Source organism: Lutra lutra, chromosome 9 (genome assembly GCF_902655055.1).
Source record: "Lutra lutra chromosome 9, mLutLut1.2, whole genome shotgun sequence".
Lineage (NCBI taxonomy): Eukaryota > Metazoa > Chordata > Mammalia > Carnivora > Mustelidae > Lutra > Lutra lutra.
In genome coordinates this window covers 120,142,610-120,261,016 of record NC_062286.1, presented here as the reverse complement: position 1 = coordinate 120,261,016, position 118,407 = coordinate 120,142,610, and the positions used below count along the sequence as shown (strand labels likewise).

Below are 118,407 nucleotides of genomic sequence, written 5' to 3'. Positions count from 1 at the left end.
ATCCCAACTAATAACTTCTGATCTCTCCTGAATGTGGGGCTCTATGATGCTAAGTTACTTGGGCCAGTGTAGGGGGGATGGTTGGATTTGGTTCATCCTAGCCTCCCTTAAGGAGCTCACAGTCTAAGACAGGAACATGAGGAGTAGAGGCTTAGCGAAGGGAAAGTTCATCCACTAAGGGCTATGGGCTGGGTCTTAAAGTATGATTAGTTATTTGGCATGTCCAGAACCCAGAACATTCTGGACAAATTGTCAAAAGCCAGAAAGAATGGCTCAGAAAGCAGCCAGGAGGCCTGCTGGCTCCTAGAGACAATGTTTCCTAAATTTCAGAATTTATCCAGCACCTTCATGAATTTTGCCACATTTACACACCATCTGAGCCATTATTTACATATGTACCTCTATAAATGGACTTCCTTTTCAGTGTAAGTATATTTTATTTCTTTTTTTTTTTAAAGATTTTATTCATTTATTTGACAAACAGAGATCACAAGCAGGCAGAGGGGCAGGCAGAGGTGGGGGGGGGGGAAGCAGGCTCCCCACTGAGCAGAGAGCCCGATGCAGGGCTCGATCCCAGGACCCTGAAATCATGACCTGAGCCGAGGGCAGAGGCTTTAACCCACTGAGCCGCCCAGGTGCCCCATAAGTGTATTTTAAAGGTAAATCCAATATCATAATCACACATGGAAAAATAGCATCATTTGCCACAAGTAAAAGATAAATAGCTACTACAAGGCAACTGTTTGTAGATCTTCCGTGAATATGGTGCGCACAGAAGGCTCTGAGCCCTGCTCTCTCTATTGACGAAGGAGGTTAGAAATGTTAGGGTCCAGACTAAAACTTAGTCCTTGCCATCATCTAAAGGATTGAAAATGAACTGTAAAGGAAAAACATATTTGACTTGGTGATTCACTGCTATTCAGTGTTATATCTTTACCTCAAGAACTACCCTAAATTACCCCATCTGCAGAAGTAAGAAGGCCAGATCTTCATTGAGGAGCAGTAAGAGGTAAGGTTACAGGGCTTATCCTGGAGGTTCTTGGTTAAGAAGCATGTGCTTATCCACTTGACTGGAGATGGGATAGACCTGAAATGTTTTATTTAGGGGAAATGGATTGAAGGGGGGAGAATTTAATTTGGGGAAACAGAGGCAACTAGGATAAAGGACCAAGCAAGAAATGGCGAGGGCCTGAACTTACATAAAGAGGGTGGGGATTTCTTCATTTATCCATGTAAAGGCAATGAGGATCAGTGCCAACAAGACAACATCCTTGCCTTCAAAACGCTTATAATCTAATGGAGAGGGACATAGTAAATAAATGAATAAGTAAACAAGTAGTGATAAGTAGTGTACTTGGAAAGAAAACAAAGCAAGGTGAGGATGACAGGGCCGCCATTTTAGATAGCGGTCAGGGAAGTCCTCCTCGAAGATTGGAATGAAGTAAGGAAGCCGGTTTTGTGACTTTCTAGGAGGAGAGCATTCCAAATAGAATTTGTGCAAAGCCCTGAGGCAGGAGCATATTTGGCCTACCTGAGGGTCAGCAAGGAGGGTAAAGTAGAGTTAAGGGAGAGAATGGAAGGAAGTGAGGAGAGGAGTTTAGGGAGGTAGTGAGGTCCCAGATGATGTTGTGCCTTAGACGCCTTGGTGAGGACTTTGGATTTTCTTCTAAGAGTCATCAAAGATGTCGGAAGTTTTTGAGAAGGGGAAGTGAGTGGTCTGACTAATGGCTTAAGAGGATCCCTTTGTCTCTGTGTGACTAGGCTGCAAGGAAGCAGGACTGGAACCAGAAAGACCAGTCAGTGGGCTATGCAGTAATGGCTGCATTTTGGCTATCCTGGCAAGTAATGATGGCAGCTTGGCCTAGGCATGTGGTGATGAAGAGCCCATAGCCCTTTCTTTCAATATTAAGAATGAAAATATGTTATTGATCACATACTATATGCAGCATTCTGATCTCTGTGCTTTCTGTATTTTATCTCTTTAAATCCCTACAACAACTTCATGTGGTAGGTTCTCATATAATCCACATTTTATGCATGAGGAGGCTGAGGCTCAGAGAGGCAGAGCAGTTTGCCCAAGGTCATACAGTGGGCATCCAGGACCAAGACTCAGGTCTGACTATGGGACTCCTGAGCCAGTGCTCCGAACACTCTGAATGTGTATATGTTGGGGGGATGGTTTTCAGGTGAGTTCACAGAGGAAGAGATTGAGTTCCTGGAAGCCAGGGGTCACCATGTGGAGAAAGTAGATGTCTTATCCTGGGTCCACGGCAGCCGGAGAACCAACAACTTCATCATTGGTGTGAAGGACCCTCGGAGCCCAGACGCAGCTGGAGCCACCATCCTGTAGAGCAGCGGGGTGGGGCGGGGGTCTCTGTTCCCCCGCTTTGCATGTTCCTAGAGTCCCTCCTTCTCCCAGGTTTGGTCTCAGGGGGACCCCAGGGATGCCCTAGATCATGGGCCAGAGGGGATACTTAACAAACCCTATCCCAGAGTAACTGGAAAATTCTCTAACCAGAAGCCTGTGGTGGTGGTGGTGGTGATGGTGGTGGTGGCGGTGGTGGTGGTGGTGAGTGTCAGTGTCTACAACCGGGCAGACAGTTCCTTGAGGAGTCAGGCTGTCTGTCTGTCTCCTTTCCCTCAGCCATGCTGGCCCTGAGCTTAGGGATGTGCTTGCAAACCCTTCTCAAGGGTCCTCACAACCCCAACATCTCCAGTCTGGCCTGACCTGGACCTTGTCTTCCAGCTCCCTTCTCCTGTCCCCAGCCTCATTTCTTAAATGACTAGGATTTTTTTTAATGGACCATCCTGGGGAGGGGGTGCTCCTCTCTTCCTCCCACCAAGTTGAAGTGGGGCCTTGCATCTGGGGGGGGCAGGTTGTGGATATGGGTGGGGGTGGGGACCAGCTCAGGGGCTTCCATTTGCAAAGGGGAATTAAAGAAAGACTATTGCTTAACCACGGCTCTGGATTGATTTGTTTGGCTATGTTGGGAGTGGGAGCAAGTGAGGTGCTGCAAAAGCAGCCAAAGCCATTTGTTTATTGTTTCTTAAACTGGATATTTTGGGTATTTCCTTCATGTTTTGATTAAGATATGAAGCTTTCTGATTTGAAAACTTACTACGGGGGTGCTGGCTGTCTCAGTCAGTACAGCCTGCAACTCTTGACCTTGGGGTCATGAGTTCAAGCCCCACATTGGGCATGAAGCCTATTAAAAACAAGTAAATAAAAACATAAATTTTTTTTAAAGTGAAAAAAAATAAACACTTAAATCAAAGTTACAGTATTTAGAAACAGTCTGGTACTGGCATGAAGCTGAACATACCATTGGAATAGAATTGAGAGTCCAGAAATAAACCTAGATATCTATGATCAATTGAATTTTGACAATGGTGCCAAGATCATTCAATGAAGAAAGAATAGTCTTTTCAACAGATAATGCTGGTACAATTGAATATCCACATAAAAAAAGAACAAAGTTTGACTTTTACCCCATATCACGTACAAATAGTAGTAACACACAATGGATCAAAGACCTAAATATAAGACCTAAACATAAGAACTAAAACTATACAAGTCTTAGAAAGAAACATAGGAGGAAATCCTCATGACTTGGATTTAGCATTGGTTCTAGATATGACACCAAAAACATAAGCAACAGAAGAAAAAATAGATAAATTGAAATGCGTCAAAACTAAACACTTTTGAGCATTAAAGGGCCCTATCAAGAGGGTGAAAAGACAACCCCCCCAAATGAAAGAAATATTTGCAACCATGTATCTGATAAGGGTCTAGTACCCAGACCCTTATCAGGGGTGTGCTTATAAAGCACACTTCAGTTCAACAACCCAGTTAAAAGTTGGGCAAAGAATTTGACTACACATTTCTCTAAAGATATTCAAATGACCAATAAGTCCATGATAAGATGCTCAATATCATAAGTCAAGAGGGAAATTCAGGTCAAAACTACAATGAAATAAATACCACCTCACACTCACTAGGTTGGCTATAATAATACTATTTTAAAAATCTTTTTTTTTTTTAATTTATTTGGGAGAGAGAAGGAGAGAGAGAGTGGGGAGAAGGTCAGAGGGAGAAGCGTCACTCCTCGCTGAGTGGGGAGCACAATGCAGGACTCGATCCCGAGACTCCAGGATCATGACCTGAGCTGAAAGTCAGTTGCTTAACCAACTCAGCCACCCAGGTGCCCCTAAAAATCATTTTTAAAGGAAATAAGTGTTGGTGAGGATTTGGAGAAATTGGAACCCTCATAAATTGCTAGTGGGAATGTAAGGGTGCAGCTGCTGTGGAAAACAGTTTGGCATTTAATGATTAGAATTATCATATGACCCAGCAATGCCACTTCAAGTTATATACCCCCAAAGAATTGAAAACAGGTGTTCAAAACAAAACTTGTACATGAGTGTTCCTAGCAGCACTATGCACGAAAGGCAAAAGGTGAAAACAACCCAAATGTCCACCAGTGGATGAATAAGCAAAACGTGATATATTCATACAATGGAATATTATTTAGACATAAAAAAGTAATGAAGTACCGATACATGGTACAACAGGAGTGAACCTTGAAAACATTATGCTAAGTGAGAGAAGCCAGACACAAAATGTCACATACTGTATGATTCCATTTATATATGAAATATCCAGAACATGCGAATTGGTAGATACAGAAGGCAAATTAGTGGTTTTTAGGGATTGGGGAATGGGGGATTGGGAGGAAGGCGATCTCTAAAAGGTACAGGTTTTCTTCTTGAAGTGATAAAAATTGGCTGTGGTGATGGTTGCACCTGTGATTGTACTAAAAAGCAGAATTATATGCTTTAAATAAGTGAGTTGTATGGTCTGTGAATTTTATCTCAGTAAAGCAATTTTTAAAAGACAGGATTTGGGACGCCTGGGTGGCTCAGTTGGTTAAGCCACTGCCTTCGGCTCAGGTCATAATCCCAGGGTCCTGGGATCGAGTCCCATATCGGCCTCCTTGCTCAGTGGGGAAACTGCTTCTCTCTCTGCCTCTGCCTGCCACTTTGCCTGCTTGTGCTCTCTCTCTCTCTCTCTGACAAATAAATAAGTAAAATCTTTAAAAAAAAATAAAAGACAGGATTTGGCAATATCCACTAGGGCTGAACACATGCAAATTCTATGACCCAGCAATCCTGGTCCGAAGTTTGTGTGTATATATATATATATATATATATATCCAGCAATATCTCTAGCAGAAAAGTCTACAGATGTTCATCCAAAAACATACAAGAATATTCATTGTAGCACTTTAAGAAATTGACCTAAAGTGGAAATTCACCATCAGTAGAATAGATAAATTGCAATATATTCAATTAATAAAATGTTAGGCAGCAATGAAAAGAACAAACTACAACTATATGTTAACAATGTAGATGAATCTCAAAAACATAAAACTAAGCAAAAGAAGCCAGACTCAAAAGAGTACACTCTCTGTGGTTCCATTTGTATAAAGTTCAACGTCTGGCATGCCTAATCTATGGAGTTAGAAGTCAGGATACTGTTTACCCTCAGGGGTGTGAGTAATGACTGTTAAGGGAGCACTAAGGGGCATTTGTGAAGCTGGCAATGTTCTATTTCTCAATTTATTCTTTTTTATTTTTTTTTAAGATTTTATTCATTTATCAGATAGAGATCACAAGTAGGCAGAGAGGCAGGCAGAGACAGGTGGGGGTAAGCAGGCTCCCTGCTGAGCAGAGAGCCGGATGCGGGGCTTGATCCCAGGACGCTGGAATCATGACTTGAGCTGAAGGCAGAGGCTTTAACCCACTGAGCCACCCAGGCGCCCCTCTATTTCTCAATTTAGGCATAGATAAGCATTGTACGTTTTCTGAAAATTCATCAGGAATTACACTTAGGACTTGTGTATCTTTATGTCTTTATGTTATACTCTAATAAAAAAGTTTTAAAATTTCAGAATATTTTTTAAAACAGGTTTTTTAAAAAAAGATTTTATTTATTTATTTGAGAGAGAGAGAGAGAGCATGAGCAGGGAGGAGGGATAGAGGAAGAGGGAGAAGCAGGCTCCCCGCTGAGCAAGGAGCCAGATAGATGTAGGACTCGATTCCAGGACCTGGGATCATGACCTGAGCCCAAGGCAGCCACTTAGCCACCTGAGCTACCCAGGTGCCTGAAAACAGGTTTTTAAGTACTAAAAATATTTCTCCTTTTTTTTTTTTTTGCCACTTCCTTTAAATTCTGTAGTTATCACTCTTTTCTATTTTTCAGTATTTTTTTTCCTAACAGTGAGCCATTACTTGCCCATATCAAGCCCATATGCAAAGTAGAAGTGACTCCTCTTCAAGGCACCTTTATTTCTTGCTGTCTGAAATTGTTGAGCTGATTTTGTAATAACAACGTACTTTACTGCCATCTACTGGTAAATTATCACAATAAAGTTATAAATTACAGTGTTTACCAGTAAATAGTTCCCACTTAGATGTGCTGTCCTCTTGCAAGACACAATTCGTCCAACTAAATGTGGTATACTTGTTGTTTGGCACGTTTGTGATGGACCCTGTAGACAGTAGAACGTTCTTTCTTTTTATTCCTGTTTGATATTGTTCTTTTTGTTTCAGTATTTATAATTAATGTATTGCTCAAAGTGGAGGTAATACGTGTCAGGACTGAAAAATTAACAACACATACGGGGGGGCAATATTTTAAGAACTTTAAAATGAACTGTAGCCGTTTCCTAAGCAACTCCTGGTTTATCATCTCTAGCAAAGGTGCTTTCATTCATTCCTAAATTTAGAAGTTGGTTATAGGGGCACCTGGATGGCTCAGTCAGTTAAGCGTCTGACTTATGATCTCAGCTCTGGTCTTGATCTCTGTGAGTTCAAACCTTGCACTGGGCTCCACGCTGGGCATGGAGACTTTATTGAGAAGGATTCTGAGGTAGGTTCTGTCTTGGCACCAAGGAGAAAAGTGCTCTGGTCCACTGGTGATGTCCCTAAATATGGGGGAAGGAGACTGATGAGGAAGAACCAATCCACATCAGGATACAGGTGCAGAAAGGCATTCGGGTTTTGCAAGCAGGTCTTCTGTTCCTATATACCCATGTTTCAGTGGACATTTGTGATTTTTGCTCTTCCCAATTTACAAAGCCCGAGTCCCAAATAGATTATTTATATTGGTGTTTCAATTCGGTGTAGTACAAATGATCAATGTGCTCTAATTGTCATCAGTATACATTGTCTGCAATACCAGTACATCTCACACTTTGCAAGAAGACTCAACACAGATTACACCTTCAACAGCTTTACAATCCTGAGGAAATAGATTCCTTTGTTCGATGGTTTATAACTTCTAGTCTGACAAATACCACTAAATCAAGTCCCTCTAAGTTTGAAAGAGGTTGACTATTCTTCCTCAGGCTAGTGCTATGCAGTCCTTTGAAAGAAAGCAATCCATTTGGAGCTTTGCTGGTCTTTTGAGACTTTTCTCCCCCACTTCCTTTTGTAGATCACCAGTTATCACAAAAGAATATAACTCAGATGTCAGATGTAAGCATAGGGTCTGGAGAAGGAAAAGCAGATTCCACCCTTCCCCCAGCGCATCCTGCTTAGCACATCTCCACAGGTTCACCAACCTGGAAGCTCTCTGAACTTGTCCTTTGTTCGCTTTTATGGAGGCTTCATTACAGAGGCGTGATTGATGAAATCCGTTTGATATTGTTCTTAAAGACATAGTTGAGGTATTCACTGCCAAAGTTTAAGCTCATTTGAACTAACATGTGAAAACAAAAGTTCAATAAATGCTAACCAATTTGTTTATGCCAAAGAACATTTGATTTGCTTTTTCTTTACCCAAGTCTGAATCCAGAACAATCCTGGATGTCTTAGGACCTCTTCTTTTGCTCTAAACATTCTGTGAAATAGCCTTATACCCTCTTAGGACGCCTCTGTGAATCTGGCATTGCTGAAGCCATCATAAGTGGTAGGTATTCTTCTAAAGGTCTTATATCTACTAATTCACTTAATCCTCTACTCCTTATCTGTAAGGTGCCCTTATTATCTGCATCTTACAGATGAGGCAACTGAAGCACAAAAAAGTTCATTTATGTTACAAGTGATGATATTACAAAAATACCTTCTTTGGGGAGCTTACAGTCCATTACAGACACAAAACAAAATAAAAACCATGTAAGGTTTAAGGAACGAACAAAGGGGGACGCCTGTGTGGCTCAGTTGGTTAAGTGTCTGCCTTTGGCTCAGGTCATGATCCCAGAGTCCTGGGATGGAGTCCCACATCAGGCTCCTTTCTTGGCAGGGAACCTGGTTCTCCCTCGGCCTCTGCCTGCTGCTCCCCCTTCCCCCCTCCCCCTCCTCTCTCTCTCTCACTCTCACAAATGAAATCTTTAAAAAAAAAGAAAAAGAAAAAGAAACAAAAGGGGAAATACTTTGGACCCTATTGGACAAGTCATTTTTCTCCTTTTGGTCCCAGTTTCCTCATATGCATAGCAAGAGGGTTGAATTTTCCCAAGGTCACATAGCTAATAAGTGGCAGGGCTAGAATCTGAATTTGGATATTTTGGTTTCAGAGCCTAAACTTGTGATTACTATGCTATATTTAGTGCCAGTTCATGCTCTGTTTCTGTCCCTTTGCTGACTTCCTATAGACAACAAATATTTATGTTGCCTATGCTTCTGCTGTTTGCATTTACAGAATGTGTGGGTGCCCAAGTAGGCTCCTGGATCCTACCTCCCTCCATCCTTTCTAATCCCAGGAAAACTTATGGCCCTCCGTTCAAGGACCTGGATAACAAAGTAAAAATGAGCATAGTGGCTCAAGTTCTGGCATTTTTAAAAATTGTGGTAAAAAATATAATTAATTTCACCATTTTAACTATTTTTTAAAGATTTTATCTATTTATTTCACAGAAAGAGTGAGAGAGAAAGAGAGAGCACGATAGGGCGGAGGGTCAGAGGGAGAAACAGACTCCCTGCTGAGCGGAGTGCTGGACTCAGAGCTCAATCCCAGGACCCTGGGATCATGACCTGAGCTGAAGGCAGCAAAGGCAGCAGCTTAACCCTCTGAGCCACCCAGGTGCCCTGCATTTTGTTTATCATTCATCTGATAGACGTTTGGGTTGCTTCTACCTTTTGGCTCCGGTGAATAATGCTGCTATGAACATGAGTTTAGAAATCTGCTCAGGTCCCTGCTTCTCCTTTTTGGGGGGGGTAAACATCCAGAAGTTGAATTGTTTAATCAATGGTAATTCTATGTTTAACTTTTGAGGAACCTCCAAATTGTTTTCCACAGCTGCTGCACTGTTTACATTCACACCAGCAATGCATAACTGTTCCAATTTCTCCATATCTTTACCAACACTTGACAGTTTCTGGTGTGTATGTGTGTGTGTTTCCTTTTATAATGGCCATCCTAATGGCTGTAAAATGGTCTCATTGTGGTTTTGATTTGCCTTGCCCTCATGACATATGGAACATCTTTTCACATGCTTATAGGCCATTTGTATGTCTTCTTTGGAGAAATGTCTATTCAAGCCCTTGGCCCATTTTTTAATTGGACTTTTATTGATGCTGTTGTTGAGTTTCTAGAATCTTTCAGAGCTTTCTTCCCCTAGAAATTGTGAGACTTGGCGGTTTGTGGATGATGTCATCTCAGCCTCTGGGCTGGCTTCTGGCAGGAACTTTGTCTAACTAGTTTCTCATTCAGTCTTTCAGATTAATTCACTAATCAAGTAACTAATTTTATCATTATCTGAAGAGTCACTCTTTGGCTATGTCAGAGTTCTAGGCTAACATAAAAGAATATACGTGTATATGTCTATATGAAGTTCAAGAATTGTCAAACTTTACCTAAGGTGCTAGAGGTCAAAATAGTGGTGCCTCTGGGAGAGCAAGTATCGACTGGGAGGGGACATATAGGAGGATATAAAAGGGAACTTTCTGGGTTAATAGTTCTATAAATTGATCAGGGTGGTGGCAACACAAGAACACAGATAAAAATTTATCATGCGTATACTTAGGATGTTTGCATTTTGCTGTATGTAAATTATACCTCACTTTAAAAAAAAAGATTTATTTATTTGACAGAGAGACAGTGAGAAAGGGAACACAAGCAGAGAGCCAGAGAGAGGGAGAAGCAGGCTCCCCGTGGAGCAGGGAGCCTGATGCTGGACTTGATCCCAAGACTCTGGGATCATGACCTGAGCAGAAGGCAGACACTTAACGACTGAGCCACCCAGGTGCCCTATACCTCACTTTTTAAAAGTTAAAAGAAAAAGCTTAAAAGTCCCCCCCCCCCACAAGGATCTTGTAAGATCTTTTGTTGTTAATTTCATAGGCTCAAGGACCTGAGATGCCTCCTTGTGGCCCTCTTTATTTTTCTTTGCCCTCTTGGGTCCCTCACCTAACACAGTGTCCAAGATTCACAAACACAACAATTTTTTTTTTTAAAGATTTCATTTATTTATTTGACAGAGAGAGACACAGCAAGAGAGGGAACACAAGCAGGAGGAGTGGAAGAGGGAGAAGCAGGACTCCCATCGAGCAGAGAACCCGATGTGGGGCTAGATCCCAGGACCCTGGGATCATCATGACCCAAGCCGAAGGCAGACCCTTAACGACTGAGCCACCCAGGTGCCCCCGAACACAACAATTTATTGAGCACCTCCCCCGTGTCAGGCACTGTGATATATGCTGAGAAAACGGTGGTAAATAAGATGGATAATGTCTCCCTCCTTTTGGAGTCCACAGTATAGTGGAGAAGACAAGGAATAAACAACATAGTATGTCCTATTGAGGACAAGTAAGAGAACCTGTCTTGGGAATGGTCAGGGAGGGAGTCCTTGAGGTAGTGATTTTGAGCTGGGATCTGAAGGCTGATGAGTTACCTAAGCAGGGAGAGCATATCAGGCAGCAGGATCCACATATTCAAGGGTCCTGAGAAGGGAGGAAGTACAATGTGTGAAGATCACTGTAATTACAGCCCAGAAAGAGAAGAAGAGGGCCCTAAGGTAAGTCTAGAGTTTTGGCAAGGGCAAGAGTAAGACATCTATTTGACCTTTATCTTAAGAGCAATATGAACCATCAAACACTTTTACATTGGGGAGAGAAGTGGTAAACTTTCTGACTTAGAAACATTACTCTGACAGCAGGGAGAAAAAATTGAAGGGGAGCCAGGGAGGATGTGAAAAGGCCTTGGATCACTACTGCAGCAGTCCAAGCACACCATGTAAGCTCAATGGAATGAAAGGACTACAGACTTCTTTCCTTAGATGACACTAGTACGCCTGACCAGTATGCAATCCGTTTACAGTACACTGGCTCATCTTCCATCTTCTGTGATGCTCTTGACAGACTCTATAACTCCCATTTTACAGATGAAAAAGCTGAGGTTCACAGGCAGAAATAGTCACATAGAAATCAGGAGTGAAAACCAGTTCTGAACCCAGGCCTACATGAGAAATATCAATTCCAGTGCTGGGGAGGTGTCCCTACATTTGGGGAAGGAGAAGAGCCACATTCCCTTAAGCTCGCTAGGATGATGGTGATGGGAAAAAGTAGAGAGACTTAAAGGCAAATAATAAAAAAGGCTACAGGTTATCTTTATCACCATTAATGTTATTAGACACTATGTGTCAGGCACTGTGCCAAGTGCTTTCCACGTCTTCCCTCATTTCGTCTCTGCAAACACTACTATTATCCCCATATTTCAGATACGTACACTGAGGCTTCAGAGGGCTCCTATAGGGCCGTGCACTGACTCCGAAGAGGAGCCAAGAGCTACTAATGATATTATAGCTCCAGAGGCGGAGACTCTCCCAAAACCGACACTAAGCTCTGCACCCAAATGAGCGGGCGCGCGCTCCGCCTCGCGCTCTCGGAGACGTTTGGCCACGTGATCAGGGCCCGCCCCCGCCCGCCCCGCCCCCTCCCGCGCTCCCACCCTCTCTCCCTCCCTCCCCCTCCCTCCCCGGCCCGGTCCGGCCCATCCCCCTCCCCACCGGCTCCCTGAGGCCCTGCCGGGTCGGGCTGCGGGCGGCCGGGCGACGGCCGGACTGACGGACGCACGCGAGGACTGACTGACGGACACACGGAGGGCGGCGGGCACGCACGGCCCGGGCCGCTGTTCCAAGGCCCGCCCGGGAGGGCTGGGGCCGCGCTCAGGTGAGGTGACGGCGACGCGGGCCCGTAAGGGGTGGGCCCGCCGGGCGTCTGGGGTCCCGGCCCCGCTGGCTCCGCGGGAAGGAGGCGCCGCCCGGGTCCGGCGCGGGAAAATGGCGCCGGCCGGCAGTGGAACACGGCTCCTGTGCGGGCCCGGCCCGGAGCCGCCCCGCCCGCCGCGCTCGTGTCCCCGTCGCCATGTTGGGGAGCGGGCCCCGGGCCTGCGGGCGGGGGTGCTGGAGGGAGCGGGGGCCGGCCGGGGTTAGGGAGGGTGCGAGACGCGGGGTCTGGGGCGCTGAGGGAGTGCAGGGCTGGCCGGGGTCTGCACAGGGTGGCGCTCCAGGCCCGAGGAACCGGCGGGAGACGACCGTAGGGTCGTGGCCGGGGGTCGAGAAGGGACACTGAGTCCAAACGGAACTGGGGTCAGGGTCCGTGAGACTGGAGGCCAGGACTGGAGTTTGGTTAGGCTATTCGTGTTCAGGACCCCAGGGCAGTCAGGACCCAGAGGGCGTGGGGTCTAAGCTCAGGCTGTCAGAGCCGAGACAGTTCTTTGTGGAGGGTGGGGGGTGGGGGGAGGCTATTGATTAGAAATATTAGAAATGGGGGCCCTTTGGATGCAGGCGCGAGTATCAGATTGGGCAGTTCTCAGAGTCGCCGGCGCCGAATTGCAAAGCCTTATAATTCCACAGAGACTGAGGGCATATGTTCCCCTAGCATATTCTACTCCCTATTGGGAAGAGCAACAGAAAATAGGAAGACTTTGATGAGAAAGTGGGAAAAGGGGGACCGAGGTTTGGGTGTTGGAGCTGGCCAGCAAATGGGGTGTATGGACTGGAACTGGTTGGCAAGAAGAAAGAGCCTCCATCAACTTAGGGAGTTTGTGTGTATCTTTAAAAGGAGGGACCGGGCTGTTTGTGGGCGGTGACCCAAGGTGTCTTCCCAGGAAGGGGACAGCCCACTGTTTTAAGAGCGGGGTCACCTGGGGAGGTCATCAGAAAGGTGGTTTCGAAGCCAGTAAGAATGGTGAAGAGAGATGAATGTGTAAAAACTACAAGAGTCTTAGAGATCATGTAACAATTTCAGATCATGTAGTGATTTTAGCTGAGACATAGAAAGATAAAGATGACTCCTCAAGATCTCCCAAGTTCCTGGCCAGGGAGGTCCTCTGCCTCCTCATTCAACACACTGCCTTAGAGGAATTTGTTAGGTGTGAGAAAAGTGTTAAGGTGAGCTCTGCAACATATATCAATGAACTGTTAATCTCTTCTGTTTTGGTAATTGGTTTGTCAGTAGAAAAACTGAAGGGGGATACCAAAAAAGTGCAGGTAACCAGCTATTTGATCATTTCCAGCCTACCTCCATTTGTGCAAAGAAGTTATCTTCAGGACCCTCTTGACTTCTAACTTTCTAGAGTTGTAAGAGATGCTCCTTCTGTTTTAGGTGTTTACTGTACAGCAAGGGGACACAGAAAGCCAAAAAAGATAACTGTGAACAATGGATGGTTCACACCCAGGATTTCTATCATGATCAAATTTCAGTTAAAAGTTTGATCAAGAGGGGCGCCTGGGTGGCTCAGTGGGTTAAGCCGCTGCCTTAGGCTCGGGTCATGATCTCAGGGTCCTGGGATCGAGTCCCGCATCGGGCTCTCTGCTCAGCAGGAGGCCTGCTTCCCTCTCTCTCTCTCTCTCTGCCTGCCTCTCCGTCTACTTGTGATCTCTCTCTCTGTCAAATAAATAAATAAAAAATCTTTAAAAAAAAAAAAAAAGTTTGATCAAGATAGGGAAGAGTTCGGGGCATCTGGGTGGCTCAGTGGGTTAAAGCCTCTGCCTTCAGCTGGTCACCATCTCAGGGTCCTGGGAGGCTCTTTGCTCAGCCGGGAAACTGCTTCTCCCTTCCCCTCTGCCTGCCTCTCTGCCTACTTGTGATCTCTCTCACTCTCTGTCAAATAAATAAATAAAATCTTAAAAAAAAAATAGGGAAGAGTGCAAAGTTCATATGGGTTATGGAAGAATTCTGAGGGAAACTATGCAAATCAATCATGAAATGGTAGTTCAGGGCTCCCATAAAAGCAACAAGGACTTTCAACAAAAGCTTATGAAGATGCCCATAGCAAGTAAGATTTTCTGTATATGTTCGATGCATATATACCATACATACGTATATAAGGTATCAAGATTCATTTGTCCTGGGATAATGCAGGAAGGCCTTTGTGCAGTGGGCCCCCCTGGCATCTGGTGAAGCTGTTCAGAAAAATAGTAACCCCTCTCAGAATAACATTTTTAATTGAGTAAAACAAAATGCCATGTTATAGAGAAAACCATTATATTGAAATACCGAAATACACAAATTATAAAATAACAATATAGATACTTTATCAATACATTAAGAAATCAGATCTAGGGGCGCCTGGGTGGCTCAGTGGGTTAGGCCGCTGCCTTCGGCTCAGGTCATGATCCCAGGTCCTGGGTTCGAGCCCCACATCGGGCTTTCTGCTCAGCGGGGAGCCTGCTTCCTCCTCTCTCTCTGCCTGCCTCTCTGCCTACTTGTGATTTCTCTCTGTCAAATAAATAAATAAAATCTTTAAAAAAAAAAAAGAAATCAGATCTAGTGATGGGTCTGACAATTACAGTTTTAAACACATGAACATAATACTTTTAGATATCAGTAACAACTGTAATATGATGCAAAGATATCTGTGATAACTGTGACAGTCACAGATAACCACTGATACTAGAGTGGTTTGTTGCCTATAACTCATATTTGAAGAAAATGGTAACTTTCAGTTAGAAGTTAGTGAATAGGGGCGCCTGGGTGGCTCAGTGGGTTAAAGCCTCTGCTTTTGGCTCAGGTCATGATCCCGGCTCTGCTCAGCAGGGAGCCTGCTTCCCCCTCTCTCTCTGCCTGCCTTTCTGCCTACTTGTGATCTCTCTCTGTCAAATAAATAAATAAAATCTTAAAAAAAAAAAAAGTTAGTGAATATAAAAAGTTTTGTTCTGGTTTTTTCCTATCCAAGTTCATAGACCCCTCTGAATTCTATCTGTGGATTTCCATCTGTGAACCTCAAGTTAAGAAACCCTACTTTTACCACCAAGCATATCTTCCATTCAGCGGATATTTACTGTGCGCTAAGATATGTCACACATTACGCCGGGCTGTGAGGATTCAAAGTTCTTTAAGACGGGGTCTTTTCACGTTAGATATTCAGTCTCATGAGAGAAATGAGCATATTAACAATGATAGTTCAGGATGAATACCAAAGCAGTATCAAAGGTTGAAAAAACACAGAAGTGGGCACAACTCAGGTTTAGGAGTCAGGGAAGGTTTTGTGAAAGGGTGATACTTGAGAAATGTCCTGAAAGGTGGAGGAGTTTGCCAGTTGGAGAGTTGGAGAAAAGAGCTTTACAGGTAAAGTTATGCACTTCAGGTGATACAGTTGAATGTGGCGGGAGCATAATATGTGTGCGGAAAAAGTGGTCAGGGATGAGATGGAACTGTTGTTCAGAACCTGGCTGCGAAGGACTTTGCTAAGGAGTTTGGACTGAATCTTTAGCTGATAGGGAGGCATTCATGCTGTCCAAGGAAGAAGAGTGTATGATTTGGTTTAATTTTTAGGAAATAAATGGATGTTCTTTGAATGGAGGGTGGACTGGAGAGCAGGGAAGGAGTAATGAAGGCCTAGTCAAGACAGAGGCTGTGAGCTTTGAACAAAGTTAGAATTTTCAGGTGTTGATAATTGACATTGCACATGGCAAGAGAAAAAGAATATTTTGGATTATTGATTTGGGATGGTGGCTGTCAAAGAGGTTGTAAAAAGGGTGAAAGGAAAATGAAGCGATAATTGTCACAAATCAGGGAGAAGTTTTTTGGGTTAGAGTAGTAGACTTGGAAACCATTGCACAGCTGTCAAGCATGGTGTAGTTTTCACTTAAGGAAATCAGAGGTAAGTGTCAGCAGATATATAAAGCAGGGAAAGGGGTGCCTGGTTGGCTCAGTAGATTAAGAGATTAAACGTCTGCCTTTGGCTCAGGTCATGATCTCAGGGTCCTGGGATCGTGCCCCACGTCAGCTCCCTGCTCAGTGGGAGTCTGCTTCTCCCTCTCCCCCTGCTTGTGCTCACTCTCACTTACTCTCTCTCTCTCAAATAAATAAAATCTTTAAAAAAAGAAAATTTCCAATTAAAAAAATAAAAAGCAGGGGAAGTAGGGAATGTAGAAAAATTACAGCTATCTGTGTCAGAGATCAGCAAACTCCGGGGCATGTCAAATTTGGCCCACCACCTCTTCAGGTAAAAAAAGTTTTATTGCAGCATAGGCACAGTTACTCATTTACGTATTGTCTTTAGCTGCTTTCACACCACCAATGGCAGAGTTGAGTAGTTTTAGAGAGAAGATATACAATTCACAAAGCTGAAAATATTTACTCTCTGGCCCTTTACTAAAGATGCTTGCCAATCTGATCAGTGTCTGAGGATTAGATGTTCAGCTTCTGGTTTGCCATCTAGTTCCTATAAAATGGAGAATAAGCATCTTGGCTTTGTCCTTCTGGCTGGGTCCTCCATGCTCTGTGTATCTGCAGTATGACATAGAGCCCTGAATATTTTATATTGGTCAGCGATGCCAGGGTCTGTTCTGGGGTCTGCTGTGTGGCAGCTGTGGTAGTGACAGGTTTTCGCAGCTTAGACCATGCTGGGGCTTTTTTTTTTTTTTTTTTTTTTGCCATTTTTCTGTTGAGTTGTCTTTTTCAAAAGATGTCTTTATGTTTTCTCACTTGTAATCCTTTGTTGGTTATGTGTGTTATAGATATAATTTCCCAGGTTGTTAATCTTTTAAATATCTTTTTCTCTTACTAAAAGAAGTTGTGAATTTTAACAAAGTCAAATCTATCAATCTTTTCCTCCCCCAAGATTTTGCAGTTATTCTTTATCTTCTTGAATCTCTACTGTTCTGCCTTCGATGTTTAGATCTCTTATTACTATGTCATGTGAGGTATGGTCCAGTTTCATTTTTTTTGTGTGTATAACCAATTATCCCAGCACTGTTTGTTGAATGGCACTTTGTTTTCAAATTATGTGCACTTTTTGGAGTCTGACTAGGGTCCTAATTCTAGCTCTGCTGCTTGCTAATTATGTGACCTTGGACAATTGTGGAAACTCTTTGTGGCTCAGGTTCCTTGGCTTTTATTTTATGTATGTATGTATGAATATATGTATTACGTACCTGTGTATGTATGTATGTAGTTAGCTCTCCAGCCAGCCCAACATGGGACTTGAACTCACCACTGCAAGATCAAGAGTCGTATGCTCTACCTACTGAGACAGCCAGATGTCCCAGGTTTCCTCAGCTTTTAAAATGGATAATAGTATTTATCTCATAGGGTTGTGAGGAGTAAGTGAGTTAATTCATGTAACGTGTCGAACAGTGTGGCACCTAGGAGATGCTGAATGCTGTTAGCTTATATTTAGCATATTGTTCATTTCCGACATCCAGCACCTGACACAGTGTAGGGGCTCAACATATTCAACACAGTTGTCTGTTTAGTTTGGTTTTCAGATCAAAACAGAATGGTTGCAAGAGGTAAACTGTGTGTTACAGGAGGTGCTTCCAGTTGCTGCAGTTTTAGCTGCTGCTTCAGACTTTCTGCTGGGATGGAACTCCTCCTACCCCATCACTTCTTTTGCAGAGAACTTCTGTAACAGAGGCTGCAAACCAGCAGTCTGTGGTTGGATTTGACCTGCAGACATGTTTTGTTTGGCTCAAATGTCCACAGATTTCTGACTTACCTTGAAAATTTGGAAGCTCTATCGACACCAAACTCATATTCTCTCATAGCTAAAGCTAAAGCTAAAGCTTTTAGGTATGATGGGTGTTTGTTTCCTAATGCTCTGCAGTCCTCATTATTTTCTTGTTTTGCTTATTTACTTTTATTACTCTGTAGGCATTTGATTTTCTGGTTCTTACTTCACTGAGGTTTTAAATATTATCTCTTCTAACCCAATAAATGATATGTTGGGATAAGGGTCAGATTGGCAGAAATTGGCAGATGAGTTTGTGGGCAAGTAAAAACCAAAGGCTATTTCTAAGGATGAGTCATTCTTGATCATAATGAATAAAATGATAATTGAAATTAAAAGATGAGATGAAATTCATTTCAAATCACTGAATATTTAGGCATCTACTATGTGCTGGGTACATTAGAAATTACCACATTGGTCGTAGAAAAGAAAACTAGCTGGCCAGCTTTATGAAACATTTCAGAAGAGATCTTTTAATTGTGATGTGGAGCTGTTTTCTAAGAGAATGGTTGGATGAGAGGAGGGAAAAACAGGAATTCATTCATTTGCGAAACATTTATCGAGCCCTACCCTGTGTATTAGGCCAGAACTCCCCAGGATACAAAGATGATTCTAGTTAAAGTGTCATGTGGGTTAGAGGTAATATGTTATGGAGCTGGAATATCAGAGAATGGTACCTGAAAGAGGTGGCCTTTAGTGGAGCTGCCAAGAATGGTGTAGAGAGGGGAGCCTGGGTGGCTCAGTGGGTTAAAGCCTCTGCCTTCAGCTCAGGTCATGATCCCAGCCAGGGTCCTGGGATCGAGCCCCATATCGGGTCTCTGCCCGGCAGGGAGCCTGCTTCCTCCTCTCTCTCTCTCTCTCTCTCTCTCTGCCTGTCTCTCTGCCTACTTGTGATCTCTGTCTGTCAAATAAATAAATAAAATCTTTAAAAAAAAAAAAAAGAATGGTGTAGAGATGTGCATTTAGGAAATAGTAAATAGTCCAGTTTGGCTGCAGAACAGGATTTTTACAGGGCTGTGGTTGGAGGTCAGGCTGGAAATGGATATTGAACAACAATAGCAATAATGATAGTAGTAGCTCACATTTTTTGCATGTTTACAATTTGCTGGATAACTTCCCAAGCATTTTTTTTTTTTACTTCTTTATTTATTTGACACAGAGACAACTAGTGAGGGAACACAAGCAGGGTGAGTAGTAGAAGGAGAAGCAGGCTTCCTGCTGAGCGGGGAGCCTGATATGGGGCTCAGTCCCGGGACACTGGGATCATGACCTGAGCCGAAGGCAGACACTTAACAACTGAGCCACCCAGGCACCCCTTTCCAAGCATTTAATTAGTATTTCTTTTAATCCTCACAACAACCCTGTGAGATAGGGCACTAATTTTTATACCTTTTTACAGTTAAACTGAGGAAAAGAGCTAACATTTGCTGGGGAAAGAATTTGAGTCCATGCAGTCTAATTCCAAGGCCTGTGTTAGTCTTTGTATGCTATACAAGTGAATCAGGGAAGGCTTTGAATCCTTTTCAGTTCTGGGCTGGGAAGTTTGAACTTGATCGACTAAGTAATGGGAGTCATCAAAAGTTTTTAGCCATACAGTGACATAATGAGATCTGTACCTTAAGAAAGTAAGCCTGCTAGTGAATGTAGGAGCAGCATGAGAAAGAAGAAATGTGGAACTAGTTTACTCTTTTCCTCCTTGCTAGATTTAGTGCTCCTTCAGAACTGACCCTATGTCTCTTTGTCCCTCTCTTCCTTCAGCTCCATTATCTACCTATTGTGTTGTCCGGCACATTTATTTTAAAAAATGTAATCTTTTTCTACATCACTTTATTCTAAAAAGGACTTGAAGTGGCTGCCTAGGAGCTCAGTATTTGCTAATCATTAATAATCATTAATCATTATTAAATAAATCTTTAATAAATGACTAGAGATATAGGTAGATGTGTACATTAAGGGAGTATTGTGGCTTTGTTGGAGGGAGTAACATAGTCCTAGAATTTGGTGAAATGAAGGGGAAATGAAGATATGATGGTCAAAGCATATAAACTTCAGTTGTAAGATGAGTAACTTCTGGGGGTCTAGAGTACAAGATGGTGACTATAGTTAACAATAATGTATTAAAGACTAGAAAGTTGCTGAAAGAGTAGATTAGATCTTAAATGTTCTTGCTACACACCCAAAGAGAAAGAAAAAGTAATTATATGAAGTGATGGATGTGTTAACTAAATTTATTGTGGTGATTTTGCAGTGTATATGTGTATCCGTCTCATTGTACACTTTAAACTAACACAATGCTATATGTTGATTGTATCTCAATAAAGCCAGGGGAAAAAAATCTTTGTCACTAATAATATTAATGATCACCAAATTCAGAGGGCATTCATACTTTAAATAGATATATAAGTTTGTATTTAACATTAACCAGCTACAGCCATCACTCCTGCCCCCTCCCAACCCAACACACACAGAAAGGCAACAAAAGCTTCCATTAGCTGGCACTTTTACCACTATTGAACCTGTTGGATATGAGTTCTATAATACCATTATGTATATTTTCTAAAGACCAGACAGCAGCAGTTTCTCACAGGAAGAAATAGTTGCAAATTTGTGAATCAGATCTTGTTTTGGATTTTACAGAAGGAAATTGTTCATTAAATGAAGTCTCTTGTAATTTTAAATATTATGTGGAAGTAAGACTGTGTCCCTACTATAAAATACAGACTTAAAAAGTTCAAACACGGGGCACGTGGGTGGTTCAGTCGGTTAAGCATCTGCCTTCGGCTCAGGTCATGATCCCGGGATCCTGGGATCAAGTCCCACAAGGGGCTCCCTCTTCAGTGGGGAGCCTGCTTCCCCCTCTCCCTCTGCCTGCCTCTCTGCCTACTTGTGCTCTTTCTCCCTCTGTCAAATAAATAAATAAAATCTTAAAAAAAAAAAAAAAGTTCAAACACTTGGAGAAATCAAAGACATTGTGGTTAACCACCAAATGCTAGTATAGGTGAGAAGATTTTAGGTAAACCAGCATCTGACTAGACTTAGTAAGAGACCAATCAATAGACCCAAATAATGGATTTGTTAAATAAATATTCTTTCCCATTGTGGATATTAAGTATAATATAAGCAGTATGTGCATCTACCTGTATGCACATGTCTGTGTGAAATACATTGGTATACCTGGTATAAGTCTGAATCTAGGAATGCTTCCTAAAAAGAATGAGCCTTCAGCTGAGTTCTTTTATTTTATTTTTTTTTAATTTTTTTTTTTTTAAGATTTTTGTTTATTTATTTGACAGAGAGAAATCACAAGTAGGCAGAGAGGCAGGCAGAGAGGCAGGCAGAGAGGAGGAAGCAGGCTCCCTGCTGAGCAGAAAGCCCGATGCGGGGCTCGAACCCAGGACCTGGGATCATGACCCGAGGCGAAGGCAGCGGCTCAACCCACTGAGCCACCCAGGCGCCCCCAGCTGAGTTCTTTTAGATTGTATTCAGCTCTTTAGTATGTGTGGAGATGACTCATTCAGAAGCATTGCAATCAGAATAATTAAGTGTGGAGGAAAATGTGATTATGATAGTATATATTGACTGCCTATCAGTGTTGAGGGGTATATCCAGTTGGTGAGTAATTAGTTTCTGCCTTCCAGGAAACTAATTCATCTGGGAAAGTGGTAGGAACATAAATGAAAAGGGGGGTGGGGAGCATAAATGTTTTAAATGCGCTGTAAATGCAATGGAAATTAAAGAGAGAGAGTTCTACTACCAGTTGGAGGATCAGGGGAGGCTTCATGGAAATGCTGGTATATTTCCTAGGGCTGCTATAATAAACTACCATAAGCTGGGTGACTTAAAACAACAAAAATTTATTCTCTTACAGTTATTGACACTGGAACCTGAATTCAGGGTGTCAGCAGGGCCATGTTCTCTCTGAGACTTAGGGTAGAATCCTTCCTTGCCTCTTCCTAGCTTCCATCAGTTCTTGACATTTATTTTCTTCTTCTTCTTCTTCTTTTTTTTTTTTTTTTTAAAGATTTTCATTTATTTATTTGAGAGAGAGAGAGAATGAGCAGGGCAAGGCGCAGAGGGACAAGCAGACTCCCTGCTCTGCGGGGGCATTGAGGGGAGATGAAGCCAGAGTAGTTTGTTGGGGCCCTAGATGCCAGATCTAGGACATTCAAATGTTGCTGAGTGGGTAGTATGTGGGAACAGGATGGTACTGCAGAATTTTGAAATAAGGTGGGTAACTGATTCAAGCTTTGGATAGCTAATTCAAGCTTTAAGGAGATTCTCTAACCTAGTGATCATGGATAAGTAGACACCCCAAAGAAAAACAGATGGTTGTTGATTTCACACACTGAGCCTCTCTCATTTGCCAATTCCCGTAACTTTTCACCAGGACAGTCAGGGAATCCCTCTTATGTAAAAAGCAGCGCTTGAAAAACACCACAACAAACAACTTTGAGGGTTCTTTAGCCTCTTGGTCTGTCATCCATGGACATTGAGATACATCAGTTTTTTAGGATCTCTATTCAGAAGCCTCTCCATGGATTTCAGTATTAATAGTCATATTGCTCTTCATTTTTTTTCAAAATTTTCTTCAAAATCACCTCTTTTCCATCCTTTTTTTTAATCTCTTGATTTTTCTCAGAACTCTCTTCAGTCTTTCCGTATCTTTTCTAAACATCTGACTAATCGAAAGGATTGAGAAAGATTGTGTACTGTCCAAGCCAATGCTACACTTTTTTTCTATGTCCTTAAAAAAAAAATTTTTTTTTTTTTTAAAATTTTACGTAGGCTCCATGTCTAGTACGGGGCTTGAGCTCACAGCCCTGAGATCAAAAACTGCATGCTCCACCAACTAAACCAGCCAGGTGCCCCTTTTCTTCGTCCTTTTAGTGATAGTTATGTTGACTTTTGTCCACAATAGGACTTTATTCAAATTTTGAATGCCCACTCAAACTGTGGTCAACAGCAGAGCTCAGGTGCTTTTTCTTATTTGTCTCTAGGCAGTTCTTCCTGATTGTGTATTTGCATTGTTCTATATTCTCTAAGAATATGTGTCCTCATGAAATTTTTAAAATTGTGTTTAAATATTACAAACAAAAAACTTTCTAGTCATTAGCATATGGATACAGTCTTACAAGTTTAATTCATAGTTTTTTTTTTAATAGTTTTTTCCTTTGGCAATATATTGAGGTACTTTTCCACATGTTTATATACTTACTTTTATTGGATACACAATAACCAAAGTTTAAGTACTCTGTTTATTTGGCATTTGGGTGATTTCCATTTTGTTTTTAATTTTGGTTTGCAATTCTCAATTATACTGCTGTAACATGTTATTATAAAGGTTTTTTCCCTCAATTTTTTTTCTTAGAATATAGCCTCTAAAATTATACAGTTTGGTTTGAGGATAATCACTTTTTAGCTATCTTATCAGTTTATTCTTTAGAATAACTACCAGTTTATATTGCCACTAGCTACTAGTTATTATTGGATTTTATATATTTTTTCTTCCGGTATAATATGTGGATTTTAAAAATATTTTAAGTGTTTTATTATGAAAATTTTCAAATATACAAAACAACCCTGAAACTGTAGAATAAACTCCTTTCTACCCACCACCTATTTTTAATGTGTAGTCATATGCATAACAAAATACTTATTATGTTAAACCTTTTAAAAATAAAGACATCATGAAACTATGCCTTTAAACATCTTAGCATGCATCTCTTTCAAATACATTCTTCTGCATAATCACAATACTATTGTCACACCTAGCAAATTATCAGTAATTCCTTGATATTATCTAACATTAAGTCTGTATTTAAGTTTCCCTCACTGTCTCCAAAATGACTTTTGTAGCTGACTTATTCAAGTGGGATCAAATTTAAGGACCGTGCTTGCATTTGCATGTTATTATTTATGTAGTTGTAGTCTTTTTAAAATCTGAAACAGTTTTCAGTCCTTGTCTGCTTTCTTACCTTCTAAAATTCTTTTCATGGGCATTGATTTGTTGGGACTAGAGCAGTTTTAATGTCCTACACTCTGGATTTTTCTGATATTTTCTTAGTGATATTTATTCCTTTATTACTTATATCTGCCTAAACTGGAAGGTTCAAAGACTTGATTAGATACTAGCTGAACATTTTGGCAAAAATACTTAAATACCCCATATCACAGGTACACAGATGTCTAGTTGTCCCACTATTGATGATAACTTTGACCACAGGTTTAAGGTTGTGACTTCCAGATCTATTGTGAAGTTGCATTTTTTTCTTCTCTGACTAGCAAATATATTTTTTACTTTTATTAAGATGAGTATTTTTTAAATCTTCTTTGAGCTAGTTTTTCATATAATTTGACCATTTGTTCAGTGTAGATTTGATATTTTCCTTTCTGCATAGTGTGTTTAAAAATTTTATTTAGTGTAACAGTGAGTTGTTACAATAGATAAATTTCAAGTTTCAAAATATAGCTGAAATCCAATATAATTTAACCAAAAAAGATACAGATTGTAAATATAAAATAGGGGACATTTCTTTGATGAGATTTTGTGATGAGACATGTTTCCTTTTTTAAAAAACATTCTAGGGGGGACGCCTGGGTGGCTCAGTTGGTTAAGCAGCTGCCTTCAGCTCGGGTCATGATCCCAGTATCCTGGGATCGAGTCCCACATCGGGCTCCTTGCTTGGCAGGGAGCCTGCTTCTCCCTCTGCCTCTGCCTGCCACTCTGTCTGCCTGTGCTCACTCTCGCTCCTCTCTCTCTGACAAATAAATAAATAAAATCTTAAAAAAAAAAAAAAAAAACATTCTAGGGGCGTCTGGGTGGCTCAGTGGGTTAAAGCCTCTGCCTTCAGCTCAGGTCATGATCCCGGGGTCCTGGGATCTAGCCCTGCATCAGGTTCTCTGCTTAGCAGGGAGCCTGCTTCCCTTCCTCTCTCTCTGCCTGCCTCTCTGCCTACTTGTGATTTCTGTCAACTAAATAAATAAAACCTTAAAAAATAAAATAAAAAACATTCGAAGCAGAGAAACCTAAAAAACATAAGGCTCTTGTATCAACAATTTCTTTCATGTTTCTTTTTGAAATGGCGGTAGATCTCAAATTCATAAAAGTTGGATTTACATTTGTTTTATATACCCACCCAAAAAGCACCCAGAATGTATTTTATTTCTTCTTCTTTGAGTGTTTCATTTGGTTGCTTTTATATACCCATTTTTTGAAAAAAGATTTTTACTTATTTATTTGACAGACAGAGATCACAAGTAGGCAGAGAGGCAGGCAGAGAGAGATTGATTTGGGGCTTGATCCCAGGACCCTGGGATCATGACCTGAGCTGAAGGCAGAGGCTTTAACCCACTGAGCCACCCAGGTGCCCCTATATACCCATTTTAAAAATCAATTTTAAATAATTCCTTTTTCTGTCATTCCTATTACAGATTTTTTTTCTTATTCCATTTCTTTTCTGTTATCAATTAAGTAGGATTTTCCTTCCGAACCACAAAAGCAAGATAGGCATATTAAAACTATTTGAGCATCATCTGAAGTACATGAAGAAGCCAATCCTCTCCTCTTCTCCTCTTCCTGTCTTCCAACCTACCTAAGTATAATAGCCTAGAGTGGTTCTTTCATATTTTTCTCTATAGTCTTAGAAGCAATACTGATTCATTTTCTCTCTTACAAGATTATCATGATGCCATACACATTATTCTACAAATTCTGAATTTTTTACTTTATAGAATATACATTTCATTCTGTGTCATTAAACAGATATATTATTTTTTTCTAGCTACATAATGTTTCATTTATGTAGGTTTCTTTTTTTTTTTAAGATTTTATTTATTTGAGAGAGAGAGAGAGAGTGAGAGAGAGCATGAGAAGGGAGAAGATCAGAGGGAGAAGCAGGCTCCCCGCGGCGCTGGGAGCTGGTTGCGTGACTCTATCCCAGGACTCTATCCTGAACTCTGGGATCATGACCTGAGCTGAAGGCAGTGTCTTAAGCAACTGAGCCACTCAGGTGCCCCAATTTATGTAGGTTTCTGAAGGAGCATCAAGTTTTTTCTAATTTTATTTTCCCCATCACAAACAGTGGATATCCTTGTGCATATATCTTTAAGAAATGGAGTTTTTACTTCTGTAGGGTAATGGAGTAGTAAGCTTATAATGTAAGTATTATGAATTTCCAGGTTATTTTCCATAAAGGTTGCAGTTCTTATTCCCACTTGCACTGGATAACAGTTACCTTTTTAGTTTTTGCCAATCAGCTGAGAAGAGTTTTCTTATTTTTATTTTCATTTCCCAGACCATTAATAAGTTGTATACATTCACTGGACATTTGTATTCCCTATTCTGCAGATTGCCTTTACCAATTCTTTATTTATTTTTCTCTTGGGGTGTTAATTTTTTACTCTTTAATCAACTTGCAGGTGCTTTTGTGTATTTAGAATATTAATCCCTTTTTTGTCATATGGAACAAATATATTATTCCGAAAGTCTATCATATGGCTTTTGACTTTGCGGTTTCTTTTGACATATATACTATTTTGATTTTTACCTGATGATGTCTGTCAGTCTTTATTACTTTTTTTTTTTTTTAAAGATTTTATTTATTTATTTGACAGAGAGATCACAAGCAGGCAGAGAGGCAGGCAGAGAGAGGAGGAAGCAGGCTCCCTGCTGAGCAGAGAGCCCGATGCGGGGCTCAATCCCAGGACTCTGAGATCATGACCTGAGCCGAAGGCAGCGGCTTAACCCACTGAGCCACCCAGGCGCCCCAGTCTTTATTACTTCTGAGTTCATGTCTTGCTCATCATCACCCCACTAATGAATTTTTATTTTATTTCTATATTTTTGTTTTATTGTTACTAATTTTTTACCTTAATTTTGTTTTTCTCTTTTTTGCAGTTTGGGAAGATTTATTTCTTTGTGCCTTTTTTTTTTTTTTAGCATAAATAAACTGTTTATCTTGCCATTGAATTTCCTCTTCTCATCAAAATATTCTTTTTATTGTTTGGCGATAAGCACAGTATAGATTTTCTAGTTTTTAAGTAATCTCTTTTGAACTTTGAAGAAATACTTTTTAAATTGTTTTGAATCCTGTATCTTTGTTTGAAAGTATTAGCAATAGTGTATTCACCTACTACAGTCTGCCTACAGGTTTCCTAAGTGGACTTATCTAGTTCATCAACAATGATGAAATGGTAGCTATAGGATTTAAAAGCTGATCTTAGGACTTCAGTGTTTGATTTGAAAAGTGACAGTTTTAAGAGCATAAAGCAAAAAAAAAGAAAAGAGAGAAAGAAAAGCCTGATAACGCTGTAATTGTGAATATAAGACAATGGAGAAGAAGAAGCACTGGTAAACTCTCAGAATGGCGGCCTAGGGACTGCTGTAACTTTGAGCCCAGATCTCATGATTTAACTGCGTTGGAAATTTAATGGAGAGAAAAAAAAGCCATTGTGCTTTTTAAAAAGATTTTATTTATTTGACAAAGAGAGAGAGAGCATAAGGAAGGGGAATGGGAGAGGGAGAAGCAGGCTTCCCGCTGACTGGTCTGGATCCCAGAACCCTGGGATCATGACCTGATCTGAGGGCAGTTGCTTAACCAACTGAGCCATTGTTCTTTAAAGTTGTCTTCCATCTTACAGTAAGACAATATTTATTATTATTATTATTATTAATTATACCATATTTTTCTAGTGCTTTTATTTTTTTTAATTATTTTTATTAACATATAATGCATTATTTGCCCCAGTGGTACAGGTCTGTGAATCGTCAGGCTTAACACATTCCACAGCACTCACCATATCACATACCCTCCCCAGTGTCCATAACCCAACCACCCTCTCCCTACCCCCCTTCCCCCAGCAACCGTCAGTTTGTTTTGTGAGATTGAGAGTCTCTTATGGTTTGTCTCTCTCCTGATCCCATCTTGTTTCTAGTGCTTTTAAAATGAATTGTTTTGTAAAGAGGTATCACATATGAAATGAAAGACTTTCCTGCTAATAAGAAGCTTTAAGTTATTCACTCAGGCCTCAATGTTTTCATTAGGATATTAGACCAGATGATTGCCAAGGGCTCTGCTAAGATTCTCAATTTATTTTAGGGAATTTTTAGTAGTTCTATATTGTAGGATTTTATCAACTTTTCAATGTTATATGTATTTCATATATTTCGAGCATGTATTAAAAGACTTTACTCCAAACCTGTATTATTATTATTATTAATATTTTTTACTGTAGCTTTACACTTGATCTTAGCCAAAAGGCCGAGAAGTGATACTGTGGTTTTATTAGGATTAAAAGAACACAGTGGTGTTCATAATTAGAACAGGATGTATAAAGTTTTTAGATATACATATAGTTTTTTCTAAATTTTGCTTTATCCACTTTCATGGCATCTAACAATATGGGGAAAATCTCTTTGAACCCCTGACTTATTTTGTTGGTTTATATTGTGCTTAGTTAAATTAACTGCATTTGTGTTAGGATGAGTAGTTCTAGGAATCTCATAGTTCATGAATTTATCTTTTGTTTCTTATACTAAAATGTCAGAATTGAAATTTAAAAATTAATGTAATTGGGGCTCCTGGGTGGCTCAGTGGGTTAAAGCCTCTGCCTTCGGCTCAGGTCATGGTCTCAGGGTCCTGGGATCGAGCCCCGCATCTGGCTCTCCGCTGAGCAGGGAGCCTGCTTCTCCCTCTGCCTGCCTCTCTGCCTACTTGTGATCTCTGTCTGTCAAATAAATAAATAAAATCTTTTTAAAAAATTAATGTAATTATTCCCTAATCCCTTAAATTGTCTATTATTCCTACCAGGAACAAACCAGTTGTTGCTACAGGATTGAAATGCCGATCTCTGACAGGCATTTTGTGGATCCTTTCAGGGTACTAAGTTTCTATGATTTGATTATAAGTTTGCATAAATTTTCTCTTGGGAGCCCTCAACTTAGGAACAGGAAGCAAGTAATAGTTTTATAAGAGATTGATAAGGTGTAGGGAGGATGGGATTGGATCTTTAGTTGTGCCATGGCAGGTCATTTTGACAGTTCACATTTAACTGTTTATTCACTTTTTAAATGCCTTATAAATTATCCTGAAACTTTTAAGTCTATGTGGTTAACAGGTCAACTTATTTTAAGTACTTTAAGTACTTAAAGTACTTAAGTACTAAGTAATACTTTACTAGTTCTTAGTAAGTACTAAATAATATCCAGATTTAGGCATTCATATAAATGTTATTTAAATTTCTCATTCTACAAAGTTTTTGTTTCTTATATAGTAACTTCAGGAGCAAGAAAGTACCTGTCCTGCTTGGTACATAATAAGCAGTTGGTAAAAGGTAGTTGAACGAATGCATCCATTGGAAGTATTCAAATTCTGGATTAGAAATTATGAGGGACTTCTCTACACATAATTTCTATTTATTTATTTATTTTAAGATTTTATTTATTTATTTGACAGAGATCACAAGTAGGCAGAGAGGCAGGCAGAGAGAGAGAGAGGGGAGCAGGCTCCCTGCTGAGCAGAGAGCCCGATGTGGGACTCGATCCCAGGACCCTGAGATCATGACCTGAGCCGAAGGCAGCGGCTTAACCCACTGAGCCACCCAGGCGCCCCCACATAATTTCTATTTAAACAATAACTCATGGAGGTGCCTGGCTGGCTCAGTCAGTGGAGCATGTGACTCTTGATCTCCGGGTTGTGAGTTCAAGCCCCACACGTTGGTTATAGAGATTACTTAAAAATAAAGTCTTTAAAAAAATAATAACTTACGGTCTGTAGGTTTGAAATGATTTCACTTGATCTTAGCCAAAAGGCTGAGAAGTGATTGAAATGATTTCAAAATATAAAGTTAAAAACTCATGTAGAAGAGTCTCTTGGTAAAGTATTAAGGAAATTATTACTAGCCATCTTTTTTTTAAGATTTTATGTTTAAGTGATCTCTGTACGCAACATAAGGCTTGAACTTAAAACCCCAAGATCAAGAGTCACATGCTCTAGTGACTGAGCCAGCCAGGCACTCCTGTTACTGGCCATCTTTGAGAAGGAAAGGTTTTACACCCAGATAACAAATCTGGAAGACTTATATTTGGCACAAGCTGAAGATATGCTTTTATTTATGAGGGAGAATCCAGAAGAATTCTAGGATTCTTATTTTACAAAGCTGTTTATTTAAAGTATAGTTGTCACACTAATGTGACTTTGGTTTCAGATGTACACCATAGTGATTTGACAAGTCTATTCATTGTGCTGAGTTCACCATAAGTGGCATCTCTCACCCTAAAACTCTTATTAGAATATCATTGACTATATTCCTTAAGCTGTACCTTTCATCCCCATGACTTACTCATTATATAACTGGAAGCCTGGACCTACCTCCCACTCCCCTTCACCCATTTTGCCTATTCCCCACCCCCATTACAAATCTATTTAAAACATTTGAATAGAGATATTCATTGGTTAAAGTGAAAGCAGATAGAATAATAATTAAATTAGGCTTTTTAAACTTCTTTATGTAGATGATATAGCAGCTGCGATAGTGCACAATCGTGAACGTAGGACATCTGTATTTTCTGTTTACTTGTTTGGTTTTTGCATTGTCATTTGTGATGAAAAATTTTCAGAGTATAAGTAGGAGAATAAATGTTAAATTAAAAAGTATATTATTATCAGTACATTTATAGTTTTACAACAGAAAGAGTAGGAAAGTGACAAGAAAGATTTAGTCTGTAGCTGACTACATACATGATCTAGGGCAAATCATGTAATCTCTGTTTCTGCTTCATACTTCTTTGGAATCCTTCAGGATTTCTGCCCAAGACAGATTTATCTGTTTTTTAGTATTTGTTAACTAAAGTATAACACATACAATGCAAAGGACCCGAATGATACGGATAGTAAATTATAAAATGAACACACTTGTATAATGACTATTGTTTTTTAAAAAGCTTTCTTTTTTTTTTTTTTAAAGATTTTATTTATTTATTTGACAGATAGAGATCAAAAGTAGGCAGAAAGGCAGTTAGAGAGAGAGAGAGAGAGAGAGAGAGGAGGAAGCAGGCTCCCTGCTGAGCAGAGAACCTGACACGGGACTCCATCCCAGGACTCTGGGATCACGACCCGAGCCGAAGGCAGAGGCTTTGACCCACTGAGCCACCCAGGCACCCCTTTAAAAAGCTTTCTTGATGATTATGAAAACTTTTCTTTTTAAGAAACACTGGATTTGAGACTATAGGTAATCTCATGTCTTTTAACAAGCCTTTTTAGAGTGAAATTAGCAGAAACAATGGTAGAAAGAAGGAATTTGGCCAGTTACAAAAATTTACTTTGAATAGATTTATTTGGCTTATATATTTAGTCTTTTCTTCTGATGTTTCTCTTCTTCCTCTTTGCCCTTTTCCCTTTCTGTCTAGGTCCTGGATGGAATGGAGAGGGGTCCTACTGAACATCTGTTATCTTTTCTGAGAGTGGTCAGAGGGTTCTTAAACAGGTCTGTTGTTTATATAGAATACAAATGCAATCTTGTTTTATTAAAAAAATTGATTCCAATTGATAAAAGGATTGAATTAGATTGAAATAGAGTTTACTTTTTAATTTTTTTTTTAAAGATTTTTTATTTATTTATTTGACAGAGATCACAAGTAGACAGAGAAGCAGGCAGAGAGAGAGAGGGAAGCAGGCTCCCTGCTGAGCAGAGAGCCCGATGTGGGACTCGATCCCAGGACCCTGAGATCATGACCTGAGCCGAAGGCAGCGGCTTAACCCACTGAGCCACCCAGGCGCCCCTAGAGTTTACTTTTTAAAAATAAGCATTTTGTTCTTAGTGTACGTGGGGCATTTTAGTTTGGTAGGCTGCATTTGACATGTAAATGGGACCCAGAGCAACTGAATTAAATGAGATCTGCCCATTAGAAAAGAAATTTCTTTCTTTCTTTTTTTTTTTTTAAGATTTTATTTATTTATTTGTCAGAGAGAGAGAGGGAGAGAGAGCGAGCACAGGCAGACAGAATGGCAGGCAGAGGCAGAGGGAGAAGCAGGCTCCCTGACGAGCAAGGAGCCCTATGTGGGACTCGATCCCAGGACACTGGGATCATGACCTGAGCCGAAGGCAGCTGCTTAACCAACTGAGCCACCCAGGCATCCCAGAAAAGCAGTTTCTTAACAGAAAAGCAAGTGAGCCTTATCTTTTTCAGTTATGTTGAATATAGGTAACATGGCAGAATTCTTTATTGGTTTCATTGGAAAGTACTAAGAAAAGATTAAAAGGTGAATATCTTATTTGTCTATGACTCTGGAGGGGAATGGAGGCCTGAGTAAATCCAAGAAGGAGAACATATGGCCCTCTTTCTCATGTTTTCAGAATTTATAACATTGGGAAAAAAGGTACCTTGCAGTCTCTGATTCAGAGAAAGACAAGTATATAGAGTTTTGGCATTGTTCCCCGCCCCCCATTCATCTATGTCTTACTCTGTCACCATGAATGAATTTTGTCATTATTCAATCAGATAAAAACCCTAGCATCAATAATTTGCCAAGTTCAAACTTGTCTTCACCTTGGACTCACCTGTTGAACTTGGCAAATTATTGATGCCTTTGCCTCTCTTCCTTCCCTACTCCTCACTCGTTTGTGATTTAATTGGCCTGGGGGTATGACAAGGGTTTCAGAACTTTTAAGAGGTCCCCAGGTGATTCTAAAGTACAGACAATTTTGGGAACCACAACTTTAGCTAAAGCAGATCTGGCCACTATTGCAACTTGTGAGTTTTTTTCCATAAATAAGAGGAAAAATATTTTGATTTAAGAACTCCGTGCTTTAGAAATAAGTCAGTCAGAGAAAGACAATTATCATATGATCTCACTGCTATGCAGAATTTAAGAAACAAGGTAGAGGATCATAGGGGAAGAAAGGAAAAAATTAAACAAGATTGAAACCAGAGAGGGAGGTAAACCATAAGAGACTCAATCTTAGGAAACAAATTGAGGGTTGCTGGAGGAAGCGGGTGGGGAGATGGGGTGGTTGGGTGGTGGACATTGGGGAGGGTATGTGTTGTGGTCCGTGCTGGGTATTATGTAAGACTGACAAATGACAGACCTGTACCCCTGAAACAATACATTATATGTTAATTAAAAAAAAAAAAAAGAATCCGTGCTTTATTTTTTTTTTTATTTTTTATTTTTTATTTTTTTTTTAAAGATTTTATTTATTTATTTGACAGAGAGAAATCACAAGTAAGCAGAGAGGCAGGCAGAGAGAGAGGAGGAAGCAGGCTCCCTGCTGAGCAGAAAGCCCGATGCGGGGCTCGAACCCAGGACCTGGGATCATGACCTGAGCCGAAGGCAGCGGCTTAACCCACTGAGCCACCCAGGCGCCCCAAGAATCCGTGCTTTAAACCTAAATTCTTACTAGAATGTAAGCCCCATTTAAGCAGATACTGTGTCTATATTTTTTTCATCATTGTATCTTTAGCATTTAGAACAATATCTGGCATATACTGCATGCCTAAATATTTGTTGAATGAGTGAATGAACCTGTCAGTCTCCAGTGAGGTGAGAGTATGCTTTTAGTGAATACTCCAGGGGTCTGAGAGAGTGGAGTGGAGAGACCAGCCTCTAGATAGAATCAGACTGCCTGGACTTGAATAATGGCTCTGTCACTTAATAGCAGTATGGTTATAAGCAGGTTACTCCTCTGTGCCTAAGTTCCCTCATTTGAAAAAAAAAAAGGAGGGGGGGCAATAGAATCTGTTTCATGGATTGTTGGGTGTACTAATTGAGTTCATAATGCAAAGTGCTTAGAACAGTGCCTGATATATAATAGTGTTCTGTAAGTTGTAGTTACTGAAAAATTCAGAACACCCTGGATTTTCTGCCTTTTGGATAATTTATCTGTAGAATACTGTTTGAAGGCTAATGCAGAATAATGGAAACAGTTGCATTAGATATAGTTAAGGTTTGATGAAGGTGTTGTTGTTGTTGTTGTTTTTGTCAACTTAATGAGGTGTAATTTACACACAGATTATCCATTTTATTTTTTTTTACTTGCATCCATTTTTTTTTCTTTTGTCTTTTTTTTTTTTTTTTTAAGATTTTACTTATCTATCTGACAGAAAGAGCGCACAAGCAGGGGGAGCAGCAGGCAGAGGAAGAGGGAGAAGCAGGCTCCCCAATGAGCAGGGAACCCGATGGGGGGACTCGATCCCAGGATCCTGGGATCATGACCTGAGCCAAAGGCAGTAACTTAACCAACTGAGCCACCCAGGCACCCCCCTGCATCGATTTTAAAGTGAAACATGTTTCGGTGGGTTTTGACAGATGTATTTATAGTTTATACTGTTTATTATGAAACAGCCACTACAACCAAGATACAGAAAATTTCCATCTCCCTGAAGTTTCCTTATACTCTTTGCAGCGTGTCCATTCCAGCACCCCCACCAATATATTGCTTTGCACTTTCAAGAGTTCTAGAAATTCATACATTATGTTCTCTTTTGTGTCTAGCTTCTTTCCCTCAGCATAGTTTTGATATGTATCCATGTTTTTGCATCAGTAGTTCATTCTTTTTTTTTTAAAGATTTTATTTATTTATTTGACAGACAGAGATCATGAGTAGGCAGAGAGAGAGAGAGGGAGAAGCAGGCTCCCTGCTGAGCAGAGAGCCCGATGCGGGGCTCGATCCCAGGACCCCGGGATCATGACCCGAGCCAAAGGCAGATGCTTTAACCCACTGAGCCACCCAGGCTCCCCAATTCATTCTTTTTTTAATGCCGAGTAGTATCTTGTTGTATGGATATAACATGTTTATCCATTTAACTTTGATGGACATTTGGGTTGGTTCCAGATTGATGATTGTGAATAAAGCTGCTATAAGCATTTTTACACAAGTCTTTGTGTAGACCTATTTTCATTTATTGTTGGGTAAATCCCTAGCAATAGAATTTCTGGGTTGTATGGTATATCTAACTTTTTAAGAAACTGCCAAACAGTTTTATTTATTTTTTATTTTTTAAATTTTTAAAAGAGATTTTATTTATTTATTTGACAGAGAAAGAGAGAGATCACAAGTAGACAGAGAGTCAGGCAGTGGGGTTGGGGGAGCAGGCTCCCTGCCAAGCAGAGAGCCTGATGCGGGGCTTGATCCCAAGACCCTGAGATCATGACCTGAGCTGAAGGCAGAGGCCCAACCCACTGAGCGACCCAGGCACCCCTGCCAAACAGTTTTAAAGGAGTGAATGTTCAGCAGGATATCTGTCCGTTAGTTATCTATTGTTGCATATAACGAATTACCACAAATTTTACAGCTTAGAACAACACATATTTATGGTGGCAGAGTTTCCATGGGTCAGGAATCTGGGTATAGCTTAGGTGGGTCCTCTGTGTTGGAGTCTCTCAGAGGTAGTAGTTAAGCTGTCAGGCAGGGCTAGAGTCTCATTTTAGTGCTTGAATGAGGAAGGAACTGCTTCTGAGATCATTTGGTTATTGGGAGAATTTACTTCCTCAAGGGATGTTGAATTAAGGGCCTTGGTTTCTCACTGGCTATTAGCTGGAGGCTACTTACTGTCAGTTCCTTGCCATGTGGCTTCTCCAGTTTGACATGCTGAGAAGGCAATAATTAAGGTCTTCTAGGGAAATAGAAGTCACCATCTTTTATAATCTAATCATGGAAGTGACATCCCATCATCAACATCTGTTGATGTTGAAGTCACTATCTTGCTTAGCCCACACTCATGGGGAGGAGATTACACAAGGATGTGAATACTGAAATAAATTAGTGGCCATCTTAGAAATACTTCTCCCAAAGAAGGCATGGCTTAATGCCTGGCTAGGTCTAGACAGGACTGGGGGGAAAACTAACTTGTGAAATTTTCTTTACCTTTCCTTTATCAAACTGTATGCCTTTCTTCCTTTTGTTTTTCACATCAGCCTCTCCCCACTTCAAGAACAGAGACATTAAGGTCACACTCACAGTGAGATTTTTATCTTGGGTGTTCTTATTTTTGAGAGATTCAACTAAGACATCTTCCTGAATCGTTTAGTGTTTATATATTAATTAATTATTAACAATTTATTTATTTATTTATTTATTTGATAGAGATCACAAGCAGGCAGAGAGGCAGAAAGAGAGAGAGGAAGGGAAGCAGGCTCCCTGCTGAGCAGAGAGCCCGATTCGGGGCTCCATTCCAGGACCCTGGGATCATGACCTGAGCCAAAGGCAGAGGCTTTAACCCACTGAGCCACCTGGGTGCCCCAGTGTTTATATATTATTTAAAAAATACATTTTATTATGGAAATTGAGACAGATACAAAAGTAGAATACTATTATGAACCTCTATGTACTTTTACCCACCTTCAACCATTTGGTTTTTTTTTAAAACCAATCTTTTATGTATAATTTACATACAATAAAATGTACTCGTTTTATTTTGTATTTACTTTGTATTTTGTCAAATGTATGTATCCTACCAATCAAGCTATAGAACATTTTCACTCCAAGTTATCTTGTGCCCCTGTTTAATTAATTTCCACCCCAGTCCCAGGCCAAGTACCCATCTGGTTTCTATTGCTGTTCATTTTGCCTGTTCTAAAATGTCATAGAAATGTTTGGACTCTTTTGATAATGAGTAAGTTTTGAGATTCACCCATATTGCGCATACCAGTAGTTCAGAGTTTTTCCAACCTTAGCACTATGGACATATTGGGCTGGATAATTTGTTTTTCAGACTGCCATGTGCCTTGTAGGATATTAGCATCCCTGACATCTGTCCACTATATGCCAGTAGCACTCCCCTCCTCTCCTTTGATTGTAGCAATCAAAAATGTCTCCACATTGCCACTTGTTGGGGACAAAAATCCCCTTCTTTTACTGGTAGATAATCCTTATGATACTTGCTCCTTTTTATTGTTGGGCAGTATTCCACTGTATGGGTGTACTACAGTTTATCCATTACTAATTGATAGCTATTTGGGCTGTGTCCAGTTTACTTTAAGTTTCAGGCTCATGGATAAAGTTGCTAGAAACTTTCTTAAGAAGTCTTTGTATAGACATGTTTTTATTTATTTGGGATAAATATCTAGAAGTGAGATTGCTGGGTCCTGTGATAAGTAAGTGCTTAACTTTATAAGAAACTGCCAAATTGTACATTTTTATGTTCCCACCAGTATGAGCGTTCCAGTTGCTCTAGATCCTTGTCAACATTTGATATTATCATTCTTTTAATTTAAGCCGTTATTTTAGGTGTGCTATTTCTATGTAGCTTTAATTTCCATTTTCCTGATAACTGATGATGTTGAGCATCTTTTTATGTGGTTGTTGTAAAGTGTTCAAATCTTTTGCCTGTTTTTCATTGCGTTGTCTTATTATTGAGTTTCCTTTGTCTTTGCCCTCATGTGTGCATAAACATGCACAGTTAGGGAATGCCTGGGTGGCTCAGTCATTAAGCATCTGCCTTCGGCTCAGGTCATGATGCCAGGACCTTGGGATCGAGTCCTGTATCAGGCTCCTTGCTCAGCAGGGAGCCAGCTTCTCCCTCTGCCTGCCACTCCCCCTGCTTGTGCACTGCCCCTGCCAATGAATAAATAAAATCTTTAAGAAATAAACATACACAATTAAGAAAATTGAAATAAGGGCGCCTGGGTGGCTCAGTGGGTTAAGCCGCTGCCTTCGGCTCGGGTCATGATCTCAGGGTCCTGGGATCGAGTCCCGCATCGGGCTCTCTGCTCAGCAGGGAGCCTGCTTCCTCCTCTCTCTCTCTCTGCCTGCCTCTCTGTCTACTTGTGATCTCTGTCTGTCAAATAAATAAATAAAATCTTTAAAAAAAAAAAAGAAAATTGAAATAATATAGTTTTATGTAGTTTCAAATTTAAGACATTTAAAACATTTCTCATGATGTTAAATATTTTTTTTAAGATTTAAGCAGGCTCCCCACTGAGCAAGGAGCCTGATGTGGGACTTGATTCCAGGACCGTGGAATCATGACCTGACCCAAAGGCAGATGCTTAACTGACTGAGCCACCCAGGCATCCCTCATGGTATTAAATATTTCTAAAAAGATGAATCTTAATGGAGAAGCAATACCTGAGAGAGGGTCTTCACGAGAACTCCACTATGTTGGCACAATTTTCTTGAACTTGTCAGCCTCCAGAGAACTGGGAGAAATAAATTTCTGTTGTTTATAAGCCACCCAGTGTGTGGTACTTAGTTATAGCAGCTCAGACAGACTCAGACAATTGTGAAATGAGCATTTAATAAATTTTTTTTCCAAATATTTGACCAGTTTGTCCCAAACTACAAAATTATCCTCCCCCACAAAGAAATGTGACACAAAATTCATCAATGAACAATCACAAGTAAATAAAGAGTCACTAACAGCAACCCACAAAGTGTAAGACAATATTTGCAATTCATATATCTGATAAGGGATTTGTATATAAATTATATCAAGAACTCAGTGTAACCAGAGACAGAGAAGGAAAGAAGGACACTACATAATCATAAAGGGAACAATCCAACAAGATTGCATCAACGGATAGATCATCTAACCAGAAAATCAACAAGGAAACAGTGGCTTTGAATGACACATTGGACCAGATGGATCCAACGGATATATTCAGACTATTTCATCCTTAAACAGCCGAATATATAGTCTTTTCAGTAGCACAAGGAACATTCTCCAAAAGAGATGACATGTCAGGCCACAGAACAAGTCTCAACAAATTAAAAAATGTTGAAGTCATACAGTGCATCTTTTCTGATCACAAGGCTATGCCACTAGAAATCAGCCATAAGAAAAAATTGAAGAAAGAACACAAATAATGGAGGTTAAATAACATAGTACTAAACGATGAATGGGTCCACCAAGATACCAAAGAGGAAATAAAAGAATACATGGAGAGAAATAAAAATGAAAATGCCAGAGTCCAAAGTCTTTGGGATGCAGCAAAAGCTGTTCTAAGAGGGAAGTTTCTAATAATATAGGCCAGCTGCAAGAAGCCAGAAAAATCTAAAATAAGCAACCTAACCTTACCTCTGAAGGAGCTAGCAAAAGAACAAGTAAAACTCAGGACGAGTAGGAGGAAGGAAATAATAAAGAATAAACAAAAATAAATGAAATAGAAACTGAAAAAACAATAAAACCAGTTAACAAAGCAGAGCTGCCTCTTTGAAAAGATCAACAAAATTGATAAACCTTTACCCAGACTCACAAAGAGAGAGAGAGAGAACTCAAACAAAATCAGAGATAAAAGAGGAGAAATAACTGACGCCACAGAAACACAAAGGATTATAAGAGAATATTATGAAAAATTATATGCCAACAGATTGGACATCCTAGAAGAAATGGATAAATTCCTAGAAACATAACCCCCCAAAACTGAATCAGGAAGAAATAGAAAATTTGAACAGAATGATTAACAGCAATGAAGTTGAATCAGTAATCAGATAACTCCCACCATATAAAAGTCTAGGACCCAATGGCTTCACAGGTGAATTTTATTAAACATTTAAAGAAGAGTTAATGCCTATTCTTCTCAAACTATTTGAAAACATATAAGAGGAAGAAAACTTCCAAATTCATTCTATAAAGCCAGCATTACCCTCACCCTAAAACCAGATAGAGACACCATAAAAAAAAAAGAGGCCAACTACGGGCCAGTATCTCTGATGAACATAATGCAAAATCCTCTACAGAATATTAGCAGGGATGCCTGGATGGCTCAGTCAGAAGAGCATGTGACTCTTAATCTCAGTGTTGCAAGTTCAAACACCACTTTGGGTATAGAGATTACTTAAAAATATATTAGCAAAAAAATTAACAAACCAAATCCAACAATATATTTAAAGAATGATTCACCATGATTAAGTAAGATTTATTCCTGGGATGCAAGAGTGACTCAGTATTTGCAAATCAATCAATGTAATACATCACACCAGTAAGAGAAATGATAATGATATATGATCATTTCAGTAGATGCAGGAAAAGCGTTTGACAAAGTACAACATCCATTCTTTTTTTTTTTTTTTAATTTTTTTTAATTTTTTTTTTAAAGATTTTATTTATTTATTTGACAGAGAGAGATCACAAGTAGACAGAGAGGCAGGCAGAGAGAGAGAGAGAGGGAAGCAGGCTTCTTGCTGAGCAGAGAGCCCGATGTGGGACTCGATCCCAGGACCCTGAGATCATGACCTGAGCCGAAGGCAGTGGCTTAACCCACTGAGCCACCCAGGCGCCCTACAACATCCATTCTTGATAAATACCTTCAACAAAGTGGGATTAGAAGGATTATACCTCAACATTATAAAGGCCATATATGCAGCTAATTTCATAATGGTAAAACTAAGAGTTCTTCCCCTAAGATCAGGAATAAGGCAAGGATGTCTACTCTTACCACTTTTATTCAGCATAGTACTGGAAGTCCTAGCCACAGCAGTCAGACAAGAAAAAGAAATAAAGGGCATCCATATTGGTAAGGAAGAAGTAAAACTGTCACTATTTGCAGATGTCATGATACATATATAGAAAACCCTGGGATACCTGGCTGCTTAGTCTGTAGAGCATGGGACTCATGCCCCATATTAGGCATGGAGCCTACTTAAAAAGAAACAAAAACAACCCCAAAGACTCCACCAAAAAATGACTAGAACTGATAAATGAGTTCAGTAAGATTGCAGGATATAAAATTAATATATGGAAATCCATTGCATTTTTATACACAAATAATGAAGTAGCAGAAAGAGAAATTAAGAAGACAATCCCACTTACAGTTGTACCAAAAAGGATAAAATACCTAGGAGTAAACTTAACCAAGAAGGTGAAAGACCTGTATTCTGAAAACTAGAAAACACTGATTAAAGAAATTGAAGATGACACAAACAAATGGAAAGATATTCCGTGCTCATGTATTGGGAGAACTAGTGTTAAAATGTCCATACTAACCAAAGCAATATACAGATTTTGTGCATCCCTAGCAAAACAGCACCATTTTTCACAGAACTAGAACAAATAATCCTAAAATGTGTATAGAACTACAGAAGACTCCGAAAAGCCAAAGCAGTCTTGAAAAAGAAGAATAAAACTTGAGGTATCACAATCCAGATTTCAAGATATACTGTGAAGCTGTAGTAATCAAAATAGGGTGGTACTGGTAGAGAAGTAGACACATAAAACAATAGAACAGAATAGAGAGCCCATAAATAAACCCACACTTACGTGGTCAATTAATCTATGGCATAGGAGGCAAGAATATGCGATGGAAAATAGTCCCTTCAACAAATTGTGGTAGGAAGACTGGATAGCTATATGCAAAAAAATGAAACTGGACCACTTTCTTTCACCATACACAAGAATAAACTCAAAATGGGTTAAAGACCTAGCTGTGAGACCTGAAACCAAAAAAAATGCTAGAAGAGAGTACAGGCAGTAATTTCTCTGACATCAGCTGTGTGGCAATGTTTTCCTAGATAATGTCTCCTGAGGCAAGGGAAACAAAAGAAAAAATAAACTATTAGGATAAACTATTATCAAAATAAAAAGCTTCTGCACAGCAAAGGAAAAAATTAACAAAACAAAAAGACAGCCACTGAATGGGAGAAGATAATACAAACAACATATCTGATAAGAGGTTAGTATCCAAAATGTATAAAGAATTTACACAACTCAACACAAAAAAAACCCCCAAATAATCCAGTTTAAATAAGGGCAGAAGACATGAACAGACATTTCTGCAAAGAAGACATCCCCATGGCCAACAAACACATGAAAAGATGCTCAACATCACTCATTATCAGGCAAACACAAATCAAAACCACAGTGAGATACCACCTCTCACCAATCAGAATGGCTAAAAACAAAACACAAGAAACAACAAGTATTGGCAAGGATGTGGAGAAAAAGGAACCCTTGTGCACTAATGGTGGAAATGCAAACTGGTGCATCCATCTCGGAAAATTAAAAACAGAATCAGTATATGATCTAGTAATTCCACTACCGGGTATTTACCAAAGCATATGAAAACACTAATTCTAAAAGGTATGTGCACCCCTGTGTTTGTTGTAGCATTATTTACAATAGCTAGATTATGGAAGCAGCCCAAGTATCCATCAATAGATGAATGGATAGGGGCACCTAGGTTGCACAGTCAGTTAAAGCCTCTGACTCTTGGTTTCAATTCAGGTCATGATCTCAGGGTCATGAGATCGAGCCCTGTGTTGGGCTCTGCTTGGCGGAGAGTCTGCTTAAGAATCTCTCTCCTTCTCCCTGTTGCCCCTCCCCCTGGCTCTCTCGCTCTCTTTGTTTTTCTCTCTCAAATCTTTTTAAAAAGTAGATGAATGGGTAAAGAAGATGTGATCTATATACACAACAGAAAATTTTCTATAAAAAATGAAATTTTGACATTTGCAACAATATGGATGGATCTAGAGGGTACAGTGCTAAGTGAAATAAATCAGTCAGAGAAAAACAAATACCATATGGTTTCACTCAAATGTGGAATTTAAGAAACAAAACAAATGAAAGGAAAAAGACAAACAGTCTCTTAAATGTAGAGAATATACTGGTAGTCACGGGGATGGGGGGGATGGATAGATGGCTGAAATAAGTGAAGGGGATTAAGAATACACTTATTTTGATGATCACTGAGTAATGTATAGAATTAGTGAATCACTATATTGTACACTTGAAACTAATATAACATTGTATGTTAATTATACTGGGATAAAAATAAAAGAATGATAAAATGTTAAAGATTAGGAAAAATACATATCGAGAACTCATATATGGGATACCTGGGTGGCTCAGTCGGTTGAGCTGCTGCCTTTGGCTCAGGTCATGATCCCAGGATCCTGGGATCGAGTCCCGCATGGGGCTCCTTGCTCAGTGGGGAACCTGCTTCTCTCCCTGCCTGCTTGTGCGCTCTCTCTCTTTCTGACAAATAAATAAAATCTTAAAAATAAAAGAACTCATATGACTCAATAATTGTCAAATATCCCAATTTTTAAAAGTTGGCAAAGAATTTGAATAGATACTTCTCCCAAACAAATCATGCCATTGTCAAATAAACATGAAAATATGCTCAACACTATTTGGCACTAGGGAAATGTAAGTCAAAATCACCATGAGATACTATTTCATACCCACCAGTATGGCTATAATCAGAAAGGTAGTAACAAGTGTTGGTGAGGATGCAGAGAAATTGGAACCCTTGTACATTGCTGGTCAGAACATAAAAATGGTGTAACAGCTTTGTAAAACAGTTTGGCAGTTCCTCAAAAGGTTAAACATAGAACATGTGACCCAGTAGTTTTACTCCTAGGGTGTGTGTGTGTGTTTGTATATATATACATACATACCCAAGAGAAATGAAAACATCCACACAAAAACTTGTATATGGGGGTCCTGGGTGGCTCAGTTGGGTAAGTGGTTGCCTTCGGCTTGGGTCATGATCCTAAGGTCCTGGAATCGAGCCCCATGTCAGGCTCCCGGTGGGGAGTCCGCTTCTACCTCTGCCTCTGCCTGCTGCTCCCCCTGCTTGGGCTCTCTCTGTCAAATAAATAAATAAAATCTTTAAAAAAACCAACTTGTATACAGATACTCATAGCAACATTATTCATAATAGTGAAAAGTGGAGGCAAACCAAATGTCTATCAACTGATAAATGAATGGAAATGGAAATCTGATATTTTTTGGTGAGGAGCATTGTTTGGTAATTTAAGTAACTGTTACTTGCTACAACACTTGAAAATACTATTGCTAAGTGAAAAAAGCTAGTCACAAAATACCAGTTATTATATGGTTTCTATTTTATGAGATATCTAGAACAGACAAATGCACCTCGACCCTAGACTAAAACTCTTTACCCTATTATAGGTGGGTTTATCCCATTAAATTAACAGCAGAATTGTTGAGCATATTAACATAATAGTTGATAGTACTCAGATGAAGATGACGATTAGTAATAGTTCATCTTTATTTCATATTTTATAGATCTTTTCAATAATTACTTTATAAAAAGTAGCATTTATTCAGTACTGTTTATTCAATAAAAAAGCAACGTTGAATAAATTAAAAAGTAATATGGAAAGAAAAAATCAATCACAATACCAAGTAATTGATATAGTTAATTGTCAAGGATAAGGAGCATAATATTCCATTCCTTAATAAGGTGATTAAGATAGTATTAGGGTTATGAGTTAGGGATAGGGTTAGTGTTGACCATCATGCAAAATGGCTGTGAGGGAGTAGACATGGTAAGTGGCCAATCCCTGATGACTATGTCACGAGAGTAGGGATGATCTTGTACCTTTATAGACACTTCCTGGGTGTTGGGTATAAAGGCCCAGAATTCACACTCTTTATTTGTGCTCAGAGCTTATCTTCCTATGGAGGCTATGAAGCGAGTAGGAAAAACACATTTAGCCCTGTGGTTAGAAGGGAATTGAAGGCTGTTAAGTACCTGAACATTTGATAGACTTTTGAAGTAGAATGGAAGGCAGTAAGAGGTAGCAGAACTCTACCTAAACAATTAGAAGTTTACAGTATGATTAAAAAAAATAGCATTGGTGCTAATCATATTTATAACAATTTTTTAGACTTAGCCCTATGTTTAATCCCTTCTCAAGGTCTTTGCTTTTGGTTACGATTCAGATAATATTTTTATGAAAAGTACTAGATGAAAGTATCTTTATATTAATTTCACACTGAATGATGTCTTGGTCAGGGAGAGGGCAGAATTACTATGTCACATTATTTTCCACTTCTTTGTTATTTTGCCATTGTCTTCTGGTCTTACAGAGAAATCTAAGGCCAACCTGATTTCTGGTTCTCTATGACTTCTCTTTTTCTTTGTCAGTTGATTGTGGGGTATTTTCTTTATCCTCGAAATCTAGAAGTTTCACCAGAAAAAATCTAGTTGTCACTATCTTTTCAGTAATTTTTGCCCTTTTTTTTTTTAATTCAATTAGCCAATATATAGTACCTCATTAGTTTTCTGATGTAGTGTTCAGTGATTCATTAGTTGCCTGGTATTTTGTGAGCTCTTTTGAGCTAGAGATGCAGAACATTCTTTGACTTAGGAAAGTATTCATTTTCCTTTCTAAAAACTTTTGATTATTGGGGCTCCTGGCTGGCTCAGTGGGTAGAGCATGCGACTGGATCTCAGGTTGTGAGTTCAGACCCCATGCTGGGCATGGAGCCTACTTAACAAAAACAAAAACAACAACAACAACTTTGATTATGGTTCCTGTTCATTTGTTTCAGAGATAACTATTATTTGAAAGTTATTTTTCTCTTCTTTCCTTATCAGTCTTCTCTTACAGTTTCCACTACTTTGTCCTTTCCATCTCTATTCTGGAAATTTCTCAAATTTGTTATCCCTATACATCTAATTAAGTATTCTACTCTTCACAACTTCTAGGAAAGATTTGAAATCTGATTTGGCATATTTACTTTTTTTTTTTTTTAAAGATTTTATTTATTTATTTGACAGACAGAGATCACAAGTAGGCAGAGAGGCAGACAGATAGAGAGAGAGGGGGAAGCAGGCTCCCTGCAGAGCACAGAGCCCGATGTGGGGCTTGATCCCAGGACACTGGGACCATGACCTGAGCCGAAGGCAGAGGCTTTAACCCACTGAGCCACCGGGTGCCCCGGCATATTTACTTTTTAAATTATTTTTCCTTTGCTTTTCCCCCTCTCTTACTTCCACTTTTGCATTTCAACTACTTCTTTTCATTCCTGTCCATGGACTTTGATTTCTCACTTCAATGTTTTATCAGATTTGTTGAGAATAATGTAGTTGATGTCTAAAATTTAACCTGTTCCTCCTTACATACTCACTTTCTGAATTACAAATGCAGAGTTTCTCTTATGCTGTGGAATGTCACATCCCCTCAGTTATTCTTCCTTGAAAAAGGAGAGGAGGGCATATAGGTCTAGCACCTACCAAATAAACAGGATAGATAGGCACCTCACTGGCTACTTTTTGGTACTGTAAATTGTCCTTTCAGATGTTAAAGTAAAGGACTAATTGGTGCCCATAGTTTTGGAATACTTGTGTTGTATCTAGCAGTCATTAATGTGCCTCCTACTTGATTGAGGGGACAGGGCCAAAGGGGGACGGGGGGATCACAGGCATGGGTAATTTGACTTTGGAAAAGAATTTTTTTCGATAATTTGAAGCCTAAGCTACAAATACCTGTGGTTCCTGAATGTAATGCTCCTAGGGCTTATGCTTGCTCACGTCTTCTGTGTCTGTCTTCAAATTCCAAGATGTGTGTACTACTTTGTGTATTATAGAACCTGAAGTAGAGAGGGAAAGCCATGGGCATGTAATAGTGCTGACTCTTCTAAGTGGGTCTGTCATGGTAGGGTGGTACATAACACCTCTGCCATTGCTGGCTGGGGGGGGGGCTTTTTTTTTAGAGAGAGATTTTTTATTTGAGAGTCAGAGAGAGTGAGCACAGGAGGCGGAGTGGGGCAGTGGGAGAGGGAGGGAGAGAATCCCAAGTGGATTCTGTGCTGAGCAGGGAGCAGATGCAGGGCTCGATCTCACGACCCTGAGATTAGGACCTGAGCTGAAATCAAGAGTCACTCAGCTGACTGAGCCACCTAGGTACCTCTGGAAAAAGCTGTTTTAGAGCACGTAGTTGGAGGAGGTGGTGCCACATGTGGGGGTTAGAAATCTGTTACCTGCCTCCCTAACTCTTTTGTTGTATTTCAAGCCCCATTCCTGCTTTGGGCAGGAAATTAATGTTTGAGTCCAACAGTTCTTTGAGCTGTACAGTCCTAATTTCCAGCATTGTTATTATCTTTGACTCTCTTTGTTTCCTTAAGTACAGCAGTGAAAATACCAATGAAAAATTAGGGTGGAGGCAATGATAGAGATGAACCAGGTGTTGTTAGGTAGCCTCTGTTTTTTTTTTTTTTAAAGATTTTATTTATTTATTTGTTAGAGAGAGAGAGAGAGAGAGAGAGCATGAGCACAGGCAGACAGAGTGGTAGGCAGAGGCAGAGGGAGAAGCAGGCTCCCCGTTGAGCAAGGAGCGGGATGTGGGACTCGATCCCAAGACGCTGGGATCATGACCTGAGCCGAAGGCAGCCGCTTAACCAACTGAACCACCCAGGCGTCCCGGTAGCCTCTGTTTTAATTTACAGCTTGGATTAAATTTTTGAAAGGAGGAAGCTGAGAGAATAGTGCAGAAAACAGCTACTCATGGAAAAATAAAGAGTTAGAGATCTTGACCAAATGATTTCCAGTTCCTCAGGAAAGTATGATTAACGCTGAAGTCAAATAGCCAAGGATTAAAATAATCATAGTGTCCCTAGATCTGGAAAATGTTGGGCCATTGTTTTCTAAATGACAACATGGAAGCTAAGAAGGGTTTAAGGGACTCCGGGGTCATAGAAAGGACATAGAAAAGGGACTCCAAGGACATAGAAAAAAGCCGAGATGGAATACAGGGTGGTATAGTTCACTTTTAGATTCTATTTAGTGTTTTATTTGATTTTCTCACAAATAATTTGGTCTGTATTATATTAAGAAACAAATTTAAAGAAACAATCAAATTTTATAATAAGGAAAAGAAGGAAAAGCTTTCATTTCATCACTTTCTTGGAGCAAATTCTTAAGCTACATTTCCCACCTGACTCAGTTTCTTCATATAAAGTAAATAATGTCTGAAAAGTGTGGTTCTAGACTTAGGCCTCATATTAGAATCACCTGGGTAGTGTTTCAGCGCCCAGAGCTCAGGCCACAGTGCAGACCTAGTATGACTAAGGCATTATTTTTTAAAGTTTCCCAAATAATTACAATGTGTAGCCAAAGTTGAGAACTACTCAAGTTCTCTCAAAGCATATACTCATTTGATCTCAAATATTCTGACTTCAGTCATTTTAGAGTAGTTGAGACACTTCTAATTAGTGAGAATTGGCCTGAAATAAATGAGATAGATCACTTGGTTCTGATATTTCTGCCACTTGTGCACTATGAGTAGGGTAGAGTCGCCCTGGTAAGAAGAGAGTTTGGTATATGGTGGAAGAAACGCTGAACCTGAGGTTAAAAGACAAGACTCATGGGGCTGGATCCCAGGACCTGAGATCATGACTTGAGCTGAAGTCAGATGCTTAACCAACTGAGCCACACAGGCACCACAATTTTGTTTTTTAAGATTTTTTTTTTAGCATTGTTTGCTCCAGCTCTTTGAAAAATGCCAGTGGAATTTTGATCGGAATGGCATTGAAAGAAAGTATAGATTGCTCTAGGCAGTCTATACTTTTATATTTTACTACTTATATATATATAGTATATATTTATATATAATATATACTATATTATACTATTATATAATTTTAACAATGTTTATTTTTCTTTTTTTTAAAGATTTTATTTATTTATTTGACAGACAGAGATCACAAGCAGGCAGAGAGGCAGGCAGAGAGAGAGGAGGAAGCAGGCTCCCTGCTGAGCAGAGAGCCCGATGCGGGGCTCGATCCCAGGACCCTGAGATCATGACCTGAGCCGAAGGCAGCGGCTTAACCCACTGAGCCACCCAGGCGCCCCAACAATGTTTATTTTTCTGATCCATGAGCATGAAATGGTCTTCCCATCTTTTTGTGTCTTCTTCAATTTCTTTCATGAGTGTTCTGTAGTTCCTCGAGTACAGATCCTTTACCTCTTTGGTTAGGTTTATTCCCAGGTGTCTTATGGTTCTTGGTGCTATAGTAAATAGAATCGATTCTCTAATTTCCCTTTCTGTATTTTCACTGTTAGTGTATAAGAAAGCAACTGATTTCTGTACATTGACTATGTATCCTGCCACATTACTGAATTGCTGTATGAGTTCTAGTAGTTTGGGGGTGGAGTCTTTTGGGTTTTCCATATAAAGTATCATGTCTTCTGCGAAGAGAGAGAGTTTGACTTCTTCATTGCCAATTTGAATACCTTTTATTTCTCTTTGTTGACTGATTGCTGTTGCTAGGACTTCTAATGCTATGTTGAACAAGAGTGGTGAGAGTGGGCGTCTTTGTCGTGTTCCTTATCTCAACGGGAAGGCTATGAGCTTTTTCCCATTGAGGATGATATTTGCTGTGGGTTTTTCATAGATAGACTTTATGAAGTTGAGGAATGTTCCCTCTATCCCTATACTTTGAAGTGTTTTAATCAGGAACGGGTGCTGGATTTTGTCAAATGCTTTTTCTGCATTAATTGAGAGGACCATGTGGTTCTTCTCTCTTATTGATTTGTTCTATCACATTGATTGATTTGCGAATGTTGAACCATCCTTGAAACCCAGGGATGAATCCCACCTGGTCATAATAGATAATCTTTTTAATGTGCTGTTGGATCCTATTAGCTAGGATCTTGTTGAGAATCTTAGCATCCATATTCATCAGGGATATTGGTCTGAAGTTCTCCTTTTTGGTGGGGTCTTTGCCTGGTTTGGGGATCAGGGTAATGCTGGCTTCATAGAAAGAGTCTGGAAGTTTTCCTTCTGCTTCAATTTTTTGAAACAGCTTCAGGAGAATAGGTGTTATTTCTTCTTTGAAAGTTTGGTAGAATTCCCCAGGGAATCCGTCAGGTCCTGGGCTCTTGTTTTTTGGGAGGTTTTTGATCACTGCTTCAGTCTCATTACTAGAAATTGGTCTATTCCGGTTGTCAATTTCTTCCTGGTTCAATTTTGGAAGTTTATAGTTTTCCAGGAATGCATCCATTTCATCTAGGTTGCCAACTTATTGGCATATAACTGTGGATAATAATTTCTGATGATTGTTTCTATTTCCTTGGTGTTAGTTGTGATCTCTCCCTTTTCATTCATAATGTTATTAATTTGGGCCTTCTCTCTTTTCTTTTGGATTAGTTTGGCCAATGGTTTATTGATCTTACTGATTCTTTCAAAAAAAAAAAAAAAACCCAGCTTCTAGTTTCATTGATGCGTTCTACTGTATCTCTAGTTTCTATGTCATTGATCTCTGCTCTAATCTTGATTATTTCCCTTCTTGTGTGTAGAGTTGGCTTAATTTGTTGTTGATTCTCCAGTTCTTTAAGGTGTAGAGATAGCTGGTGTATTCTGGATTTTTCAGTTTTGCAGGGGGAGGCTTGAATGGCTATGTATTTCCCCCTTAGGACTGCCTTTGCTATATCCCATAGGTTTTGGACCAAAGTGTCTTCATTCTCATTGGTTTCCATGAATTGTTTAAGTTCTTCTTTGATTTCCTGGTTGATCCAAGCATTCTTTTTTTTTTTTTTTATTTGACAGAGAGAGATCCCAAGCAGGCAGAGAGGCAGGCAGAGAAAGAGGAGGAAGCAGGCTCCCTGCTGAGCAGAGAGCCCGATGCGGGGCTCGATCCCAGGACCCTGAGACCACGACCCGAGCTGAAGGCAGCGGCTTAACCCACTGAGCCACCCAGGCGCCCCCCCCCCTTTTTTTTTTTTTAATTTATTTGACAGAGAGAGACATCCCAAGCAGGCAGAGAGGCAGGCAGAGAGAGAGGAGGAAGCATGATCCAAGCATTCTTTTTTTTTTTTTAAGATTTTATTTATTTATTTGACAGAGAGAGATCACAAGTAGGCAGAAAGGCAGAGAGAGAGGAAGGGAAGCAGGATCCCTGCTGAGCAGAGAGCCCCATGTGGGACTCGATCCCAGGACCCTGAGATCATGATCTGGGCTGAAGGCAGCGGCTTAACCCACTGAGCCACCCAGGCGCCCGATCCAAGCATTCTTAAACAAGGTGGTCTTTAGCTTCCAGCTGTTTGAATTCCTTCCAAACTTTTTCTTGTGGTTGAGCTCCAGTTTCAAAGCATTGTGATCTGAGAACATACAGGGAATAATCTCAATCTTTTGGTATCGGTTGAGCCCTGATTTGTGACCCAGTATGTGGTCTATTCTGGAGAAGTTTCCATGTGCACTCGAGGAGAATGAGTATTCTGTTGTTTTAGGGTAGAATGTTCTGTACATATCTGTGAGATCCATCTGGTCCAGTGTGTCATTCAATGGTCTTGTTTCTTTATTGATTTTCTGCTTGGATGATGATCTGTCTGTTAGTGAGAGCGGCGTGTTAAGATCTCTTACTATTAATGTATTCATATCAGTATGACTCTTTATCTTGATTAACAGTTTTCTTATGTAATTGGCTGCTCCCATATTGGGGGCATAAATATTTACAGTTGTTAGATCTTTTTGGTGTATAGTCCCTTTAAGAATGATGTAGTGTCCTTCTGTATTTCTGACTACAGTCTTTAGTTTAAAATCTAATTTATCTGATATGGGAATCGCTATCCCAACCTTCTTTTGAGGCCCATTGGCATGAAAGATGCTTCTCCATCCCTTCACTTTCAGTCTGGATGTATCCTTAGGTTCAAAATGGGTTTCTTATGGATGGGTCCTGTCATTTTACCCAATCTGCAACCCTGTGTCATTTTATGGGCACATTTAGGCCATTCACATTGAGAGTGATTATTGAGAGATACGTTTTTATTGACATCGTGTTACCTGAGAAGTCTTTTGTTTCTATAGATTGTCTCCATATATTTCTGTTCAATGGTATTCTTGGGTTTTTTCCTCTTTCATAGAACCCCCCCTTAATATTTCTTGCAGTGCCGGTTTGGTGGTCACATACTCTTTTAAACCTTGCCGATCTTGGAAGCTCTTTGTCTCTCCATCCATTTTGAATGTCAGTCTTGCTGAATAAAGTATTCTTGGCTGCATGTTCTTCTCATTTACTGCCCTGAATACATCTTGCCAGCCCTTTCTGGCTTGCCAGGTCTCTGTGGACAGGTCTGACGTTATTCTGATGGGCTTTCCTCTGTAAGTAAGGAATTTCTTCCCCCTAGCTGCTTTCAAGAGCTCCTGTCCAAAATTATGATTCATCATTTTCACAATCAGATGTCTCTAGGTCTTTCTAGATTCTATGATCTTGGTGCGGGGGAGACCTTTCTGCCTCTAGTACATGAACACTGGTTCCATTCGCCAGATTGGGAAAATTTTCATGGAGAATTTGTTCAACTATATCTTCTAGTCCTTTTTCTTTCTCCTCCCTCTCAGGGATTTCATTAATTATTTATTAGCACCCACATGCATGTGCCCATGTGGAGGAAGGGGCAGAAGAAGAGAATCTCAATCAGACTCCTGGCCAAGTGGGGAGCCCAACAAGGGGAGCCTAACAGGGTGAGCCCAACAGGGGGCTCAATCTTATGACCCTGAGATCGTGATCTGAGCCGAAACCAAGAGCTGGAGGCTAAACCCATCTGAGCCACCCAGGCTCCTCACACCCAAGAATGTTTTTAAGCATATTTTAATATCTTCTAGTACTTCACATTCAGTTTTTCCCATATCTAAAAAAAGATGTTACGACTCTTTTCTTCAAAGTGGGTCTAAGTAACATTCATGCATTGCATTTGGTGGTTATATTTCTGAAGTCTTTTAAATGAGAACTGTATCTTCCCCCTCTCTCTTCCCTTAAGATTTTGGGTTTTGAAGAGACCAGATCAGTTTGGTTGTAGCAAGTCCCACATTCTAGATCTGGTTATTTCTTCATGTAATACAATACTTCTTGCAATCGTTCTCGTTGCTCTTTCTCCTGAATTTCCTATAAAGGAGAAATTAGGTTTAAACTAGGTTTAGACCTAGGTTAGGCATTTTGGGTAATGATACATTGTAGATGATGACTGGCACTTCAGTTACATCACATCAGGAGGCATAAATAAAAGGTCTCACTCTAATTGTTCACTGAGTTTGGTCACCAGGTTAAGCTGCTGACTATCATATCTTTTTATTGTAAAGTATTGTTTTCCCTTTGCAATTCGGAATTAATCTGTGGAATAATCCCTTAGCACCATGGGAATCTTCTGTTTCCCAACAATTTTCACAAGATGACTTTTAGCACCCCTTGATCATCCTTGCCTGAATGAATCACTTATTTCATTGTAGGTTGCACAATGATGATTTTAAAAATTCTTTCCTTCTGCATTTATTAACTAGCATTCTAATGTTAAGGAGAGCTTTCCCTTTCTACCAAGGATGAACCTTTCTTAAAAGAAGTAAATTCTTTGCTTCATTCTTTTTCTTTATCAGTCTTCAGAGTAAGGAGTTGATGTCATAGTTACTCCTAAAGGTGACTTCCTAAGAAATTTTTTTTTAATTCTCTGAGCTATCTATTACTATGTATTTGTGGATTCTTGTTTATTCATGATATTATCGTGATTTTTAGTCATTATTCTTTTTAGTTCTTAAATTATCTCAAATTTGCTGGTAGAAACCCCTTAAAACTGGCTTTTTTTTTTCTGGGTCTTTGTGACATGCTCCCCATTGGTCTGAGTGCTTCGTTGCCTTCTGGTACAACATGATTTTTAAAAATTTACCATGAAGATAATAATTTCTATTTTTTAAATATTTAATTTAAATATTTAAATAATTTAATTAATTTAAATATTTCTTTCTAGCTTATTTTTTTTTAAGGATTTGATTCATTTGTGAGAGAGAGAGAGAAAGAGAGAACACAAGCAGAGGGAGGGATAGAGGGAGAAGCAGGCTCACCATCCAGCAAGGAGCCCAATGTGGGACTTGACCCCAGCACCCTGGGATCATGATCTGAGCCAAAGGCAGATGCTTAACCTACTGAACTACCCAGCCACCCCTAGAGTATTTTGTTTTGATACTAACATAAAAAAATATTTTTCTCTTCTTTTCTTGCCAGAAGTAGCATACTATAGTCAATGTTTTACTCCTTGTTTTTTCTTCTCTCAACAATGTATCTTGGAGATTATTCCATATCAGTGCATAGAGAGCATCCTTATTCTTGTTGCATTTCCTTTTTATTAGATGTACTATAATTTAATCAGGTGGACATTTGGGTGATTTCCTATCTTGCTATAGCAAACAATGCTTTAGTGAATAACCTTGTATATATGTTATCTACTGTGGGAACAGGTGTACCTGTTGGATTGGATCACTACCCAAAAGTGAGATTGTTGCGTTATGGTATATATAATTATAATTTTGATAGATAATACCTAATTGCTGATGTTAGACTACCACTAGCAATGAATGAGAGTGTCTGTTTTCCTATAACCTTGTCAGAAGAGTGCATTATTAGGTTTTTGGATTTTTGTAATCTGGTGAGTGAAAAAAAATTTTTCTTACGTGTGAGGTTGAATATTTTTTCATATGTCTAAAGTTCATTTGTAGTTCCTTTTCTGTGAATTTTATGATCATATTCTGTGTCCATTTTTGGACACAATACTTTGTCCAAATTACTGTTCTCTTTATTATATATATATATGTGCATGCATGCACACACATACACACACACACACAAACCTATGTTTTTTTCTACAGTATGTTTATATATGGGAGATTTGCTCTTTCTTCAATGATATGATTGCTAATATATTTTTCTTACTTTGTCATTTTGTTTGTTGGGGTTTTGTTTTGCTTATGATGTTTCTTGCTTTGCAGAATTCTTTGATTTCTATGTATTCAAATTTATCAGTTTTTTTAATGGCTTTGAATTTTGAGTCATGATTAGAAAATCCTTACCAACTCCAAGGTTATAAAGATTTCTTCTGTATTTTCTTCTAATACTTGTAGGGTTTGTTACATTGAAGTTTTGGGTCCATTTGAAGTTCTCATGTTATGAGGTGTAGCTCTAATTTTGTTTTTTCCCTAGGTGGCAACCTGCTCCCATTTAGTGAAAAAATCAAATTTTTCCACCTTTATGAGACATTAAAATTCCATATCCATTTTCATCAGTTTGGGGGATTTTAGTCTTCTATTGGTCTCCCATTAGTTTATGTGCCAATACTACAGATTTTTAATTATTGAGGCATTGTGTTTTGGTATCTGATAGGATTTACCCTTTCACTACTCTTATTTTTAAGAGTTGTTTTTTCTTTTTTACTCTTTTTCTTTCCATATGAATTTTAAAGTCAATTTGTCCATTAAAAAAAAACGTTAGGGGCGCCCGGGTGGCTCAGTGGGTTAAAGGCTCTGCCTTCAGCTCAGGTCATGGTCTCAGGGTCCTGGGATCGAGCCCCGCATTGGTCTCTCTGCTCAGCAGGGAGCCTGCTTCCTCCCTCTCTCTCTGCCTGCCTCTCTGCCTACTTGTGATCTCTGTCTGTCAAATAAATAAATAAAATCTTTAAAAAAAATTAGCATTTTTTATTGGGATTATTAAATTCTAAATTATGGTGAATTGCTGTTTAGAAGTCTTTTTTTCTAGGAATTTGGTATGTCATTCCATTTGTTCAAGTCTTTTTCATATTTGGATCTTTCATTAGCGTGTTAAAAATTTCATCTTGTAGGGGCGCCTGGGTGGCTCAGTGGGTTAAGCCGCTGCCTTCGGCTCAGGTCATGATCTCAGGGTCCTGGGATCGAGCCCCGCGTCGGGCTCTCTGCTCAGCGGGGAGCCTGCTTCCTCCTCTCTCTCTGCCTGCCTCTCTGCCTGCTTGTGATCTCTCTCTGTCAAATAAATAAATAAAATCTTTAAAAAAAAAAAAAATTTCATCTTGTAGTTCTGCATTTTCTTTTTAGTTTATTCCTAAATATTTTATTTTTTGTTGCTGTTATTAATTAGATTTCCCCCCACCTACTGGTGATCAATTGCATATGTAATAAAAACTTGCTTTCTGTATATTTTGTACCATTCTACTTTACTGAATTTTCTTATTTTTCTTGGTTGATTTTCTAAGATGTTCAAGAATACAAATATATATCATCTGCTAATAGTGATAGTTCTATACTCTTCTTCCCATTTTTTTACTATTATTAGTCTTGTTTCATTTCACTGATTTTATACTTTTGGCATAGTGTTTAATAACACATAATGGATATCTATCTTCCCAACTTTTCCCCACTAAGCAAGCTGCTGACTTTAGGGCTAAAAAGATATTTTGTCATGCTAAGGAAGTATTTGTATATTCCTATTTGATTTCTTTAAAAAAAATTTTATTTTAGAGAGAGTGAGCATGTATGTGATCTGGGGGAAGGGGCAGAGGGTTAAGGAAGAAGAATCCTCTAGCTGACTCCCTGCTGAGCGTGGAGCCAGACACAGGGCTCATTCCCAGGACCCTGAGATCATAACCTGAGCCAAAATCAAGAGCTAGCCACCTAACCCCCTGAGCCACCCAGGTGCCCCTATTTGATTTTTTCTTTTTTTAAATCAGGAAGTGTTGAATTTTGTCAGGTGGCTTTTAATATCTGTGGAGATGATCATATGCCTTTTTCCCTTAGTTTCCTCATAATGATCCTTTCTTGCATTCCTAGACCAAACTCCACATAATTTTGATGCATTATTCTTCTAATGTATGGGTGTATTTAAAGTTTGATTTAGAATCTTGCATCAGTATAAGAGAGATTAATCTATAGCTTTCTGCCTGCAGTTGTATCAGCTTTTTATTTTTTGAAGATTTTATTTATCTGAGAGAGAGAGGGTGCTTGAGCAGGGAGCAGAGGGAGAAGCAGGTTCCCTGTGAGCAGGGAACCTGACCTGGGCTCCATCCCAGGACCCTGGGATCACAACCTGAGGAGAAGGCAGACACTTAACTGACTGACCCACTCAGGCACCCCTGTATCAGCTTTTGATACTCATGTTATATTTGCTTCATAAAAAGATTTAGGAAGTTTTCTTTTTTCTTTTTTCTTTTTTTCTTTTTTTGCATGCTCTGGAATAGTTTCAGATCACTAGACTTATCTGCTCTTTAAAGGGTTAATATTTCCATTAAATCTGTATGTGGTGCTTTTGGGGGGCATACCATATTTACATAGATAAATTGAGCAAAAGCTTGAAGAACATAGTCTCTAAGGTCCTTTTAATTTCCTTTGTTTTTGTGGTTACTTATCTCATATTTTATATATTTGGACTTTCTCCCTTTTTACTTACTAGATTAGCTAGTGGTTTAATTATTTTATTGATTTTCCTCCGATGTACCAGTTGTTGGATTGATTTATTCTGCTGTTTTTCTATTTTCTGCTTTTAGCTCTGTTTAATTCCTTCATTTTTTTTAAAGATTTTATTTATTTATTTGACAGACAGAGATCATAAGTAGGCAGAGAGGCAGGCAGAGAGAAAGGAAGGGAAGCAGGCTCCCCGCTGAGCAGCTGAGCAGAGAGCCCAATGTGGGGCTGGATCCCAGGACCCCAGGATCATGACCTGAGCCAAAGGCAGAGGCTTTAACCCACTGAGCCACCTAGGCGCCCTAGTTCCTTCATTTTGATTTCTTTCAGTTCACCTTCCTGGTTTTTTCCCTATTTTTTTTTTCCCTATATTTTTGAGTCAGATATGGAGTCAGATTTCTTTCTTTCTTTCTTTCTTTCTTTCTTTCTTTCTTTCTTTCTTTCTTTTTTTTTTTTTGTCCCTTTTCCCTGATGCATACATATTTATGGCTGTGAATTTTCTTCTTTACTGGTTCAGCTATATTTTTAGGTTCTAATATGTCACATTTTCCTTATTTAGGCATTTTCTAGAAATGTTGCAGTATTGATTTCGTTTTTAACCAAAGCCCAAGGGTTTTGTTGTTGTTTTAAAGGCCTTCATTTCTATATTTTATTTTAAGTTTATAATTTCATTAAGTGCATTGTCATCAGGATATTATCCCACTGTTACTTTTGGATTTATCAAGGGTGTTTTGTTTTGTTTTTTTTTTAATTCTAGTATAGTTAGCATACAGTGTTATATTTGTTTCAGGTATACAATGTAGTGGTTTAGCAATTCCATGTATTACTCAGTGCTCATCAAGATAAGTGTACTTTAATCTGCTACTCTATAGGGATTTTCTTTGGCCTCTTTTAAGGTCAGTTTTTGTTAACGTTCCATGGAGACTTAAAAAGATGGCTTTTTCTTAAAATAAAAAATAAGGCATAGTTTTTTTCTCTAATAATTATTAATATGTAATACATATATCCATCTAACATTTTGAGATTATAAAATCAATATTTGGTGATAATGTAAAACTGTAACAGCCAAGTTGAAGATGTTGTAGACTGATATTATCTTAAGTGAGAATTTTTTCTGAAGCATGACAAAGTTAGGCAGTATCTATGCAAAATTCTTATGTATACCATAAAGAATACTTAGAAAAACAAAATTTAATGAAAAATAAAATGTATAGATATTATGTATAAAATAGGAAAAAACCCTTAAATCTATACTTGATAGAGTTTAAGGTGAATTTTGAAATTATGTTAGAACAAGTGAGTCTTATATTTAGTGTGTCTACAAAATATTTTGGTTTTGGCTCCAAGTCACTGAAAAACAGTGTGACAGATGCTATCAATTCATTTTAATTTGACAGATATAAAAATGGAAGTAAAAGGAGGAGGGCTCTAAGGCTTTGTGTCCCAGTTTCATAATTCTTAAGCTAGTATATGTCCCTGAGTTCTGCTTCCATACTCTTTGAGATGCTTGTTAAATAGTGATTTAATCTCAGAAAAAATATATATTTTGTAGACTTAATGAAAACTGTTTTAATATCCCCTGAAGATGTGTAAGTTGACTTGATGATAACTTGTGATATTTGTATTGACTTCTATTGAAAAGATGTCACTTCTGAAATTTCTAATTTCTATAGAATACTGAAACTTTATTTTCTCTCTCTCACTCTTTTTTAGAATTTTTATTTGGCCGCTGCCTTGAAATACCAACCCTAAAAATGCCAGCTTGTTTGGACTTAGAAGATGACATGGATAAATGATAAAAATTAAAGACCTTTTGGTGAGTGAAATCTTACATAAAAGAGTGGTTAAGGTTCAGCTTATTTCCATACAACAGAATGACTACCAAAGTTACACTGCAAATAAAAAACTGTTTCCTTCATCATCTGGCATTTTGTCAAAGGAGAAAATGGTCCTTCAGCCAGTTAATGGGAGGCATCTTCATGTTTAATGAAGCCCAAAATTCACTAAGTTTGAGGTTTGAGTACCTTCTGTTCCTCTGGGGTTGAGACCTTGATCTCTTTTTCTTTCTCTTAGAGAGCCCACAGACCTCTCAGGAGGCACATCATAATTTTTTTTTTTTAAGATTATTTATTTGTGAGTGAGAGAGCACAAGTGGGTATGGCAGAGAGAGAGAGAGAGAATCTCAAGTAGACCCCACACTGAGTGAGGATTCCCATGCAGGGCTCGATCTCATGACCCTGAGATCGTGACCTGAGGCAAAATCAAGAGTCAGACACTCTACTGATGGAGCCACCCAAGCATCCTGGCACATCACAACATTTAAATGCATTTTAAATATCTGGTCTCCTTTAGCACTATACCAAATCCAGCATAGTTTACCCAGACCTAGTGTTGGACTAGTCAATTATGTGAGTCATAGAAATTAAAAAGTGGTGCCTGAGCCTTATACAGTTAAAATGTTTCATTTAGCCTGCAGAGTATTTTCCAAAAATGTAAAACTGTTTTAAAATCTGAAAACTTCACTGAATAGATTTTAGTCTTTTCCTAAAATTCAGAACATCTACTAGTGCTGGGCTTGGCACAACGCCTCCCAATCTTCCAAAAAGAAAGTAATAAGCTGGAGCAGAGCAGTGACTACTTAGCATAGATGGTATGTGAATTTTCTGTTGCCCAAATCATTCATACAGTATGTGCAAATGCGTTTAATATCTAGTGTTCTTCTCTTATTTTATCTGTCTGACCCTGTGAGTATGTGAGTTTGTGATTTCTGATATAGATCATCTTTTGTTCAGATGACTGCCAAGTTGATAATCTGAATGGCGTGTGACAGTCTTTTCTCATTATTCAACTACCTACACCAGTCCTTTCTCTTCAGATTTAAATGTAAATCTGGTGCATATTAGCTGGTTATATGTATAATACATATGATATATACATTTATATACTTATAAGTAATATAAACTTATACATTTACAAATATATATGTTTAAATATATTTATTTATTTTTAATCCTACTGTGATTTGGAAGATGTTCATAAGTAAGCTTCTAAGCCGTCCCGATGTCTGGTAGAGTTTTACCTTGGAGCAGTACTGTGTGCTGGTATGCTTGCTTTTTTCTTTTCTTTCTTTCTTTTTTAATTTTTATTATGAACAATTTCAAACATTTTATAAAATTATATTATAAACAAAAGTATAAGGAACATCTATATACCCATCATCTATATTTAACCTTTATTAACCTTTTGCCAAATTTGCTTTATCTATTTTTCCCCTCAATATTTTATTTTTTTTTAAGATTTTATTTATTTGAGAGAGAAAGAGTGAGAGTGAGTGAGAACAGGAGGAGGAGCAGAGGGAGAGGGATAAGCAGGCTCCCTGCTAAACATGGATCCAGACGTGGGGCTCCATCCAGGACCCTGAGATCATGACGCAAGCTGAAGTCAGACACGTAACTGATGGAGCCACCCAGGTGCCCCCCCTTAATTATTTTAAAGTAAATTATAAGCATATGACATTTTACCCCCCAGAGTGCTTCAGTATGCATCTCTTTTTTTTTTTTTTTTTAAGATTTTATTTATTTATTTGACAGAGAGAGATCACAAGTAGATGGAGAGGCAGGCAGAGAGAGAGAGAGAGGGAAGCAGGCTTCTTGCTGAGCAGAGAGCCCGATGTGGGACTCGATCCCAGGACCCTGAGATCATGACCCGAGCCGAAGGCAGCGGCCCAACCCACTGAGCCACCCAGGCGCCCCCAGTATGCATCTCTTAAACAGTAAAAACATTGTCCATAACACCATTATTGTCACACCTAACAAAATTAGCAGTAATTCCCCAGGGTACCTGGGTGGCTATGTCAGTTAAGTATCTGAGTCTTGATTTCAGCTCAGGTCATAATCTCAGGGTTGAGAGACTGAGCCCTTCGTCAGGCACTCTGCTCAGTGGGGAGTGTACTTGAGATTCTTTCTCTTTCCCTTTCCCTTTGCCACTCCCCCTGCGCTTGCACATGCTCTCTCTTTCTCTCTCTCTCTCTCAAAGTGAATGGATGGATGGATGGATGAATCTTTTTGATTTCTATTTATTTTATTTTTTTAAAGATTTTTATTTATTTATTTGACAGAGAGATCACAAGTAGGCAGAGAGGCAGGCAGAGAGAAAGGAAGGGAAGCAGGCTCCCCGCTGAGCAGAGAGCCCAAAGCGGGGCTGGATCCCAGGACCCTGGCATCATGACCCGAGCTGAAGGCAGAGACTTTAACCCACTGAGCCACCCAGGCAATCCCAGGACCTTGAGACCATGACCCGAGCCGAAGGCAGAGGCTCAACCCACTGAGCCACCCAGGCATCCCGACATGTTGTTTTTTTTTTTTTTTTTTTTTCAAACCAAGACCTATTAAAGGACCATACACTGCTTTTGATTTTTAAGTCTTTTAAATCTCTTTTAAGGGGCGCCTGGGTGGCTCAGTGGGTTAAAGCCTCTGCCTTCAGCTCGGGTCATGGTCTCAGGGTCCTGGGATCAAGCCCCATATTGGGCTCTCTGCTCAGCAGGGAGCCTGCTTCCTCCTCTCTCTCTGCCTGCCTCTCTGCCGACTTGTGATCTCTGTCTGTCAAATAAATAAATAAAATCTTAAAAAAAAAAATAAATCTCTTTTAACATAGAATAATTTCACCTACCTTTTTCTTCTTTCATGACCATTTACTTACTAAAGAGGCCAAGCCCATTATGCTCTAGAAGTCCTACCCTCTAGATTTGTCTGAATACTTCTTCACAGTGTTCTTTAAGTTATTGTCTCTCTCCTGTATAAAGACTTGTTAGAGTCAGGTTAAACATTTTTGGCAGGAATGTTTCTTTCTTTCTTTCTTTCTCTCTCTTTTTTTTTTTTTTTTTAGATTTTATTTATTTGAGGGAGAGTGAGCATGGGGGGCTGGTCAGAGGGAGAAGCAGACTCTCCGCTGAGCAAAGAGTCTGATGTGAGACTCAATCCTGGGACTCCAGGATCATGACCTGAGCCCAAGGCAGTTGCTTAACCAACTGAGCCTCCCAGGTGCCCCTGCAGGAATATTTCATAGGTAATATTATGCAATTAATATTGTACATAGTTTCTGGGTTTTTTTCTGTTAGTGATGTGGTTTGGTCATTGTGTTTAGGTGATGACAGCCAGAGCCACCCACTGTGAAATTAGTTTTCCCTTTCCCAAGCAGCAAATCTCTAGAATGATACTTTGACATCATGTGAATATCCAGTTAGTTCTCTGTCAACTTTTCACATGTTGTTTTTACTCTTATTAATGATCCTTTTCTGAATTACTTTATTAGGGATCACAAAATTGTTTTTTTTCTAATGCCATTTTTATATTTAAGTTAGCATTCTTTTATAAAAAAGAGCTTTCCTTTATCAACTGGAGCTGTTTGGCTATCTTGAAATATTACCCTAAAATGATTTAGTTTGGGAATCTACTTCATTCTGCCTTGGAAAGTTTTGCATGTCCCCAGTGACTTCTACCATGTTTGGAAAATAGGAAAAGAGAATTAACTAGTGATCTTACCAACCTACCACAATCAAACCTCTTGCATTTTAGTGGATTTCTTTTCAGCCCTTTTTTCTTATCCATCTTTTAAAAATACATAGCTGTAATTACAATTTATGTATAGAATGTTTTTAAATTAGAAGAGTTATGTGAGGTTCTTATGCTTCCATGTCATCCTCACTTACCAGAGATGCTAAAAAATTAATGTTCACTCACTTTTGGGTTAAGAATGTGATCTTCAGGGGCGCCTGGGTGGCTCAGTGGGTTGAGGCCTCTGCCTTCGGCTCAGGTCATGATCCCGGGGTCCTGGGATCGAGCCCCGCATCAGGCTCTCTGCTCGGCGGGAAGCCTGCCTCCTCCTCCTCTCTCTCTCTCTCTCTGCCTACTTGTGATCTCTGTCTGTCAAATAAATAAATAAAATCTAAAAAAAAAAAAAAAAAAAAAAGAAAAGAATGTGATCTTCAGTCCCAAAGCTAATGGAGGAAATGGCCACATGATGTGAACTTCAGTACAGGTACTCTTTGGTAGACAACATAACTGAAAATAACAGATAATGGGATGTCTCTAGATCTAAAAGTTAAAAAGTAATTTAGTTCTGTCCTGGATGCAGTTGTTTCCCTCCATAAACATATGTTAACTACTTATTTTCCTTTCCTAAAAGTATTTTTAAATGTTTTTGTTTGTTTTGTTCCTGAGTTATTTTTAGCCATAGTACCATTAATAACCCTTTAAAAGTTATTTTATTTAATTTTTTAAAAGATTTTATTTATTTAGGGGCGCCTGGGGTGGCTCAGTGGGTTAAAGCCTCTGCCTCGGCTCAGGTCATGATCCCAGGGTCCTGGGATCAAGCCCCGCATAGGGCTCCCTGCTCCGCGGGAAGCCTGCTTCTCCCTCTCCCATCTCCCCCTGCTTGTGTTCCCTCTCTCACTATGTCTCTCTCTGTCAAATAAATAAATAAAAAAGATTTTATTTATTTATTTGACAGATGCGGGGATGCCCCGATGCGGGGCTTGATCCCAGGACCCTGGGATCATGACCTGAGCTGAAGGCAGGCACTTAATGACTGAGCCACCCAGGCTCCCCTAAAAGTTATTTTAAAGGGTCCTCAAGAGTTTAGGATTTTAGGTAGTCTCTGGATGTTTTTAGTTGGATCAGGTTGTGCTTTTCAGATTAGAGAAAGAGAATGGCTCTAAAAACATTGGCTCTACTGAAACTTTTGTCAGGATAGGAATAAGGGGAGCCTTGGGGAGCCCCTTGCTCTCTGGGGTCAGTTAAAAGTTTAGATAAATTAATTCTTGGGGTGCCTGGGTGGCTCAGACCGTTATGCATCTGCCTTTGGCTCAGGTCATGATCTCAGGCTCCTGGAATTGAGCCTAGCTTCAGCCTCCCTGCTCAGCTGAGAATCTGCTTCTCTCTCCCCACTCCTGCTCTTTCTCTCTCTATCTCTCACTCTCACTCTCTCAAATAACTAAATAAAATCTTTTTAAAAAATTCTCAAAATATAACTTGTTTTATTTTCTTGTGGTCTCTTGTTCCCTCCTCCCCATATTATAGGCCTACCAAATGGTAACCTATGACATAATAGACATAAACATTATAATAAAAGGAACTTTCTTTAAAACTGCTAAATTTTTATTTCAGGTATTTCTTTAAAGATTATTTATTTATTTATTTTTGAGAGAGAAGGAGAGAGAGCAAACACAAGCAGGGGTGGGGGCAGAGGGAGAAGCAGACTCCCTGCTGAGTAGGCGCCCTATTTTTAAGAGTTAATTATTATAGAATATCTTAGTTTATCCTCTCTGTAATTTCTTAATTTTTTATATGTGCTTTCTTATTACTTGGCAAATAAATTACAGTTTTCACAGAACAGTGGATTATACATTGTTGATTCTATAATTATGCATTGTAATACCCTTTTTCTATCTTCTTTTTTTAAAGGTTTTCTTATTCTCCATTTGGCATATGCTACTGGAATAATATTCACCATGGTTTTGGATGACCTTCCAAACTTAGAAGACATCTATACTTCCTTGTGTTCATCAACAATAGAAGACTCAGAGATGGATTTTGATTCTGGATTAGAAGATGATGACACAAAAAGTGATAGTATTTTGGAGGATTCCACAATCTTTGTGGCCTTCAAAGGAAATATAGATGATAAAGACTTCAAATGGAAATTGGACACAATATTGGAGAATGTGCCCAATTTGTTACACATGGGTAATTTGCTTTATTATTTTCTTCTTTTTGTTATTCTTTTTTTTTTTTAAGATTTTATTTATTTATCTGACAGAGAGAAGTCACAAGTAAGCAGAGAGGTAGGCAGAGAGAGAGGAGGAGGCAGGCTCCCTGCTGAGCAGAAAGCCCGATGTGGGGCTCGAACCCAGGACCTGGGATCATGACCTGAGCCGAAGGCAGCAGCTTAACCCACTGAGCCACCCAGGCGCCCCTTGTTATTCTTTTTTAAAAGTGTTTGCTCCTCCATGATTATCTTGAGTTTTATGGAGTAAAACTGCTATACTGGATTGAAAAGCTGATTATGTGCAGGATTTTAAGTAACATATAACATTATATTTCAGCTATATAACATACCATTCCATATTTGTATGTATTATGAAATGATCGCCACAATAAATCTAGTAACATCTGTCACCATACCTAGTTATAATTTTGTTTTCTTGTGATGAGAACTTTTAAGATATACTGTCTTAGCAATTTACAAATATGGAATAAAGTATTGTTAATCATAGTCACTATGCTGTACATTACATCCCTGTGACAATAACTGGAACTTTGTACCTTTTGACCCCCTTCATCCATTTTACCCTCTCCCCTCACCTCCCCTGACCTCTGTTCCCTGTATCTATGAGCTTGGTGTTTTTTGTTTTTTAAAGATTTTATTTATTTGACAGACAGAGATCACAAGTAGGCAGAGAGAGAGAGAGGAGGAAGCAGACTCCCTGCTGAGCAGAGAGCCAGATGTGGGGCTCGATCCCAGGACCCTGGGATCATGACCTGAGCCGAAGGCAGAGGCTTTAACCCACTGAGCCACCCAGGCGCCCCAGTTTTGTTTTGTTTTTAAGATTCCACATATTGTATTTGTCTTTGTCTGCTTATTTCACTTAGCATAATGCCCTGAGGGTCCATCCATGTTTGTTTTAAATGGCAAGATTCTTTTTTATGGCTGAATAACAGTCCATTTTCTATATATACATTTTCTTTGTTCATTGATCCATCCACAGACACTTAAGTTGTTTCCATATCTTTGTTTTTATAAATAATGCTGCAGTGAACATGGGGGTGCAGATGTCTTTTTGAGTTATTGTTTTTGTTTTCTTCAGATAAATATTCAGAAGTAAGATTGTTGGATCATGTGATAGTTTTATTTTTAATTTTTTGAGGAACCTCCGTACTGTTTTCCAGATTAGCAGCACCATTCTTACCAAAACTCTTTCTCTTTAACTTCACCAACACTTGTTTTGTTTGTTGGTCACTAATAGCCATTCCAACAGATATAAGGTGATATCTCATTGTGGTTTTGATTTGCATTTCCCTGATGATAAGTGATGTTGGTCACCTTCCCTGTACCTGTTAGTCATCCTTGGCTCTGTGGAAGCTTTTTAGTTTGATGTCGTTCCACTTGTTAGTTTTTGTTTTTATTTCCTTTGCTTTTTTGTGTGCCATTGAAAAAACTTGCCACGACCAATGTCGAGGAACTTACCACCTGTTTTCTTCTAGTTTAATGTTTCAGATTTTATATCAAGTCTTTAATCATTTTGAGTTAACTTTTGTGTATGGTGTAAAGGTAGTGGTCCAGTTTCATTCCTTTGCAAATGGCTGTCTAGTTTTCCCAGCGACACTTATTGAAGAGACTGTCCTTTCCCCATTGTGTATTCTTGGCTCCTTTGTTGTAAATTAATTGACCATATACATGTGGGTTTATTTCTGGGCTCTCTGTTTTGTCCCATTGATCTGTGTGTTTTTGTGCCAATACTATACCGTTTTGATTACTATAAGTTTGTAATATAGCTTGAAATCAGAGAGCTAGAATTTTTTTTTTTTAACAGAAATGCTATTGTGTTTCTTTTAACATGGAGAAACTGAACATGTTAAGATGATCACTTAACATAGTGATCCTTAAATTGTCTGCTCTAGTGGATAGGAGTTAATTCTCAAGACTCATATTTATTGTTTTTCACTCTCTGATCTTCAGTTTCCCTTCCTTCCTTCAATACTGGATCCTGAAGGCCCCTTAAAGTTTAGAAAGATCTTTTACTTTGTGTTTCTACTTAAAATGTATGTGAAATATATTTTCTTAAATTTTAGATCAGAGGTTACCAATTGGCAGGATCCAGCCTGCAACCATGTTGTTATGGCTCTACCTTAGTTTCTGTTTGTTTAATGTTTGAATTTCATTACCATTGCTTTTTAAATTGAAATATTTTACATACAAATATAGAGGACTTTGGATTTAGCTCCAAAAATGGAAAGATCTGATAACATTGAACTCTCTTTCCCTGATGGTGATGAGAAGCAGCTGCTCTTTGGGGCAGGCCCTCAACTCACACCGCTCCCCTCTGGCCTCTTCATACATTTAGATTACCTGTCTCGGTCTTGTGGGCATTCGTTTTTTCGAATTTTGGTTTAGATATTCTGCATTATTTTGGTTAGCACAGTTTAACCCACTCTCATCAGACATAGTACAAAGCCTAGATTTTATTCCTTCCTTCCTTCCTTCCTTCCTTTCTCTTTCTTTCGTGAGAGAGAGAGAGAGAAGCATGGAGGGTGAGGGAGAGGAAGAAAGGATCTCAAGCAGACTACGCCCAGCATAGAACCCAACATGGGGCTCAGTCTCACCACCCTGAGATCACCGCCTGCACTGAAACCAAAAGCCGGACACTTAACTGACTCCACCACCAGGCACCCCTGGATTTTATCCTTTTATCACAAATCCTGATGTGATCAAGTGCTGATTAGCTTTTTTAGGCTTGGTGGGTTTTTTTCTTCCTTTGAGATTTGATGTCAGGAGGAAGGCTGTCATTTTCTCAACAGTTTTGTTTTTTTTTTTCTGTGTGAAGCGTAGTATTAGAGAATTTAATGTGTTAAAAGTTGCAGTTATCCCCATCATTGTCATCATAATCATCGTCACAATATAAGAGCTTTTCCAGGCTACAGCAGCATACATGTAATCAAATCTATATTATAATCATAATATATCATATTACACAGAGGTGAGAGTGTCAATGAACATTAATTTGTTCTTTGCTCTTAATAACCTACATTTTTTCTTGGCTTAGATTGCTGAATCAGGGCCTCTTGGCTAGCTCAGTTGGTAGAGCTTTTGACTCTTGATCTCTGGGTTGTGAGTTCAGGCCCCACAGTGGGGCTTTAATTTTACATTAAAAAAATAAAACATACATAGCTAGATAGCTGAATCAGTTTATGGCTTTCAAATAAATTACCAAACCCAGATTTATGATGTTATCACCATATATTAGATTGTATTCTTGGTCCAAAAGTATTTTTAGTCAGATCTTTTCAAATATGATGGAAGTTTAAAAAACATCTGATAAAATATAACCACGTTATAGGCAAGGAGTTTTTTGGTAACCATATCACAAATAGATAATACCATAAGCAAATTTAATGTTTGTCTGGACTTTGTATAAGATTCTAGTACTCCTTAGATTGGGAGGAAGCCCTATAGCATTTGTACTCTGTGTAACCAGGATCCCTAGCTTCCTGTGTTTTGCTATGTGGAGGCATAAGTGTTATGGAAAGGAAGTTGACCTGAGAATCAGGGGTGGATGTTAATGCCATCTCTGATGCTGCTAGGTAACCACAGGATTCGAGGCAGATCGAGGCCTTGCTTGACCTGTTTCCTCACCTGTAAAATAGACTTGAACTAAATGTTGCCTAATCCTTTCTAAATTTCTTTGTATTCTCTAACTGCTCTTAGCAAGTTGTCTCTTTTTTACACATTAGAACAAGTGAACTCCATGTTTCAGTAAGTTAGACCTTTCAATGTCAGCCCCTTTCATAGTGATTTTTGGAGCTGGAAGGGGCTTTAAGCAACATGCAGGCACTTTCTTCTATCTGTAGATATATCTGATTTTGACAACACATATACCTGTATGACCCATTTTCTTTATATTGTAATGTATATCTGAGAGGATACCGAAGACTTCCATTTAGCCAAGTTCATAACAAAAGAGAAAATTATTTTGTCTGGGGTTGTTGAAAAAAAGGTTTTTTTATCAGCTAATTGGGCCTACGATTTACTTTCCATCTGTAAAACACAATTACAAGCAACTTTAACCTCCTCAATTAACTTTTGTCTCTTCTTTTAAAAACATGTCCTGAAGTTTGCATTGACTTTTTAGACCTGGTGAAATATAATGTTTTCATATCCTAACTGAAGCTTTGTTATGAAATTATATTGTTTTTCCCTTCAGTTCAGTATGCTTTGGTGAAAATTATATTCTTATTTAAAGCAGGAAAAACGGGACGCCTGGGTGGCTCAGTGGGTTAGGCCGCTGCCTTCGGCTCAGGGCATGATCCCAGCATCCTGGGATCGAGTCCCACATCGGGCTCCTTGTTCTGTAGGGAGCCTGCTTCTCCCTCTGCCTCTGCCTGCCACTCTGTCTGCCTGTGCTCGCTCTCTCTCTCTCTGACAAATAAATAAATAAAATCTTTAAAAAAATAAATAAATAAATAAATAAATAAAGCAGGAAAAACATTTAAAATCAAAGATAAAAATTTAAATTGAAGAATTTAAATTAGAAGAAATGATTTCTCCCTGTCTTTATGAATATCTTGCACAGAGATACTTGTTAATATTTAAAAATGAGTATGAACTGGCATAATGTGCATCCCATATTTTTTATAGAGTTTCATTGAAATTTGAGACTTAAATGTTCTCATGATGCCTGTTCACAAACATTGAACTGAGTCCAGAAATAGACCTAAGTCTATTCATTTAAACTTATCTCTCTCTCTCCTTCTCTCTTATATTCCCTACTCCATCTTACTGCTTTCCATGTATTTAGTGCATGATCAGGTCCTGTGCTAGGTTTTTGGCATATATAGTACTCACAATGTCATATTGGTTTAAAGAAGAGAAGGGTTACTTTCAAAAAGGTTAAATAATTTGTTCATAACCACCCAGGTGCTAAGTGGTAAAGCTGGGATTAGATTTGAAATCTAGCTAATGCCAAAGACTAAGCTCTCACAGCTACTCCAAGCCAATGCTCTGTCTTGTTCTTTTTTTTTTGGTTTGTTTGTCATATGTGGCGTGTGTTTGTCCCATTTCTGGTGGTGAAAAGACTACTAATATTATTCGCTTTCTTTGATGACCAAGAATCCAGCAAGCTAAAGGTACAGAAGGTGGAGCCCTGGAACAGTGTACGAGTGACATTCAACATCCCCCGGGAAGCAGCGGAGCGGCTCCGGATGCTGGCTCAGAGCAACAACCAGCAGCTTCGGGATCTGGGGATTCTCTCCGTCCAGATTGAAGGTGCCCTTCTGGACCCAAATCATATCAATAGCATAACGTAGCATGATTTTCTCTGCTGCCTTGTTGGTTCCTCTCGTGTTTCAGAATGCCAAGTAACTCATGTAACCTGCACTTCACATCGCAACACCTTAGGATAAAGAGAAATTGAGGCTTTGTCTGGGTCCTGATGCTTCAGCATCCACAGCCTCAGACTGCATTCCCTTGTCCGATTTTGTCTGTCGGTCCATCAGATTAGGATTTTACTGGCATCCTAACCAGTAACTGATTTGTCTTTTAAAGAATATCTAATTTCATTTGCTTCCTTCTACCAAATAAGCTTTAGTATTTATTTCTTTATTCATCTAACAAAGATTAGGAAGATTTGAATGGTCCCGTTGTAGCAGTATTCATTTTTCAAATATTTTGCCAGAGTGGTCTTTTCAAAATGAAAATATGGTACACACACATACACACCCACCCCACCCCCTCTATGGCTTGCTGTTGTTTACAGAATGAGGACTACACACACACACACACACACACACTCTCTCTCTCTCTCTCTCTCTCTCTCTCACACACACACACACACCCCACCCCCTGCTATGGCTTGCTGTTGTTTACAGAATGAGGACTAAACTTCTTACCATGAGTGATCTCATGGCCTTGTGTGGTCTGACCTCTACCCTTCTGATCCAGTCTTAACTCATACAACTCTTCTCCTTGCTGTCTGTTCATGCCTTTGCAGCTTTCTTCTGGTTCCTTGAAAATGCATTTCTTCCTCCTGCCGCAGGCCCTTTGCATTTATGTTTTCTCCATATGGAATGTTGTCCCTTACCATTTCCCCTTAGTTAACACCTACTCAGCCTTCAAGTGTCAGCTTAAATCTTCTTGAGGATATATTTTCTGAATTCCTTGATGAAGTCAGTGTCCTTTATGTGCTCTCACAAAAGTCTGTTTTTTTCTTTTAGATCATTTATATAATGCTTTCATCAGAACAATTATTTGACTGTTGTTTTATTCTCCCCTAGACTGCAAGCTCCAGTAGGGCAGAGACCACGTCTGGTTTTGTTCACTGTTGTAGCTCTGCTTGCTGGAATGTGTTAGGTTCCTTAGTAAACAGATGTTGAATGAAAACAAGGGAAGCACACACAGAATAGCACCACTTTGCTTGAGCACTTGGCATACCATGATAAGTATAATATGGTCCTTGCTGTTATGAACTCAGAAGAAGCTCCCGACATTGGTGAGGGAGACAGACCATGAGAGATACAAGTACCAGGTATGGGAGAGCACAGAGGAGGTTAGAAAGGATTATGTGTATTTTGAAAAATGGGGTAAATCCCATCATTTGATAAACAAGGGAATAGTGGTTTAAAGAACAATCAGTCTATTGTGAAAAATGTTGGATTATTTAAAAGGACCCAGGAAAGTAAAATTAATCCACGGCAATCTAAAGGATATAGGATGAACTTAGTAAAGCAGTTTTTGGCTACAATAAAACTTTAGAGGCTCTTTATGTTTTATGGAACACATAGTTGTTTCTTAAAAACTCTAAATTTTTTTAAAGATTTTATTTATTTATTTGACAGAGAGAGATTACAAGTAAGCAGACAAGGGAGAGGGAGAAGCAGGCTCCCTGCTGAGCAAGGAGCCTGATGTGGGACTCATTCCCAGGACCCTGAGACCGACCTGAGCCAAAGGCAGAGGTTTAACCCATTGAGCCACCCAGGCACCCCCTAAATTTTTTTTTTTAAGAATTTATTTATTTAGAGGCACCTGGGTGGCTCAGTCAGTTAAGCATCTGCCTTACTCAGAGGGCTCCCTCTGCCTGCTGCTCCCTCTGTTTGTGCTTGTGTGCTCTCTCTCTCTATCTCTCTCTCTGTGTCAAATAAATAAAATCTTTACAAAAAAAAATTTATTTGAGAGAGAGAGAGCATGGGGAGGGAGGGGGGGTAGGAGAAGCAGAGGGAGAAACAGACTCCCCACTGAGCAGGGGAGCTCCATGCAGGGCTCAATCCCAGCACCCTGGGATCATCACCTGAGCTGAAGGCAGATGCTTAACTGACTGAGCCACCCAGGTGCCCCAAAACTCTAAATGTTTTATAGTCTCTGTTACCTATTTATGTGAGTTAAAAGGGCTTTGGGACTTTATGTTGTAGTGTTTTCTTATGGAGAAAGGAAACACCAGTTTCTTCTTTTAATCAGAGCTATTTCCTGTGAGTTCTTTTTAGAAGGATAAGGGGCTGGCCTTTATTGTTATAGCCATAAATTAAGTACCATCAAGGAAGTAAAATAGATAACGTGTTTCAAGAAATTATGAAATTCATATATGGCAATGATTATCCCATTACAGAATAGAGTTCTTTAACTTTTAGGCTACACATGTGTATCCCAGGTGATCTCCTTTTCTCCACACTCCCTCTGAATTTAGGCAGGATTGAAAGTGGTGGCAGCAGCTTTGCCTATGAAACTGGTAACAAGCTTATGTCTTAGTACATCGTAAGAGGAGATGTTGCCACTGCCACGGTGTCTGCTGCAGGGGTTCAGGGACAGGTTGTTCCCCAACAGCCTATTTTCCATTGAAGAATACTCTCTGTACCCTTCTTTCTTGAGTTTTGGCCAGGGAGTTGGGAAGACATCATTTTTGAGGACATTTTGTGATGCCTCTATTCATTCATGGTGATTCAAAGCAGAGTCTGCAAACTTTTTCTGTAAAAGGCCAGAGAATAAATTTTTTTGACTTTGTGGGCCCTAAGATCTCTGTCACGACAATTCCAGTCTGGTTGTGGTGCAACACAGCCATAAGCATATGTAAGTGAATAAACATGGATGTGTTCTGGTAACACTTTATTTAAATTCTACAGGCAGCAGGCTGGGTTGGGCTCATGGGCTGTGGTTTGCTAACCCCTAATCAGCAAGCTTGGGAGCCTGCAGTGAACTTCACATATGTTTCTTTGATACCAGTTAGCTGATATGCAGTTGGCAAATAGGGGAATGATAGCACTATAATGTGGAAATTCTGTCTATTCATATAAAGAAGGCAAGGGAAGCTGAAATAGTGGAAACAGGATGATTATCAGGAAGAAAACAACAGACAAGCTTAGCTGCTGCATAGGTGGGAGTCCTTTCAGCTCCATTTTAAGATAATTAAGAATCTGGGCGCCTGGGTGGCTCAGTGGGTTAAGCTGCTGCCTTCTGCTCAGGTCATGATCTCGGGGTCCTGGGATCGAGTCCCGCATCGGGCTCTCTGCTCAGCAAGAAGCCTGCTTCCCTCTCTCTCTCTCTCTGCCTGCCTCTCCGTCTACTTGTGATCTCTCTCTCTGTCAAATAAATAAATAAAATCTTAAAAAAAAAAAAGATAATTAAGAATCAGAATTGACACTCAGATACCTTTCTTCAGAGGTGCACCCCCAGACTAGCATGGCTCTTGGCTTGTGACAAGTTTCACGTCCTCCTGTGCCTGCTTTAATGGCAGCCCCACTGGCTCTGAGCTCTTTTGCATCTGCATTATCTTAGCACCTGTGACCAGGCATTGCCACTGTAAATGTTTCTGGATATGTTGTCTCCACCAGTTACTGTTTTTATTAGAAAAGCCACATAGGTTTTGAGTTTGTTCCAAGAACACTGTTTTTTTCCTGTAAAATCTGTAATTTTCAGTGTGAGATTTTACGGAATGTGGGATTTTCCAGGAATGCATTCATCATATAGAAAAATGCATCTAATTCTTTGTAAGGTTATAAGATGACAATTCATAATATAGTCAATAAATAGCTAATGAGTATCAGACACTGTTCTGTGTCTTAGGTTATAATTAGGGTGGCCATACAATTTATCATCTAAATTGACATTTTTTTTTTAAAGATTTTATTTATTTATTTGACAGAGAGATCACAAGCAGGCAGAGAGGCAGGCAGAGAGAGAGAGGAGGAAGCAGGCTCCCTGCTGAGCAGAGAGCCCGATGCGGGGCTCAATCCCAGGACTCTGAGATCAATGCCTGAGCCGAAGGCAGCGGCTTAACCCACTGAGCCACCCAGGCGCCCCTAAATTGACATTTTTGAGAGTAAAAAGTGTGCTATTAATAACTCTCCCCGAACAACGGGTATAAAGGAACTAGGGCAGATTTATGGTTACCCTTATATGGGGATGGGGAAAAAAGATAAGAAATCAAGTGAATGCATAAGTAATTACATGGATGTGCTCTGAAGAAATAACAAGATGTTCTGATAAGGGTGACCTACCCTTGGAGAAGGCCTTTAGGGGCCCGTGACACTTAATTAAGTTTACATGAAAATTGAGAAGTTGGCTTATGTTAAGACAGCAGGAGAACTGTTGTTGTAAGCAGAGGAAGCAACATATGCAAAGGCCCTGAGGTGAGAAGCCGCTTAATGTGCTGTGCCTAAGAAACTAAAAAAAATAAAGAAACGAAAAAAAGGTCACTGAGGCTGAATCCTTATTATTGAAGGAGAAAATAGTGTAGTTGAGATTAGAGAGGTAGGCAAGGGCCGCATCTAGGCTGTTAAATATCGTAGCTACCAGCCATATGTGGCTGTTGAGCACTGGATATGTGGCTAGTTCAAACTGACATGTGCTGTAAGTAAAATACATAGTGAATTTTGAAGACTTAGCACTCCCGGAAAAGAACATAAAATATTTCATTAACTTTTTGTATTAGTTACATGTTGAAATAATAGATGTACTGAGTTAAATAAAATATATTATAATTAATTTCACCTGTATTTCTTAACCTTTTTACTGCGGCTTCTAGAAAATTTAAAATTATATGTGTGGCTTATATTGTATTTCTGTTGAACAGCACTGGACTAGGTACATCATTTAAGGCCTTTATATCCTGTGTGGAGGAGTTTGGCTTTTATTTTTACAACAATAGGAAGCAATGGAGCAGTTTGAAGCAGAGAACTGACATGATCTGATGTCCATTTCAAGAATAATACTCTTGCGGGGCGCCTGGGTGGCTCAGTGGGTTAGGCCTTTGCCTTTAGCTCAGGTCATGATCTCAGGGTCGTGGGATCGAGTCCTGCATTGGGCTCTCTGCTCGGCAGGGAGCCTGCTTCCTCCTCTCTCTGCTTGCCTCTCTGCCTACTTGTGATCTCTCTCTGTCAAATAAATAAATAAAATCTTAAAAAAAAAAAAGAATAATACTCTTTCTGCTTACAGTGTCTTAGCAAGTTTGGTATATTAATAGTTCCTTCCATTTGTTGGAAACCGCCAAGATCTGTAGTCTCTTTTTCTTTCATTCCTGTCTCCCATAGGCAATTTAGAGTATCGTATAGCCCTTGGAAATTGGTCCCTTAGTAGAATGTTTGTGCCCTACGTCCAATCTACGTGCCTGGTTGAGTTGTGGGTGCTTGTGCCCTATGTCCAATCTACCTGTCTATTGAGTATAAATACTCAATACAAAAAGGTGACTTTATCAGTGACAAGACAGAAGAAAGTACTGTGTCCTCATTAGTTTCCTGCTTTATCATCTGGCTCAAACCAGGACCCCACAATATGGAATGATGCTGGAAAGGTACCAATCAGTGCAATGCTGCCTTTCACCTCCTTAGCCACCAGCTAGCTATACTTCTATCTATCCACAAGGTGGTGCTGTCATCCAGAGTAACAATAGTCAAAATTTTTGGGTTAAGTGCAGGAAGTATCCTGAAATTTCTTTTTATCACTAAACCAAGTAAAATTTATGCTATCTCTAAGTTTAGAGTTACCTCTAATTAATTGGAACAGTTCTAGTGATGTTACCTACCGGGATATTATGAGGTTCAAATGAGATAAAATCTTTTTTTTTTTAAGATTTTATTTATTTATTTGACAGATAGAGATCATAAGTAGGCAGAGAGGCAGGCAGAGAGAGAGGGGGAAGCAGGCTCCCTGCTGAGCAGAGAGCCTGATGCAGGGCTCAATCCCAGGACCCTGGGATCATGACCTGAGCCGAAGGCAGAGGCTTAACCCACTGAGCCACCCAGGCGCCCCCGAGATAAAATCTTGTAAGCGTTAAAAACTCTACAGGCATGCCTGGGTGGTCTGTCATTTAAAAGTCTGCCTTCAGCTCAGGTCATGATCAGGCTCCCTGATCATCATCAGGGAGTCTGCTTCTCCCTCTTCCTTCTACTACCCCAAGGTCCCCCACCCCTGGCAGTTGAGTGCTCTTTCTCTCTCTTTCACTTTCTCCCAAATAAATAAATAAAATCTTGAGAAAATAAAAATAGGGTCACCTGGGTGGCTCAGTCAATTAAGCTTCTGCCTTCGACTCAGGTCATGATCTCAGGGTCCTGGGATCGAGCCCCGCAACAGGCTCCCTGCTCAGCAGAGAGTCTGCTCTTCCTCTCACTCTGCAGCTCCCCCTTCTTGTGCTCTCTTACTCTCTTTCTCTCTCTGTGTCAAATAAATAAATAAACTCTTTAAAAAAATAATAAAAATTAAAACTCTATACAAATGTTTGTCTTATCATTAGATGCTATAAGAGTTGCAATCTATCTACTCTTCATTGTATTACTATCTCTAATGGATATCTCTTTATATTATAGTTTTTGAAAGGGAAATGATATTTTGCTCACAAATACTACAGTGTCCCTGTACCATCTGTACCATCTTATGTTCTTTCTCCATTTAACCTACTTCTGTCTCTACCTTCTGATTGTAAATTCCCGAAAGGTAATTGAGGATTTTGATAATTTTTGAGAACATTTTCTTCCTTCTCACACACATAGACACACATGCACACATGCACATACTGTGAGCTAGTTGAAAATACACATTCAGAGTTACAAGCTGTCTCCTGACACCATACATCGTTAGTGATTGCCCATCTGCTGTAATGTAAGGATTGATTATGTTCTCCTTGTGCATCCTGTAAGTAAATCTGCTCAGGTGAAGTTGAAGGAAGATCTATATGGTATTGCACTTACCCTTTCTCTGAAGGTAAACTTACATAATTCTTCAAAAACACAGAAAACTGAAGTATACCTATTTTTAAGCCACATTTGCATCTTATCCTGATGGTTTCCTTTTTATAACCTATCATTTTCAGGGGAAGGTGCTATCAACCTAGCTTTGGCTCAGAACCGAAGCCAAGATGTGAGAATGAATGGACCCATGGGAGCAGGAAATTCAGTTAGGATGGAGGCTGCATTTCCCATGGCAGGTGGTCCAGGTGAGATCTCCCACTCAATTATATGACATTTCACTGGTTTGCTTTTTTCCCTTTATTTGCTAATGTATGATCATGTGGGTCCTGCAAAATAGATGGGGGTTTCTGGTACATCTCTGTTTTCTGGTTTAGGAAAGCAAGATTTAAATCACTCTTAGGAGGGTAGAGTCAGAGCATGGGCTCATGCTTAAAGGTAGATAGATGAGTACTGAACTGTGCAGCAAACTTTTATTGTGTTCCTTTTGTAGGACATGACCTCTGCTTAGTGTTGGAGATAGAAATGAATAAAATATTTTCTACCCTCAGAATGTTTATAGCATAGTGGAGAATGTAGCTTTTCATCTTCCACTTTTTCTGAGGCTGAGAATCTGTGAGCTGAGTTCTTGTGTGCTTAGGTGGAATCTGAAGAAATATGTGGAAGAATATGTGTTCTTAGGTACTTAGAATGTGAGAGAGCTATAAATTATTTGCTAACTTTTCCAGTAAAACTGAAATTTCTTCTTTAGAGATTGAACTCAATAGTCTGTGAATCACAAAATATTAGAATTGAGTTGGTTCTTGGGGCACCTGGGTGGTTCAGTCAGTTAAGCATCTGACTCTTGATTTTAGCTCAGGTCATGATCTCAAGGTTGTGAGATCAAACACCATGCATCGGGCTCTGCACTGGGCATGGAGCCTGCTTGGGATTCTCTCTGCCTCTGCCCTCCACTCCCAAAAAAGAAAAGGAATTGAGTTGGCTCTCATTTATTTTATTTTTTATTTTTTTGGTGAGTCCCAAGCTTTATTTTTTAAAAAAATTTTTACTAATTTTTCAAGTTCAGTTAATTAAAATATAATGTATTACTAGTTTTGGAGGTAGAGATCAGTGATTCATCAGTCTTATATAATACCCAGTGCTTGTTATTTCATGTGCCCTCTTTACTGTCCATCACCCAGTTACCTCCTCCCCTCCAGCAACCTTTCTATCCCCCTCCCCTCCAGCAGGCCTCAATTTGTTTCCAATGATTAAGAGTCTCTTATGGTTTGTCTACCTCTCTAATTTTGTCTTTATTTTTCCCTTTCTTACCCTATGACGCTCTGTTTTGTTTCTTAAATTCCACATATGAGTGAGATCATGTAATATTTGTCTTTCTCTGACTGACTTATTTTGGTTAGCATAATACCCTCTAGTTCCATCCATGTTGTTGCAAATGGCAAGATTTCATTTTTTGATGGCTGAATAATATTCCACTGTATATATAACACCACATCTTCTTTATCCATTCATCTGTCAATGGGCTCTTTCCATAGTTTTGCTATCGTGAACTTTGCTGCTATAGACATTGGGGAGTTTTGGTAGTTTATACATCTCTAGGAATGCATCCATTTCTTCCAGATTGCCTAATTTGTTGGCAAACAGTTGCTTATAATATGTTTTTACAATCGTTTGTATTTCTTCAGTGTTGGTTATGGTTTGTCCTCTTCCACACATTTTATTTATTTGGGTCCTTTCTCTTTTCTTTTTGATAAATCTGTCCAGGAGTTTGTCAATCTTATTAATTCTTTCAGAGAACCAGCTCCTAGTACTACCTCTTGTTCTCTTTTTTTGAGGTGAGTTTTTCCGTCTTGTCATTCTTGCAGAAAGTGGTTGCTTTTCTATTTGTAGAGTTGTAGCTATCCTTTTCTTAAATCTCCAGTTGAGTTCACAAGTGTACAGAATGATTTGACAGCTATCTAGCTGAATTCCTGGGACCAAACAAAACTAAGGTCACCTTCTCCTCCCCCATCTTGGATTCTCAGTCCCAAACTTTAAATCTGCCTCAGGACTTGCTATTCCCTCCCTTTCCACCTCTCGAGCTGGCTCTCATTTAAAGCTGAGGGAACTTCAGGGGTGCCTGGGTGGCTCAGTCGGTTAAGCGTGACTTTCAGCTCACATCATGATCCCAGGGTCCTGGGATGGAACCCTGTGTTGAGCCCCCTGCTCAGCGGGGAGTCTGCCCCTCCCCCATGCATGCACATGCTCTCTCACTTTTTCTCTTGAGTAAATAAATCTTTAAAAAAAAAAAAAGGCTGAGGAAACTCTGGAGCTCACAGAAAGGAAGCAGTTTGCCCAGGGTCAAGTAGCAGTGGCCTAGTATCACAGACCTAACGCCCAGTCCAATACTCTTTTCACTATAGTAGTGGCTTTCAAACTTTTTCTGCTGCAGGACCTTCTGTTCAACTAAACCAGAAAAGCACAGCCACTCTGGTTGAAGCATAGTAACCACCTGAAACTATACCCAGTCATTCACCTCCCCTCGTACCATATAGCTCTTGAAGAAATACAGAAGAATGGAGAGCATCAATTTATAAAGCCATTGTTCTGAACTGTAGCTGAAGACTTGGCCGTATAAAATTGAAACTATAAGTTTTATCCTAGTAGTACCATTTTCCGGTTACTTCAAGCTAGTCGCTGTAACTCTCCAAGCAGCAGTTCTTCACCTAAACAAGTGAGATAATAATGCCTTCAGTCTTTTGAGCTCATGCTTGAAGGTGGATCAGCCCTGAGCCCTGAAGCTGATATTTGCAGAGTTCCTATTATATGTCAGGACCTGTGCTATTGGGCTGTTATGGAATGCCGCATAGAAGATGTACAGTAGCAGCTTGGTACCTATAGTAGGGGGTCAGTAGTTACAGTTCTCCGCTGAGGTCTGAGCATTTGGTATTATGGTAGCTTGATGAGAGATAATAATGATGCTATTGCTAGTACTAAAGAACCGGAGTGGGAGGAGTCTGGCCAAGTTGCATATAGTTAGTGAAAGAATGGATCTAGGATTAGGAAGACCAATAGAGAGAATGGCTGAAGTTTTTCCAAAATTGGTGAAAGATGTGAATCCTCAGAAATCCTGAGAATGTAAATAAAAATAAATCCATGTTTGACACAAAATTGTAAAAGTGTAGAGCATGAAAAAAGCAAAGAGAATGTTAAAAGCAACTCAAAAGACCAATTTTTTACAAACAAAAAGCTATCAGATCACAGCTGATTTCTCAGCAGCAACACTGAAAACCAGGAAATGTTGGAACAGTATTTTCAAAGTGATGAGAGAATAATTGACAGCCTAGAATTTTAAGCCTACCTATACTATAAAGAGTATTATAAAATAAAGACATTTTTGAAGACACTGAGTGAAGGTACCATTAACAGACTCTTGCTAAATGAACTGCTCAAGAATCTACTTCAGGAAGAAGAAAATTGAACCTAAGATGGAAGAAATAAGATCTAAGAAGGAGTGGTGAGCTAAATGGTAAACATTGGGTAAATCTAATAAGTATTGGCTCATTTAGCAATAATTATCACATGTTTAGACTTTTTAAGTCAAGTGTGTCTGTTGACAAAAGATATTAAAATAATAGGGGGTGCCTGGGTGGCTCAGTCAGTTAACTGTCTGCATTTGGCTCAGGTCGTGACCTTGAGGTCCTGGGATCAAGCCCCATATCACATCACATAGGGCTCCCTGCTCAGTGGGGTGTCTGCTTCTCCCTCTAGCCCCTCCCCCTGCTGTTACAAAAATCTGTAACTCTTTAAGAAATTGAAATAATTAAAAATTTGTCTCCCTGCAAATCAATTAGTATAACTCACAGGCCCAGATAGTTTTCTAGGTGAGTTTACTAAACAGTTAAAGAATAGATACAGATAATTCTTCCAGAGCATAGACAAAGAAGAGAGATGCTCTCCAGCTATTTTTTGAAGTTATTTTAATCTTGATGCCAAAAATCAAAGACATGAAGAGATGATCATGTATTTTCACTTATTAATATGGATGCTAAATCCCAAGAAATCTAACAGTATGGAAGTTGGAAGGATATGGAACAAGAGTAGTTCTCAGACTGCCAGTTGGAACATAATTCACGTAATCGCTTTTTTTCCCACTCTTTTTAAAGTTTATTTATTTAAAAAAAAATCTCTGCACCTACCCCATGGAGCTTGAACTCACAACCCCGAGATCTGGAATCTCACACTCTTCCCACTGAGCCAGCCAGGCATCCCTGGTGTAACCATTTTTGAGAGCAGTTTGCCAATATCTAGTAAAATAGAAGATGCTTTATACATAAAACCTAGGAATTCGGAGTATATAGTCTGAAGACATGTCCACAAGAATACATGACATTGCAGAATTGTAAGAATGAAAATTGGGGTGGGGGAGGGAGAACCTTAACTGTTCATTAGCAGAATGAATGTATGGGTTCCATAAAATGGATCATTATTATAGCAGTCAAGATGGATGGATCTCAGAACGTAAATTAAGGGGAAAAGGAAACTGAAGAAGACAGAGTCTAATGCCACTTATACAGAGATTAAAAGTGTGCAAAAAATGCTGTGCAGTTTACCTACATATGTAATAAACATGCATGGAACTATTAATCCCAATTAAAAGGTAAGAGAGAGGGAATGGAATGAGATTGGGAAGAGGTAGGGGGCTTCTGCTGTATCTACTTATGTATCTGAAGGGAATGGGGGAGATTTTAACAAAGTAGATGATGGGTACAGAAATTTTCTATTATCTTTTTACATTCTTGAAATATTTTATTTAAAAACAAATGTTGTACCAATTGTACCAATTCCAGTACTCTATTCTAGGGATTTTCTTTTTCCTTCAGGATTAATAAGGATGACCGGCCCTGCCACTGTTATGATCCCACAGAATGTAAATGTGTCTTCTTCCATGATGGCACCAGGTCCCAATTCAGAGCTGCAGCCCAGGACTCCTCGCCCTGCTTCTCAGTCAGGTAATGACCTCCAGTCTTTGTGGTTTGAAGAGGGTGGAACTCTTTGCAGAGATCATTACAAAATTCAGCTGTCTTGGATATCAAGTTCTTAACTGCCCAGCTTAAATGCCACCTTCTTTATAAAAGCTCCCCTATGTCTTCAAGCTAAAAGTCATCATTTCCTCTAAAAATTTCTCAATCTTTTATCAATTATAACCCAACATTCCTAAAAATGCATTCCTTCGGCTACATAGTCCTGCAGGATACTTCATGGCAGAGAATTCTGTAATAAATTTGGTAAACGCTTCATGCTTTATCCTTCCTCTTAGAGATTCACAATTAACCTCTTGGAGACGCTGAAATCCTGCAGTGAAGAAACCCTTCTAAGCTGGTTAGGTTCAGTTGTTTCTCAAACCTAACTGACTATATTTTATTTTGTTTTCTTGTAATGCTAATGACTGAAGAAGTTCCCCAGGATATGCTTTGGAAAATACTGCTCTCCACATTTTATTTTTGGCTCTTTTACCCACTTTTGAACCATAAGCTCTTTCTAGACAATACTTACCTTTCTGTCACCTGGTTATGTTGCTTTGCATATAGAAGGTGCTCACAAGCATCTCATTGAAGGAACCAGGGGATTTACTACTGCTGTAGGATCTAGGTTGCAGTAATTTAATTATTGCTTTGTTAACTGTCTTTAAACAGATGCAATGGATCCACTCCTCTCTGGGCTCCATATGCAGCCGCAGAATCACCCCTCAGGATCTTTAGCTCCCCCGCACCACCCAATGCAGCCTGTCCCTGTGAACAGACAAATGAACCCAGCTAATTTTCCCCAGCTGCAGCAGCAGCAACAGCAGCAGCAGCAGCAGCAGCAGCAGCAGCAGCAACAGCAACAGCAGCAGCAGCAGCAGCAGCAGCAGCTACAGGCAAGACCCCCACAGCAACATCAGCAGCAACAGCCACAGGGAATTCGACCCCAGTTTACTGCCCCAACTCAGGTGCCTGTTCCTCCAGGCTGGAACCAGCTGCCTTCTGGAGCCCTTCAGCCTCCTCCAGCCCAGGGTTCTCTGGGCACAATGACTGCAAGCCAAGGGTGGAAGAAGGCTCCCTTGCCTGGCCCAATGCAACAGCAACTCCAGGCAAGACCATCCTTAGCCACGGTACAGACACCTTCCCACCCTCCCCCTCCATATCCCTTTGGCAGCCAGCAGGCCTCACAAGCCCATACAAACTTTCCTCAGATGAGCAACCCAGGCCAGTTCACAGCTCCTCAGATGAAGAGCTTGCAGGGAGGGCCCTCCAGGGTCCCAACCCCCCTGCAGCAGCCCCACCTCACCAACAAGTCTCCTGCCTCCTCACCCTCCTCCTTCCAGCAGGGATCCCCTGCATCCTCCCCAACGGTTAACCAAACTCAGCAGCAGATGGGACCAAGGCCACCTCAAAATAACCCACTTCCCCAGGGATTTCAGCAGCCTGTCAGCTCTCCCGGTCGGAATCCTATGGTTCAACAGGGAAATGTGCCACCTAACTTCATGGTGATGCAGCAGCAACCACCAAACCAGGGGCCACAGAGTTTACATCCAGGCCTAGGAGGTGAGGAACACTGAAGCTATTTGTGTTGGTAAATTTACTGGAGATAGATCTTAATAGAACTTCAATCTTTAGAGTTAATGGAGGGAGGATGTAATTTTTTGGCTTTGTGGATATAGTGGTGACACTTAATATAACTTAGTTAACTTGATACATTATGCAGCATCTTACCGGTTACATCTAAGCTAGCCCTCTGGATAAAAATGCAGGTAAAATTCAATATAGAGATTTCCATTTTGTTTTTCAAATTATTTTTGCTTGATCTTGGACTAATAAATTAAGATGTCCAGAAGAAACATACATTGTATTAACTTAAACTGCTCAGCTGTTGAAAAAGAAGTAAGATTATGCAGTAGAGCAAAAATGGAAAAATAAATACAGGGTCTTTTGGGGAAAAGTCCCTTCAAGTTTCCAATTTTGATAATCTTAGTAAAATAGTAAGCATGGTATTTGTTAAATTTGATTAAAGTGTTAAAGGGGAATAAGTTCAGAAATCATTGACTTTTATAATTTTATAATGCCAATGCCTGCTCCTTAGAGAGGGAATTCCACCAGTTATACCTAAAGGAGATTTATTTATTTATTTTGTAAGGTGCCTCTTGTATGAAGAAAAAGCAATGGAGCTTAATGTGTGAGAGGTAAAACGATTACAGTAAAACTTATCCATCTCCATGTTTATTATTTATTCTTATTAATCATTGATCTAGTGCACATGAATGTGCTTGGAGCTTTTCAGTAAGGTATAGAGAGTGTCAGTAATACTGTCATCTGATAAACATGTCCCCACCAAAAGACACCCATTGCCTACCCAGAAAAAACCCCTTGCATCTTTAGTGCAACATAGCAAAGGCATGTTCTCATAGTTTCTGGTGAAATTAAGTTGCTCATCAGTCTTTTCACTCTCTTGTAATTAATTTTGCTGACCTGCAGGCTATAATATTTGAATCTTAAGAAGTTTTTAGAAAATGCAAGAATGTTTCAGCTCCAAATTCACTGTTCTGGGCATCTAGCTCTGGATCAGTGGAAGCGGGGTAGTCCCTCCTACAAATGTGATTACTGATTTAATTACAGTGGAAGTATGCAAATGGAGACTTGTCACTGCTAAGGAAAGGACAAGTGCTTATTTGTTTACACAGTGTTTTTCAGGACATTGAAATTTGGTCCTTAAAAATAAATGGACTAATACAAAAATTTTTAAGTGAGCTTTAGGTCTGGATGCTTTCATAGAGCAGATGATGTGCTCACCTAGGTGATCTGGCCACATCAAGGCCTGTGTTATAAACAAAGAGTGGGTTCTGAGATCCTCCTTCTTACAGATCTGTTTTCTGAAATTAAACTTTCCTATAAGAGGAAGTAATATGTTCATAAGATTCCATTAGAGCATGGCTTTTGGTACCATAGCTGTCGGAATTACAGCAAACCTTAAAAGGGGAAGGCATGATGATAATTTAATATAGCCTCATTTGGAAGCTCCTATGGATTGTTTCTAATTTCCTGTCTCTTCCCAAGAGATAAGCACAATATTCGGGGAAATTTCCACAAAAGAGATTGTCATCCATTTCCTTCAATGGAAAAAAAAAATCACTTGTCATTAGTATCAGGACCCAGCTCTTTGTTTTATAGCATCTCTGATCAATTTGTTTGAATATGAGAGAATTTAGCATATTTGTTTGGTGCCTATGTTAAAGTATGTAAAGTTTTGGGGTCTGTTGTATTATAGTGAAAAGTGAGCCCTAAACCTTGCTGTGACGTGGCCTCAGATCACATTTAGGGAGCAGATTGCCATCTCTTCCTTGGCATGTTCTAAGTGTAAATTTTTTAGTATTTCTTTTTCATTTTGACAATGCTCATGTAAGAGATTGTGTTGATTTTTTTAACCATCTTTCCCAACCTTATTATTAAAGATCCTACCAGTGTGACAGAGAAAGCTAAGCCAGTGGAGACTTCATGCAGCTCATCCTTCCTTATTCATTCCACATCTAAGCAAGAGTATAAATTTGCTAGGTAACTGCCTTACTCATTGTTTTCTATTAAGGAATGCCTAAACGCCTCCCACCTGGCTTCTCAGCAGGACAGGCCAATCCGAACTTTATGCAAGGTCAGGTGCCTTCGACCACAGCAACCACCCCTGGGAATTCAGGAGCCCCTCAGCTGCAAGCAAATCAAAATGTCCAGCATGCAGGTTTGTTTTCTGTGCTTTATTCAGCCAGCATTTATTGAGCATTGTGTGCTAGATACCGTGATAGGCAATAAGAATATATGGATAAGTATAAATCCTGGCCCTTTCCCTTAATCTCAAACCAAAATTATTCCTAAAGGGCAATAACTGATACAGCAAATGTAGGTACAGTGTCTTGGGAACCTAAAAGCACCTATGGAAAGAAGATGGAATTTGAGGGGCACCTGGGTAGTGTAGTCGGTTAAGCATCTGCCTTCAGCTCAGGTCATGATCCCAGGGTCCTGGGATGGAGCCCCGCATTGGGCTCCCTGCTCTGCGGGAAGCCTGCTGGTCCTTCTCCCTGACTTGTGCTCTCTAGCTCTCTCTCTCTATCTTTCCAATAAATAAATAAAATCTTAAAAAAGAAGAAGAAGAAAAGAAAAATGAAACTTGAGTTTGAGCAGGGATCGGCGTTTTTTGTTTTTGTTTTTTTTCTGTAAAGGACTCCAGGTAGTAAATATATCAGTCTTTCCAGATTATATGGTCACTATTGCAGCTACTTAACTCTGCTGTCATAGCACAAAAGTCGCCATTAACAATATGACAAATGAGCATGGCAGTGTTCCAAACACTGTTTATTTAGAAACTGGCAGTTGATTTGGCCCACGGGCCATAGTTTTCCAGCTCCCAAATTAATAAAAGGGCAAAAGACATTTCTGGCAAAGGAAACTATAGGTATAGAAGCACAGAGGCACATGACATTTTGGGGGAACTGCAACTTTTTAAATCTCTCTGTAGTACATATTAGCTTTGTTTGTGCAGAATGTTTAAATTCTGGTCTACAATGTAGTGTTTGAAGGCCAGACTTCGATCAGTATAGATTTAATGCCAACAGTGTATTGTATATAAGTAGTTTTGGAGAGGAAATGGGATGGAACAGAATGGCTAAAAATGGCTAAAAAATAATTTGTAATGGCTAAAAAGAGTTTATAAAGCAGTGTTATATATGCCCAGCCTTCGTGTTCCTGGTTACTTAGGTACCACATGACTAATCTTATCCTTTCTCAGTTTGGACTGAGGTAGCATAAATAGTTTCTGTGAAGAACTCCCCAACCCCACTTGGAATTAATTTAGTTACATGGTTCCAACTTTAACTGTAAATCACTAAGGAGCAAGAAAGTTCTAACTTCATTTTTTTTAAGAAGTTCAAACTACCTTTTAAAGGGTGAGAGAAGTATAGGCAAACTACTTGACTTTCCCTATCTGCTAATGGCAAAACTGCATTCCTGAGTTATGTGAATTCATGAGTTTTGAAGGAGGTTATAAAACAGTGATAAAATCATTCATAATTCTTTCACCCAGGCCACCTATTTTGTCTTTTTATGTGGTGCCTTCTACATGCACATATTTTTCCAATTTCTCCATTTATCCTAAGCTAGTTCTACTCCTGTCTCTTACCCTACTTTATTTCTCTTATTAGCTTTTACTTCTTCCTGAAAAAATGCTTGTCTGTGTTATTGTCTCTTGCCAACGCCAAGGAATCAGGGATGTGATTTATCTTGTTACTGATACTACTTTAGCACCAGAAGTATCTTGTACATATTAGGTGCTCAATAAATAAATATTGATCAAATGACTATACACTGGTATTTTCAGTGTGTGTGGTATATACAGTGGTCACGGGGTTCAAGTTAAGAGTTTATAAGGCTAGGAGCACTTGGGTGGCTCAGTCAGTTAAATATCTGACTCTTGATTTTGCTTGCATTGTGGGATTGAGCCCCATGTCCAGCTCCGTGCTGGACGTGGAGCCTGCTTGGGATTCTCTCCCTCCCTCTGTACCTACCGCCATTCTCTCTCTCTCAAAAATAAAAATAAAACAGGGCGCCTGGGTGGCTCAGTGGGTTAAGCCACTGCCTTCGGCTCAGGTCATGATCTCAGGGTCCTGGGATCGAGTCCCGCATCGGGCTCTCTGCTCAGCAGGGAGCCTGCTTCCCTCTCTCTCTCTCTCTGCCTGCCTCTCTGTCTACTTGTGATCTCTCTCTGTCAAATAAATAAATAAAAATCTTTAAAAAAAAATAAATAAAAATAAAACAAAAAAAATTTTTTAAAGATTTTATTTATTTATCTGACAGAGATCACAAGTAGGCAGAGAGGCAGGCAGAGACAGAGGGGGAAGCAGGCTCCCCATCGAGCAGAGAGCCCGATGTGGGGCTCGATCCTAGGACCCTGCGATCATGACCCAAGCTGAAGGCAGAGGCTTAACCCACTGAGCCACCCAGGTGCCCCAAAACAAAAAAAATTTTTAAAAAGAGTTTACAAGGCTAGTTTAGAAAATCTTCTTTGGGATTCAGAAAAACTCTAGGTAATGTGAACAAGGTAGAGTTTGTCCCGTGTCTCCCTGGCTGGTGCATGGACTGGTCTCATAACTTCATATGGCTGCCACTTTCTAGTCCACACTTAAAAGTTACAAAGAAAAGAGAGATAAAATAAATACTCTAGAGGGTTATTCAGTAAAAAGGGGGATATATCGCAGGCAACTATAGGAAGATCCCAAAGACTCAGCAATAAGTAAACACTGCAGCAAGTCGGCTGCAGTGTCCTTGTCTAAATTAGAAATAACCAAGACGACTAGGACATGTCCCATACGATCCATCAGGGACTGCCACAAGGGAGGGTCAGTGAAGTTTTAATATCCCTTGTTAATTGTTCTCTGTCTGCAGCTTCTAGGTTGTCTGTCAGTTGAGTCCCAGCTTCCAGATCAGGATTAAATAATTTTTACCTGGGGCACCTGGCTGGCTCAGTGGGTTAAGCCTCTGTCTTTGGCTTGGGTCATGATCTCAGGGTCCTGGGATTGAGCCCCGCATCGGGCTCCCTGCTCAGTGGGAGCCTGCTTCTCCTTCCCCTCCCCATTCCTGCTCTGTCAGTCTTTCTCTTTCAAATAAATAAGTAAAATCTTTAAAAAATAATAATATTACCACATTGGGGCAGAGAAGACCTGTCCTTGGGAGGTATTAAGTGTTCTTTCTTTTCATGTACAGCATCCAATACGACACACATAATCTTTGAGAGTCATTCATTTTCCAAGAAGCATTTTTTAAATATCTTCTCAATATTTTCAAGATTTTCCCAAGAGAATGCATCACATTGTTGTTTCCTGGACTTCTCTAAAGCAGAGCTTATTTCACTAGCCTACAGTGCTTTTCATTAATTTTTTTCACCTTAAAGTAGCTACATGTCATTTTTAAATAATGAGAAGCTGCCTTTCTCTTTAATCTGAAAAGAGTAAACTTATCGGTCTTCAAAATCTTATCTTTAAGGTAACAAATAGGAGTAAGGAAACAATTTCCCCTTCTCATGTATGGTCATTGGGAATGTAAACAATCATTCCAAAGTCATAGCTCCATACTTAGAAAAGCACAGAAGGGGTGCCTAGGTGGCTCAGTTCATTGAGCATCTGACTTTTGATTACAGCTTAGGTAATGTTCTCAGGGTCCTGGGATTGAGCCCCATGTTGTGTTCTGAGGTCAGCAGGGAGTCTGCTTGAGATTCTCTCTCCCTCTCTCCCTGCCCCTCCCTCTTGCCATCTCTCTCTCTCCCTCTGTCTCTCAAATGATTCTCACTCACTAAATTAAAAAAAAAAAAAAAAAAGAAAAGCCACAGAAAATATGTGAAGCCCAGCATATTTGTTTTTGTTGGTCAGTGGACATGTGGGTGATCAGTGTTTTTCCAATTAATAATTTGAGTAGCTTAATATCAGTAAGATAAGACTATTTCTTTTTGAAACTGTCCTTTTTCTCTTTTTAGGTGGGCAAGGAGCTGGTCCTCCTCAAAACCAGATCCAGGTGTCCCACGGGCCACCCAATATGATGCAGCCCAGCCTCATGGGAATTCATGGCAACATGAACAGCCAGCAGGCTGGTAGTTCTGGGGTTCCTCAGGTGAACCTGGGCAACATGCAAGGCCAGCCTCAACAGGGCCCACCATCTCAGCTGATGAGCATGCACCAGCAGATTGTGCCCTCCCAGGGCCAGATGGTCCAGCAACAAGGAACCTTGAACCCTCAGAACCCTATGATCCTTTCAAGGGCCCAGCTTATGCCTCAGGGCCAGATGATGGTGAACCCTCAAAGCCAAAATCTTGGGCCCTCGCCTCAAAGGATGACCCCACCCAAGCAGATTCTTCCCCAGCAGGGCCCACAAATGATGGCACCACATAACCAGGTGATGGGTCCTCAGGGCCAAGTTTTACTCCAACAGAACCCAATGATAGAGCAGATAATGACCAATCAGATGCAGGGGAATAAGCAACAGTTTAACACTCAGAACCAATCCAATGTCATGCCGGGACCAGCACAGATAATGAGGGGACCAACTCCAAACATGCAAGGAAACATGGTGCAGTTTACGGGACAGATATCAGGACAGATGCTGCCACAGCAAGGGCCCGTGAACAACAGTCCATCTCAGGTTATGGGGATTCAGGGGCAGGTCTTGCGACCACCAGGACCCAGCCCACACTTGGCCCAGCAGCATGGTGATCCTGCTACTACAGCAAACAACGATGTCAGTTTGTCTCAGATGATGCCTGATGTTAGCATGCAACAAAGCAACATGGTTCCCCCCCACGTGCAGGCCATGCAGGGAAACAGTGCCTCGGGAAACCACTTCTCAGGCCATGGGATGCCTTTCAATGCACCTTTCAGTGGAGCACCCAATGGAAATCAGATGTCCTGTGGTCAGAATCCAGGCTTCCCAGTCAATAAGGATGTCACACTAACAAGCCCATTGTTGGTCAACTTACTGCAGAGTGACATCTCTGCGGGCCATTTTGGGGTAAACAATAAGCAAAATAATACCAACGCAAATAAACCGAAGAAGAAGAAACCCCCTCGGAAGAAGAAAAATAGTCAGCAAGATCTAAAGTAGGTTGTGGTAGTTTCACCTCGAATCTTATTTATTTCTATGTGGACTTACTTGATGGAAAACTTTAAATGTATATAAAATTAGAACAGTATGAAATCCCTCTGCTTCAACAATTATCAATTCATAGCCTATCTTGCCTTCATTTCCCCAACACCTTTTTGATTTGACTGTAAATATTTCAATACTATGTATCTCTGAAAGATAAGGATGGTTGGTTTTGTTTTTTGTTTTTTGTTTTTTTGTTTTTTTTTTAATGAATACACTATACCATTAACATGTAGAAAAACCAGTACTTCATATTCTCACATATTTGGACAATGTTCAAATTTCTCTATCTTAATTCTTTTTTTTATAGTTTGTTCATATAAGGATTCAGACATGGTTTATATATTGCAATTGACTGATAAATGTCTCTTAAGTCTATAGTCTTAGGGGCATTGTGGCACATAGACACTGGAAAGTAGCCAGTGCTACCATATTGTACCTCCACAAAGCAGTTCAGGTTATTAATGGCTGTTGGGGAGCCAGAAAGTCCAAGTGTGTTTTAGAGATATAAACAATTTATGGAGATTCCTCGCTGTCTCAAATAGAAATAGTTTTTCGGGGGTGCTTGGGTGGCTCAGTCATTTAAGCATCTGATTCTTGATCTCAAATCAGGTCTTGATCTCAGGGTTGTGAGTTCAAACCTCGTGTTGGGCTCTGTGCTGGGCATGGAGCCTACTGTAAGAAAAAGAAAAAAAAATAGTTTTTCTGTACAAATGCCTTTCCTTAAAAGGCTTCCCATCATCCATAGAAGCTTAAAACCTCGTTTTACGTTGGTTGGACCTTTTAAATTTGTTACCCTTTAAGTAAAGTTTCTCCGGGTGAGTTCTTTCACAAGATCACAGCAGGAAGAAAAATTAATTTGTATGGCATGTCTTGAAACTAAGTTAATAATCACATTTTTGGCTTTGATAAAATGTTTCCAGAAGGAGTATTGATTAAACTGGGTTTTCTGCCTTAAATCATAAAATTAGAATTCGGAGACATTTGTTAATAGGGAATAGTGACTAACAATTGTAAAAATTGGTTAATTAAAACAAATTGCTAGAACTGTAGAATAGGCAAGTTTTAGTTAAATAGCCGTAAATGTTCAAAGTAAAACAGACTCTCTGTCTCCATGCCTTCCCACAATATTTCTTTGATTTTACTCTAATATTATACCATGCTCACTTGCTGCTTCTTAAATCTTCTAAAAGTCTATAACTGTATATTAACAAACTATATTTTCCTGAATTCAGACCTAATAAGACCTTCAATTATCTAATTTTTCCAGTAACCCTAAGTTAAATTCTTTACGGCTATCAACCTGCTACACTGGGAGGGTATTTATTCCTCCCAGTAGTCTAGGAGTAAAATTGCAAGTTTATTCGGTTGCCTTTAGTATGCATTCTTGCTGTCTTCATCAGCCCCGAGGGATCGCTAATTCTTGAAGCCAGAAATTGTGAAAAGGCCCTTATATAGCATCAGGGCTTCTAGGAAAGGGAGTCAGTATGTATAATAGGAAGAGCACCTGCTCCTAACTCTACTAGTAGCTCACTGTGGAACCATGGACCTCTTACACCTCTCTGGGCCTTTGTTTCCCGTCCATAACATGAGGTGGCTGGACCAGATATCTGATAATTTTTTTTACCAGTGCAGTTCCATGTAAGTAAAGAGACCTACAGAATCCTTAACAATTTGAAGTGAGGGGGAAGTCATAGAAGAAACAAATTGATACAGCCATCTGGATGTGCTAAGGACCTGCTTCACATTCTAAATTTCCATGTGCTAGGACTTTTTAAAATGAATTTAAGGTAAGGCTTAGAAACTACACAGAATATAATGAGATCAAATACTGTCTGAAAGTGGTGACTGACATCAGGGCAAAGGGATGCTAAAGATAAGAAAGGTACAGCTAGGAATAAGATTCCAAACCAAATGGATATGAGCTGCCGGTTCTTTGGGAATTTGGCTGTTGGTAATAACATTTTTTTCATTTCTTTTTCCCTACTAGAAATTCTGAGTTACAACCAGATAAAAACGAAAGCATCCCAAAGCCAATCGGGGTGTCTGCAAATACTCATTTAGCAGAATTAGCTTTGTTCTAGTATTCTCCGTTTTTCTTTATTCTCCGAATACCATTTTTATCAGCCAGCCTACAACTTCTTGCAAGGTGTTATGAATTATCCACACAAAAGAAATAATCTGGAATCCCCAACTGACCTTGATAACTACACCAAAGATTGTGGTTTCACAAAAATAGTACTTTATAATGTTGATAGTGCAAACTATGATCAGGTCTTAAAACATCTGAAGGATGGATGATTACATGAAAATCATGTCAGAAATTTGAAGAAAGCACTTTGAATAAATGGCCATACTATTAGGTCAAGTAGATTTTATGTAATGAAATTGCTGGATTATTTTTATGCCAAATATTGACTATCAGACTAGAGAGTTTATGTACTGATAAGGATGATAATGCAAACAGATATTAGTTCTTCAGAAATAGGAGAGCGGTTAAGCTAGTTTCATGGTATAAACTATGCAACTTACTGTCAAATGTGTAATTTATTTTTTAGTACCCCAGATACTCGCCCAGCTGGGCTGGAAGAGGCCGATCAGCAGCCATTGCCAGGAGAACAAGGAATTAACTTGGACAACTCGGGCCCTAAACTGACAGAGTTTTCAAACCGACCACCAGGTGATAAAATGTTAGCTAAAGATTATATACTTTTCATCATTTATACAGCAGTACAAAGTTTCTTTTCAAGGAAACAATAGTATTTTATTTTGTCTCCTAACTAGGCTTCTTTAGAGATAAAATGTATCTAATATTTGGAAACTTTGCCTTGATAGTAAGTGAAAATTTCAAACAACTTCTGAAGCTTGTGTATATATGTGGTATATACAGTTGACCCTGAAACATGTTTGAAATGGATGGGTCTACATACATAGAAATTTTTTCAATACAGTACTGTAAATGTATTCTCTCTTTCTTACTTTCTTACTAACATTTTTTCTCTAGCTGACTTTACTGTAAGAACAGTATATAATACATATAACACAAAATACATGTTAATGGATTATTTATGTTATCAGTAAGGCTTCCAGTCAGCAGGTAGGCTATTAGTATTTAAGTGGGAGAGTCAAAAGTTGTGTGTGGATTTTGAATTGCATGGGGGGGTTAGTGTTCCTAACCCCCACATTGTTCAAGGGTCAACTGTATATATACTGCTTAGATTAGTCTTCATTATTTTAAGCCCTCATAAAACCAGACTGGAATGTCAAGTGCCTGTTTATTCTTGTCAGTATCAAGGTTCTAGTTGGCATCAAAACAGACTTAAGATTAAATGGAAAGATGTTTTCACTCTAATCCTGCTTGCCTGCCTTTCTTGCAGCCTTTCCTGCTAGGGTTTTCTCGAAGCAAAGAACAGGTTTACAATAAGATTTTTTATAGCAGTTTTATTAAGAATTTTTAAGCATAAAATCTATATGAGAGTAATAAAAAAAAAAAAAGACGCTCATATACCTACACCCAACTGAATAATAAATAGGGTCAGTATTATTGAAGCCCTCTGTGTTATTCCCCTTTCTGACTATAAAATATTATCCTCTAAATATTGAAAAAAAAAAAGCTCCAAAAATTCATTTATTCCAACTTAGGTGTTTCAGAAGAACTAAGGCCAGCTGCCCCAGTATCTCTATACTTGTTACTGTTGGCCTGAGCAGTGATTTGTAACCATATTCCTCTGTGACCCAGTTAAAGACAAACAAGCCTGTTATACTTAGGTCACTCTCCCCTGTGTATACAAAGGATTATGTTTTGTTTTTTCCTCACTAGTTATTACACCATTTTGGCATGTAAGTGAGAATGACATTAATTTGGGGAATAAATTTCAATCTACCCTTAATTTATGTATTTTAAAAATGAATCAAAAGAAGAAGTAAATACATCATGATGTCATTACTCCGTGGTATTTATTACAACTTGTATGGGCACACCACACTTCCAGTCAGTGAGTCGCAGCAGCACAGTTGAGGTGGGGAGGTCACCTGTCTTGACAGGTATATCCAGAAGGCATTATGAAGAGGAAGGTCCTTTCTTCCCTCAGACACACCTGAGTTCTTCTCATGTGAATCCCAGGGATCCTTACACTCATATTGCTTCTTTGCCATAGTTTGTAAACTAGAAACTTCCAGGCTAAATTTGACCTATTATGTCTTTGAATTGTCATGCAGTGTCTTAAACCAAACAAAAGCCCCAATTTAAATGCCTTTAGACAGAATATCCATTCTGATCAGTTTGGATCTGTCCACAGGACTGCTAGTGTCTTACACCACCCCACTTCTCTTCTTCACTACTGGCCTGTTGCCTAAAGGCATATGAGTTTGCATCCCTTGACTAATAAATAGGGCATTTGGTTATGTTATAGATATCACGTGTGCTCTGGCTTTCCTGCTCCACCATTCTGTCATGGCAGCCCCAGTCTGTCTTAGCATTAGTGCCCTTTGGACTGTTGCCTCTAGCTTCTGGAACCTTTATAACAGCCATGCCCTCAGCTATTACTTTTGAGAGGCCACTGTGTTACCTGTCCTGCTCTCTTTGGTGTTCACCGTGCTGCCTAGTGGGCTGACTGAAAGATAGAAGACATTTGTGTCATAGCCCGACAAAAATGGACTTCTACAGAAATGACAATTTTACTATGGGAACCCAAGTTAAACCTGCAGAAATGCCATATATTATTGGCTCTCTAAATGTAAAAAAGTAACTTGGACCTAAAATAGAAAAGGATTTTTAAAAAAATCTTCAAAACTGAATTCGGCACGTTGTATTCATTGGTGCCATGGAAATCTTTGGCCTGAAGACATTCATCAGGTATGGACCACAGGGTCTGACCCTGTGGATCAGCAGCATTTGATAGCTGCTCTGTGAAAATCTTGAATCATCGTTTCTGATGTTTCTCTAGACTGCGAGAGCCAAATGTGCTTATTCCTGCACCTTCTTAAAACTTTCTGTATGTATTTTTCATGCAACAATGGAATAAATCTAGTTTTTGAAATTGTATCCCAGCTATATCCTCACTTTTTCCCATGGAATCACCTTTATTCCTGGTTAATGATTTTTCTTTTCTGCTGATTGTGTAAGGCCTTGGTTCTAAAATGCCGAGTGAAATCTTCATAAAAGAATTATTTGACCTCTTGCCTTCTGGAAATCTATAAGGCATTATCCCCCAGATTCTTTTCCCAAAATTATTTTTTATTCCTGAGGACAATGCTTCTGGCTTGCTTATTCTCCCATTGTGCATTCATAGAAAATATTTCTCCAAATAGAGTTTTAACATATAAGAAAGTAAATGGAAATTAATATCCATTTAAAAAACTTTGGTGCCCTCAATTGATTTTCAGCTTCCATGAGCTCCTACTATTTATTAAACTGATTTACTTCAGAGGGTCACTTAAATTCAGTTGGGTTCCCCAAAGGATTGAGCCTGAAGGATGCAGCATGGTATATAGAGAAGCCAGTAGATTGGAGTAATTTTAAATCCCTCTTAAAGAATTGAATCCTTACATTTTCTGTTTTACTTCTGTTGAAAGAATAAAAAGACTCTCTTCGGTGCTGGCGTTTTCACAAAATCTAGCCTTAAAAAAATTAGTTAGTGATAACAGAAAAAGTGAATCCTGAATGCCTTGGCTCATTCACAAGGACCGTGGCATATTTATTATGCCCACGTGAGAGCCCAGTGCTGGGTGCTCAGCTCCTTGCTGTCGATGGGAATTGTTCTCATTTTCTCCAAATGAGTGGCTGGGACAGACTCGGCCACTTTGAGCACACAGCACCCAGTGTCTGTCAGAGTCATGGTGCAGTAGTACCTCATTCACACCCTGAAGACTAAGGAGCTGCAGGTTCTTGATGCTTCGCTTTTTGTTTCCTTCAGCAGTGTGCCCCTTTGCTATGTCAGATAATGAGGGGCTGCCCCCCACCCTGGGAGTGGGCCTGCCTGAGCTGTTGGTGCACGGTCCGGGCTGCCTAGACAAGCAGTGCCTGGCGGTACTCTACAGGTAGCAGAGCTTTTCTTGCCGAAAATCTAACTTCCCTGATTTTGGGGGCTTGTTTTAGGTTATCCTTCTCAACCAGTTGAACAGAGGCCACTTCAGCAGATGCCTCCTCAACTCATGCAGCATGTGGCAGCCCCACCACAGCCACCACAGCAGCAGCCACAGCCACAGCTGCCGCCGCCGCCACAGCAGCCACCGCCTCCTAGTCAGCCGCAGTCGCAGCAGCAGCAGCAGCAGCAGATGATGATGATGCTCATGATGCAGCAGGACCCCAAATCAGTTAGGCTTCCAGTCTCCCAGAGTGTCCACCCGCCACGGGGCCCCCTGAACCCAGACTCCCAGAGAATGCCCATGCAGCAGAGTGGCAGTGTGCCTGTTATGGTCAGCCTGCAAGGACCTGCTTCCGTGCCACCATCACCTGATAAACAGAGAATGCCAATGCCTGTGAATACTCCTTTGGGAAGCAGTTCAAGGAAAATGGTATACCAGGAGAACCCCCAGAATCCTTCTAGCTCACCGCTGGGAGAGATGTCCTCACTTCCTGAAGCAAGTGGCAATGAAGTACCAACTGTCTCAGGAGGCCCAAACAACATGCCTTCACATTTAGTAGTTTCTCAAAATCAGTTAATGATGACAGGGCCAAAACCTGGGCCATCACCCCTTTCAGCAACTCAAGGAGCAACTCCCCAGCAACCCCCTGTAAATTCCCTGCCCAGCTCCCATGGCCACCATTTTCCAAATGTGGCTGCTCCAGCCCAGACATCTAGGCCTAAAACACCAAACAGAGCCAGCCCCAGACCCTACTATCCTCAGACACCCAACAATCGCCCTCCCAGCACAGAACCTTCAGAAATCAGTCTGTCACCAGAAAGACTCAATGCCTCCATAGCAGGACTCTTCCCCCCACAGATTAATATTCCTTTACCTCCTAGGCCAAATTTAAACAGGGGCTTTGATCAACAGGGCCTAAATCCAACAACTTTAAAGGCCATTGGGCAGGCACCTTCAAATCTTACCATGAATAATCCTTCCAATTTTGCTGCCCCCCAAACTCACAAATTAGAGTCTGTGGTGGTGAATTCTGGGAAGCAGTCTAATTCTGGGGCAACAAAACGGGCTAGTCCAAGCAACAGCCGCAGGTCTAGCCCTGGGTCCAGTAGGAAAACCACCCCAAGTCCTGGGAGACAAAATTCAAAAACCCCTAAACTTACTCTGGCCTCTCAAACAAACACAACTCTGTTGCAAAATGTGGAGTTGCCAAGAAACGTATTGGCCAGTCCCACTCCTTTGGCCAATGCCCCTGTACCTGGGAGCTTCCCTAACAACAGCGGGCTGAATCCTCAGAATCCTACCATGCCTGTGGCTGCAGTGGCAGGTGTTCTCGAGGATAACAAGGAGAGCTTGAATGTGCCTCAGGACAGCGATTGCCAGAATTCCCAGGGTAGGAAGGAGCAGGTAAACATTGAGCTCAAAGCAGTCCCTGCCCAAGAAGTTAAAATGGTTGTCCCTGAAGATCAATCTAAAAAGGATGGGCAACCTCCGGATCCTAACAAACTTCCCAGTGTTGAAGAGAACAAAAATTTGGTGTCTCCTGCTATGAGGGAAGCACCAACATCGTTAAGTCAACTTCTTGACAACTCTGGAGCTCCTAACGTGACCATTAAACCCCCTGGGCTTACAGATCTGGAAGTAACACCTCCAGTAGTTTCTGGGGAGGACCTGAAAAAAGCATCTGTCATTCCCACACTGCAGGATCCGTCTTCTTCTAAAGAACCCTCTAATTCCCTAAATTTACCTCATACTAATGAGCCGTGTTCAACCCTTGTGCATCCAGAATTGAGTGAGGTCAGTTCTAATGTTGCACCAAGCATCCCTCCAGTAATGTCAAGACCTGTCAGCTCTTCCTCCATCTCCACTCCCTTGCCCCCAAATCAGATAACTGTTTTTGTAACTTCCAATCCTATCACAACTTCAGCTAACACATCAGCAGCTCTGCCAACTCACCTGCAGTCTGCGCTGATGTCAACAGTTGTCACAATGCCCAATGTGGGCAGCAAGGTTATGGTTTCTGAGGGACAGTCAGCTGCTCAGTCCAATGCCCGGCCTCAGTTCATCACACCTGTCTTTATCAATTCATCCTCAATAATTCAGGTTATGAAAGGATCACAGCCAAGCACAATTCCTGCAGCCCCACTGACAACCAACTCCGGCTTGATGCCTCCCTCCGTTGCAGTTGTTGGCCCTTTACACATACCTCAGAACATAAAATTTTCATCTGCTCCTGTACCGCCTAACGCCCCCTCCAGTAGTACTGCTCCCAATATACAGACTGGTCGACCCTTAGTCCTTAACTCACGAGCCACCCCTGTTCAGCTTCCTTCCCCACCTTGTACCACTTCTCCGGTTGTCCCTCCTCACCCCCCCGTCCAGCAAGTGAAAGAATTGAATCCAGATGAGGCTAGTCCTCAGGTGAGCAGCTCAGCAGATCAGAGCACTCTGCCGTCTTCACAGTCAACCGCAATGGTTTCTCCCCTTTTGACCAATAGTCCAGGCTCCTCTGTCAACCGGCGAAGCCCAGTCTCATCTGGTAAGGGCAAAGGAAAAGTGGACAAAATCGGCCAGATACTGCTTACCAAGGCATGTAAGAAAGTTACAGGCTCTCTTGAGAAAGGGGAAGAGCAGTATGGTGCAGATGGAGAGACCGAAGGCCAAGGGCTAGAGACCACAACTCCAGGGCTCATGGGAACAGAGCAGTTATCCACAGAGCTGGACAGTAAAACCCCAACACCCCCAGCACCCACTCTGCTAAAAATGACCTCTAGCCCTGTGGGCCCGGGCTCCACCTCAGCAGGACCCAGCTTACCTGGCGGTACTCTCCCCACCAGTGTACGCTCAATAGTAACCACTTTGGTACCCTCTGAGCTCATCTCTTCGGCGCCGGCCACAAAAAACAATCATGTTGGCATAACACCTGAGCCACTTGCGGGTGGCCTAGTGGAGGAGAAGGTGGGATCCCATCCAGAGCTTCTGCCCAGCATAGGTATGTACTTGGGGCCTGGCATCATCTCCTCGTGTCAGTTTTTTGATGACCTATCCCACAAAAGAAAGCATGACTTCTTTTTATTTGGAAGAAGAAAAATGGGCTAGATGGCAATAGTGGGAGTTTTATTTATTGGAAGTACATTGGGGAACGTACTTTAAGACCCATGTTAAGTTTACATTCATCAACATGGTTCTCTCTCAGCTCCTGAAATAGGGATAGGCCTTTCATTTGCATAAAGTTTGCATTTTACGAGGAAGCGTCTTTACACGTTATCTCACATCATCTTCATACCAATCATGTCAGGTACCCCTAATCCCATTCTGTGGGTGGGAAGCTTGAAGCTCAGAGTTCAGTATCTGTTCAGAGTCTATCCTGTGAACCTTCAGTTTAACATTGTCCCTTAAAGGTGAATAGCAGCTTCTTCAAGTTCGCCTTACTGTGATAATGACTTGCTCTGGAGAGTTTCAGAGCAGGGTTCTCATGGCCCCTTCCTCATTGTGCTCTGTCCCAGAGACTGTTCCCTTCTGACTGGCTACTCCAGAGGAGAGCTTTACAAAAACCAGGGCTGGACAGTAAAACCTGACAGTACTCTCTGGACAGTAAAACCAGACAGTAGTCTCTGTTTCGTGATTATTAATAGACAAAGGAGACTCAAAGTGGTTGAGAGACAGGCTTGAGTTAGTATCACAGCGCCTGCATTTACCAGCTCTGTGGGTTTAGGCAAGCTACTTGATATTCCAAACTTGAGTTTTCTTCTTTGTAATATGGAGGCAATAATTGTAAGAATTCAGTGAGATAATATAATATGCTTAGCACAGAATATAGTAATCAATAAATGTAAATAATTGTTATTACTGATTTCTCTTTGATGCAGTCTCTTTGTAAATTAGACCATTCCAATTTGTGTATATCTAGATTATTTCTTATGTACTGTTAAGTTTGGCATATGATGGGAGCATTGGTGTCCTTATAACTCCCCTCGTCCCTTCACACCCTGTCTCTCACATATACATGTTCCTTCTTCTGTGAGGCTTAAACGGTATAGAAACTCTTTTTCCACAGAGTGGAGCCAATCACACACTGCCAAAGCTGAGAAGGACCTTTACTTATATCCTAGGCCAGCAAATAGTGCCTGTCTTTAATGCAGCTAAAAATTTTTGAGTGGTAAGCACCTACGTGGAGAGGCAGAAAGAACACAAGCTTCAGGGTGTGATCAGAGTTCAAAGTCTAGTCCCACTGGTTACCAGTCACAGTTGGATAAATTCCTTAACCTCTTGTAAGCCTGTAAAATGGAGGCTATAATTCCTATTCCCCAAATTTATACAGATACAAGGAGAGGACTTAACATAAAGTGGCCAGCACGCCACCTCAGTGAGAGCTTTGGAAAGGTTAATTCCCCTTCTCTCTGCCTCTTTACTTCAATGCTGGAGATAGATGCAAGTAGGGATAAAGGCCCTTGAGTTCACTGCCCTTACAGGAGACAGAGACAGGTCTGGAGGTTCTAGGTTTCTGGTTCTAGTTCTGTGGAGGTAGGTAACCCCTAAGATTGAAGAAACCTGGTGTGATTTAAACATACTCTCTGCTATTAAATGTTTCTATTGTACTTCCTTTCAGGGAACTTTCCTCCCACATATCAAGAGAATAATGGTGAAGTGATTAAAAATATGTTTTTCTGGATCATATATAATCTTGGAGGACTATATGAGCTTTGGGTAGATGAATCTATAGTTGGAAAAAAAAAATCTCAATTTTAGTTGATTGTTCCCATTCTTTTTCAAGAGGCTTCTGGATTTTTATCCTGAAAATGTGAGAAACCAATACTAGATTTAAAAGTAGAAGTTAAGGTGTATAGTTTTAAGCTTTATGAGATAAGCATCCAAAATAAATTCTTAACACAAATGCATTATTGACTAAGCAGGCAGAGAAATATACAAAATTGACAATTTCCAAAATCGGGTAAAACTTACTGTTACAGGGTTTATATAGGATATTAGGCTGAAGTGTCAAGATGGGAGGACATAATCCTTGAGTGACTATGGTGTATCTGTGCCCTTAATCTTTACTGTATGATCCAGTAAGCTCCCATTCTAGAGTACATTGTGTATCCTGTTCCATTCCTTTTCAAGGACCTAAGTACTCTCTGTCCTCTGAAGCATAATTCAGATGTTTATCCCTCTAATGTACCATCAGTTTTCTCAATCTAGAATTGATCTCCCTTGCTTCTGATTCCCATAACACTTTAGACTTTTTGAATCATCTTCATAGAACATCCCAATGCACTCCAGTGTACCACATGTGTGTATCTTATCCTTGATATTGGACTGTGTTCCTGATGGGCAGAAAGAATAATTGGTCTTGAAAGGTGCCTGGCATAGTCCCTTTGTCCTAGTGAGTTCTTGATAACTGTTTGTTAGACAAGTAAATGACATATGAAATGATTCATTCATCAAATGTGAATTGAATATCTGCTTTGTGACCATCACACTCTGCCAGGTGCTGTAGAAAAGTATAAAAGAAATAGTATGATTCATTTCAGGTCTCAAGGGGGGGGTAATCTTTACAGGGATGAGACAAATTTTTAAATGCTAAGGTGCATGGTATAATTGTTCCTCTGAAAGTGGTTTGGGTTGCCTACTAAGGTATGCTTTGGAGTTTTTTTTTTTAAGAGTACTGGATAGAACATGACCCTAAGAAGCAAAAATCGTAGGTGGTCTTGTCCTCATGACCACCTCCTTCCTTGATCTTTGTACACACAAAAGGGAAAAACAAATATCCCTGCTAGTGGTCTGTGGTACCATGTGGCATGGTAGCTAATTTTTTAAGTAGGTTTTGAAATGTCCTTTCAAGGCAATTGAAATTTCCTCCAAGAGGATATGTATTTTAGCAGTTACTTAGCTATTGATTTAGTCAGTGCTTTCTATTTTGTCGAGAAAAGAAACTAAAAGGCCTGTATTTTTTTTTTCCTTGCCTTAGCCCCTTCACCGAGTTTAATCTCAAAGGAAATTCCAGCCACAACACTGCAGGGGTCTGTTGCCAGACCAGGTAAGGCATGCTTTGGAGAATCTTCTCCAAGTGGAATGGATTACATGTGAAGGAACTGCTTCTGCCCTCAAGGTGCCAAGAAGTGGCTGAAACTCTCTTACCTACTGGCTTCAGGCAGAATTCAGCCGAGTGGCCGAGCTTGTGCAGCGCTCTTTGATGTTATTTTTCCTGGACCAGCTTGCTGTCTTCTACATCCCCGGTGTCAGCCAGGGAACTCAAGAAGGACTTTGCAGTGCCCATTGTCTGCCTGCCACCCAGCTGTTGGGTTTCCATTGCACGGTTTGCCCTGTCTCGTGACCCTGGCCCCCATAGCTGCCAACTGACTGACTGGTATATGGCAGTTCGCTGGGGTGGCAAGCATTACTGCACTAAGCTAGTAACTGCCCTTTCGTGACAGGAGTGGAGGCCTTGTTCTGAGGACCTCTGCTACAGGGAGGCAGCCATTCCCCAGGGAGTCAGTCATTTCAGTCATCTCTGGATGGCATTATGTTTCTTCCCATGACCAAGAAATTGCAAATAGCACTAGGGATGGTGTTTCTAGAAGGTGGAGTCCATGATAATCTGACAAATAATTGTTGTGGAATGCTGTGTCAGCTCTGAACACATGAGGATCTTGATGGCAATAACAGCACTGCCTTTGTAAGGCAGATAAATATGCCAAAGCAGATAAATATCATAAATATGTTACAGTTTAGTCTCGCCTGGCCCTCTGTCACTGAAGGTATTGAGGGATACCAAAATAAATTTAAAAATAAAATGAAGTATGACCTTTCCACAAAGAGGTTAGAATCTCATTTACAGTATAGTTCATACTTGACAAAATTTGTAAGCAAAAAACAAACAAACAAAACTACCGTGTTTAGTTTTGTGGGCCTAAGCCAGTGAAGTTAAGGTATAACTTGTGATTTATTTTTAATATTTTTTTAATGCATCTCTGTACCCAGTGTGGGGCTTGAACCCACAACCCTGAGATCAGGAGTCACATGCTCCACCCACTAAGCCAGTCAGGCGCCTTCTCTTACAGTTATTTTAAAATGGGCTTCAGGGGCGCCTGGGTGGCTCAGTGGGTTAAAGCCTCTGCCTTCGGCTCAGGTCATGATCCCAGGGTCCTGGGATCGAGCCCCGCATCGGGCTCTCTGCTCCGCGGGGAGCCTGCTTCTTCCTCTCTCTCTGCCTGCCTCTCTGCCTACTTGTGAATTTCTGTCAAATAAATAAATAAAATCTTTAAAAAAAAATAAAATAAAATAAAATGGGCTTCAGGTGCTATGTCCTTTGCTATGTCCTTTGCACACTTAGAGCAAAATCAGGCCTCTGAAACGAATGGATGAGCTGAAAACATTTCAGCCACCCAGATTCTTTTTTTTTTTTTTTATATATTTTTATTTATTTATTTGACAGAGATCTACAAGTAGGCAGAGAGGCAGGGAGAGAGAGAGAGGAGGAAGCAGGCTCCCCGCTGAGCAGAGAGCCCGATGTGGGGCTCAATCCCAGGACCCTGGGTTCATGACCCAAGCCGAAGGCAGAGGCTTTAACCCACTGAGCCACCCAGGTGCCCCAACCACCCAGATTCTTCCTTTGCTTCCAACTGCCCACATGATTGTGCTAGGCACCTGAGACGGAGAGGAGTGGAGTGAATTATTCACAGAGGGGCTTAGAAAGTAAAATTCATTTTTGATGAGAAAAGAAGCAGCTAGGAAGAAGAAGGGAATTCCATTTCCTGCCTCCGTTCTTTACTCCAGAAAAATGTGTTTTTTCATATCCTACATCTAAGAATAACTGCCCGAAGAATCCTGTTCGTTTTAAAAGTTTCTCTTAAATGAATCTCCTTAAAATGCCCCCAGAGTCACTAACTGCCTTCACCAAATTCCTTTTGTCTGTACTTATGTGAATTAGCTGTGATAGTGTTAAAGTTCTCAAAAGCACTGAATTTTGTTTCAGATTAACAAACTAATCAAAATTTTTATGTAATCCACCTATTTCGGGCTGTGTTCATTTTTGAGCACATGTTACCTGGGTTTGTCCGCTCCAGTGGAGCCAACAAGGCAGCAGAGTACTTGGTGAGGTGGTATCTGTTTCATGTGGTGGGGTGTCTAAGGTTTATGGGTTAGATATGGGGAGCTAAGTAGCAAATGGGAAGTAGGGATTCCCTCGTCTTCCATTGAAAGCAGAGTATTCTAGCCTCCTCACATTAAGGCTGCATCAACATGAGCATCATAGCAAGAATAATAGTAATAGCTAATATACTACTAAGAGCCAAGTGCTGTACTGAACTTTTTATATATTATCTCATTTAATCTTCTTAACTTTGAGGTGGGTAAAGTGATTGTCCCCTTTTTCCAGATGAAGCATTGAGCACAGAGAGGTCAAATAATTTGCTCGGGGTTACGTGGCTAATAAGCAGCGGGGTCAGAATTTTAACCCATGCACTCTGACTTCACTGCCTTCAGGGAGGTTAACATGTAATCAGTGAGGTAGATTAGGCCTGCACTGAGTTTGTGGTGCTAAATTTTCTAAAAGGGGGGATGGGCAGAGCTGTGCAAGTCCAAAAGCAGGAGAGAACACTGCTCTCTGGTGCTCAGCAAAGTCTTTTGGAAAGATGGAACTACCTAGAGGCATATAATGGAGGAAGATGTTTTTCTGCTGATGCTGAGAAAGAAGTGCCTGGTAAACCCAAGAATTCTCATTTAAGCAAAACCCTGCTAGACAAATTACTGAGGTTTTCCTTTCTTGGAGGGCATTTCTGGGAAGTTGAGGAAGAGAGGAAAATGATGGAGTCTGTGGGTGTTATCTCAAAGCAAAGCAATCTGCCCTCTAAACTCAGTGAGGAAGTCCTTTGGAAGAGAATGCCTCCTGAATAGATATATTGCTGTCTTTAAAAACAAGTGTCAGGAGGGTGGAGATATTTTAAGAATGAAAACAATCTCTTCTACATGGGAGGGAAGAGGCTTATTTTACTAACCTAGTTATAGCTGGGTGACATAGGAACCAGGCATGTGAATTTAGTTCTATTGATCCAAACAGGATTATTTCACAGTGTGGAGTGGAAGTAAAAATAGACAAGTAAGTGTCTTATGCCCCAGACAACTGAGTTGTGTCCCTGCCAACTCTGTACCATGTAGGGGTGAGAATCCTGCTGGGCACAGAGACATGTTAGCCTAATAGGGCATTCAGAATTCTCATAGACACCTTGCTTCTCCCAGTGGACATAGACCACAGGAGCTTCCACATCTCATTTCTGTGCTTTGTATTTTTCACAGAACTCGAGGCAAATGCTGCCATAGTCTCTGGACAAAGGTAAGATGATCATTCTGCAGACTCAGCATGAAAACGGCATAAGCCTCTTTGAAGGGTATTGGCTTTCTCATCCTTTAAAGCTCTCTTCACCTTGGCCTTTTCCTTCACTCTTTGTACCAGTCTGTTTTCCCTACGAAAGCAGGGGAGCTGTCATGAGTCCTCATCCCTCAGAAATAACATTTCTCTTAATAAAACTTGGTGGCTAAATTTCTCCCTTTTTTGGTGGTTTTGAAAACTGAATGAGAGAGCATGTTTAGCACTCACCATACTGAGTAAACAGTAAATGTTCAATATGTAGGAGCTGTTGATATCTTGTCATTAATAGTAGTCCTTGCAACACCTTCTGAAGTATAGCTGTTTTTCCTCCAAGCATAAGAGAGTCAGGTGGGGTCTGACCCCAAAACTCACGCTTTTTCTGTTAAGCCCCACAACCTAACAAAATGAAATACACCTGTGGCTTCAACCTCATTAACCCCGTGGAGAGAAAGAAGTATTACTATTTTTCAAAAGTCTTTACTTTTTTAGTGTACTAATACATTAGATGACATTTTAGAGAATTTATCATATTTGTACAACTTAGTTTGTAAAACACCTTCATAGTCACTTTCTCATGGAATCCTCCTATCAACCCTGTGAGGTGGTCATAAGAGCCAACATTTACGTGAATGCATTCCATGCTGTACACTGGGCTGCAAGCCCTCCAAGGGTATTATCTCACTTAATTTTCCCAATATCTATTAGGAAGGTAAATTCTGTCTTAAAGATAAGGAACCTAAAGCTCAAAGAAGTTAAGTAAATTGCCCAAGGCCACAGATTTAGTAAGTGGTGCAACTGAGATTCAAACTCTGGCACTCTGACCCCAGTACCCTCACACTTACTGTATTGCAGCAGACAAAATGGGGATTTATAGATCAGGAATCTGAAGCATAGAGAAAGTTAAATAAATGGCCAATAAATATATAGGTAAGACTTGACCCCTGTTCTTCTACTTCCAAGCTTATTGATACTCCTACTACATCATTCTGCCTGTATTTTTATTTGGATTGGGCTAATACTTGAATTCGTTAGCCTTTCTCAAGCATGCACCAGAAAGTGGCTACAGAAAGAAGATAATCAGACCAAAAATATCCTGTGGGTGTTTGTTTCCAGAGCTGTCTGGGCACTGGCCGTATAAATACCAGGACGGTACTACTGTCACTCTTGTTTTGCCAGGAGAAGGAGGCACCTCTATTAGGAATCTTTCTTCCTCAGAGGCTTGGACCATTTTCTGGGCATGTAGCCAGAAAGCCATCCGGAACATCTCTAAAAGGATACGTAAATACCCCTTGACTTATAATTCCACCCCAGCTCCAGCCTCGCCGCTTCTTCACTTGCCTCGGCTTGTGGGGCAGTGGTTAGATATAAAGCAAGATAGCGAACAGTATGGCCACATTCCCAGCCATAGTGCTACTAATGAAGGATCCTCAGGCAGGAGTGCAAACGCAGGGGTAGGGATAGTTGATAGGCCATGGTTCATGCCTCTAAGGAGCTCCTGATCTAGTGGGAGGCAGAAGATATTAAAAGAAAATATGCTGTACAATCTGATGGGTGCTCTAGAATGCCAGAAACAGACTGTGAACCAAAAAGACAGAAGAGACAACTTCACTTGGGAAGTGAGGTCATGGAAGTCTTCCCAAAGAGGCATCCCTTTGACCAGCTTCTTTTGTTTTCTCTGTTGTACTACTTTTGTTTCAGTTCTATGCCTTCTAAGCAGATTTATCAGCTTTTCTTCCCTAATGATTCTGCCATGCATTTTTTTGAACCCTGAAAGCAGTAAAAAGTTTATTAAAGAACATTTGAAATTCAGATCAGAGAATTTGAAGAAAATTACCAGTAAACCAGGATTTCTGTGACTCAAACAATACTCACTGTGTATATTTTATTTTATTATTTTTTTAAGATTTTATTTATTTACTTGACAGAGAGAGAGATCACAAGCAGGCTGAGAGTCAGGCAGAGAGGGGGGGGGAAGCAGGCTCTCCGCTCAGCAGGGATGCTGAGGCAGATGCGGGGCTCGATCCCAGGACCCCGAGACCATGACCTAAGGCAGCGGCCTAATCCACTGAGCCACCTAGGCGCCCCTCAGTGTGTATATTTTAGTTCATCTTCCTCTGCTTCTCTTCAAAGTATGTCTACACATAGGGAGTATTTTATATATAAACACTATATCTAATATATATATACTATATAGTGTTATATATATATAAGCGCTGTACATCATGCACACACACAATGTATCTCACATTCATTTATATGTGGTCACATATATATACTCAACATGTGTTATGATGAAAATGGGATTATACTATTCATAATATTGGTAACTTTTCCCCCACAATAATGTATCACAGTTTTTATCATTAAATAAACTTAACAACATGATTTTTCATGACCGAATATGGATGTGCCATGTTTTAGTTTTATAATCTATTGTAAAGCATTTAGGTCTCCTGTCTTCATTAGTATAAATAAAATGGTCTGACATCCTTGTGTGTAATTAGAGAGTTGTAAAAAGATTTGTTTCCTTAGGCACCTAGAAGTGGAATTGCTGAGCCGGGGGATTACACAGCGTTTCTCAGCCTGGGCGTTATTGACAGTTTTGATCAGATAATTCTCTGCCCTGGGTCAGGAGTGGGGGTGGGGTGAGTGGGGTGGCATGGAAGAGCTGCCTTATGCATTGTAGAATGTTCAGTAGCATGTCTGGCCTCTGCCCAAAAGAAGCCAGTAGCATCCCTGCCTCAGTCAAGACAGTCATCTTAACAATCAGCCATGTCTCCAGATACTGCAAAATGTCTCCTAGGAGGGACAAACGCCCCCTATTGAGAACAATGGGCTTACATAATTTATATCCAGAGTTTCTTTCCCCATGCCCTTAGTAGTACTGCATATTACCAATTTTAAATCTCTGCATACTAAAAAAGGGAGATTGAGGTAAGGGCAGTCGGTATACCCAGCAGTATACTGTGAACATATCCTCATGTATATTCTATAATGTGACTTATGCCATTATCTGACTATACCAGGCTCATGGGAAATACCAGTATGTATTAGTAATTTCCTAGATTTTAGATACTATTATTTTTGTTTAAAGATTTATTTATTTATTTATTTGACAGACAGAGATCACAAGTAGACAGAGAGGCAGCCAGAGAGAGAGAGAGAGGAGGAAGCAGGCTCCCTGCTGAGCAGGGAGCCCGATGTGGGGCTCAATCCCAGGACCCTGGGACCATGACCTGAGCCAAAGGCAGAGGCTTTAACCCACTGAGCCACCCAGGCACCCCTAGATACTATTATTTTTTGAAAGAGAATGTTGTTATTTAAGAAAAATGGGTGAAGATGTTTGGCAATTTTTGTTGCAAGTTTTTCATTTCTTTTACCTGTTTTCCCACAATTTCACCAGGAATATACTTTAGTATTTTATTTTTAATAGTGTAACAAACTAGACTCACTCTTAAGTTGTCAGTAATATAGAAAGTAATTGTGTTCATTGTCCCAGGGTGGAATATTTTCTCTTCAGAATGACTGTATAGTTCTTAATCTCCTGCCTTACAAATGAAACTCTACCTGAAGAACCCTTTTTTGTGTGTGACTTGATTCCCTCACCTCCTTGGACACTTTGTGCTTCCCTTTGTCAGCAGTGAGCCCAAAGAGATCATTGAAAAGTCCAAAACCCCAAGCAGAAGAAACTCCCGAACTGAAGAGCCAACTGTAACTTCTGAAAGTGTGGAAAATGGACATCGCAAGCGATCCTCTCGGCCTGCTTCAGCCTCCAGCTCTACTAAAGGTTAGCAGTGGTGGGTTGGTGCCATTATGGGTTACATAGAAGAATGGGGTCTTTATCACCACAGCAGAGGACTTTGTCTTTCATCTTTGCTTCTTTTACTTTGACTTCGACTCTTTGTCCTTCCTTAGTTCATTTATCTATGTGTTTTCTGTGTGTATACATCGCAGCAAGCACCATTGGGGAAGAAAAGGAACCTAGCAGGGCAGATTGATTTATGATCACCACTTCAGAGAGATCCTCAGTATCTTTCTGTGGTCAACTCTCTTTTCCACCCCTCTGGACTCTACTTTCTCTCTCTACTTTCTGTCCCTGCCAGCAGAGATTCTCACCTCTTCACAGAGAAAGTAAAACTGCTTCAGCTCTTGCTACCAAGACATAAATCTACCAGGATCCTCCTTTGCTCCTACCATAATAGAGCAGCTGTCCCTCCTCAAGTCTAAGGCCAGTTCCTCCACATGCCTCTTTGATACCATCTTCTCTGACCTTGTCAGGAACCTTACACTATCAGTTTTCTCTCCTGTATTGATTGATGTCTCCTTTTTGAATTCACTGTCCTTGGCTTTTCTGACCTAGAGCTCTTGATAGTTTTCTCTCTACCTCTCTGACTTTTCCTTCTCAACCTCAGTACACAGATATTAGATGTTGGCTTTCCTCATACTTCAATCCTGAGTCACCCTTTGTCTTCAGCTCTTCTCTCCCTAACTGATCTTACTCATGCCTCACTTTCTTAGTTACAGCTTTTCACAGACAACTCATGAATTTGTATTTCTAGTACAGACCTCTAGAAATCATAGACAACTGCATGTACAACCTTAACAGGACTTCAGATATTCAGCATGTCCGATTTCACCCACAATGTCACTTCATTTGCCAGTGTTCCCCACCTTAGGGAATGGCACCACCATCTGTCCATTGGGCACCTCCTCCTTGGCACCTCTCCCTCATCCTCACATCCCTCATATCATCACAGAAAGCTGCTGCTTTTATCTCAAGTGGCCCGAATTCATCCAGTTTGCTCCATCTTCATTGCTCCTGTAGCTTAAAACCCTTCAGTGATTCGCATTGTAACTAGGATTAAAGTCTAAAAGCACCAAGGTTGTGTGGTCTGGTCCCTGTCAGCATCTCCCAGCCTCATTTGAGTTCCCTCAGCAACTCAGACATGCTGCTCTTATCCCTTATCAAGAGCCTGTGTGTGTGTTACACCCATTGCAGGGAATGTTCTTCCCTCTTCCTTCTCTTCTCCTCATGAACTTCCTACTCTGTCTACCTAGCTCCCTGGTCACTGCTATGAGAAATCATAGCACCATGTTCTCCTACATAACATCACAGTTGTAACTTTATGTCTGTTTACATGACAGGTAATTAATCTATGCACTCTGCTGGGTTAGGAGTTGTCTGGCTTTGCTCATCATCGTATCCTTGGTACCTAGTATTGTGCCTCATGCAAAGAGATATATAATCAGTAATTATTAATAATTGTCTATCAAATATATATTAAGTACTTAACACATGCCAGGCCCTGGGGATATAATAGTGAAAAGACAGAGTCTCTGTCTTCATCATATCAATTATTTGCCAGCTAGAAAGACTAATAGTGTGTGCTAAATGTTAAATGTTGTGATAGCAAAGTTACATGGTACTGTAGGAGCATATAGTTGGGATGCTATGCTCCTCTGCCAAATCAGAGAAGGCTTTCTGGAGAAAATGATGTTTAATCTGAGAGCTGAAGAATGAGGAGGCATTATGCAGGCTATGGGAGTTGAATGAAATATTCTAGGCAAAAGGAACAGCATGTGCAAAGGCCCAGATCTGAGGAAGGGTGTGATACTTCATCTCCTCAGGAAGTGTGCTGAGCTTAAGTAGCTCACGTTAGGCAAGAGCTGGGATCCTGGCCAAGTGCCTGATATCAGCAGGAGTGCTGAGAAACAGTCCAGTACTATTAGGATGCCATCCTGAAGATGAGGGCAGGTTCTGTGCACCAACACCAGACACTGACCTGGGAACTCAGCTGTTGTTGGCAGGTTGTGCTTCTGGGCGAGAATTTCACGAATCCTCACAAGAGCCCCTGGAAGTAGGCCTTAGGTGCACAGATCACATATAGGTAGAGGTGTAGAAGTTACCTTATCTCAGCCCATCAGAGAGGAGGAAGGGTCTTCTTTCCTTTTCAGGCATCCTGTATAAACCACAGGCAGGGTCCTCTTAGGTATCCCCACTTTAATGCAGAAAAGGAACCAGCTACTTTCTTCATTCTCCCTGGGAATCCTCTCCGAGGCAGAGATTTGTTTAGAAGCACTCCTTTCAGTATATTGAATACTAAATTTAGACCACCAAAGGGAAGATTCCTGGAGTTCTGTGGGAAAATCTGCTTCCCCTCAATTCTGTGTATTCTTTTGGCCCTTCACCTTCCCAAAGAATCAAGGTCTTCTAGGCTATAGAATATGGTGTGTAATTACCTTTAAAGCAGGAAACAAGTCGGGGGTGGGCAGGAAACAAGTGTTGGTCTTTAGAGAAGTCACATACTAGATTTTTGGAAACTTCATCTGAGCCCAGACCCCCAAGGTAATAAGGGTGTCATTTACAGTGCACCAGGAAGAATTAATCACAGGAGCAGCTGGGACAGTTAAGAAGAGATGCCCAAATTAGAGCCAGTCTGTAGGGAACTGCCAGCCAAGGAAAGATGGAAAGCTGAAACCTGTTTTAGAAAGGGGTGGGGAATAGGCTTGTACAGTTAAACTGGACATTCACCCTTGGTGGTGGTGGTCATGTTGTAATACCTGCCCCATCCCTGCTCTGAGGCTTAACAAGTGGTTTAGGCAAAGCCCTAATGACTTGAAAGCTTTGTGATCTTGCTTGGGGGCAGGTAAGTGTCTCCTGAAAGGATGTCAGAGTTTCCCCAAACCCCAGGAATCATAGTCATGTACAGATCTCCACATCAGCCTCAAGCCCTCAGGCTGTCAGTTAACTCTTAGAGTAAGTTACCTTTTAAATCCAAAATGAGTGCTATAGCTGTTCTGATTTTTAAGTGTTAGAGCTCTTGGATCCAGATTAAAGAATAACTATGTATTATTATTTGCTATGCAATATGCTATGCTGTATCCAGAACTCTGAACCGGTCATAAAATAACTTTTTGTGATCATATTTGAACCCATACCAGGGAGTGATCATAAAATATCAAGGTGGTTTCCAAAATCTACGCAAATCAAATTTGGAGACATAGTAGTGCTGGGTACCTAAACATCTTTCTGCAGCATCAATACTTCTCAAAGTTTTGAGGCGAGAAAAAGGTTTGCTTTTTTGTGTTCATACAGTTTGGGTTATATATGCACAGACAAAATCAGAGCATCTTGAAAGCAGAGAAATATGAGCAGTTAATGAAAAGTATTGGTACATTTGTATTGTCAGAGAACCAGTGACATTAACCATGCTCCTGCTGTGAGAACAGAGTTTGCTTACGTCATGCTGGCCAAGGCCTACTATACTGCCAAATTGGAGCAGGTGGGACAGATTATTTCTGGGCAAGTCCAGGGAGGCCCACATGGTTGATAGGTCATTCTCTGTTGTTTTGGTTTTGGTTGTTGGGTTCCCCCTACCCCCTTTTAATTACAGACACAAAAAGTGGCTCCCACCAATCAGTGAGCATCTTTTTAAAACTGGACTTAATCAGGTGTGTTGTTATAAAAATGCAAATGAGTAGTTCTACTTCCTGACATGATGTGTTCCCTATTAACAGAAATGGTTTGTCTCACTTTCCTTATCATTTTTTTACTCTTCTGTTTATGATAGATATTAGGTTATATTTTCAACTGGGAAAAAAGATCAGTAGTTAAAAATGGGGTTCAGTGCCCAAGTTTGAAAAGGGAGAATATGCTAATATGAAGGAAGTTCAGAGCAACCTATAGCAGAGCAGCAGCAGTGGGTATCCTTGGAGTGCCTTAAGATGCCTCTGACAGCAAAGTGGGGTGATAGCCCTACTGTACTCTCAGCCTGTGACATGAGAAGCAATGATCTAAAAAACAGACATTCTTAAAATGGAAGTGTTACTATGGAAATACAAATAAGCATGATATGGGAGAAAACCCTGAATAGTAACTGCTTCAGACTATACTCTTGTAGCATCATCGTTCAGAAACCAGCCATGAAAATTTTGAAAGATGTCCAGAATTTTTTTTTTGCAAAAAATAGAAATCTTGGCTAGAAATAGTACAGTAAAAAACATAATGAAGTGAGCAAGGCCAAGGTCATTTTCTAAAACTCCTTGAAAGGTAAAGGTAAACTCCAAATAACAGAAGATTTAGTAGACCCTTGCACTATAGGTTTGGCCAAATTTACTTACAGTCAAAATGAGGCAATCAGGGGGAGAAAATGCCCATCTCAAATTATAATGTAAATGTTATCCAAGGATATGTATGGACAGCCATCTGAAAGACTGTTACCCAATTCTTTACCATGTAGTTGGTTCAAAATATTAATATAAAGGGTGTTACTATTAGCTTTTGAACTACTTTTATTTCTGTGAAGACATTAATTTGTAAAATCTTTGATGGTTTAAAAAATAGGATTTTTCAACAATGTACGTAATTTTTATTTTGCTTGTATGGTATTGGTTATGGGGTCTTGGGAGTAGGATTATGCAGAGTCAGAGAAGTTAGGCATCCTTAGGAACAGACCTGATGTATAACCTGCATGTACCATCAGCCATTTCATTACTTCCCTAGAATTCCTTACCTTAAAGAGTTTACCTCTGGATTCCCTTATTATATTCATGGAGTAATAAAAGTGGTAATGTTTTGGAGGAAGTATAAAATTGAACTACAGAAACAAAAAAACTCACCTTTTCAGACAGATTTATAAAGACATCAAAAGTGACATTGCCCGATGACCCAGATTGCCTAGATTTATCCAGGGAAGGTGATAAGAGGCTTCAGTATCAGGCCGATGCAATTTTTTTTTCCTTCATGGAAGTGTAAAAGTACACTCTACACGATCTTTCCCACCTCTAACCCTGGTATCTAAAAGATTATTTTTCTGGAGGGTTGTTTTTTTTTTTAATATTTATTTATTTGAGTGAGAGAGAGTATGAGCGAGGAGAAGGTCAGAGAGAGAAGCAGACTCCCCATGGAGCTGGGAGCCCGTTGCAGGACTCAATCCCGGGACTCCAGGATCATGACCTGAGCTGAAAGCAGTCGCCTAACCAACTGAGCCACCCAGGCGCCCTTTTCTGGAGTTTCTAACACAAATCACTTGTTTACTCGTGGTCCCACTCATTGATTGGTCCGCAGAAGCGTAGTCAGTCTGCCAGATCATCCGGTGCTATGAAGCAGTGACAGATGGAGAAAGCAAGCAAAGAGGAGGGGGAGGGAGAGCCTGAGGTTACTTCTCCACCCTCCCCTTTATAACCTATTTTCCCAGCCACAGAGGTGTTTCTCAGATACAGCACTCGATCCTTCATATCACAACAAAGAAGAAGCTCCCAAAGTAGGCCTAATTAACAGATATCTAAGGATGAACACTCAAGACAGAATTGTGTAGAGGCCCCTGTGTGTCTCAGTTGGCTGAGTTCCTACTCTTGGTCTCAGCTCAGATCTTGATCTCAGGGTTGTGAGTTCAAGCTCTACATTGGGCTCTCAACTGGGTATGGAGCCTACTTTAAAAAAAAAAAAAAAAGACACAACTCTATATATTTTTACTCAAATGATAAATTTACTACAGTGAAAATGAAACTTGAAGAGTTGGACTAGTGAGTTGATCATAGGGAACTTTGGGGTGTGTGAAACTCTTGATTTATACGGAATTAAAGAGCACCTTTATCCACATGCTGTCAGACTGTCATCTGATTAGCAAAAGACTAAGGAATAAATCAGAGAGCGACTGATTCCTTTACCACATGGCACAAGCAACATGACCTTCCAGCAAGAAGATATGCATACTGAAATTTATACCAATAGAAGCCCAAAAATATTGCACCGGTCACTTCTTGGAAAGTCATCGAGACCTTCTTAGCAATTAGTATAGCTAATAGTAACATTTTTGCTTTTTGCTTCTACATCTTACGTTTGGACTTTCAAAATATGATACAAAAGAGAAAAGAAAGATTGCTTAGAACACTGAACCTAAAATGCAGCATCAGAAAATTTAGCCTTGTTTCCAGAAACCAATAAAACTGATTCATCTTACATATTACTGTGTTAGAAAATATTTTCTCTCTGACAGGAAGTAATTTTAAAACTTTGATTTCTTATTAAAGCCAAAAGATCTGTGGAGCAGCTTGAAGAATGAGAGTGAATTTTTAACATCAATAGAACATTTTTTGTTTAAAGATTTTATTTATTTGTCAGAGTAAGAGAGAGTACAGACAGGGGAGCAGTAGATGGGTGGAGGCCGGGAGCAAACTTCCTGCCAAGCAAGGATCCCAAGACCCTGGGATCATGACCCAAGCCAAAGGAAGACACTTAACTGACAGAGACATCTAGGTATCCCAAGATCAATAGAAGATTTTAGAGAAATGTTTACATTTGGAGAGCTGCAAGCTATTCACTGTACCCTGCTATAGAAGACTTTTGTGAGGAAGGTTTTCATTTTCAGGGTTTATTTCTTTTAGAGAGTACAGGGGGGCAGAGGGGGAGGGAGAGAGAAACTCAAGCAGACCCCGTGCCTAATGTGGAGCTAGACACGGGGCTCTATCTTAAGACCCCAAGACCATGACCTGAGCCAAAACCAAGAATCAGATGCTCAATTGACTGTACCACCCAGGTGCCCCATGTGAAAACATGGTTTAAATACAGAATAAGATTGAGTTGATTGAAGACACTATGCTAAGAGGAAGTAAAGGAATTAAAACACACTTGTTCCATTTATGCCACTGTTATTCTGCGTATAAGTTATTCAGTTCCCCACCTCTTCCATGAAGCCCACACGCTCACCTGGGCTCAGAGCAGGCTGTGGCTTGCTCTGAATTGTTTCTATGCCTATATATATCCAAAGCCTTGATATTCCTGGCTAGGCCACGATAGATACTTGTTGACCATAGGTCATGGTCGTGTTTAGAGGCTTGACAATAGTAAGGCAAAAAGAGTTGCTTACTGCAAAACGATGGCTTGATTCCAAAAGGTCCAGCCATTTTTTTGCACTCTGGCACAATTTACTTACTTACCTGTAGCAAGACTCATTGATTTCTCACAAAAGTACTCCGTCTCTCTGTCATTTCACTGGGTGATAAGAACTGGTGATGGAGGTTGTAGGGTTAATTGCCCAGCTCAAGATGCTCTCCCTACCCTGCCACTTTTTCCAACTGGGTATGTGTGTTTCATCTCCCACCACCTGTATCAGACTTCCCCGATTGCCAGGCCCTAGTATACAGAGCCAGGCCCTATTTCCATAGAAGTCTGAGACCCCCTCCGCACCGAGTGCTCCTTTTGAGGCCCTTTGATTTATTCAGAGTCCAGCAGGGCCCCAGTTAGGCCAGCCCTGCTTCTTATGGACTGCCTAAAACATCACTGCTGTAAAGAGTTGTCTCAACTGAGCGTGTCCTTCCTTCCCCCCACAGACATAACCAGCGCGGTGCAATCCAAGCGGAGAAAATCCAAGTAAACAAGCTGGACAGCGACTTGATCCTTGTAAATGTGTGTGAATTTTACAAAAAGCAATTTTGAGCTGTGACTTTTTAAAATCCATTTCTGTACAGCTAGTCATTTTAATAATGTGGCCCTTTTCCTAGTCCTTGCAACCTGTTTTGTAAAGTGCAATGGGGTAAGCAGAGTTGTTGAACCCTTTTGGTGTTACAAGATGAAGTTCAAGGTTTCTAAAATGTTGCCATGTATTGAGAGGAGCTAATGCGATTATGTTATTAGTTTTCATATTTCCTAAGCAGCCTAGAGTACAGGGTGAGCATTTTTAGATATTCTAATGATGTATTGTGCTGTGGAAGTTATGTGTGTGAATAGCAGTAGTGGGAGCTAAAGGAATCTTTTCATTTGGAAATGTTGTAAATAATTTTATTATATAGTGTTTTGGATGTATTTGTTGTAGAAATGGACCAGTGAATAAAGAGAATCTAAGGGTTTGTACAATGTGAAATACTGAATGTGTTAAATAAATGTCATTGTCTTAGAACATAAATGTTATTGGTAAGGGATTATTGGGTGAGCATGCTCTTTCTTTAGACCATAAATGAATAGGATCAGCCTTCTTTGTAGATTAGAATCCCACCTTGTCCTTACTATACCTGCTTTGAAGAAACTAGCCCTTTCAGCACTGTACCCGGCACTTTGATAAATGTTGGTCAAATTTGTTTTGGTTGCAAATAACAGAGTCAACTTGGGATCAAAGACCACCCAGGATTTTCTAGGGACAGGAAGCCATCAGTAACCCGGATGTACTTTGTCTCCACCTTATACATCTGATTCTCTGTGCACAAAATGTTAACAGTCTTCTCCATTCGAGAGATAAGCCCAGACTGACCAGCCAGATTCTTTGTAACAGCATCAAGTATCTTGCCCACTTTAGGTCAGCTTTCCACTTTCAGTCCAATTCTATGGTTAGATCAGGCAGTTCCCACATAGAAGTGGTCATTTTGTGTTACATACTTTATATACTTCAAAGATGCCCACCACTTTCTACCTTTTGGGTACGCTATTTCTCATCTGTATCAGGCTCTGGGGCTGGTTTCTCATCAACATGCCTGGGTTTTCCCCTTTCCTTGCTCAATTCCTACCTAAAAATT

At 40.1% G+C, this 118,407-nt stretch overlaps 2 protein-coding genes across 11 annotated transcripts in view; both read left to right on the top strand.

The window, feature by feature from the left end:
* Nucleotides 1–2,944, top strand: part of GGT7 (gamma-glutamyltransferase 7) — a 22,969-nt gene extending 20,025 nt beyond the window's left edge. For 2 of the 3 annotated variants that reach the window (XM_047746487.1, XM_047746488.1), the window contains one exon: nt 2,187–2,944. In XM_047746487.1, the coding sequence (XP_047602443.1) occupies nt 2,187–2,350 (164 nt within the window). In that variant the 3' untranslated portion in view covers nt 2,351–2,944. The remainder of the gene's footprint in view (nt 1–2,186) is intronic. The other variant, XM_047746489.1, reaches the window with a different exon arrangement.
* A 9,001-nt stretch (nt 2,945–11,945) lies between these two features.
* Nucleotides 11,946–117,819, top strand: NCOA6 (nuclear receptor coactivator 6). 8 transcript variants are annotated; one of them, XM_047746553.1, is made up of 17 exons: nt 11,947–12,168; nt 31,362–31,438; nt 58,538–58,640; nt 64,285–64,566; nt 69,707–69,862; nt 76,887–77,009; nt 81,624–81,752; nt 82,437–82,894; nt 83,195–83,327; nt 85,360–85,506; nt 89,287–90,403; nt 93,008–93,129; nt 96,547–99,525; nt 102,502–102,570; nt 105,828–105,864; nt 109,539–109,687; nt 117,232–117,819. In XM_047746553.1, exons 4-17 carry the CDS (start codon nt 64,332–64,334, stop codon nt 117,273–117,275), a joined length of 5,898 nt encoding a protein of 1,965 aa, XP_047602509.1. In that variant the 5' UTR covers nt 11,947–12,168; nt 31,362–31,438; nt 58,538–58,640; nt 64,285–64,331; the 3' UTR covers nt 117,276–117,819. The 8 variants fall into 8 exon arrangements, with proteins under 8 accessions (XP_047602508.1, XP_047602507.1, XP_047602505.1 ...); XM_047746547.1 differs by adding an exon at nt 13,249–13,391 and having other exon boundaries at nt 82,437–83,327; XM_047746552.1 differs by having other exon boundaries at nt 11,946–12,168; nt 82,437–83,327; nt 85,396–85,506.
* The last annotated feature ends 588 nt before the right edge of the window (nt 117,820–118,407 follow it).

Excerpts from the sequence above, each read along its gene's own strand:
- NCOA6 (XM_047746548.1), top strand. The coding sequence starts at position 64,332 with ATGGTTTTGGATGACCTTCCAAACTTAGAAGACATCTATACTTCCTTG. Across the intron at positions 77,010-81,623 it reads TCCCATGGCAGGTGGTCCAG|GATTAATAAGGATGACCGGC; the intron begins GTGAGATCTCCC and ends TTTTTCCTTCAG. Across the intron at positions 102,571-105,827 it reads GGGGTCTGTTGCCAGACCAG|AACTCGAGGCAAATGCTGCC; the intron begins GTAAGGCATGCT and ends TATTTTTCACAG.